This window comes from Syngnathus floridae, chromosome 1, assembly GCF_059516105.1.
Source record: "Syngnathus floridae isolate MCC-2025c chromosome 1, RoL_Sflo_1.0, whole genome shotgun sequence".
Lineage (NCBI taxonomy): Eukaryota > Metazoa > Chordata > Actinopteri > Syngnathiformes > Syngnathidae > Syngnathus > Syngnathus floridae.
The window spans coordinates 22,347,925-22,469,820 of record NC_142413.1 but is presented as its reverse complement, the minus strand read 5'-3'; the positions used below and the strand labels follow the sequence as shown (position 1 = coordinate 22,469,820).

The 121,896-nt window shown below is 42.6% G+C and overlaps 8 protein-coding genes and 2 long non-coding RNA genes across 23 annotated transcripts in view; 5 read left to right on the top strand and 5 right to left on the bottom strand.

The window, feature by feature from the left end:
- The first annotated feature begins 741 nt into the window (after window positions 1–741).
- Window positions 742–5,085, top strand: cltb (clathrin, light chain B). Of its 3 annotated transcripts, none has more exons than XM_088387699.1 (6): window positions 742–1,147; window positions 1,671–1,717; window positions 2,040–2,057; window positions 2,145–2,262; window positions 2,354–2,465; window positions 4,276–5,085. In XM_088387699.1, exons 1-6 carry the CDS (start codon window positions 982–984, stop codon window positions 4,445–4,447), a joined length of 633 nt encoding a protein of 210 aa, XP_088243825.1. In that variant the 5' UTR covers window positions 742–981; the 3' UTR covers window positions 4,448–5,085. The 3 variants fall into 3 exon arrangements, with proteins under 3 accessions (XP_088243825.1, XP_088243816.1, XP_088243835.1); XM_088387690.1 differs by having other exon boundaries at window positions 2,034–2,057; XM_088387709.1 differs by lacking the exon at window positions 2,040–2,057 and having other exon boundaries at window positions 744–1,147.
- Window positions 5,086–5,192: 107 nt separating this feature from the next.
- On the bottom strand, window positions 5,193–6,489 carry higd2a (HIG1 hypoxia inducible domain family, member 2A). The gene is made up of 2 exons (XM_088387721.1): window positions 6,258–6,489; window positions 5,193–5,571 (listed from the first exon to the last, which is right to left on the bottom strand). Exons 1-2 carry the CDS (start codon window positions 6,448–6,450, stop codon window positions 5,405–5,407), a joined length of 360 nt encoding a protein of 119 aa, XP_088243847.1. The 5' UTR covers window positions 6,451–6,489; the 3' UTR covers window positions 5,193–5,404.
- A 769-nt stretch (window positions 6,490–7,258) lies between these two features.
- ankhd1 (ankyrin repeat and KH domain containing 1) lies at window positions 7,259–35,011 on the bottom strand. 5 transcript variants are annotated; one of them, XM_088387603.1, is made up of 40 exons: window positions 34,556–35,011; window positions 31,936–32,089; window positions 25,067–25,223; window positions 24,001–24,163; window positions 23,674–23,821; window positions 23,337–23,570; window positions 23,162–23,256; window positions 22,688–22,843; window positions 22,222–22,303; window positions 21,744–21,935; window positions 21,513–21,622; window positions 21,323–21,410; window positions 20,990–21,117; window positions 20,764–20,907; window positions 20,580–20,682; window positions 18,778–19,040; window positions 18,338–18,622; window positions 17,734–18,238; window positions 17,431–17,570; window positions 17,225–17,336; window positions 16,852–16,997; window positions 16,626–16,768; window positions 16,066–16,279; window positions 15,741–15,916; window positions 15,120–15,282; window positions 14,941–15,036; window positions 14,722–14,838; window positions 14,464–14,632; window positions 13,961–14,157; window positions 13,748–13,895; window positions 13,549–13,663; window positions 13,236–13,388; window positions 13,005–13,154; window positions 10,033–11,569; window positions 9,681–9,864; window positions 9,362–9,487; window positions 8,996–9,247; window positions 8,630–8,814; window positions 7,928–8,095; window positions 7,259–7,863 (listed from the first exon to the last, which is right to left on the bottom strand). In XM_088387603.1, exons 1-40 carry the CDS (start codon window positions 34,832–34,834, stop codon window positions 7,804–7,806), a joined length of 8,037 nt encoding a protein of 2,678 aa, XP_088243729.1. In that variant the 5' UTR covers window positions 34,835–35,011; the 3' UTR covers window positions 7,259–7,803. The 5 variants fall into 5 exon arrangements, with proteins under 5 accessions (XP_088243729.1, XP_088243705.1, XP_088243720.1 ...); XM_088387579.1 differs by having other exon boundaries at window positions 13,549–13,895; XM_088387594.1 differs by having other exon boundaries at window positions 8,996–9,217; window positions 13,549–13,895.
- A 4,612-nt stretch (window positions 35,012–39,623) lies between these two features.
- hnrnph1 (heterogeneous nuclear ribonucleoprotein H1) lies at window positions 39,624–45,606 on the top strand. 3 transcript variants are annotated; one of them, XM_088387477.1, is made up of 11 exons: window positions 39,624–39,860; window positions 41,026–41,121; window positions 41,204–41,359; window positions 41,596–41,739; window positions 43,079–43,217; window positions 43,770–43,948; window positions 44,090–44,205; window positions 44,318–44,453; window positions 44,545–44,622; window positions 44,709–44,801; window positions 44,904–45,606. In XM_088387477.1, the coding sequence occupies exons 2-11, from the start codon at window positions 41,040–41,042 to the stop codon at window positions 45,002–45,004; spliced, it is 1,224 nt and encodes a 407-aa protein (XP_088243603.1). In that variant the 5' UTR covers window positions 39,624–39,860; window positions 41,026–41,039; the 3' UTR covers window positions 45,005–45,606. The 3 variants fall into 3 exon arrangements, with proteins under 3 accessions (XP_088243603.1, XP_088243593.1, XP_088243614.1); XM_088387467.1 differs by having other exon boundaries at window positions 39,629–39,860; window positions 43,770–43,984; XM_088387488.1 differs by having other exon boundaries at window positions 39,630–39,860; window positions 43,770–43,984; window positions 44,900–45,606.
- Window positions 45,380–52,433, bottom strand: rufy1 (RUN and FYVE domain containing 1). 3 transcript variants are annotated; one of them, XM_088387456.1, is made up of 17 exons: window positions 52,013–52,432; window positions 51,433–51,612; window positions 51,247–51,364; window positions 49,240–49,341; window positions 49,042–49,165; window positions 48,910–48,971; window positions 48,597–48,732; window positions 48,319–48,420; window positions 48,112–48,228; window positions 47,760–47,927; window positions 47,600–47,697; window positions 47,424–47,543; window positions 46,793–46,922; window positions 46,599–46,693; window positions 46,471–46,519; window positions 46,325–46,402; window positions 45,380–45,565 (listed from the first exon to the last, which is right to left on the bottom strand). In XM_088387456.1, the coding sequence occupies exons 1-17, from the start codon at window positions 52,344–52,346 to the stop codon at window positions 45,509–45,511; spliced, it is 2,070 nt and encodes a 689-aa protein (XP_088243582.1). In that variant the 5' UTR covers window positions 52,347–52,432; the 3' UTR covers window positions 45,380–45,508. The 3 variants fall into 3 exon arrangements, with proteins under 3 accessions (XP_088243582.1, XP_088243575.1, XP_088243567.1); XM_088387449.1 differs by lacking the exon at window positions 45,380–45,565 and adding an exon at window positions 45,596–46,241 and having other exon boundaries at window positions 46,599–46,684; window positions 52,013–52,433; XM_088387441.1 differs by lacking the exon at window positions 45,380–45,565 and adding an exon at window positions 45,596–46,241 and having other exon boundaries at window positions 52,013–52,424.
- A 3,048-nt stretch (window positions 52,434–55,481) lies between these two features.
- hbegfa (heparin-binding EGF-like growth factor a) lies at window positions 55,482–59,770 on the top strand. 2 transcript variants are annotated; one of them, XM_088392777.1, is made up of 6 exons: window positions 55,482–55,706; window positions 56,267–56,509; window positions 56,583–56,781; window positions 57,570–57,725; window positions 57,855–57,938; window positions 58,644–59,770. In XM_088392777.1, the coding sequence occupies exons 1-5, from the start codon at window positions 55,664–55,666 to the stop codon at window positions 57,925–57,927; spliced, it is 714 nt and encodes a 237-aa protein (XP_088248903.1). In that variant the 5' UTR covers window positions 55,482–55,663; the 3' UTR covers window positions 57,928–57,938; window positions 58,644–59,770. The 2 variants fall into 2 exon arrangements, with proteins under 2 accessions (XP_088248903.1, XP_088248910.1); XM_088392784.1 differs by lacking the exon at window positions 57,855–57,938.
- A 39,800-nt stretch (window positions 59,771–99,570) lies between these two features.
- Window positions 99,571–102,066, top strand: LOC148404632 (uncharacterized). Its single transcript, XR_015862454.1, has 2 exons — window positions 99,571–100,883; window positions 101,045–102,066. It is a non-coding gene; the product is annotated as an uncharacterized LOC148404632 (long non-coding RNA).
- Window positions 102,067–103,004: 938 nt separating this feature from the next.
- On the bottom strand, window positions 103,005–115,233 carry LOC148404631 (uncharacterized). 2 transcript variants are annotated; one of them, XM_088387335.1, is made up of 2 exons: window positions 114,931–115,233; window positions 103,005–111,151 (listed from the first exon to the last, which is right to left on the bottom strand). In XM_088387335.1, exon 2 carries the CDS (start codon window positions 111,078–111,080, stop codon window positions 103,488–103,490), a length of 7,593 nt encoding a protein of 2,530 aa, XP_088243461.1. In that variant the 5' UTR covers window positions 111,081–111,151; window positions 114,931–115,233; the 3' UTR covers window positions 103,005–103,487. The 2 variants fall into 2 exon arrangements, with proteins under 2 accessions (XP_088243461.1, XP_088243453.1); XM_088387327.1 differs by lacking the exon at window positions 114,931–115,233 and adding an exon at window positions 111,705–113,558.
- Window positions 114,325–119,251, top strand: rmnd5b (required for meiotic nuclear division 5 homolog B). Of its 2 annotated transcripts, XR_015860888.1 has the most exons (11): window positions 114,325–114,477; window positions 115,658–115,854; window positions 115,962–116,104; window positions 116,177–116,314; window positions 116,407–116,507; window positions 116,824–116,990; window positions 117,145–117,310; window positions 117,418–117,520; window positions 117,600–117,754; window positions 117,833–118,183; window positions 118,283–119,251. XR_015860888.1 is itself a non-coding variant. In XM_088387345.1 (10 exons), the coding sequence occupies exons 2-10, from the start codon at window positions 115,716–115,718 to the stop codon at window positions 117,894–117,896; spliced, it is 1,176 nt and encodes a 391-aa protein (XP_088243471.1). In that variant the 5' UTR covers window positions 114,325–114,477; window positions 115,658–115,715; the 3' UTR covers window positions 117,897–119,251. The 2 variants fall into 2 exon arrangements, 1 of the variants encoding a protein (XP_088243471.1); XM_088387345.1 differs by having other exon boundaries at window positions 117,833–119,251.
- A 743-nt stretch (window positions 119,252–119,994) lies between these two features.
- LOC148404629 (uncharacterized) overlaps window positions 119,995–121,896 on the bottom strand; it is a 2,509-nt gene continuing 607 nt past the window's right edge. The window contains exons 1-2 of the long non-coding RNA XR_015860885.1: window positions 121,319–121,896; window positions 119,995–121,247 (exon numbers count right to left, since the gene is read on the bottom strand). The exon at window positions 121,319–121,896 is cut by the window's right edge and continues 607 nt beyond it. This is a non-coding gene — a long non-coding RNA (uncharacterized LOC148404629). The remainder of the gene's footprint in view (window positions 121,248–121,318) is intronic.

Genomic DNA, 121,896 nt, shown 5'->3' with positions numbered 1-121,896 from the left:
TAATAATAGTAATAGTAGTAGTAGAAGTAGTAGTAGTAGCAGCAGCAGTAGTAGTAGTAATAGCCGTCGTAGTAGTAGTAGTACTGGTAGTAGTAGTAGTCGGCGTCGTAGCATAGAGGAGGAAAGTTTGCTCTGAAGCAGCCTTCGCCCAGGGCCTGTCTCCATTGAAACGAAGACCAGATTTGAAGGCTCGCGGACTGCGTTTAATTAAACATAGGCGTGCGGATGGAGTATACCTGAAATGATGGCATGTGGCCTTCAAATCCGGCCTTTGAAGGATACAGCATATTCATTCCATCAGTGGGGTGATACTGAGTTATATCATGGCAACCACTACAGTTAAAACACAGAAAACAATACTTGCATGTGTGTGTGCGTGCATGCGTGCATGTGTGTGTCATTTTTCTTAAGGTCATCGAAGCGATCAAGATAAACACTTGCAAAAATGTCTAACGATCAAGTGTTGCACACCGATTATCATCTGTTCTATCAATACTGTTAATTACTTATGAAAAATCATTAACATGGTCAGTGTCTTCGGGTGAGTGAAATATCATTACGTTTGTAATAACATAAAGGTGATTTGTGTATCAAACTGAGGTTTGGGATTTATGAGTACTATCAAGTGACTTTCCGTTCCAAAAAGGTTGACGACAAATTAAAGCACAAAATTTGGCTGCAATACAAATGGTGGCCAGCAGATGGAACTGCATATCAGGATATGGTAGCTATGTGACTGGACGTTTCCATCGTCGATTATTAAATCAAGTGGAGAAAACATGAATCATCATCAGTGAGGGCACAAAGTTGCTGGTTGCTTTATCGAATGTCGATTTGACTTTCAGCGCTGTCGCTGCTATTACAGGTTAAACATCCATCAGTCGCTCGGTTGCTGGGCCGCTAGTGATTAAACAAAGGTTTGTTTGCCTTGATAACACACATTAAGCTTAGTTAAACTTCAAGGCAACACTTTAGTTAAAGATGGCTGACAACGGAGTGCATCTGACAGAAGAGGACCCGGCCGCCGCCTTTTTAGCGCAGCAGGAGAGTGAGATTGCGGGTATAGAGAACGACGACGAAGGTTTTGGGGTGCTGGACGAGGTGGAAAGCCAAGAAGAGCCCCCGGTGCTACCGACGAGCAACTACGGCAAGTTTCCAAAAGCTCAGCTAACAGCTAGAGCTAACGAAAGCTAACATAGCCCTGCTGGCTCACTGAGCGAACATGAAAGCTCCACTTTGATAGATAATTAAACTGCTCGCCGAAATGGCGAGCAATCGTAGCAGTCATGTTTACTACTATAACGTTAACAAGCTACGGTGATAATCTAGACATTTATAATACTTTAGCCGGTTAGCCTAATAGCATCAATGCTAGTTTAATAGCTCCATTCAAAAAGCGATACCGTCTACTCAAGTCGTGTAAGCGTCATATCGTTCACCCCCGCTTTTTTTATCGTACACAATCTAAAGAATTTTAGTTGAGTAAGAACGTTGTCTTTACGTCAACTCAACCCGGAAGTCTTCAACAGACCAAACAGGTGCTGCAGCATTTTTTTGCATGACTTGTCACTATAACAAGAGAGACTGGGCCAGTGCAGCAATTAAGTAACACCGAACACTCTTCAAAAAGTGCCATTTTAATGTTTGATTTTGTTTTGTCATGATGTTAGACCCTTTTGGAGAGGAACCCGCCACAGTGAACGGGGATCTGTTCCAGGTGAGTTAAGCAAGAAGAATAACGGCGTACGTGTTTATGAGTCGAGGTAAAGGGACTGTCTTTAATCTAAAAAGCTTCTAAAGTTGGATTTAGTTGGGGTGGAGTTGCCCTCGAATGACATCAATTATTTCTAATTCTTCAGTCACCATGTAGCGTAGTTGTTTCACCAGGTATCGGTCACCTAAACTGTCAAATAAACAAGACATGTCTTTTGGGGTGTTAATAGTGGTGGATGAATTTGGTTATCCTTGAATTCAAATTCAATAAGATTTTTCGCACTCTTGGAATTGTTGTCTTGGAAATTTTCCCGAATGAGCCCCAGTCCTACGCAGCAATACAGGTGATTTTTTTATTTATTTTTAAAACTAGAGCAAATTGTTTTCATGTGATCGCTCTCATAACCAACACATTTCCTGTCGTTTGGAAGGAGTCGAACGGTCCCACGGACAACTATGCAGCCATCGCACAGGTGGATATTCAGAGGCAAGAGCCAGAAAGTCTACGCAAGTGGCGGCAGGAACAGAAAGCACGCCTCGAAGCTTTAGGTGAGTCTGCCACTCACTGATCACATTATGCTTCACACTTGAGTCAGTATGTAGCAAATTGGGGTTTCTTTGGTTGTGGTGCGCCTGAAAGACTCAGCATCCAAGGAGGCAGAAGCAGAGTGGAGAGAGAAGGCCAAGAAAGAGCTGGAAGACTGGCACGTGCACCAAAGCGAGCAGATGGAGAAGAACAAGGCCAACAACAGGTTAGTAGTATCCGGCATGTCCGTCCACCCGTTGGCATGCCAACGACACCGGATGTAGGCATCAATAATAAAATGTCTTTTGCATAATTAAGTTAAAATATGGGCGGCTCGGTGGCGCACTGGGTAGCACACTGGGTAGCACGTCCGCCTCACAGTTAGGAGGGTGCGGGTTCGATTCCACCTCCGGCCCTCCCTGTGTGGAGTTTGCATGTTCTCCCCGGGCCCGCGTGGGTTTTCTCCGGGCACTCCGGTTTCCTCCCACATTCCAAAAACATGCTTGGTAGGCCGATTAAAGACTCCAAATTGTCCCTAGGTGTGAGTGTGAGTGCGATTGGTTGTCTGTCTCTGTGTGCCCTGTGATTGGCTGGCAACCAGTTCAGGGTGTCCCCCGCCTACTGCCCGATGACGGCTGGGATAGGCTCCAGCACGCCCGCGACCCCCGTGGGGACTAAGCGGTTCAGAAAATGGATGGATGGAAGTTAAAATATGTCACCTCACTCTGTGGCGAAGACACTCTCACAGCGCTGCTCAGTTATAATAATGAAAAGAGAATTAACTAAGTACAAAATGTAAAGGAGCTTTCATGGAAATTTACCAGAACACGCGAGCGCTGACTCTTCAGTCGTGAGGTTGCTTTGCACTTTAAACAATTGGCTGTTGTGATCACTACGACATGGCAAGTTCTTTCCACGCTGCTAGTCTAAAGAAGCTTCTCCATCCAGCCTCTCCGCTTCCATTCATGAAATAAAACCACACAAAAAATACTACTGGTGTTTTGGTTTTAAATTGTAATATGGAAAATACAGCCATGACTCCAGCAAAGGTTTGGCAGGTCCCACAATGAAGAACAATAAAATCCAATTCAAATTGACATTGCAATGTTATTGAATGCAATTTTCAAATTGCAAAAGCTGCAACTTGGAAGGGAAAAAAAAGTTTATTTCGGTCAGTAGGCTTATTTTCTTCTACTTATATATATTTATAGTATCTAGATAGGTTTAGTACTTAAGAAGTGCAGTCCACATGTTTGCATATTATTGTTTCTTGAAACATGAAAAGTCGATGTGATGTACCCACATATGTTTGCAAAATCATTCACCCCTGTTTAAAATATACACTGCAGTATGAGTTAGACACACACTGCAGTCATTCTGTCAAAAGGTTAGTAACATAACTGCTTGTTTTTGTTATTATAGTATATACATATCATTATCAATTTTGACCCCCACCACCACCCACTTGTGACTCTAACATGTCTTTCTTTCACACGTTCCTACAGACTTTGCCCAAGTCTGACAAAGTATTGCTTGTGTTTTCCCCACTTGTCTGTTCACTACTTCATTGTCATTTGCTTGACTGTCCCTCTTTTAGTAGTAGTTGAGTTTTAACATGTTTATCTGTTGTGTGACTGACACTCTTCTCTCTGTCTCCTTCTCTTTCCTGCTTACTTGGCCTTGCCTGTCTACTAAGGATTGCCGACAAGGCTTTCTACAAACAGCCTGACTCTGATCTAATAGGCTTTGTGTAGGTTTAGAATTATTATGCCTTTCAATGTTGGATGCCTCCTCCGGCACCTCTTTAGTCCCTCTCACACGGAGCACCCCCCTCCAAAAACACACACACCCTGCCCCCATTTTAGAAATGTAGCAGTCATCTATAACACATATGTCGAGCTAATGACCGCTGTTTCTGAAACAAATCAAAATCTTCAGTTGCGAGGTTTGGGTTTTACATGTTCGTCCTGCAAGTGTGGCATGACGTGAGCTGTATGTTAAAAGTTACGTGTTAACACGGAGCCTCCCGCCCACAGAGCATCGGAGGAGGCTTTCCTGGCCGAGAGCGAGGGCGATGGCCCCACATCAGCATGGGAGCGCGTGGCCCACCTGTGCGACTTCAACCCCAAGACCAACAAGCAGGCAAAGGACGTGTCTCGGATGCGCTCAGTACTCATCTCGCTCAAACAGAGCCCTCTTGTCCGCTAGGAGGCTCTATCGCTCGCACGACTTTTGCCTTTTCACTTGTCACACCACAAAATGTTTGTAAACCTGTTTTTGCAGAAAACTCCCACGACGCAGGATAGAACCTTACCACCTTTCTTGATGCCTACATGTTTGAACTCTCACACTTGTGGGAACATGAACCGTTCAATTGTTAATTTGTTTTATCAGGACATTGTTACAGTAGGTTAGCCATTTGTTACCCTTTTTAAGTTATGATGATTTTTGGACAGTTTTAATGCATGCCTCTGCCAACATTTTGAGTGTCCATATATATATATATATATATATGCACACATGTAGATTGTAACCACATATGCCTCTGAGTAATGTAGAATCGCCAACTTTGGAATGATTGTTTTAAGCCAATACGGGTTAGATGTCATCTTTTACACTGAAAAGCATTTCAAAGCAGCAGCAAAAATAATCCCCAACCAAGAAACGTTACTGTATCCAAATTGAGAATTTGAAGGATTGAGTTGCTTTCTCATTTCACCCACATTTTATATGCTGCAATCGACTGTCACTTAAAAATTCTTTCACATGTTGCCTATTTGGATATGATGAAACCCAAGGAAAGCGAATGTTTAGAATTGGTCAATAAAAAAAATGAATTACTTGTAGTTGCATCTTTCCATTTTGTCACAGCTTTGTCGCCTGTAGAGTAAGTGACCTTCCTTCTGTATGGCCGTATAGAAATACATTTAAAATTAATCTTTCATGAGACGTATTTCCAAAGTTACCTGTTGAATCATTTTAATAACATCAAAGCAGGGGTAATGTAGCACAGTTCGTAAGCCTAATTTGAATCTTTCCAAATAACGCCGTCCTACTGATAGACACTTGGATATTATATAGACACACCGCATTTTGAGCTTCCTTCAAACAGTCTTATTTTTCTCTGCGGACAGAATATAGTGCATTTGCGGTGCCGCCTCTTCCTCACTCTTTGGGTTTGAGTGCAGCGGCAACAACACCGACGACAATGGCAACGACGGTGAAGCCTTGGGCAAAGATGCGGCCACGCATCAACAACTGCGACTGCCTGGTTTTGCCCTGGTGGAACGCTCGCAGGCCATACATCAGCGCTCCCGCTGTCGCCAAACAACCTGGGCGACGCACAAAAAAGTGGCATTGGCTCAGCATGTATTAATTACTTCCGTAGGTATCAGTGAACAGGACATTAGAATGATGCAGCATGTCTTACTGATTTGGTACACAAGTCTCGTGTCGGCGGCTGTCAAACGTTCAAATGCCTGTAAATGATGTCTATTTCCGCCGTAAGCGTTGAGGGATGAAATAAGTTAATTTATTCGATTCCGATTAACCGGACAATATCTTTAAATCAAGAACCGGACAATTTTTGGTAGAACGATTATCAGATTTATTTTCTGACAAATATCAGTCCATATGCCTCAACCCAAATTTGTATCTAATTCAAGCATACTATGAGGAACGCAGTAGTTTCCTCAGAATGGCAGTTTAGAAAAGTATAGAAACACTTTTACGACAAAAATATTTTAAAAAAATGAAAAATAAGTTCCGCCCTGAGAAAACGTTCCATCATGCCATGCCAGTGTGACCCCTGGTGGCTAAAATTAGCAACAGAGTGGTCGCATACATTAACTGCGGTAGAAGCTTTCAGTTTAACAGAAAAACGAGTAATTTGATCGACTTTGGAAGAGCAAGGTTCTACGTCTTGACTAATGGCTTGATCGTTGCGCTTGACGCCGAGTATGATTAAATGAAAACACAAATTATTTCGATGATACATGGCAGAGCTTGTGTAACTCACCTATAGGGACGAACGGGTTGTCCTTGGTTTTCCTCAAGAACTTTTCCTTAAAAGTTTCATCTTTGACCCTCGGCAAAGGGTTGAAGCCCTCTATGATGGGAGGCTGCGAGAAGTCAAACGGGATGTTCCCTCTTCCCGACGCCGAAGTTGTTGGCGCTTGGTCAGCTATAACTGGAGTTGCGGACGCCGCCATGTTTGCTTATCGTGGAAGCGGAAGCTTGCAAGTTAAACAGCCACTCTTCCGCTCTGACTTCCGCATCACGCTTCACAATAATAGTCTTAAATGTGGGCGACATGTCAAACAAGTTGAACATGTTGCACATTTTACGACTGAGGCAAAAATGTGCACGGGATGACAATTGCGTGCTACTATGACTATTAGATAAGTATACCAGTTTAGGTGTAGAACTTCACTAGTTGTCCTACTAGTGAGGATAAAGTGCGTGCTAGTCACATGGGAGTGGTAGGCGGATTGATCCAAATACTGATATCGACACTATGTCGCTATTGAAACAATACAGTATGTGGACCTTGTATGCACGATAGCCATTTCACTCGGAAAAACCCGCACCCGAAAACTTTTGTTTAGCAAAGGGTGACTTGTTTTTTGAACTTTTAGATTTTTTTCATGTAAATAGGCACACTCAGAGAGAATTAAAGAAAAAAACAAGTGCAATTATTTTTCCCTCATTAAACATTTGTAGTTTGAGTGTAAAACGTTAAGAAAGACAGAAAAATAAATAGAAACATGACAATGTAGTATGGTTAAAAAGTGATATAATTAGTGCTTACCACAAAACTTTGTCCTTTAGTACTAAAAAAAAAAAAAAAAAAATCACTTGAATGTTATAAAAATTGAGACTGATGTAGCATTTCGAATTTTTTGTGCCAACACTTATTTTTAACTATTCTCAATTCCGACTTGTCTTATGCCCCAGTTCTGTTTTACTGTAAACACGCTGTTTGGGTGGACTCAAAACAGACAGCATTCAAAAGACAAAAACTTTTCAACCTTTTTATTGAATATTAAGGTAAATATTTCACATTAATACAGGCTACATAAAGTAGAGCCACTATACGACATGAAATTTACTCTCATTTTAACCCTTTTTAGTATGTAAACAATTATACATGTATTTACCACTCTAAAAGGTTCTGATTTCTCTTTAGGTAATCATCAACTAGGTCTGGGCCGAGTTTAAATAGCTACTTCATGTCCAGCCTCTTGCAGCCAAAAAACGGTGAATGCGGGTTTAAGTCAAAATCACTATACTATGCAGAACGGTTTCTGTTGAACAGGCCATCGAACATTGTTTGAACCATTAGAATACTCAACTTCTCGCCTCCTTCCTCCTTTCAAATAGGCACGTCAAGAACGGGCTTGGGAGTACTGCCAATTCTTCATCCTCTGCTCTGCAACTCTAGTCGTGTTAATATGTTTGTTCTTCGTCATTATCGGTCAGAATCATCCATTGGTAAGCCGTGTTTTTCTGTTGTTGTTTTTTTGTCTTTTTTTTTTTTTTTCTTTCTTAATTGCGGAGGACGTCTAGTTGACGTGATTCAGGTGCACGTTGCCCACATGGGGCGCCCAGGTGCCGGGCCACATCTGAAGTTGGGAAACAATAAATCAGTCATACATCTAACGTGACAAGACAAGATGGGGACCTTACCTGCTGTTGTGGGTCAGTGTTGTCTGCATTGTTTGGGACCACTTTGATAATGGGGCTCCACGCAGGGTCGCCAGCATGCAAACCATTGTACATGGGTCCCCCAGGCCCCTCCGCCATTGGTGGATGAGGGGGCAACATGGTCCCTCCATACATTGACATGGGCATTCCCTGATGCAGAACACAATATTTATATGTACCCTGGTTTTTGTTTTCACGAAGGGCTTAATTCAGGTTTTAGGACTGTATTCTGTTCTTACACAGATGACTTAACCAGAATTTGTAAGTAAAGGACCGCAAACTACACAAAAATAGAGTGTCAATGCCCAGTCTCTTTTGCTCCACACCATGCCCAATCACATCCTAAACAAGTCAAGCAATACAAAAGGTCATCTATAGGATCTAATGTCAGTTTTAAAGCAAGAATGTGCCATGATCTGTTGTCTAATATCTGCCAATTCATATCAGCCAGCTGATTTATCAATTGGGTTCTAGTCAAGGGGTTCTGTAAGTTTAAATTCAACTGAAGCACATGGAGGGGTAAATCTATATGAAACAAAAACACTGCAGATTTTCTTTGCATTTTCGGTGGGTCTGGACCATATCTTCCAGAATTAACGGTTTACTGCGCGTGCGTCGTTTGTATCTTCAAAATGCCAATACAGACGTTAAACCGTGGATCCCATAGTTATTGCTTTGCGTTACCTTCGGGAAGTCCATGTAGGTGTTGGGCATGTGCTGAGGCTGGTGGAAGTTATTAGCGGGATTGGCGATGCCCGTGTCATCCTGCTCCATGGGCTGGTGCTGAGAGAAAGCCGACTGCTCCGCTTGCATGTGAGGATGCATCATGTGGCTACTCATCAGGGGCTGGGACCAACCAGACATGCCCTCTGTAACAACAGGTTACAGCTTCAGCAAGAGGACAGAAAAAAAACCTTGGTGTTGATTTTTCCAAAACTGGACTAGTTTAAATAAGAAAGGTTGATGAAGTGAAGATAGTAATATTTTTTCTCATTTATAAATGGCATTTACACTTTTCTACAGTAGAGTAATTAAAATGATTGGTCGAACCTGAAGCACTGCCAACACCAAATGACCAAATGCCTCCCTGTCCAACAGAGGCTGTGTAGCTGGTGGTGAGAAGAGGGGGGTTCACCGAGCCCGTCTGTCTGATTCTTGCCAGCCTTTCTGTCCCGATGGGGGGAGGAACTTTCCGATCTTGCTGCGAGGAGGTGCCTTGCTTCTGCTGGGGTGGCGGCGCCACAGCCGAGGTGGAGAGGCTGGAAGTTGACGCTGTTGGTGGAGGCGGAACAGGAGAATCGCCTATTGGAGGATGAGGCCAAATTGAGACATTGAAAGTGGACTTCAGCAGAAAACTGTCTGACTGAAGTGTTTTAGGTGTTAAGTGTGACAGAAAAGCCATTTTGTGGCTCCTACCAGATGTGGATGCACTCCAAGGGTGAGGGGAAAAGTGCTGCCTGCTGAATGAGGGTGTGCCGACTCCCGTGTGGCCATGCAGATACACCGGACTCCCAGAGATACTGGTGGCATAACTGGTCAATGCTGTGGGTGCAGACAGAATACATTTGGAGTTTTCATACACATCTTGGTTGACAGTTTATTGGAAGTGCATAACGACCGAGGTCCTCCAAAATTAAAAAACATGCATAGTGGCTTATTCAGACAACCGGCTGTTGTGGATGGCTGTCACGCTTAAAAAAATGAAATTGAATACATTTAGTCAAATAGTCCATACCGATGGGGCTGTTGACCATCCTCTGAGAGGCAGAGCGGTAACCTGGAGCTTTGGAATTGTCTGGAGGAGGCGGAGGAATCATGCTCTCCATCTGGCCTACATTCACGTAAGCCGGCGGGGCGGAGTACGAAGGTTCTGGAGGCGAGCGAGCAGGAAGATGGCCCCACACCTGATTGTTTCCCACCTGCGCGGTGAAAATTTAACAAATTACTAAGTACTGTACTGATATAAATATCACATTTCTAGGACAGAGTTGATGCAAAAATTGCTATCTTATTAGTTACAAAAATGGCCTCAAGAACCTCAAAATGGTTAATCTCACTCTCCCACAGTCTCAGTCAATTTGCTGTACCTGGTTATTATTCTCAAAGATGCTGCTGAAATTGAAGAGGCCTGCAGGACCAAAGTTGGGTGGCATTTGCTTGCCAGCGTTCGCCACATGCTGAATCTGGGAACCATTCATCATGCCAAGATTAGCAGAGACCTGAAGAGAGCCTTGGGCCTGACTTTGAGCCTGCAGAGGCAAACTTGTAGGCTGGGAGGTCTGGTTTGGTGTCTGTTTTACAGGTTCTTGCTGCGGATTGAAGGGCACGAACACAGACTGCGACTGCTGCTGCGTCTGCACCTGCTGCTGCTCGGGAAGAGAATAGTAAGGCCCAGGTGGCTGCATACGGTGGGAGACTCTTGGCGCGGGGGCTGAGAAGTGTGGCAATGTATTGTTAGGGTGCGCAACGTTGTGCGAGAGGACAGGAGGAGGAACTGCGGTGAGGTGGGGGTTTGGCTGGGAGTTCAGGAGTGCCGGGGGAGGGTCTGTGGCTGAAATGGAGGACGGTGGGGCAGGCAACTGCTGCCGAGGTTCTGCTTTGGGAGGCAAAGCCACAGAGGCTGCGGCGAAGCTCGCCGAAGCGACGCCGTCGCTGGTGGGAACGGACTGACTCTCAGCATGTTGAGGGGGTTTCTCTTTTCCGGGCGTCACAACAGCATTGGGCTCCGTTTTAAATTGCTGGAGGGGAGGCTGTGAGATATTTCCCACCGGCTGCTGGGAAGCATTAACTGGAGCCGTGGAGGAACTGTGCTGTGCCGGAGACCCTGCACCTCGTACCGCGCTACCGCTGCTGGTCACAGGGGTGGCGACAGACGCGGAGGTGACGGCGGCAGACCTCGGATCGGGGGCGAAGAGTTGTTTTCTGGCTGAGGAGGGTGTCGGGATGCTTGGCTGAGGGTTGTATGGCGTGGGATTGTGGGCAGGGGTCATCGCCGACGCTGGCGATGAGCTGGGAGCACTCGTGGTGGTCGTGTTGGTGGTCGTGGTGACAGCAGAGCTGGCGGTGTTGCCATGCTCACTGTTGGTCGAGTTCGGTCTGGCCGAGCCGGCTGCGCCTCCTCCGTTGTGTTTGGGGGAGCTATTAGCGCTGCCGGGGCTCACGGGTCGCACAGGGAAGGGTCCCCAGGTGCTGGCGTTGGGAGGGAAAGTACCGCCAAACTGCGCCATGGGCAGCCGAGGGTGTCTGATCTGGTGCATGGTCTGAGCTGCCAGTAGGGCCAGCTGGGGATGAGCGTAGGCAAGTGGCAGCGATACGGGGAAAGGCTGTCTGACATTTGATGACAGCCCTTTCCCCATCTTTCCTCCTGCCTGAGAAGCAGATGATGAAGAGGATGAAGAGGGTTGGAACGACACGCCTGTGGCGGTAACCAGTGAGCTGAGGGACTTTGGTCCCGAATTTGAACCACTGCCCCCCCCTGTGCTGTTGCCAAAGGACGAAGAGGATGACTTGGAGCCCGGTACTCTAATGTGATTGCGAGGAATCAGATCCTCAAGTTCTTTGGCTGGGTCTTGGATTAGCGCATTGATCAACTGGACTGCGTATCGTGTAGACTCCGTGCCCCCTCTGCAACAACAAAGTACACCTAATTACGCCAACGTGCAAATGCAAATACACAGCAGAAAATTCGTTCAAACTGCAAGAAATAAATTAGAAAAAATGACTCAGCATGGCCCTAGTTACCATTCTTTTGAGCTAGTCATTCAGTTCACAAGTGAGTATCAAAACTACTAGGGCCACATGATTTGGGGGAAAAAAAATCTAATCGTCATTTTTATCCTTAAATGTTGCAATTTGATATGCGATAAAAAATATCAGATTTATTATACATAAATGTTTTGGTCGTATAAGTTAGGTTTACGGTAAAGTCAAATGAACCTTGATTCATTATGGAAGGCAGGCAGACTGATGAGAAAATTGCATTCAACTACCGTAATTTTCGGACTATAAGTCGCGTTTTTTTTTCATAGTTTCTGGGGTCGACTTATACTGAGGAGCGACTTATGTGAATTTTTTCATAAATTTTCAACAACAAAAAAAAGTGAAACCGCGATAGACGAACCGCGATGTAGCGAGGGATTACTGTCATTTGACCTGCAAGTGACGTCAGCAGCGAGGCGGTTGTTTACATAAGGACAAAGGATTCGATCACGGGATGACGAAGGGCCCCACGTTTGAAGGATTTAATGATTTGGAGTGACACAAGGTTTGAAAAACGTATTTATGTTATAGTTATTTGATATATTTTATTTCGTGTAGCAACTTGTATACGTTTTTATCGTTACAGTTCAGTAGTTGTTGGCTCGTTGAACTCTTGTTTTGTTAAATAAAGAGCCGTTTACCAAACCCACGTGTTTCCTGGTACTTTGTTAACGCTACAATATAGTTGTATACTAGATCTGTGCGGCGCGCACGCGGCGTTGTTGACATAAAGAACGAGGAATTTGATTGATGGATTTAATGATTAGGAGTGACAGATGGTTTGATAATATTGTTGTTATATGATAGTTATTTGAAATATACTTTATATATCATTATATGGGTCTGTGGAATAATTAGAAATGCAACTTACGAGTCCGACGTCAACGGCGCATATGTGGCGCATACGCGGCATTGTTTACATAAAGGACGATCGATGGATTTAATGAATTGGAGTGACACAGATGGTTTGATAAACGTGTTATTTATGTAATACATATTTGAATAACTCTGAATGTTACTCAGGCCCGTTTTCAGCTCCTCGTTTGTGTAAATGTCACCTTAGCATACCGTATCGTTTAGCCTGTTGTTGCTGGTTCATGTCTGTTTTTGGTGTTGGATTTTGACAAATAAATTTGCCCCAAAAATGAGACTTATACTCCGGTGCGACTTATATGTTTTTTTTCACTGTATTGTGCATTTTATGGCTGATGCGACTTACACTCCGGTGCGACTTGTAGTCCGAAAATTACGGTACATTGTAGTGTCTGAATTCTTTCAATTGTTCTGCTGTAATACCTACCTTATGGTGATCATCCTTTCGCCGTTTTTGTCCTTCTGTTTGTCTACATCGATGTGGGCTCCTGTCACATCTTGAATGGCCGTGATGTTGCAGCCCCCGCGGCCCATGATACGTGACACAACAGAAGCTGGCACAGAAAGCTTTTTTGATCTGCAAAAGAAGCAAATAGCCAGATTGAGCAAAGTATTATCAATCAAATGTGTTATTGGTTTAAAACACACACACACTTACCGCCTGACAACCTCTTTCCAACCATCTTCTCTCTTCTGGCCCCTCTTGGGGCTTGTAAGGCTAAGCTTACTGTTGGGTGAGGTAACTGGAAGAGCCATGGTCTTGAACGGGGAGGGCAGTGAGTTTGTGCTGGAGTCGTGCATGTCTGGAGCTCTGTGGAGAAATAAGCAGTTAAAACTACCATTCTGATGAATGTAAATGTGTCTCTATTAGAATAGGAAAAGTAAAAATCAAAACACAGCTATCGTTACTTCGCTACACAGCCCCGTCCCCCAACATATGGCATCCATACATCCAAAAACACTTGACTCACCTTTGTGTTGGTTTTGAGATCGACACAGTGACCTTGTCCATCTTGGCTTCTATTGGAGGCTGAGGACAGTGTCTTTTTTCTGGGCCAACCAGAATGGTCTGGGCTTGGGCGACCCCTGAGGATGGGGCAGAGGAGGATGAGGAGGATGATGAGGAGGACGTAGATGAGGTGAGGTCAGGGAGGTAGTTAAGCTCCTGACTCTTTCCACCACTGCTGCTGCTTTCGCTGGCGCAGTCGGTGCTGTCCAGAGGGTCTGAGTCGCTGTTGCCACCCGTTACGCCTCCGCCTCCGCCTCGGGGCTCCCCGTGGATTTTGTTCTTGTCAGCCTTGTGCTGTGCTAGTGCAACCTATCAGAACAAGAAATGGTGTATTAACGGTTGTATTAAGCCCAAACTAACTAAGAGCTACTCACCTGCGGATCCTGTAATATTATAGGTTCATTTGGCGAGTCCTTAGTCTTGTTCTTTTTGTTCTTGCGGTTGGTACTTGGGGTTGTAGCTACACTTGCTCTCTTCTTCCCAAAAGCTGTGGAGAAAGTGGCTGAGGTGGCAGATATCCCAATGGTGGTGGTGGTCGTTGCACTGGGCGGTTCAATAGGAACCTCTGATTCTGACAACGGACATAGTAAATGAGAGAAATTAGTATATTACCCACATACAGTAGTTATATGTTCTTGTCATCACTTATTGTAATTATCCGGCTATGCAGTGGTTGCCCACTTATGTGCAATTCCGCATTTGAAACACTTCCCAAAATGGCTCAACTGAGATTCAAATAGTGAAGGGCTAGGCCTTGGCAGTTTTAATTTAAGGGTCATGAGTATTAACAATGGTGAAATACAACTCATCACACTGTTGCACTTGGTATTACGTGCCCAAGATTGATGCAGCAAATTCCTAATGTCAGTAAAATCACCTTCAGCAGAATCTTCCTTGAGCTCCTGCATATCCGATGAATCCTCCTTGATTTTTTGCCCCTCCTCCTCCTCCATCTTCCTCTTCTGTTCCTCCTTCTTCTTCTTGCGCTTCTCTTTGCGCTTCTCTCGCTTGGCAGCCAGAGCCTGCTTCTTGCTCTCCTCTCGAGACTGAAGAACACAAAGCCATTTAAATGACACATTGGCTTGTTTATTTGGAAGCTGCCAACTCCCAGAGCGCAGCAACTGGCAGGCATTACCTTCTCCAGATCTAGCTCTTTGAGGAGAATGCTTGCGTTTTTGTTGGCCTCAGCTGCCTGCTGGTCTTTGGCTTTGACAATAGTCTCCATGCACTGGTGGCACTTCTTCAAAAGCTCCTAGATAGAGAGGGAGAAAAGTTTTAAGTTGGCTTGAATTGTATTTTGGTCTGGCAAAAACCTATGTAATGATCTGCTATCACAAATGAATTAAATGCCTACCTTGTCAGCGATGGTGGCTATGTATCTCATGCACTCAATATCTGATGGAAATTGGTTGACTTCCTTGACAAGGTATTGCACCACTTTTACATGACCCTAGAACGTAACATAATTTCATAAACACCCAAAATCAATTACAAGAGCCATAGATATAATCCTAACTAGTGACCATACTGCACCTTGCGATAAGCAGCCATGAGAGGGGTAATTTTGCGGTTGTCGGCTGCATCCACATCAGCACTTGCATGCACTAAGAGCTGGACCACGTCAAAATGGCCGCCATTTGCTGCCAGCCAGAGCGGTGTGTTTCCTTTCTTGTTCCGTACATCAATATGAGCACCCCTGCAAAATTGCGGAGCATTACAAATTACAGAATAGTACTTTCAAACTGCTTCAAAAGCTAATTCCATAAGACATGAGAAAAAGCATGAACTTCATAGCATTTTGAATATCAAACACTGAGGGAGAACTGTTAATTCTGAAAGCTCTATAATGCTGAGCACAAGCAACAAAAGCTACAGAGCTGTTCACCATCCGCCATTTTTTTAAATAATGAATATTTGCTAAATGTTCCTAGCAGAATATTTTACTTGCAATTTACAAACACACGCTAGCTGAATTATCTAAATTTAAATAAGTAATCTAAATTTCAAGTTATCCCAACACTGAATAGGCTTGACACAATGAGTCAGTACTGTTAAATTGTGCAAAATGATACTTCTGATATTCCTAAATGGCAGACAAACACTGAACGCCACCCAATAAAATGATCTTCGCACAGAAAAATTCAAAGTACTCGCCTATTGATGAGCAGCTCACAAAACTTGTAGTGACCCTTGTCAGCAGCGATGGTGAGAGCAGTGTCCCTGGATGACGGAACGGGTGGAGCATTTACATCAGCACCTTTATCCAACAGCACGCGGCCCACTTCAGCATAGCCTCCTGAGGCAGCTTCCATCAGAGGAGTGAGCCCAGTCTGCAAAAGTGAGACATCCAATAGTTATTGGAACGACCACAACCTCACTTAATCTATGATAAACATATGGCTGTGGCTCTACCTAAAGTAATCAAAGAATATTAAGAAATACTGAGAACCTTTCATGACGAAGAAATAAGATTTGTCACCTTTGCGCGATGTTCAACATTGGCCTTGCGATCCAGCAACAGACTAACAACCTCAGCGCGCCCCTGGAAGCAGGCTAGGGTCAAAGCTGTGTTTCTGTTGGTCTCAATTTGGGCATTGATGTCTGAGCCCATATCCAGCAACAACTTGACTGCCGGTACATGACCATTCATTGCTGCCAGCATCAGAGGAGAGATTCCTAGTTTGCTGCCAGTCCTGGTGGGAAAGTTATTAAACACACTGTTATGCACCCATTATGAGGTCCAATATTGTATATTAACATTTATTCCAAACAATAAAATACTTGAAATATGCAGCACTTATTTAATCTATTTAACTGTATCATTGTCACCCATTAACTAGACATTAATCACAAGTCTATATTTACCTATGGTGTGAACAACTGTGTGTTTATGTGCAAAGCTAACAGGCTTTTAAATTGCTTATTTTAATATTTCAGTTCTCGGCATAGAAATTGTATATCAGTATCAAGAGCAAACTAGTTAATCATCAAATACATGACTCATTGGTCATTAACATCTCATGGAGTAGTTGCCCTCACCTGGAGTTGATTTCAGCTCCAGCATTGAGGAGTATCTTGATGATGTTAACATAACCACCAGAGGCCGCAAGGCTCAAAGGCGTGTAGTCAGACACATTGCGATGCTCCTTATTTGCGCCTCGTAGCAGCAGCAATTCAACAACCTGATTAAACAATGATGAATACGGAAAGAAGTTTTAAAACTGCCAGTACAATAAAGTGTAACCAAAATACATGATTACTGTACCTCCTGTCGTCCCCCCGAGCAGGCCAGAGAGAGAGGTGTGTCTTTGGTTCTCTCAGACTGCGCCTCAATGTCACCACCTTTGTCGAGTAAAACTTCCACAACTCCAACATGGCCAGCAGTAGCAGCCAGGATGAGAGGAGTAAAACCTAGGCAGAACAGTGCCAATATTTATTGTTTGTTATTGTTATTTTTTACTTAAAGAAACCTTTGATCATTCCAAATAAACAGCTCAGGTTCAACATCTTCAATCTTAAATCCGCACAGCACCAGGTAAACATATCTTGGTCCTGGGGCCAGGGGGCTAATTTCATTTTCTTTCAATGGGAAACATTGTTTTGCAAACGCACATTTGTGAAACAAAGTTCCGCTGTACCTTTTTTGTCACGGTGTTCAATGTTGGCTCCTCGTGCAATGAGGACAGACACCAGTTCCTCGTGTCCTCCGGCGCAGGCCAATGTCAGCGCGGTGTCATGGTTACTCTCCGTCTGCGGAGAAGACAATTTCCATCATTCATTATTTGAACATTCTCATTTACATTTGTCATGTCTCAGTACATTGGCAAATGTCAAAGTGCCTTACGTGGGCATCAATGTCAACAGAGGGGTAGAGGGGTAGCACAGATGGTGGCGAGGAGATGTTGGCAGACGTCTGTGTGGGTGGTTGGGACAAGGGAGTGGGTGAGGTGTTCGTGTTCAGCATGGGCACACGGCTGCTCACAGCTGAAATACCAAAATGGAGAAAGTTAGGAGAAGCATAAAATTGTGAAGGTAACATTTGCTTTGAGCCATGCCTACACATCCTTGCTTAATTTCGTATACCATCGGCTTTGAGTGGGACTACTTTCAAAGTTGATCACAGAAACTTAGAGCATCAGGCGCTGACCTGCAATTAAGTCATCCAGCGTATCTGTGAGCATCTGTGCCGGTGTAGCAACCATGAGTCCATCTGGGGCCTGCTGAGGTATCATTCCAGGAGCTAACCCAGTCAACTGTTGGCCTTGTCCCGACTGCTGTTGGCCCAACGTCTGCTGTCCTACCAGCACCTTTTGGAGGTCGGGACTGGTACTTCCCAGGTATTCTGCGGAGTTGTAATCTGGCAGAGGCTGGACAGGAACGAAGGCAGTTGGAAGAGGTGGAGCTGGTGGCTGAGGATGGGGTTGGGCCTGTGGTGAAAGGGGCAGAGGGGGCTGTGACCCATCTCTGTAAAGGATGGTGCCCACTTGGGGAAGTTTGGTGTAATCTTCTTCTCGATCTGCCTCATCTTCTGAGCCTTCTTCCTCTTCTTCTTCTTCTTCGTCCTCCTCCTCCTCCTCCTCTTCCTCCTCCTCCTCCTCCTCCTCTTCTTCCTCCTCGTCATCATCATCATCTTCATCATCATCTTCATCATCCTGACAAGGATACGAAAAAAAGATGCTTTATGTAGCCACAAACATCCAATAGCAATAATGAAAGGTACTAATTCAAAAATATTAAGAATGAAAACTAACTTCTTCATCCTCCCCAGGGAGCTCGTCTTGCTCCCCGTCCTTGTTCGCCTCTTCATCCGTGTCAGAGCTGGAGCGTATAAGGGCAGCTGGCGTGAGAGGAAGGGACCCAGGAACAGATGAAGTACTTCCAGGACCTGGGCCTGGCCCTTGACTCAGTCCAGCCTCCTGCTCTTCCTTTAAGCCCTTCGCTTCCATGTATTCTTTGGTGAACTGTTGTTGTGTTTTTAGCTGCAACTGGCGTTCCACCTTCTGCAGCTCCTTTAAGATTTTCTTTTTCTTCTGAACCTGAAAAGACGACAAATATCTTTGTTTGACCAACTTAACCTGCGATGCCAAATTGCATGTGTAGGCAAAATTAAGTTGAGAGGGAAGTCTAATAACTAGTACTAAAATACTTGAGAAAGAGCAAGACCTGGACTCGATAGTGGACAACGGGTTACCTGCTCTTCTCGGCTCTTCTTCAGCTCCTCAATTTTGTCTTTGGTGAGTGGCTCCCCTTGGATGAGTTCTAGCGACTGAAGCTGGGCTTTTTCAATAGCGCTAATGCGTTGGCCTAGCTCATTCAACTTTCCCTCAGTTTCTTCCACAATGCACTCCAGAGGCTGGCACAGGTGGAAAGGCGGCAGAGGCTCTGCTTCCGGTCCCCGGCCAACTGAGCTGGGAATGCCAGGCTGAAGTGCTGCCTGTCTCTGCTTGGACGCACCTGGATTGAAATAGAAAAGTTGTGATTTTGGATTGATTAGCACTAAGCAGACATTAAAGGTGTAGATGTGAAGTTCCCTCGCCTCTGGATTTACGCTAGCTAATCTAATCATATCCTCCATTTATTAATTAAAACACTTGATTTCTAGGACTGGAAGTCAAATTCTAAACTGTACAAAGTACATGATAATTTACCGTGTCGCAGTATTAAGAGAGTAAAACAGAGACTATCTACCTACCTACCTACCTACCTACCTACCTACCTACCTACCTACCTACCTACCTACCTACCTACCTACCTACCTACCTACCTACCGTAGTTTTCGGACTATAAGTCGCTGTGTTTTTCATAGTTTGGGTGGGGGGCGACTTATACTCAGGAGGGACTTATGTGAATTTTTTCTCAAATTTTCAAAATTCAAAAATCTATGATGTAGTGAAACCGCGATTAACGAACCACGATGTAGCAAGGGATTACTGTCATTTGACCTGCAAGTGACGTCAGCAGCGCGGCGGTTGTTTACATAAGACCAAAGGATTCTATCACGGGATGACGAAGATGACGAAGGGCCCCACGTTTGAAGGATTTAATGATTTGGAGTGACACAAGGTTTGAAAAACGTATTTATGTTATAGTTATTTGATATATTTTATTTCGTGTAGCAACTTGTATATGTTTTTATTGTTACAGTTCAGTAGTTGTTGGCTCCTTGAACTCTTGTTTTGTTAAGTAAAGAGCCGTTTACCAAACCGACGCGTTTCCTTGTACTTGGTAAGGCTACAATATAGTTGTATACTAGATCTGTGCGGCGCGCACGCGGCGTTGTTGACATAAAGGACGAGGAATTTGATCGATGGATTTAATGATTAGGAGTGACACAGATGGTTTGATAATATTGTTGTTATATGATAGTTACTTGAAATATACTTCATATATCGTTATATGGGTCTGTGGAATAATTAGAAATGCAACTTACGAGTCCGACGTCAGCGGCGCATATGTGGCGCATACGCGGCATTGTTTACATAAAGGACGATCGATGGATTTAATGAATTGGAGTGACACAGATGGGTTGATAAACGTGTTATTTATGTAATACTTATTTGAATAACTCTGAATGTCACTCAGGCCCGTTCTCAGTTCCTCGTTAGTGTATATGTCACGTTAGCATACCATATCGTTTAGCCTGTTGTTGCTGGTTCATGTCTGTTCTTGGTGTTGGATTTTGACAAATAAATTTGCCCCAAAAGTGCGACTTATACTCCGGTGCGACTTATATATGGGTTTTTTTTCACTGTATTGTGCATTTTATGGCTGGTGCGACTTATATTCCGGTGCGACTTATAGTCCGAAAATTATGGTAGTTTTTCCTTCATTAATGACTTAATGATGGGATAAAATTTTTGTTGGCGTATAGATATTTTCATGGTTGGAATACATTTGACTTGTTAAAACAACAACAGGCGTAGTCTTAACTGAGCCTTCGCCTGCGGCTTTTCGGTTGACTTTTTTGTAAGGTTTAGAGTCACACATGCATACCTTTGTTCGAGACAGGTGGGGGTGTTGCGATGTTTGATGGCGCTCTATCAGGCTCCTGAGGGGGAACTACCATAGCAAGTGCTTGGAATGGGACGCGAGGAACCTGTGAGCATATTCATCATTGTACAGTAAAACTGATGAAAAATTATTCAAACTACATGCCCAACATTGTTGCTCTATTTACCTGAGAAGCATCTTGCGAGGGGGGAGTAAGCTGGGAGAGATCAGGGGCTGGTACAGAAAGGATGTTGTTGGGATAGTCCAACAGGTAGGACACGACATTGGTGTGGCCACCCTTAGCAGCTTCAATCAACATGGTCGAGCCATCCTATGAATAGAGAAAGAGACTGTTAATACTTGACAGAATTATATCTAATATGCTTCCTCTGATGTATGAAAATGCACAATACTTTGAGTCTGTGTGTTGGGTCCGCCCCATGTGCCAGCAGCAATTCCACCACAGCCAGATGTCCTCCAGCACAGGCTAGAGACACCACTGTGTGATCATTATTGGCGGTAGCTCTGTTTACATTAGCACCTGGACATCAGATGGAAGAAATAAGAAAAGTTAGAAGAGTTGCATTGTCAATGTGCATCATTAGAAATGTACAGTCTCAAAATAAGTCTACAATTCCGATCATAAAGCATACATTTTTTTTTGTATCCTCTTGAAATAGACATTTTCTTATACTACAAAAATAACAGTCTTTATACACTTTTTTTTCAATATATTTTTATCACACCTTTGCTGATAAGAAACTGTACTGTGCAGAGATGCCCTGCTCTTGCAGCCTTCATCAAGGGCGTTCGGCCCCCTTCAGACTCATGTTCCTGGGAAGAAAAGAGACAGAACACATTTTTTTTTATTATTCTTTCCAAATGTACTATATAAATTCTACAAATCTGAGGGGGAAAACCTAGGTAAGAACATACCAGGTTGGCTCCCGCCTGCAGCAGCACGTCCGCGACATCCGTGTGACCATTTTCACATGCGTATGTCAGCGCCGTATCACCAGTCGCCGTGGTGGCATGAACATTAGCCCCTGAATAACAAAAGCAGAAAAGATTGAAATCAAAATTGCACAGTTTTTAACACATCCATGCATAATCTGGATGTAATAATCAGAAAGTGCTCTCTTGATGGCCTCGCTGCTTTCCGCACACCTGCTGCCAGAAGATATTTGACCAACTCAAGATGGCCCTCTTGTGCCGCTTCCATGAGAGGAGTAGAGCAGCCCAACTCAATGTCGGCCCCTGCTTTGATAAGGAAGTCGGCTACTTCCAAGAAGCCTCCGCAACAAGCTAGAGTGAGAGCCGTCTCCTGAGTCTCTTCTGTCTGGGCATTGATGTTAGCACCTGAACAAAAATCAATCACAATCAGCAGATACCCAATTTTTTAGAAACACTTATAAAGTACCATATAGTCCAGGAAAATCAAACCGACAAAAATGTCTGGCTGGATATAAATGCGTTTATCCACAGAGCTGAAAAACATTGCAATGATACAGCTGGATGATGGATACTACAAAAATATCAATTAATGAGATACAATTAGGGCACAAATCAAATAAAATCATGCTGAAACAATGTCAAATACAATCCACCACAATTTTGCGTTTTTCAACAAGCAAAGCTTTGTTACCTTGTGCAAGGAGAAGTGCTACCATCTCTTCATGGCCTTCTCTTGCAGCTTCCATTAAGGGGGTGTAGCCCTCATCATTAACCTGGACACGAATCACCATCATAAGATGTTAGCAAAACTCATTTATCCAACTAGTCTTCAAAGACTTTTGAAGACATTGCATCCAAGTAAAAAGGTCTGACAAATCTTTATGTCATGTCTTTATGCTCAAATTCTAGATTACTAAAATGATAATTCATTTAACTGGGGGGGGGGTTAGAATAAATCCAGCCACATGAGACCAGCCTCACTCGTCACACTGGGTAAGGGACTTCTCCCTTCAAGGATAATATTACAGCTGCTGAGTCCAACCTCAGGTGAATTAGTGTTTTACAATCATGATTTACATAAACAGTAAACAATGTACACATTTTATGTTGGCCATACATGACTGCATTTCAAGCTTTTCGGGATGTCTTCTACACACCTCCTCCAAGTTGGCTCCCCTCTCTATGAGTAAGGCTGCCAGCTCCACATGTCCTCCACAAGCTGCAAGGGTAAGGGGCGACTCAAAAGAATCTGCTGGCATGTTGACTTGCGCACCGCTGTCTAACAGCAGCCGTGCCACCTCCACATGGCCATCCTGGGACAGCGAGACACACAAAGAATGTGGAGATAAGCACCTGAACACGGTCTCTTTTTTGGATGACTGAGAGCGTGAGAAGAGAAACTAAAGAAACCAAAAATGTGACTTAATAACTAACCATTTTTAATTAGTTTAAATGTGTGTGTTTGTATGTGTGCGTGTGTGTGTGGGGGTAAAGTTTTTTTGTAGAATCAATTATTACAACCATTACTTGAGTGATACACACACACCTGTCACCAGCTTGAACAAGATTGTTAACATGGTATGCTGTTTTCAACAGCCAAAGTAAATAAAGATTTTATGTCAGATGCTCACCATGCACGCCTCCATCAGTGCTGTGTGCATCTCATCAGTCTTGTGTTCCTGGTCTGCTCCTGCCTCCAACAGAAAACGCACCATATCCAAGTGACCTGAACGGTGTGGAAATACTTGTTACTTGGCTGGTAAATAGGGTAAAGTTGCAATAGTTTTTGCTCCAACTGATTTCAACCTTTGTAGCAGGCAAGTGTGAGAGCACTCTCTTTGAACTCATTTGAGTGGGTGTTGATGCCGGCACCATACTCTAGGAGCACCCGAGCCACCTCCACATGGCCAGCACTTGCTGCCTCCATTAGAGGTGTGTGTCCATTTTCATTGTGGTCCTCAATGTTAGCACCCTCTTTGAGTAGCACCTTCACCACATCCACAAAGCCGCCAGCACATGCGTATGTCAGAGCTGTGTTCCCTGGAGGAACAAAAAACAGCGGGGAGATTTAAAAAAAAATAAATAAAAAAAAAATCGAGATCACAGTAAACCAAAATTGTTAAGGTTTCAAGTGAGGTTGCACCTGTGGAGGACTGTGCATTTACATCTGCCCCGTGTACCAGAAGCAGTTTGACGATGTCCACGTAGCCTCCACTAGCCGCAGCCATGAGTGGTGTAATATCCCCTTTTATGCCCCGGTCTTCAACATTGGCATGCATAGCCAACAAGACCTGATTGAGAAAATAGATTAATACATGATTAGAATAGATGCCACTGATACCATGAAACGGTCAACAATCAACACGGTCATGACAAAAAGCAAGGTTATTATTTCAGAACAATTCTATACACGCTGTGTGTGTATATGTATGTATGCCATCTTTCATCCCATTGCATCCCATTCACATACCTGCGCAAGTTCATAATAGCCAGCCGAGCAGGCTAGACATAGCAGGCTCTCTCCTTCCTCTGTGTGTTCGTTAACACTTCGCCCCTCATCCAGCAGTTTGCGCACAGCGTTGACATCACCATCGGAGCAGGCCTCCGCTAAACTACGGCTGAAAATTACCAGACTGCTACAATTACTGCCACTGTGACAGGTGAACATACATACGCCTCACAATTACACTACCACTTCAGCATCAAAGGAAATATCAGTCCACATGACAACACATGTCGATTAAGCACAACAAGCTTTGAGCCCCTAACCATAACGTGGTACACTATAAGCAAATCGAGCTCTTCAAATAGGGCAAACAAATATACTGACAGGTCTTCTTTGGTAGGTACGCCTCAGTAAACTTCAACTGGGAGTAGACTTGTGCATAATTATATACTGTACATTGTAATACAATATAAAAATGTCTACTGTACAAAATCTTCTGTTGCTCAAATTATTTTAGATTTCATTCATTGGTATTGACAAAATTGCTTATTTTCATTCCCTTCACTTAGTATTATGCTTACGTTATAAACAACAACCTGAGGGCAACCCGTGATGAAAACAAGTTTGGCAACTCATAATTTATGTTTGTGCATTTTCTGCACTGTCAATTTGAAATAGTCATTTTTGAAAAGAGATCAAAATTATTAAAATTTGTTTTTGTTTTGTTTTTTAAATCTGATTGGTTGATTATATAAGCGAAATACACGACAGATTAATCAATTATTAAAATAACTGATAGTTGCTGTCCTAATGCGGTATGACATACTTAAAAGGGACGACAGATACGTTTTATCATTTGCATACCAAGAAGCAACTACTGATCAATTTTCCCAAAAGATTGTTTTCGTTGCCTTAAATTCTAAGCATTGAACATGTGAAAGAATTTAAATATGCCTGTGTGCGTGTGGCCAAGAACACGGTAAACACCTTTACACACACACATGCACACTATTAAAGAAATATAATCACGTACATTGGGCTTATAAAGCCTTGAAACAAGAACCTGTGACAATATGGTTAGGACACATACTTGTCGGCTTGGCCGGCGTTGAGTGTGTTTTCGGCCCTCATGCGTGTGAGAGCAGCTGCAGCCTCGTCCAGGGCACAACTCACAGATGACGTCAGTCGTCGTAGCACCTCGGGATCTGCAAAAGCTTTACCATCGGCAGTGGAAAGTTTACCGATTCCTGGCAAACACCAAAAGGCAGAGGTGCAGAGGGCAAGGCAAATCACAGGAGAGCACAACCAAACCAGATCCGATGAGGGCGCAAGTCCAGTCCAGCCACACCAATCCAAGGTTAGTAGTCGCACACAGAAAGAGGAAATGAACACACACACACACACACACACACACACACACACACACACGAACACAAATGAACACGCGCGCACACACGCGCGCACACACACGCGCGCACACACGCGCGCACACACGCGCGCACACACACACACGCACGCACGCACGCACGCACGCACGCACGCACGCACGCACGCACGCACGCACGCACACACACACACACACACACACACACACACACACACACACACACACACACACACACACACACACACACACACACACACACACACACACACACACACATTTGTTAATGTGGCTCAACTTTTTTCCCCATCAATTTCAATACACTATGATTCTCAAAAATACTTTTATCACTAATTGATCTACAAAACATCCGATGGACAAAACGATGGTAATGTCCAGCAATAAACAAATGTCAGAAAATAATTTGAGCAAGATTGAGAACAAGAATTTAAGGAACAGTCCTTGTCCAGTGTGAATTATAAATGGGAAACAGGCAGCGAATGCATGAGAAAAAGAAACTGGATACAGTGGTCAGCATGAGGTGTGTATGGGGGGAGAGTAGTACAACTAGAAGAAAAACTAGTCATGTGCACTGCATCTGTGTTTTGTCATGGCAAGAGAAGAGAACCAAAGAAGTGAGTGTGGGGAAAGAGCAAGCATGTGGAAAACAACTTTTGTTAATGACCTACATTTAGTCTGCGAAGTGTGCAGACATTTCCAATTAGCAAAAACACCTTTGTCCAGTACTTATTCACTTCTGTTGAGTGGTCACATTTCAATAACGTATGTAAAACTAAAGAATAGTCTAGAGAAAAACAAAAGGGTTGTTTTGAGGACAAGCTCAAGTGATCAGTTGCCATTGTGGGCCTTGTTTTCCCAACTGAGTGTCTGACTTAGTGTCTCTCACAGGCAAGGATTTCACAATGATAGTAGAGACAAAACAAGGTTGCGGAAGTTTATCCTTTATAGTTTGCTATATGACATTATGCAACCGTACCTCGAAAACCAAACTAACGCACTATATTTTCGACAAGACCGCCACTGGTCCACCCAAATCCAAGCAGCGTGCCAGTCAATGGATGCCATGAGAATCAGGTCCAAACTCGAATGACAAATGACACACAGGATGATCTAAAAACTGGGGAAGCTCAAAAGACGACCCACTGCGGGCAAGTAAGAGGCTTTCACCAGAGTCATCTACCGGTGTGGGTCGGATGAGTCAGGTTGGTGGAACGGAGTCGAAAAGCACTAAGGCGATACAATTTTGAAAAAAAAAAAATCTAATTCCGGTAAAAAAAATTGACAACTTAATTGATTATTAAAATAATTGTTACTGAGGAGCTATAAAAAAAATGTCCCACTAATTCATGTGATTGGCATCTGTATCGGCATCTGATTATCCATATCGGAGCATAAAAGCCTTATCGGAGCACCCCTACTACCTGATTTACTGTTGGGGAAAAAAGGGAATAGTGAAATGTGAAAATTGTGTTCTTTGAATTACGTGCACAGTTTATGTTTATGTATAAAACACCATGGTAATAATAGTAACAGATCAAATTTGTATAGTGCTCTCCTCAATACTCAAAGACGCTTAACATACACTAAGAGATGGGAAGAAAGAATAAAACCTGGATCTGCTATGGATGCCTGCCACAGCCCTCACACATCAGGAGGTGTAATTAGCAAGAAGGCTCAAGGAGGCAGCGCCTGTCCCATCCAGCGAGTGTTAAGCACACTAAGGGTGGTCAAAGTTTGTCAGAGTTCGAACTTTGGCCACAGCACGAGAGCTTTCCTGTGATTGTATTAGCGGGATTTCGATTACTAATATTTCCCTGTAATATCGCCTACCCTTTCTTGCATTTTCCAATACCGTGTTTCACTCTGCGATCTTGTTTGCGCTCACCATGGATACTCCTGTCCTAAAATGGCCACCACATCCCACAATGCAACACACTGACCAATGTACAGTAATCCTTCGCTACATCGCGGTTCAATTATCGCGGCTTCAGTAAATCAGATTTTTTCCCCCCCAAAAAAATTCACAAATTCAAAATAAACCTTCTAAATTGAGGAATTATGGCACGAGCGTTGCCCACACGCAAGCAGAAGGCAGGGAGTGTCCACACAATTGCAGTACGTACACTTGTACCGTTTTATAAAAAAGAAAAAGTTGTTATAATAATGATAAGACTTCTAAAGACATATTTACAGTATTGTACCTTGTTATAAAAAGTTATTATAATAATAAAAGATAAATAAAATCCCCCCCAAAAAAGAAAAGAATTCTAAAAACAGATTTACAGTATGTATACTTTAGCTACATCTACATGTCACACACACGCGCACACACCACACGTATCATGTTTATACATTATTTTCGGTATGTCATTTAAACTGCGTATTAATACAGTATTTACATGTTTGAAACTATTTTTTAATGTTCTAACGATAACATATGCACTTATATGGTTTAATATACACTTATTGATACAGAAAAAATGCATGTATGTTAAAAAAAAAGGGTGACACTACTTTGCGGATTTTCACATATTGCGGGTGGTCTTGAAACCAATTATCCGTGATAAATGAGGGATTACTGTACACAGTACAGTGCTGTCAACAAGAATAAGACGTTGCACAGCGATTTGTTTTGGTGTAGAGTTATTTCTTCAGAACATGGGATATTTTGTTTATTTCTAGATTGTACTGAATTCATTTTAACCACATACCAATGAGAAAATGGGTAAATATGATGTTTATTTAAAGATTGTACTGAACTCATTTTAACCACAAACCAATAAGAAAAAAAGTAAATAAAACTGTTCTGGGATTGAAATCAATTGCATTTCCATTCATCCCAATGGGAACCTCTGAAAAGAGGAACCGATAGACCAAGGCTCTACTGTAACTGCAATGTTGTGTGTGCGTGTGTGTGTACACACACTTAAAATAGTCACAAACTAGGCAGTATTGACACCTTTAAGCGAGTTGCTAAATATACAGTGCCTTGCGAAAGTATTCGGCCCCGTTGAACCTTTCAACATTTTGCCACATTTCAGGCTTCAAACATAAAGATATAAAATTTTAATTTTTTGTCAAGAATCAACAACAAGTGGGACACAATCGTGAAGTGGAACGAAATTTATTGGATAATTTAAACTTTTTTAACAAATAAAAAACTGAAAGGTGGGGCGTCCAATATTATTCGGCCCCTTTACTTTCAGTGCAGCAAACTCACTCCAGAAGTTCAGTGAGGATCTTTGAATGATCCAATGTTGTCCTAAATGACTGATGATGATAAATAGAATGCACCTGTGTGTAATCAAGTCTCCGTATAAATGCACCTGCTCTTAGATAGTCTCAGGGTTCTGTTTAAAGCGTAGAGAGAACCATGAAGACAAAGGAACACACCAGGCAGGTCCGCGATACTGTTGTGGAGAAGTTTAAAGCCGGATTTGGATACAAAAAGATTTCCCAAGCTTTAAACATCTCAAGGAGCACTGTGCAAGCAATTATATTGAAATGGAAGGAGTATCAGACCACTGCAAATCTACCAAGACCCGGCCGTCCCTCCAAACTTTCATCTCAAACAAGGAGAAGACTGATCAGAGATGCAGCCAAGAGGCCCATTATCACTCTGGATGAACTGCAGATAACTACAGCTGAGGTGGGAGAGTCTGTCCATAGGACAACAATCAGTCGTGCACTGCACAAATCTGGCCTTTATGGAAGAGTGGCAAGAAGAAAGCCATTTCTCAAAGATATCCATAAAAAGCCTCTTTTAAAATTTGCCACAAGCCACCTGGGAGACACACCAAACATGTGGAAGAAGGTGCTCTGGTCAGATGAATCCAAAATCAAACTTTTTGGCCACAATGCAAAACTATACGTTTGGTGTAAAAGCAACACAGCTCATCACCCTGAACACACCATCCCCACTGTCAAACATGGTGTTGGCAGCATCATGGTTTGGGCCTGCTTTTCTTCAGCAGGGACAGGGAAGATGGCTAAAATTGATGGGAAGATGGATGGAGCCAAATACAGGACCATTCTGGAAGAAAACCTGTTGGAGTCTGCAAAAGACCTGAGACTGGGACAGATATTTATCTTCCAACAGGACAATGATCCGAAACATAAAGCCAAATCTACAATGGAATGGTTCACAAATACGCGTATCCAGGTGTTAGAATGGCCAAGTCAAAGTCCAGACCTGAATCCAATCGAGAATCTGTGGAAAGAGCTGAATACTGCTGTTCACAAACGCTCTCCATCCAACCTCACTGAGCTCGAGCTGTTTTGCAAGGAAGAATGGGCAAGAATTTCAGTCTCTCGATGTGCAAAACTGATAGAGACATACCCCAAGCGACTTGCAGCTGTAACTGCAGCAAAAGGTGGCGCTACAAAGTATTAGCGCAAGGGGGCCAAATAATATTGCACCCCCCACTTTTCAGTTTTTTATTTGTTAAAAAGGTTTAAATTATCCAATAAATGTTGTTCCACTTCACGATTGTGTCCCACTTGTTGTTGATTCTTGACAAAAAAAAATCAAAATTTTATATCTATGTTTGAAGCCTGAAATGTGGCGAAATGTTGAAAGGTTCAAGGCGGCCGAATACTTTCGCAAGGCACTGTACATTAGGCAATGAAGGGCTACTGCTAACTGCATGTTATATAATATCTCACTTGTTTTTAATTATTTATTATTGTATGTCTTCAACATTACACATGTGTTAGCGTCTAACTTTGCGATGGTTAATGAGGGCTGCAACCTCAATTGCACTGAAAGTTGGGAGAGCATTTTACGAGAATTTATTCTGAAATTTAATATTAGGTTATTTACACACTTTAAATTGTACTGCGAGTAGTTGTTTGACATTTCTTTGTACTATTTGACATTCTTCACAGTTCTGGCATCACATCTTTTACAACCTTCAGTGTGTTACATTATAAAGTAATTTAATGTACTTTAATTATTGCCTAAAGTCCCCAAAAATAAATTTTACCTAACTGAGGAAAAAAATAAAATTGCGGAAAACAGAGGATGTTGAAGCTTTTTTTAAGCTGATAGCTGTTTGTGGAAACAACTTTGCCTTCAGCTCATTCCATGGCAAATCTGCAAGATAAAAACCGCTCTTTGTTGGTTTATCCCCATCTGTTAAAATGTCACTGACAATTTGCTGCCTTGTATGTTGCACAATGGGTAGAATGTTCAAAATCGCTTCTAAAATAGTGTCCAGTTAAAAGCAGAAAGTGCACTAATCCTCCAACCAAGTGGTTAACTATATTAACAACCACATAATGAGTGGCCACATCTTCAGTCTATACGAATTTACAATCAATTGTCTAGTTTTTTGGTTTTTTTTGGGTGACAAATTGTGAGCTTCTGAGATTTTCTTTGTGTACGGTTTGGACTGTTGTGGTGAGATGCAATTCATACACTGATGATCTAAATGATATCCTCACCGCTTTATTGTGTCCAGTCGTGGAGGCACGGTGACAGCATAGGCATACGTACCAACAAAAATACATTTTAAAAAATCCCCTACCAGTGTAACTCAAAAGATTTTTTAATAGGCAATTTTGCCGCTTTACCCACTCCCTTAGGCAAGATTTACACTGCTTGGTCTAAGTGACACAAGTGCATTTTTTATTTATTCTGCTCTTTGGTGGCACAAGTCAAATGTCTGTCACAACAGCAAATAGTGAGCGAGAGTGAGAAAGAGAGTGAGAAAGACACAGAGAAAGAGAGTGAGAAAGCGGGAGTGAGAGCAAAAGAGAGTTAAGAGAGAAAGAAAGAGAGAAAAGCAAATAATCCAACATCATGAGATTGAAATCAGGCTTCTTACAGCTAAATTACAGTATGGTCTATTTGAATCAGATTGGCTATAGCCTGTTTATGTGAGCATGATGTCAACAAATTACAATGCCTGCATAATGCCTACATAAATCAGAAAGATTTTTGCTGCAGTGGACGTTCCCCATTTTGATATAAACGTTATTCATTGATTCATTTTAGGCTCACTTAACTGTGAGGTAACATTTAATATGTTAAAACGTGTATTATTTCTATTTTAAATACTGTAGTCTACAACCTCACCCGTACTAACTAGTCTCAGAAAAATAGGCCTAGGATAAGATTAGCCAGTATTTGTCCACACGGGTCCTCTACATGTGTTGGAGGCTCAAGTGCATTGCAGGGTTAATCTGCCTCATAATGTTCATAAGCCTGAATGAGGTCAGGGCACCCAGGCCCATTGGTTTACTCTATATACTGTACTTTCTTACACCTCAATTACAACCTCTGAAACAGCATAGAAACTGTGTTAATATGATTCTTGGAGAACCAGCAGGTGCTCTTTTTTTCAATTTTGCCCTGAAGTATTCCGCAAACAAAGTCTGCTTGTTTGGATAAAAAATTAGATGGGGGGGGAGAAAAAGGAAGCCACAGTAATAGAAATAAAGGGGGGAAATCAAGAGATATGTGGTGCACATTGTCTTTCAGCTACTGGGGTGCTGGTCAACTACAAACTAACATGTGCAAATTTAGGTGAATGAGGGTAATGCAATCGTACCTGCAGCTTCTAGTAGCGCTTCAAGTCGGGCCTGTGTCTCTGGATCAACAGTCCTCAAATCGACTCCATCTGTTGCACTAGACAAAAGTAACTCAGATGCCGTCTTCATGATAGGGTTATCGAGATCTTCCTGGTCCAAAATGAACGACTCCACCTGGCAAACATAGAGAAGAGCAGAGGAAGGTCAATTAGTTTTCCAAAATCGACAAGTTGGCATCCTACAGGAAGCCTTTGAAATGCAATGACAGTGCAGAAATAGTGCACGGGTGGCCCATTTACAGAGACAAAATGTAAGTATTGTCACGTTATACAACTTGACTACCTTAAAAAATTTTTTTTTTTAAAAAGCGGGCCCTGCTGCCCTTGTTTACTGCAGTGAAGTATCAAAGTGGGCACAAGGATAGGAGAGAGGCAGCAGCACTACAGCCAAGAAACACAACACTTGTACACGTGAAGAGATTCAGCTGAGAACAATTCAGTGCCACAACATCCCATTCCATTCCATGGCCATGTGGGCTCATGTGGATTGAGTCTTCTAACATGCAAAGAATTAAATTAATATTCAATTTGTGTTGTAAAATCACAGAACGTGAAACACTAACTTTGTGATCTGGTCTACCATTTTTAAAGAGGCTGTTATTGCTTCTAATGACACGATTGAATGACAACCTTGCCTTCAAAGTAAAATGTTAGCTGTTCAAAGAGCTAATCACACTTCCTGGTTTATTTCAGGCTAACAATTATTACAGTTTAGTAGTATTTACATATGAAACAATTCACCATCTCGATTAAACCAATAGGGGACATTGTTTTGAGTTTCGTCTATAGGGGCATCCTATCAGCCTCAAAGCAATTTTGATATCCATCTACAGTGTGTCAATTTGAAAGAATCAAAGGAATGGCTGGGTTGCCTACTTGTTTCCCTTATATTTAACTTTTACAAAAAATGATTTATCGAACAAGGGAAACAGACCATGTGCGACAAAGCATAAGTTGCAAACGCACGTAAATGCTGACAAGGCATTTAATGAAAGCAATTTGCGAGAGCAAACGTTAGTGTTCGGCAACGTGGAGGAATTCGGCCACGGGACCAAAGAGCGCTACGACTCACAGGGGATGTTGTTCTATGAAGGCTTTTATAATCAACAATGGACATCAGTCTTCCCCACTATTGAACTCAGTTCCCAGAGTGTTGGTACCCATAGAGCTGGAAGGGCCTGGAATGGCATCTGTTTAATCCCGGGGCTCAGATTTTAGCTAGTGCCCACAGCAGTGAAATCTCAACTGCAGTAAAACACCACAACAAACGCTCCCTTTCAGACTTGTGTAGTAGTTTGGTTAGGCAAAGGGAAATAATTGTGATCTTTATATCCTTCAAAAGATCAATAGTTATATCGATATGGGAGTCATACATGACAAATCTTGATAATGCAACCTAACAGGTGATGAACAGATGGGTTAGTGTAATATTGGTATCAGATGATAATCATCTAGCTGTCACAGCTATTCTGCACGTTTGTATTAGTTGTTGTTTTTTTAAACAAAGTAGTTATTTCTAACCGTGTATTCCAGGCAATGTAAGGCATTTTAAATGCAACGAAGCTGACGGTCATAATATTACAACGATAACTGTATTGGAATGAAAACTGATAGGTTTCAAATCAAATATTTACCATCTAACTGTCTAGCCAGCTCCATACCTGTGTCAGTAACTGGCACATCATGTGACAATATGAATAAGTGTTAAGAACAGCGACCTATATAATTATTAATCTTAAGTATAATGTACCATGCAAGAGGTAAATGGTAAAATGCAATGTGACGATTGTCAAATGTTTACATTAGCAATTAATATCTAATTTGTGCTCCTGGTTATGTTTAGATGATATTGATAAGACCAGTGAGGTGTTCACGGACGAGGAGGAAATACAATCACACCTGTCCCGCTGTGACTGCCACCACATGGGAAGTTGGAAGAGCGATCGACGTAGTCTAAAAGATCACAATTATGTTAAGCAAAACCGAGCTGACAAAATATCGGTATCGATATTACAACGACGAGTCGAGAGAGAACTGCTTATTGACAACACCAGCCATCGAAAATTCGAACTGTTTCGCAATTAAAACATTATGCGGATAACAGTCCCGTCGCAAAGTGAGCCGTAGAAAGACGGGGCTTGGTTTAAGTGAAAAGCACGGTCATCGCAATACAACTACTAATCAAATGTCACAGTTCGTCGGTTGGTTCACAGGCACCTTCTATTTGCGGTGGGTGGAAAGCCAAATGAAAACCAAACTTAAGAGACGACAGCATCGAACGAGGCCGCCGTTGCTTCCACCCTAACTAGGCCGCGGTTCAAGCCTTAGCAGCATCAATAAAACATTTGAGACGGTAAGCGCGAACTAATATAGCACTCCCTAGACAACTCATGGGGAAAAAATGTCCGCTCTGCTCAAATGTTGCCGTTTAATTAACGTGGTTTCCAGCGGCCTGGGAGTAGGTGGCTAGCACCTGCGAGCTAACGTTAGCTATCCAGTTCGCGCAGGAGGAGGAATGTAGCCTTGCGTTCTGCCAAGGCTTAGCTAACTACTTTAGCTTAGCTTCGTTTAGCTTAGCTACCTCTGAAACCTCGTCTTCGTCGCTGCCGGATCCCGGACCCGATGAGAGGACGGCCGCGGCCGCTAGTTTGAAATCCAGTCTTTCTGCGGAAGGCCCGCCAGGTTCCCCGTACAACCGTACTTTCTTCCCACTTACGCCAATCCCAATGCCCCCTAGCCCGACTCCTCCTGGTGTAGCTCCTACCCCCATCCCTGCCACTGGGGAGCGAGGAGTCACCGAGTCAATCTCGTCCTCGAAGCCGTCCGTCAGCATTGCCGTCCCGGCTACTGCATCCTGCATACTTATTTTCACGATACTTGAGTTAACGAGCTAGTTGTCGACTTAACTGGCCGTCCAGGCTCTTTGTTTTCGGCTATTTGCGTTGTTTTACTTCAGGGAATCCAGAAACTCTCCCGAAGCTACGGTTGAGGAGGTTCTCTTTACCCCAGCCATTAACTTTCTAACAACCTAACACGATACGCACCGTTTCTGAGAAAGGCCACCTTTGGTGAGAATTCTCGCAATCCCATTGGTCGGAGAGGAATAACATCTGCTTTTGATTCGCTATAACCTACGCTTGTCAAACTAGAAACCATAACGTCAAGTTAGGTTTACCAATATCACGAGGCTGAATAACGAACGTCAAGAAATGACATGGAAGGCCAACTTAACTGGTAGCTAGCTTTACCAGTTCATGTAAACTCTCGTCGGAACGTCACATACATGTTTTAAAGACAACAGTTGGACCTGTCTAAGTTGTTATTATTCAGCTTAGCTGATTGTGAATGTCAACCTAAATAAACAGTACAAATGGCCATACGTGCAACTTTAATGTTTTTGTGGAGATACATTCAAATTACTGGAGTAGAGAATTGTACTTAAAGAAACAAAACGAAGTCGTACAATCACTGTTCAATGTGCATTCAACTTTTTAAAATTACAATATACAATAGCTACATTTGAGTAGTTACGCATGGAAACATTTTAAACACCACTGTTTCATAGAAATAATTAATTTGAAATATCATTTTTTGTAGTGGCCCATGTCATACAAAACCATACAAAGTAGATTCATGTACTAATTATCTGGGCAGACAATTGGAGCCAATGTTCAACATTTTGGCGTTAATCCCTATCTGCCTTTTTTTCACCAATCCGACAGTCAATAAACGATCAATTTAAAACACAGGGTATTTTTTTTAGCTCTGAATTGGTAGTCTGCAGTGGCATTTCCAAATTGTCCAAATTATAAGTGTATGTAAATAAGATGCTTAGAGTTAGTTTTTTGCTACTTAAATGTATATGTTTACTTGCTTACTCAATGTCTGCAGGGCTGATGGGTTTTCTTCCCTCTTTTGAATTCTATCCATGTCCATTCTCTCATATGACCATTATGATGCAAGTTTTATTAGTAGACTGTATGTACTGTATTATATTTGGATATATGTTTGGATTGTATCAATGCCAAGAGTGTATTGTTGTCAAAATTTATTTTCGAATTTACTTAATTTGGGCTGTATGATGACTTTTCTGCATTACAGCATGTACAAATTTACCTGTTTTCATTGCCTGAGAAAATGGAATGTTGTTAATATTCAGCATATTAATAAGGTTTATTTTTCCTGTTAAATGCAGTGCAGGCAACATACCGTTTTTATTTAATCGTGTGTATTATACAAATTGCTGAAGTTATTGCCTAATTTATTGTACTTGTATGTACCTATATCTTTAATATGAAAAAGATGTTTCCTCTGGATGGTTATATCTTGTTGTATTTTATCTTTAATCATATTTTCTTATTGTGTATAGGTTAAAAAAGAATATTTAGCCAACTTCATAGTGTCATCTTGAACAGTTCACAGTTGAAGTTCACTCCAATTCATTTTAAACAAAGACTAAAATTAATTCAGTTGTTTTATTTTGCATTATTGTTATCTTTTTACAAATAAATCTTAAATCACAGTCAATTGTTTGTGTTTTATTTTGAACACAAATCGGCTATTGTAAAGTCACTGTTCTGCCTTTTATCAGAAATAAAAGGTTTTTCTTCAAAATTATCTGTATTGGGTTTGATAGAATTGTTCAGCTTCAAATGTATCGTGGTATTGGTTATTTGATATTAATATTGGTGATTACTCAAGAGTTGGGGTGGCGGGTCAGAGCTTGCTTTGACAAAGGAAGTGTAAGGCGCTCCTTCCCTCCGCTAGCCTATGGGAGGTCCTTGGGCAAGACTGAGTACCCGTTTAGCCCCCCTTGTCAGGGTCACGATGAAGCCACGGGAAGCAGGTGGTGGATGAAGTTTGAAGGCAGCCAGAGAGTATCTTTGTTACTGGTTTTGGACTTCGTTGTTCTGAGCAGAGGATACCCTTAGGTACAATGGTCAGGACAGCCGCCCAGTATGGGCACTGCTCGGACAGAAAGCAATTGCAACCTACTGTCTGTAAAATTGCAAAGAAAGCCATGAAAATCACTGCCAAATATCTGATATGGTCTCCTGATGATCAGTATCGACCGTGAAAAAAAACCTGATCGGTCTATCACTAGTTTAATATACAATCAACCTTTCTTTTTAAGCTTACAAGATAGATTGACCAAAATCACATTATTATGTGGGAAATTATAATTATAAATTTTATTTTATTTCAAAAGATGCTATTAGGCAAAGTTATAGAATGGTGATCAAAACCTTTGAAAAAATATTTCATTAAAAATGTTTTGGTGACAGTTGGTCTGCATGGATCTATCTTCTAAATCAGTCGTTCTCGAATCTTTTACACAAAACCACTTACAAAATACTTATTGCTACAAAAGCCATCATGATGACCAATATTAAAGTGCAGTTCCATAGCAGGTCTAACAGCACTATTTATGTGACCAGCACAAGTCTAGCATTAAGCACAGTCTAACTTTGCGCATTGGTGGGGTTTTCCTTCTTTTGGTATTGTCATTGATGGGCGCTTGTAGAAACGAGTGTTTGCGCTGTAGTGGGAGTGAACTGATTCCCGACCAATTGAGGTAACTCGTCTCATTCCCTTTAAATTCCACACACATGAGGTGTCCGGACTTGCTCACTGGAGTAAATGCAGCCCATTCAATGAATTGATTTCTATAATTATGCATATGTTTTGATGTCATATGAATGAATCTGATGACATCCACCACACTATCAGTGGAGTGAATGGTCTGTCTGATCAAATCCACCAAAATCATATTACACCACCTGCACCACAATTTAGACCTGGTTCCACCTGGCTTTGGGTCTATAGTCCACTTTCTGTCATTAAATTGCCAGGTCCGCCAGGGGCATGTGATGGAAAATGCCCTCAGTCTGCTGGAACACCGCCCAGCGCGGTTTGCCAAATTTCCAAACATGTTAAACGAGACTTGGAGACGAAAATGAAGACGCACCAGTTTTCACACAGGGTGCTCATGTGCCTGTCGACAAAAATATGGCCCAGTTTTGTGCTTTCACAGAACCTTGCACGCGTGTTTTACGAATGTGGCATGTAACAAGCGTACCAGATTATGTCCATGCAGCCACAATCATCCATCCGATCACTTTCTATATCATACCCCATTTGCTGTGTTCTAAAAGGGGAGCAAACACTTGGAGCGTGTCCCAACTGACTTTGCACAAATGGACAGCTCACCAGGCTATCACAGGGTAGGCAACTAGCAATACTCCCATTCACAGTGTCAGTGATGGGAATGGAGCCCATGCTGTCTACAAAGATGTCAGAGACTAGTAAACCACTGTAATATAATTAGTCTTCAAACACAAATACTAATAAATATTTTAATCCAATGTGTTTTAATTGTTCTTCAAGAATGAAAATGGGGGTTGTGACTGAGAGACAATGGATAGAGAAACAACTATTTACAAGGAGTGCCGCAAAGCATGCTGGCAGGTGTGTGGCCTCACCTCGACTAGAAATAATTGCAACAATAGACCGATATCCAATGCACAATATATATTTTATAGATCTGTGTAACTAAAGAGTTGTGAACTAAAATGTAAACAATGGAAATGGAGAAACCGTATAGAACTGAAAGGGATCGGACAGTACAGCCAAGTGCGTAGCGACAGACTTTATTGTGGAAGGGGATGATGGGAATAGCTGGCGCTGGAGCGACGATCTGGGTTGGGTGGACAAGCAGTTCTGTGGATTCGAATTGTAAAGTCAGTTTCTCAGGGACAGATGAGCGAAGCATCACGGGACAGACTGACACTCGGGTCTGCGCTGGCGGCGCTGATATAGCGCTGTCCATGAGCCCGTGGCAGGTGACGGCGATTCCACTGACAGGGGGGCGCGGTCCTGTCACAGGTGGCGCCAGCACGTGACAAGAACTGGTGTTTCTTATGTTGCTTACCTTCAATTAAGTGTTCAGAATAAACAGATGTATGGACTGTGTATCTGGCCAGAGTCTAGATAGGTAGATAAATAGAGAGATATGCAAACAACACAAAGCAAAACAAGAATACTGAATTTCTTATCGCATGAAATATCAATACAAGTCTGCTTAGATAGACTCCACCTTGACCAAATGGGGAGAAATTACTATTGAGGCAAGAGAATAGTTTTTTTTTATCTTCATTTTATTCGTATTATTGTTTTTAATGAGGCCAAACAATTTAATTTCTCTTGCTAAACATTTTATCCATAGTTGCAAATACCTCAAGATGAGGTCAACAGTTGGAAGAATGATGTAAAGCTATACAAAGAAATCCTTGCATAACTTGACAAGCAAAAATACCCACAGACTATTTTCATTAATGGACCTTCTTGCTCTTTTGTAATGAGATCCTGACAATATGTTTTTAATTATATATTATTTAACATAATTTTCCTTATGTATTATTTTTATTTTTGGTGTTGTATCAACCGTACACTTTTCTGTGACAATGATGTATGTCTGAACTGTTTGTGTTAGGAATTTTTTTATTTTATAAAAAAAAAAAGCTCAGCCCGCCATCCTGTGCTTTGTTTACGTCATCCCTTTGGGCGTGGACGCACGTTCGGGCGCCTTTCAGGGTTGCCAAATTAGTTTTAAAGACGCAATAAAGGTTTTGATCATATTTTGTCCGATTTAGATATTGTTTCGTATTTTCTAACAGTTAAAGCAATCAAAGGATTTTCAATGATTTTAAAGGACTCTAATGCTAATTAACTTATCAATTGAGTCTCAAGCGTGCTTTCGTACTTCTTGAAGGAGGTTAGTTCAAACCCCTGGCAACCTTGCCTTCGGTTACTTTCGGCTACATCGCGCTCTCACGGAGGCCTTCGCGTTCCCTTTCCGCATCGTGTTCTCTCTGTGATTATTTAAGGTAAGTAAAACTCTCGCTGTTTTTTTTAATACTTTCTCCAGGTTATATTTTAGATCCTGTTGTATGATTATAGCTACTAGCAGGGTTTTCAAACGTATTTACCCATTTAGTTAGCAACTGCTAACCTGGAAGCTAACAAGTTAGGCTATAATGGCGCAGGCTGCGAGGGCCGCTTTTGTTCTTCAACCAGGGTGCGGTATTGTGCACGCGCGCAAATATGGAGAAAACCGGTCATTAACTATTCATGTGGTATCTTCAGTGTGTGAGAGCAATAGTTGTAATTTGCCATACTTAATATTGTAGGAATTGGCAATTTGCAATGAACGCACCCAAGTATTACATTCTATGAAGTAGCGCCAGTCATTCGGTGAAGCGTAACAACTTTGTATTGCGGCCGTATACAGATTTCTCTTCTGTGTGCATTATCCTTCTAAACGCAAAAGTCAATTGTTACAATCCAGTCCAAAACATGAGTAGTACTAAAAGATACCGCGAACCACGTCTGTGCTTATTTCAATTAAACGCATGACTGTGCTAGTGTCTGAATGTGTACACTATTCCCTTATAACGTGCTCTATTAATTAGTTACGCAATTTTGTAAGGGTGTCCGAATGTCAATGGAGCATATATGTAGGACGCACCAAATTACCCTTATGCGCTTGGTAAAATAGTGACCATCGATATTTACTCAAAAGTTGAATATAGACCACAATGCATTGCGAGCAGGTAAACAACATGGCGCAAGTGGGACTATCAAAGCGGCATAGTTACATCCCACTGGTATAATTCATTCATTTTATTCAAGAGAAAATATCTACAGCAAAGGAATTAATATTTTCAAAATGTATATATTTTTCATTCACAATAAATAGGTGAAGATATTAATGCGCCGCTTCATCATGACACGTATGGTGGTCACCTAATAGACGACGAGGAGAAAACTACTGAGCTGTTAGTCCGAATTGATAAACACGACTACTTTCTAGTGCCACATCTAGTGTGGGACTGTGTAGTGAACAAGAGGCTAGGGCCAGGGGGAGGGGGGGATATTCGGACACAGCCTTGGTCTGCCCTTTTGCGATGTCTCATATAGAACCCCTATTAAAAATTCAATGTTTACTGTGAAGTTTCATATGTGAGACTGATTACAATGTTTTGTTGAAAGGCTTGTGACCAGATATGGCTGATGAAGGGTACGTTGTACGAATCAGGGGTCTGCCTTGGTCCTGTTCGGTGGATGAAGTGCAGCGTTTTTTCTCAGGTGGGCCTCTGTGATTACTTTAAGTGTTGGTGGGGGATGAAATAAGTAGTTGGTTCCAATGTATCTTACGTTTCAATTTTAGATTGTAAAATTCTTGGCAATGGTGGCGGCATCCACTTCACTTCCACAAGGGAGGGTCGTCCCAGTGGAGAGGCATTTGTCGAGCTGGAAGCAGAAGAAGACCTCAAGCACGCCTTGAAGAAGGACAGAGAAACTATGGGGCACAGATATGTAGAGGGTGAGCGTAATTACAGAGACACTACTCTTATTCATTGCCAGAATGCATTCCATGCACTCTTGTAAATATTCAATATAGAAAGAGACAAAAATTGTTTTTTACGCCTCTCACATGCTTCGAATACATTGAAATGTATTTAAAACTATTAAAAACCTCTAGTTGCATTGTGGTTTACCTTTTCATTTAACCTTTAATGGGGATCACAGTCCAATGTAAATTGTCTTTTTTTCTAACAGTGTTTAAATCAAACAATGTGGAGATGGATTGGGTCATGAAGCACACTGGTCCAAACTGTCCAGAGACAGCCGGCGATGGGCTTGTACGATTACGAGGTCTCCCCTTTGGCTGCAGCAAAGAGGAGATAGTCCAGTTTTTCTCAGGTAAGAAGTTTTCTTCATCTGCGACTGTGATTTGATCTGCCCTCCAGTCGTCTTTTATTGTTTCCATTCTCTCATAGACACTGAACAATTCATGTCCATTTTACGATTCCAAACCCCACTGACATTGAGGAAGAGTTATAATAATCTTTTTCGTTATTCCAGTATTGAGATACATCTCTTACAGTGATAGACATTCAAAAGAAGCTCGGGATAATTTACAGCTTTGCTTTGTTCAAGGGCAGGAATGTGCTATGCAAATGAGATGTGTCTGTATTTATTATTTTTTCCGTATCCCCTTTTCATTACTCACCATTTTGTTTGCTGCCATTATCACCTAACAGCTCTTGTTTGTCAGTTCTGAAGCTTCATCAATGAAGTGATCGATTTGCAATTGCTAAATTAAATCTGCCATTTTTGTCATTGATTGATCGTTTTGCGTAATTTTACTTCCCTCATATTTCAGATTCGCAAATGTGAATACTTTCTGGATTCTTTGCACTTCTGTGACAATAGATTGAATATTTTTAGCTTCTGGACAAGAAACATGTAAGCGTTGGCATTTTTTCCAATGTTTCTTCACAAACGGTTAATTGATTAATCGAGAAAATAATCCACATCTTAATTTGTGATGAAAATAATTGACAGTTGCAGCCTTAGTCATTTTATTTCAGTAAGGAAAAGGAAAGCAGTGTAGTCCAAAAAGAGCAAAGTCAACACCTGCTCTGTCCTGCTTTACCATACATGCATCATTGACGAGTCAAGCTATATAAAAAGTCATCTGCGGTATTGGACCAGTTTAAAGTTAGTTTTGTCACTTTGACCTTATTAATCGAAGCGTGCCGGCACACCCTCGGTGAAATATGGCAGGGTGGAGCACGGAACATATTGCAAACATTTCTTTCCTTCATTTGGCTGAAAAAAATTTAAATGGACATGGCAATGTAAGCAACACTCAATGTTAATTGGAATGTCAACTGCCAGATTGTCTCTTCATCTACAGACCTGATACTAGCCGAATGTGCCCCTGTCCATCCCTCTACCCATTCGTCTATCATTTCTTACGCTTGTAATCTGTTCCAAATTGACACTGGCCGCGCCGTTTAACAACTTAACCGGTATGTGTGACGATGTTTAGAGTGTTCCATAAGTTTTCTCTCTCTCTCTCTCTCTCTCTCTCTCTCTCTCTCTCTCTCTCTCTCTCTCTCTCTCTCTCTCTCTCTCTCTCTCTCTCTCTATCTCTATCTCTATCTCTATCTATCTCTATAGAGACATTTCTTTGTGTGATTGGGCATGTGATTTAATATGTTCCCCGCTGGGGTTATCTGTCCTTGGGTTGAAGGGTTGGAAATCGTGCCAAATGGGATAACTTTGCCGGTGGACATCCAGGGGAGGAGTACGGGGGAGGCCTTCGTGCAGTTTGCTTCACAAGATATAGCTGAAAAGGCTCTAAAGAAACACAAGGAAAGAATAGGGCACAGGTGGGGATGGTTGGTTGGTTGGCTGGAAACATTGCTGCTTTTCTTATGGTGTGCACCCTCAACATCAACTCACTTGACACGTTGACTTTGTTCCACAAACATATTAACAACCTACATGATAGTATGCAACACATTGTTCCTTGGAAACATGTTTGTAAAAGTAAAATTGACAAATTCTGGCAACAAATAGTATGTCAGTAGTCGACTGATGTGTAGCGGTTTGTATTGGTAAGGATAATCCCCGGATGCCAACTTTGCAAGGACACGGAGCTCACCTTCACAGGTAACGCTGCCCCACTAATAACAGGACAATGGCTGCCACGGCAACAACACGGGGCTTCTGATTTTGAGTTCTAAGTAAATCCAGGTAACCATAAGAAAAGTCCAATTTGGCAAGCTTCTTTGTTTGCAGTTAAACTCCATTTCAATTAACATGGCCTAAGCAACATACCGTCTTACTGTGATGGGCTACACCAAGACAGAATCTGCTTAAGCAAACCCCGCCGCTAAACCTTTCCCCGTTCCCTCACTGTGCCATCCTATGCACACTAGGTACATTGAGATCTTCAAGAGTAGCCGCGCCGAGGTGCGAACTCATTATGAGCCCCAGCGGAAGCCCATGAGCATGCAGAGACCGGGGCCGTACGATCGGCCTTCTGGTACACGCGGCTACAACATGATGAACCGGGGTGGCTCCTACGACCGCATGCGCCGCGGAGGCTACGGAGGAGGTGTGTCGAGCGGACGAAGAAGTGAAATCCGATTTGGTGATCAATTGTTGCGACATTCTCTCCATTTATTGCCAGCATGGCACACGTGGTAATGCGATGGGAAATAATTCCTCCTAAATTGTCTTCATGTCGATGGCCTAGGTGTTTCTGACAGCCGATACAACGACGGCGGTGGCTCGTCCTTCCAGAGCACAACGGGCCACTGCGTCCATATGAGGGGGCTTCCTTACAGAGCCACAGAATCGGACATCTACATTGTAAGGCCGAGTTGACCCCGCAAGGCCAAATTAGATTACTGCAAACGCTTTTGGCACTATTTTTGGAGACCGTAAGGTGTTAAAGCCCCTTTGCTGTGCTTGTTTTTGGCAGTTCTTCTCCCCATTGAATCCGGTGCGCGTTCACATTGAGGTCGGCCCCGACGGCAGGGTGACTGGGGAGGCTGATGTTGAATTTGCAACACACGAGGACGCTGTGGCTGCCATGTCCAAAGACAAAGCCAACATGCGTGAGTTTGGCAGAAGTGGCACTGGCAAGCTCAAAAGTCACAAAGCTTAGGAAACCTTCCTTGATGGTGGTGGTCTATTTGTGTCCCTCAGAGCACCGCTATGTGGAGCTGTTCTTAAACTCGACAGCAGGTGGCAGTAACGGCACATACAGCAGCCAGATGATGGGCGGTAAGTATGGCTTGCAGCAGTCCAACTTCTTGTTTTGTTGCAAGCACAACAGAATGTCTATATTCACCCGTTGATTTTCCTCACAGGGAGTCAATCATCATATAGTGGTGGCCAGCTGAGCTCCGGCTATTCAGGTGGCTACAGCAGCCAAGGGAACATGGGCGGCTACAGTGATTATAGTGAGTGCCTTAGCATTTGTCCTCAACCCCAAAGACCTTTTTTAGTGTAGATTACCATGGAACGCTGGGGTCCTATATTGTATATTTTCTCTCTCTTGTTAGGTAACCAGGGTGGAATGGGAAGCAGTTACTATGGTGGTGGTGGAGGAGGCGGCAGTAGCAGAAGTTCTATGAATGGACTCAGTGGGGGTTGGGGCATGTAGGATTTTTTTTTTTTTTTTTTTACCATTGTTGTACCATTTAGTTTTTTGTACGTGTGTGTTACCTCGCCATTTTGCTGCAATTAAATGTCTCACCCATAAATAAACAAAAGTTCAAGGTGCGGTTGTGAACGTATTGCATTTGTGGGCTTTGTAAAAAATGTTTTACACTGCATGGTCCAGAGAATAGGAAAGTCTAGCATTGTCTGCTATCACAGTTGTGACCTGTTCGTTCCTCTGTCTTAAGGGGGCTCCATTTTCAATACTGGATTTGGTCTGTTATTTCCTCAGACACGCAAATGCAAGCCATCTTGTATTGATGTTCTACCACATTTTGTAAGAGTGCACGAACAAACGTAATGATTCAGACCTTGTTTCAGCTTTCTCAACACTTTTGTTTAATTTACAGTGCAACAATGTAAATCAAAATTCAAATTGACAATTGCAGCATACTTGAGGTGACTAATTGCAAGGCACTTTTTCTTGACGCGAACCATCGGGAGCAAGTCAATCTGGAATCAGTTGACATGACCTGTCTTCTGCCTGTAATGCTATTTGTATTTTCTGTAAGCAAAGTGAATAAACTAGTTGGACTGTCATGAAAACATTGCAAATTTTATTCATTCTTTATCAAGTTAAAAATGTGTAGTTCTCCAGATTATAGAAAACAGCTCTTGTGTACACAATCCACCACAAAGTTAATACATTCTAAAATATATTTTATTTTTATCTTTCTATACACTATTTGCAAAGATGCAAGAGGACCGACGTAAACTTAGCTACTGCAGTGCATTGCAATGTGAATAATAAAATGAGACAATTCTGAAAAAAAACAAAAAAACTTTGTGGAACCTCAGCATACCTACATAATAAAAAAGCTGACAGTAAAAGAGTTCATTCAGTCCTGGCTAACTTGACAGTCAACCCCGGCCCCCAGAAAAGTACAATTTAACAGTAATGCATCCATGCAATACATGGATGTTCCTGAATTTCAGGTAGCAAGTTCAGTTCTACCCCAAATTGACATTCATGAACAAACGTGGTGAAACCGTGTCTGTGCGGCGTGAGAGCCAAATGGTGGCGGATCAGTATTGTGTCAAGAAGATTTGGATGAATTCCTCTGCAGCAACAAGGAGTGACACATGTCACAAACCCGCACGGGACGAGGATACGAAGGTAAGGCCAGCTCGTTACTGGAACAAGTGCTGCAGTAAATATCGCCGCAATTCCTGCAGTGGTGCTAACAACCAAACCGGGCGGGTGTGAGACAGCAACATTGGAACGCTTGTCTTCGATCTGAATGAATAGAAAAGGAGAAATTACCTTTCTTCGTGAGATGGAGAACTCTTTTTGGCATTGCTTGCATTGTGTGGCCTCGTCATCTTTTAACCAGGCGTGGCCCTGCAAGGGACAAACGGTATTTAACAGTGTTTCAAATATATAATTAAGAATAAGATTTCCCATTTTACCTTCAGGGCTTTGTTAACTTCCTTAAAATCCTCCATCTTGAGTTTAGACCTTGATGGGAAAAAAAAAACATGACATGAAGTGTCACTGGCAACTAAAACAAAATTGGTCAACTTGATTGTGCACTGACTGGCTGAGATGCAGCCCCATCTCTTGCAAAGCCTGCTCTTGTTGCTCACACATCTGCTGCAGCTGCTGCTTCTCCTCTTTCAGATCCTGCAGCTCCTTTCAATAAATAAGTAGACCATTCATCTACCAGAAATGAACAGTTTCATTGAAATAATGTGAGCTCTACTCCTTCAAATGAATCCCGGAATTACTGACAGCGTGCAGGCCTTGGAGTTGTTGCAGTTGCGTGCGAAGCTCAGCACTGTTGTCCTGCTCCCTCTGGAGGCTTTTCTGAAGGTCTTGTCGCTGTTCCCGTTCAACCACAAGGTCCTTCTCCAAGCCCAGCCTGACCACACAGAAGACAAAGAAATTTGAATGTCCAAATTGTCCACTTTGAAACATTGTGAATTCATACAAGGCCTGACAAAATGGACAACGATGAAAGTTTAATATCATTTAGTTTTTCTCTTCTTGAAGCACAAACTTGCAGTTGTGCCCCTATTTTATTATAAATGCACAAAGGTTTTTACGGTTAACAGAAACAAATGAAATAGATCAAACGGCATGGCTCAGTGACACAGTAGGTCGTCTCCCAATCAGAAAGTTGTGGGTTTGAGCCGCAACTGCTTTTGCATTCAACAAATTGCTCTTTGTATGTAACAAACTAAAACTAATATAAAACTATAAAAAAAACATAGCATTTTCCAAAAAACAAAAACTAGCAAAGCTTCTTTGACGACTAATTAACATTAAACGAATTTGAAAAACCAAAGTCAAAACAAAATAACAGTTATGACAAATCCCAAAGTATTATAACTTCCACACCGCACAAAGACAAAGTGTGTACCTGAGCGCATCCAGGTCACTCAGTTGTTTTTCAAGAGCGCTCACTTTTGCCTCCAGCTCAACCCTCAAGTCTTTATCTGATTGGTCGCTCTTCTCTCGATCCCTTTCGGAATTCTGAAGCCTAAAAAGCATGTTGATTCATTAGCATCATCAATGTGATCAACGCTCAAAACGTACCTCAGCTCCAGCTCTGTCATGGCTTTTGCCATGTCTTCCATCTTCCGCTCCAGCTGTTCAGCCTCTGCCTGTTTTTTGGCCGCCTCTCGTTCAAAATCCTGCAGAGCACCAAAGTTGGTTAAAATGCTTCTTGTGTTTAAGTCTAACCACAAGCTCGTACTTGTGCTTTGTTGAACATTTGAAGGTTCAGAGTTTTGACTTGGTCCAGCTGGAGTCGTAAGGCGGCCAGTGAGTCTTGTTTCTCGTGTGAGTCTTTCTCCAGGAGCTTCATGGCCATCTCCATCTCCTGCTTCAGCCCCAACTGCAGCTCCAGCTCTCGCTCCAACTCCTAAACATTGCCAACAGGTCAGATTGCAGACGCCGCAAATTCAATAGAGACCACCAGATGTTAAGGCGCATGATGTGTATGATGTCACAAATTGCTTAATTGCCCCTTCTTTGGGTGAATGGCCTCGACATGTTCATACACTAAATAGCAACTAGTTCTGAGTGATTGATGATGGATACGTGACCTGGTGAATGCGCTTTTCTTCCTTGTACTGCTTCCACACAACATTATACATTTCATCCAGGCCTTGCCGGGTTTGTCTGTACGTCTCCAGCTCCACCTGGCTATCCTGAAGTACTGCCTAGAAAAGCAAAACAAAAAACACGACATGCTAGTTTATTTTTTTCCCCCCATTTGGAGTCATGTCAAACTAAAGCATTTGCATTCAGACCTCTTCCTTTTTCTGACTGGCCAGCAAGATAAGCTTGTTGTCTTGTCTCAGTTGTTCCTGTTCTTCACGCAGAGCGTTGATTCTGTCTGTCGCAGCAGCCAGCTGAATGAGAGGCAGACGATCAGAAACAGTCTTTGTGGATTATTTGTTGTGCATTTTGTATTTACCCAAATATTTAAAAAAAAAAAAAAGGAAACTGAAGCCTCCCTGAGATGCATTTGATTCATTCTGAAATAACAATCAACCCCTTCCCATTGACAACTGATTGAACTTCTGACCTCTTCTACAAGTTTGCTGTTGGTTTTCTCCAGGGAGTCCATCTTGGCCTGAAGATCTGTAACGGTGCCACTGAGGTGACGATTCAATTCTTCAATGTAATGCTTCTGATCCAAGATGGCGGTCATTTTGGCGTTACTGAAAAGACATAAATGAGACAGAAACGGTGAGAAGATGAAAAACCTTTTGGAAATGTCATTTTAGACTAGAGGGGCACCAATTTTGTTGAAAAAGAGGTGATCTTTCACAACACACTTATGTGCAGTGGCACAGTGGTCACCAGTCACAGACCTTGATTTGTGAGCAGATACTCACTCTTTCGGGGTCTCAGTGCTTGTAGAGTCTTTCAGGTAGAGGGAGAAGTCAATGACTCCCACCTAAATAAGAGAAAAGCACCGTTGTGTGTCCTGCTGTAAACAATACAAAGGGATACGTTCGCTCACTCACTTGAGAATCCAGATCTTCTCCTTTAATACAGAGGTTTGCATCGAGTACATTGAGGCCCACAAGCAGCCCCCCCATCACCGCTCCTTCCTCCTCCATCACCAGGGCCCCGGGGTCATAAAACTCACTAGGACACAAATGTGATAATAAGATGGGAACATGGCTACATATTAGACATGACTGAATGAAACTCTTCCTAACCTGAGGAGATCTTTGCAGTCCAACAAAGCTTTTATATAGTCAGCCATTGTCTTTTGCATGAGCGCTAAATGCAGCCACGCCCTTCCTTTCCCCAAACCAGTCCTTAAAGACAAAACAGACACATTTTAGTTGAGAAACAAATCATTTTTGAGAAACAAATCATTTTTGATACTGCCTGGCCACATTTGGGTCAAGGGTTACAAGAGCCTATCCCAGATGACTTTAAGACAGGGGTCACCAACCTTTCTCAAAACGAGAGCTACTTCCTGGGTACTGATTAAGGCAAAGGGCTACCAGTTTTAGACACACTTCTGAAATAGCCAATTTGCTCAATTTAGCTTTCACTATGTGTTATTATTGTCATTTCCAGTTCACATGTAAGTGTGATTTTAACAAGAATAGAAAAAATACAGTCAAACCTCGGTTTTCGACCACAATCCATTCCAGAAGGCGGTTCGAGAAGCGAATCGGTCAAATTCTGAATCTATTTTTCCCATTACAAATAATGGAATTTTTAAAAATCCGTTTCAAGACAAAAAAACCCGCCTTTTTTAAGCATGTTTTCATTTGCGCATATTTACTTATCTATTTTTTCCCATTGCAAATAATGTAAAAAAATTTAATCCGTTCCAAGACTACAAAAAAAAAACCGCCTTTTTTTGTTTGTTTGTTTTTTAGCATTTTTGCATTTGCGCATTATTGTCTAGTTGCTCAACTGCAGCGCACCGCCGAACACGCAACCGTAGCGCGTCACCCACCGCGCAACTGCACCGCGCTGGTCGCATTGTTGTGACAGTGCCGTCGCTGAAATTTAGAAAATATTTTTAAAGTTCTGATGTACTTTCCGAAATTTAAGAGGACCTAAGCGCGCAGGGAGCTTAATTCTGTTCGATCGCGCAACTGCAGTGCACCGCCGAACGCGCAACCGTAGCGCGTCGCCGACCGCGCAACTGCACAGCGCTGGTCGCATTATTGTGACAGAGCCGTCGCTAAAATTTTGAAAATATTTTTAAAGTCCTGATGTACTTTCCGAAATGTAAGTGGACCTCAGTACGCAGGGAGCTTAATTTGGTCCGATCGCGCAACCGCAGCGCGCCGGGCGCTCACAGTCGCATTGCTTTAAGAGCGTCTTTGTGTTTTAGGATGTCTTTACTGCTCCCACTTGCTTTCTTTGGAGGTATGATTAGGGGTTTAATACAATCCTCAAAGTAACGAAAATACAATAACAACGGAGTCCGTCGGCATCCGGCCGCGCGGTCGGGTTTTCTCGGGTCCTCCCGGCTCATCTCGCGAGGTTCGACCTACGAATTTTGTTCGACAACCGAAGCAAAACAAATCTCAAATTTTTTGTTCGAATTCCGATTTGTTCGAGAACCGGGACGTTTGAAAACCGAGGTTTGACTGTAAAATAAAGAGATGCAGCTCACTGACAAGTGCCGCTATTTGAGCTAATTTTAGAACAGTCCTGCAGGCGACTCATGCGGTCCTCACGAGCGACCTGGTGCCCGCGGGCTCCGTGTTGGTGACCCCTGCTTTAAGAAGATGCTTTTTTTTTTTTTTTTTTTTTTTTTTTTAATTACCTACACTCCATTCAAAAGCAGGACTTTATTTTTACACTGACAGACATTGATTATGATCAGTTGCTGTTTTGGCCCGTGAGATGTTAGAGAACATGAAGCCCTAAATTGAAACCCTAACACGAGTTTAAAGCACTAATTTGAAACCCTGCACATTTTCTAGTTTACAATAAATAAATTAAGATTATTTGATGGGATGTCAATTCAATTAGCAAAGTCAGGCCAAAAAAAATGTGCCGTATGCTTTTGCCTACCACCATCTAAGAACTTTGGATTCTTGGTCTAATTTAAACCCTAACCCTAGTTTTAAACCCTAGTTTGAAGCCCTAACCCTAGTCTAAAACCCTATTTTGAAACCCTAACCCTAGTTCGAAACACTGACCCTATTTTAAATTACAGTTACACCAGCAAATAATTGGTCAAAGCATACTTGATGCCGGGCATGTCTCTGGCACTTGTGGCTATGTTGGCAGATTCTGGACACAACCGCTCTGTCAGTTCCAGGGGTCCCCAAATGGATTTGCTCTGACTGATGAAGGACTTCTTGGCTGGGGAAAAAATAAACTAAACTGACATACAGTTACTGCTATTACAGTTCACGTTTTCGAAGCGTTACCTTTTAGCCCATGTTTGAGGCAGTGCTCCAAGACTAAGAAAAACTGCTGCAAGGGCGGGTACTCGGAGTCCAGCGTCCTGCCCAAACTTAGTGAGGATTGGATTAAAACTTTGATGCTGAGCTTCAACATGCTGAGAAGATTGGCTCTTTCTATTGCCATCGGGTCTTTGGGAGCAAGCACTGATTTTTTTTTTTTTTAACAGAAAGCACAAACATTTTAAAAACATTAATCAGACTTCTGTAGAACGTTTTACTATGAGCGTCGCTTTACATTGAAAGCAGTTAAAAGATGTATTGACATCTTGATAAATAAATAAATACTTGTGATGACATAACGGCGTACTAGTTAGTACACGGATCTTAAAGCTATCGAACAAAAGCTCAAACGGCTTTCCGTGCAAAACACGCCAGTAAGACGTCTGAGAAAGACATTCAAAACATAGAAAGCCTGCATGACGACGGAGGCATAACATCTAGATTTCCCCTCTGGATGTCATGTGTCTGACATCTGACAGCTATAGAAAACTCCAAAGAAAAGTGTCGGTCTAAGCCGAGGGTATCGCTATTCTATCCTACATACCTGGAAGCTTCTTTCCAGTGTAGGCTGAATCAGTTTCGGGCTCTTTTTGTGCCGCGGTGTTCTCAGTAGAGTTCCTACGGGCAGAAGCGTAGCTCACCCCACTACTAAGTGTCTCGGTGGCCTTGCGAGCCAGCGACAAAAGAGGAGCCGACCAGCGGCTCTCCGACGGCGACCTCTCAGCCGGGCCGAGAGCGTTGTTGTCGCAGGCAATGTCGTCAACCTCCGTATTTGAAAGTTTGGCGACCTCTTGCTCTTGTTGCATGTCACCATCTTCTGCATTTGTATTTAACTCTCCCAACTCGTCGGCCATGTTTGCCCCCCTCCTTTCTTGCATAATAATCACGTGTCACGTCACACAGTGATCATTTGGGTGGTCATTAAAGCGAGCCTAAAATTTCACTACCGCCATCTATTGGCTGGAGTGCAAACTGCAGCGACGGAAATCCATAATTCGTCTGCCCTTTGACATGTGAAGCAAATTTATTGTCAAAAGTGACAAAATTACTCACACTCTTGACCTAAAGGCAAAAACACTTGCATTAAAAAAAATTGTACCGATTAACAAAGCAAGGAGGAGAACGTAGAGATCTGTTTTCAAATAGTGTAAAGTAAAAAAGTCTTCAGAAAAATACAAATTCAAAGTACCGACATGAAAAATAAAAAACAAGTATTTGTACTTTGTTACTTTTCCCACTGTATGAATAATTGTCAATTTTGCACATGAAGGCCTTTGAGACTTGTCTTGACTTGTGTATATAAATAAACTTGACTTAACTTAAAGGCCCAGAGACACCGGTATATGTATAAATCGGTTTTAGTTAGCTTATGGGCTTATAAATATAAATTGACGATCAAAACAACGAAAAGGAAGCTGTTGCTCTGAAAAATATAGTTTAAATTTGCCGCGCAGACGAGTTTCACTGCACCGAGCCGCCAGCCGGAAGTGACGTCTCATGACGTCTCAAGTTGTACGCGTTTAGCTTCAGTGAATGTAAACAAAAAGAGAAGAGGGGCCAGCGCGGAGACGTCGGGCCAGGTTTGCGGCCAACCCAGCTCGCCTAGCCGTGCCTTCTATTCTCCTGGCGTACGTTCGTTCGCGGGACGACAAGATGGGTTGCGTTCGCCTGATAGGATCCACGAACCGGACAGTGCGTGCCTGCTGTGTGCTCGTGTTCACAGTGGCCTGGTTGACTGTCATCTTTCCGCACTCTGCTGTGCATCGGGAGCGGCTAGCGTGCTGTCACTCTTATTGTTCATCTTCTTGTTTTACTTTTCCTGTGTTGTTTACTTGTATGTGCGTTGTGAACTCTGTCTTATCACCCTGGGATAGTGAGAAACGTAATTTCGATCTCTTGACATGCGGAGGAATTGACAATAAAGGAGGCTTTGAGACTTTGACTTTGAAAAGTATGTCGAAGCGTGACGGGAGGGGCACGATTCAGAAAACGTGCTCAGCTCGTCGAAAAAATGCAATTTAAGCAATAAAATTAAAAATGCGCCTAAACCAAACGCTGCAGATGTTCATTTCTCCATACGCAGTGGTCAACTCGGCACTCTAAAGCCCCCTGAGAACTTTTTACTATGCCAACCTAACCACAGTGACGGGAGAGGCACAATTCAGAAAACGTGCTCAGCTCGTCGAGAAAATGCGATTTTAGCAATAAAATTAAAAATGCTTATAAAACCTAAACCAAACGTTGCAGGTGGTCATGTCTTCATGTGCCGAGATCAACTCGGCACTCTAAAGCCCCCAAGAGCACTTTTTACTATGCCAACCTAACCAGAGTGACGGGAGGGGCACAATTCAGAAAATGTGCTCAGCTCAGCCCAAGTGAACTGCTAGATTCATCATATTCTGCGTCAAAAGAGGTTTCTGAATCGGATAAAATGATGCTCATATTGCCGCTAGAAACGGAGCTGTCGCTATCATATGCCATGTTGTTTGGGTTTGTTGACATCCAGATGTACAACTTGTGACGTCACAGTAATGGCGCCGCCAGTGTGGCTTCGTGCGGGACCCGATCGATAAACTGGCATTTCATCTTAGCTTCATTCTTAGTAATCGGTGTCCATTTTTAATTTCCAATGCGGCAAATGTGTTCACTTTATACATTCTTATCAAATTCCGTTCTAATTGAAAAAAAAAGGGATGTCTCTAGGCCTTTAAAAACCTATGCCTGTCTTGAAATGTTACTTTGAAACCCTCAACCTTGCATGACACCCTAACACTTTCCTTCAAGCTGTAGAAACTCCAATTCATTCTTGTTACTGCTATAACTAGGAGTTAATGTCATATGGAACATGTATATGTATAACTGCTTTTAAGACCACCCTGTATTTGACCAGGATTTGCGGTCCGCTGTTGCAAACAAGGTTGAAATCATGATTTTGCAACAACTGCTGTTGAGTAGATCAAAATTTGTCTTACACAGAAATTGAGATGCCCTGATGGAAGCCTGTGCACCTAGTTGTTTATGTTTCTGATGTGTGTAACTTAAGACACAGCGGTGGTCTTATTTTGCAGCAAGGGTTGTGCCTTCCTTCAATGTATTGTCCGGTGAGAGGCGTTCTCGTTTAATTTTTAAATTTCTCATATTTATCAACAGGGATGTTAGCATGTGCCAGAGATTTCTGCATTTGTGTAGCCAACGCTACAGTGTGGTTTTGCAAGCATCTTTATAGGATGGCCACTTCTTTGGAAAGTCTTAGTGTGGACTGATGAACCCTGAGACTCTAAGAAATAATTTTGTAAGCTTTTCCAGCTTGTTGCATGTTCCAATTCTTATGAGAGCTGTTGAGTGTGAAACATGGTTCACATATGGAAATGATTCTTCAGAAGTTTATTTATTTATTTATTTATTTATTTATTTATTTATTTATTTATTTATTTATTTATTTATGGGTTTTTGCTTGGTAGCATCTTAAATCAACATTTAACGTTGGCTGATTCTGAACCCTGATTTGCTCTTTGAGAAGGCTTTAGTCGAGCGCTTTGTAGTTCTATCAACTACCACAAGGTAGTGCGCGCGAGCAAAAGGTTTTCGCACGCCCACTCACTGCTGCCTTATTTTCCTGTTTCCTCAGTGAACGATCAATTACGTACATCTGTAAAAAATAGAACGCATTTACTAGCTTTTAACTCTGTTTACGGAATAATTTGTGAATCCTCATAGCCACAGTGCTCTCTAAAACAGTTAAACCAATATATAGTGCTTTACTTGATGCTTTTTAAAAATCGTTTTATAAAGTAAAAACTTAAGTGTTTGTGAGTCGCAAATATCTACATGTACATATTTTTACTGTGTATTTTTTTATATTTTGTTTACTTATTTTCAATACTCCACTGAATAATGTTTCTAGCATCATTAGTGTAATAAATGCAATAAAACTGTGTGTGTGTGTGTGTGCGCGCGAGTGTGGGCGCGGCCAAGATCGCGTGCCCCTTAAATACGCCGGAGCCTCTCTTCTGATACTCTTTCGCTCCGCGTTACGCACAAGCTACCCTCGTGCGAGCTACCATCAAGAGGTCAAAACCTGGCGGAATAAACTGACGCAAATCCATTAGGGGAAAAAAAAAAAAAAAAAAAGAGTATTTATTTATTTATTTATTTTCAAATTTGTTTCCCCACTACTTCTTCAAGTGTTGCCATCATGAGGATTTGGAGTGTTGTACTTTTACTGCTTCACGCACTGGGTAAGCTTATATGTTGAATAACTTCCATTATTATTCTTATTTATAATGCCTCTCTCTAAGTGACAGTATATTACATTGACGTGGTTATAAAACCCTGCAACCCTTATAAAGTAACTTGTAAACCTGCTAACTTTTTTTTTTCCGCCAACCATTTTCTTGATGCCAGGACTATCCAAAAGCTAATAAGGGCGTCTCGCTATTTCAGCGCGTGCTTTTATGTAACTGGATCCATTTATTTTTAACTCATATTCTTGTCTGACATTCGCTGTCTGCTCACAACTCTTGAATGTGAAAGCTTGTGAGTGTGGCCTTTCATGAATGTATTGTGTTTTAAGTCAAAACTTCCTCAGGGATAAGTCAATGAATGCCAGTAGGTCTTTGGTGCCTGTAATACACACACTAAAAGCGCAAAGTCCAACCCCCCATTGAAAGCCTTGGGAGCATGTTTCAACTTGTCCATATTGGTCCGCCCACCTTGGCACACTCCTCAATTCACCCCAATGAGAGCAATCCCGGTCTATGCGCATCCTAACTCTTCCGGGTGTTTTCTTTGTGTCCAGTGGCATCCAGACTGGCTTGCGGCGCGGCGGTGGACCGTTATGACAGCAACAGGCAGCGGCACACGACTGTCATCAACTTCCACGACACTAGCAAAGACAAAAGGCTGGAGGAGGAAAGCAGAGAAGGCGCAACGGTCGCGACACGGGAGGATGAGGATGAGGAGTATGATGATGAATACTACGACGATGGGGATGAATATGAGGACAGCACGTCCGGGGATGATGAAGTGGAAATGCCAAGAGGTGAGGACTTGAGAGTCATCACAAATCATAACACCTCTAGCAGATGTGTTGACAATGTGTGTCTTTTATTTAGTTGCAATGTCAAGCAAGCCCCGAAACCCATCTGCCATCGTGGAGGCCAAAAATACAGAAGGACAGAGAAGACGAGGGAAGGGAAGAAAGAAGGGGAAAGGGAAAGGAAAGAAAAGGAATCCTTGCCTGAAGAAATATAAAGATTATTGCATCCACGGCACCTGTCAGTACCTGAGGGACATTCGACAGCCCTCCTGTGTGTGAGTACCAAATCCACTTTTAGATCCTCTCCTTACTCTAGTGCAGTGGTTCTTAACCTTTTTGGAGGTACCGAACCCCATCCGGTTCACATGTGCTTTCACCGAACCCCTCTTGGGGGGGGGTGCTACCGGTGTATTCGGCCATCTGCGGACGGTGGGTGGAGGGGTGCTACCGATGTATTCGGCTATCCACGGACAGGGGGTGGGGGGGTGCTACCGGTGTATTCGGCCATCCGCGGACAGGGGGCATGAACCCCTGAAGCCAACTCACCGAACCCCTGGGGTTCGATCAAGCCCAGGTTCAGAACCACTGCTCTAGTGTTATAAGACTCCAGGAATTTTCACAATTGGAAACTTTCTATTGGAATTAATAAGAATTTATGGGAATAAATAATAATAAACAATAAAAAAAATTGAAGATTGGACATTGTTAGGGAACTTTAAAGTAGCTGGGGAAAATGAATTTTCACATAATGCTGAGTAAAATAACTACATTTCATGCAAGTATACAGTTGACTGTTGCTTTGTTGATTTTTTTGTTGTTGAGTTGCGAGTCAAAATTTGACTGGGCAAGGAGAGTTTCTATCTTGCTTCTTAGATGTTTGCTTATGACAAAACAAAATGTTTATATTTATGTTTGAATATGATACATTTCCATGAAACTACTCTCAAGTCCCAGTTAATTTTTCAATTAAGCGGGCCAAAAGCTAAACCTCCTAGCACCTAACTGGAAAATGTCCTTTGCTTCATAACCCCAATAATGTAGGAACCTTTCCGTCCATGTGCAGGTGCCACCCGAGCTATTCAGGGGAAAGGTGTGAATTGGTGACCCTGCCCGTTGAGAGACCTCAGGAGGGCTACAACCGCACCACGGCTCTGGCCGTAGTGGCCGTGGTGCTCTCGTCCATTTGCCTCACCATCATTGGCCTTCTACTCATGCTCAGGTGCGCCCAACGCCACGTGAACACACGCAGTTCCACATACATGCATACACTCCAGCTGTACAGGGAATCGCAAAGGATGATTTGTTTAACAAGTAGGCATAATTAGCCCCGTTTTCTGATTGATTCCAGGTTTCACAAGCGGGGAGCATATGATGTAGAAAATGAGGAGAAGGTCAAGTTAGGGTTAGCGTCCAACCACTGAAGAGACAAAGGGTGAGTACATACAATCTCAATTCAATAGTATGTTTAGGGCATTTAGTGGTCTTCTATTAAAAATCATCCACAGAGGAAGACTAATTTGACTAAATATGAAAAGTACCTGACGCAAGTATTCAGACCGTTACAATTATATACCGTTATAGTATAGCTGACTTTTGGGTCAGTTACTGCAGTTATATTCAATTGACAAAAAGCCTTTTGGGCTCTGGAATCCAAGAAGGAGCCTGATGGGTTCATTCGGCTAGAGCAGGAACGGGCAACTTAAATGATGGAAGGGGTCACAATTTTTCAAAATAGCAAATAGCGAGAAATTGCGTATAATTTACGCCATGTGTTTCGCGGGCCTCTATTTGCTCATTAAGGATTGGGAAACCTATGGTGCGTGGGCTATACACTATACAGACTGAGAAGGAATTTGGCCTGGTCCATAATTTAAATCTAAAACCAAATGGCGCTTTGGAAGAATTCTACTAAAACGTTCCAAATGATTTAACCAACAAATGCAAGAAGTATATGTTTGTTGACGCCAAAACGTTTCACCACCCTGGTCTATATTTTTCCCCAAGATACATAAATAGACGAGATAGTGTAGCGAAGCGCAGGGCTAATATCTCACACTGACACACGTTTCCTTCCACGTTTTTGTATAAATTGCAACGCTTATCTCATTGTTTGTTGTCTTTTCTCCTCTCGTGTTAGGCAAAGAAGCGGCGATACTACCTCAAAATAGAAAAATAATTGAACCACGGAAGGAGGTCCTGGTGAAAAGCAAAGGAACACAGACGGATGAAGAAGGGAAACAGGGGGCGTCCGCTGCACCCTTAGCTGGATGTTCACGTAAAAAAAAGACACAAATGGACAGCTCAGCGTATCCCCGTAGGCCCCAGGAGAAGAAGACAGCCACATCTTAAGGTGGAATATCGGAAGGGTTGGGGATGGACCGGAATGGAAGTGTGGCAAGCACTAGACAAGAAGTAGAAGAAGTGAAAGGAACATTTGCTGCTTCCTGATTGTGTGAAAAGAAGTTTCAGACTGAACTGAATCTGATTCAACATCAACAAAGAAAGAGCTCAATCTGAATCATTGAAAACGAAAAAAACAAAGAAAAAAATACGCAACATTTTATATTTTCCCGCACAAGCGCATTGTTTTTTTTTTCTGTACAGTAAACAGTATATTTATACTTTTTAATTTATTTATTTAAGCTAACTGTATTTATGTAAGTTTTAACCTCCTTCAACAGTTTAAAGTGGATGTTACAGTTGTTTTTATATTCCTTATTGGATTTTATTTATTTAAGATAAAGTAAAATGCTTGCAACTCCTGGACACAAAAAGTGTTACGAAAAATATAACACATTCTGATTTCATTTTGGCACTCAGAGCATGATCAGTAGCACTGTGATGTTTTTTTTTTTTTTTAATGTTTTTTACTGCTTAGTGTTATTTTTGTTTGTTTTTTAACTGTCATTTTCACTGAAAACAATCTTAGCGGCATCCCGCTCAACATGGGACAGTTGAGGGTTGATTGGTGATAAAATCCCTCAGAGTTGTCTGCGTCTGAGGATTGAGTGCCAAAATGGTGATGAAACTTTCAAAAGGGAGTCCAACATTACATTTGGGGCCTGGCACCAAAGAACTGTTGAAACAATTTTGATATCAATCCCATGTCATTATCCACGTCTTACCATAATTTAAAGAGAAATTCTTACAATAACAAGCAATAAAATGTGAATTCAAGTGTTCGACGCTGTCAAAAACAGCAGTTCTGAAGTGATTTTTAAAAAAGAAAAGTGATTTAATTAAATAAACGATCCAAATTCTTAACGCCTGTGTGCTGCGTCTTCATTTACTCAGGAGTCTACAAACTGGAACAATGATGACATTGTGTTTCAGTCATCAGTTAAGTAAGGTCAAGGGTTTTTTTTTAGCTCTTGGTTTCACCTCCGGACTCTGCTAACACACATTATTGTAATATTTTAAAATGTCTCGTCAGGCTCATGATGAATTACGCCAACCTGTTCTGTTGGCTCAGACTTGAGTTGTATTAATAGTAAACACAATATTTTCATTTCCGATCTGAAGCACCTGCATCCTGCAGTCTCCTGAGGCAAGCACACATGTTGAGTTTAAGGTTTATGGAGTTTATGTAGCCTTTAAATTTGACTTTTACAGTCTGGGAACAGGCTGGTCACTTCATCATTCGGCCATTTCATCAAAAAGAACAAACAAAATGATAATTAACCGCCTATTACCTATTTTCTGACTCTATTGACTAAAGCCTGCAGGAAATGATTATGAAACAAATATTTTTAGCTTTAGGTGACGGTTACTTCATTTTCTTTTAACTTAACTCATTCACTGCCAATGACGACTTTTGACATCAAACATTGGTTTTAACTGGGCTGGTACTAATGAGTGAATGTATCTCAATTTTCAATGAGTAGCCTATATTTGAAATGCAGATTGCCGACATCATCAAAATCATCATGACTGATCAATGAGACACCTTACAGCCATGTGAACATTTTCAACACATGTTCAATGTGGTGGACACAGCAGTCTACGGCGACACACTCACAGTGTTACACATATGGCGAACCCAACAGATGTCATGTTCAAAGACACGTCACCAGCGAGAACATCTGAGACCTCGGCCGCCCCTGGATGCCACTGGGGCTCACAGAAACCACATGCAGTAAATAGTCGCAGGATGCAACAATGCTGTCATGTATGTGCCACACGCGGTTTTAATGAGGTTTGAGGACACCCGAAAGACCCAGCTGGGCTCAAAGGCAAGCTGAAAGTGACTCACCCCTTGAAGTCACCTCCTACACGGAAGTTGTTACATAGCCTGTGTATGTGAGTGTGTGTGTCGGCTTTGCTGGTGAGGGTTAACCCAACTTTTATATGTAAAAAGCCACAGTACTTCCTTAGAAAAACGCAGGGAAGATGTATGTTCAAGCCCTTCATTTCCTTACTCATTATTCTGTCACATTTAAAATAAAATGGTGCCTCAGCATATTCAAATGCTTTGACAGTGAATCTCCATTTATCACAGGGAATACGTTTCAGAACCGAGATACGTGAAAGTCTGCACTATAGAACGATTGTATAAATAAAAATGACTTTTATATCCTTTGAGCACATTTTAATGTTTTAAAACATACATTTAAAGTGTTCCTTTGCACTCATTCTGGCTGTTTGCAAAAAATGGCAACCACCTTAACAAAACTTAAGAAAATGAAAAGGAGACTCTCTCTTGCCTAATTGCCCAATAATGAGGCAAGCGTGCTTGCTTCAAGATGTATTTTTTACTCCTAGTTGAGGTACATAAAGCAAAAGAGTTAAAAATTACATACAGTACCTAAACACCAGTACATTCAACCACACTCAAATGTTCTTTTCCAGAAGTCCATTTGACTTTAAATCTTCAAGCTTAATGCTAGCATATAATACAAAATGGCATAGATGAGCAAGACCAAATTAGTATCGCTGTTATAGTAATTATTATACTTGTGCCCCCTGTTGTCTACACACTATTCTAATGAATACGGATTTGTTAAAATGACCTACTGTCAATACCTTAACCTTGGATAACAAAGAAATGGATGAGTAACAAACAAATTGCCTTGTCGTCGTTGCCTTTCATGTTTAAGTTAAAATTGCTCATCGGTTATTTTTTCAAACATTTAAACTCACACTAAGACTAATTTGTGACATGAATGCGCATTAGCGTTTGCACATACGTGTATGTGTGACAGGGGATGGTCACTTACAGTAGTCAAGCCACCTAATCCTATCCCCTCAATGTCAAGTAGCAAAGACACCGAAATAGTGTCGTGCCGTCATGCTCGCATAGCTGCTATTCCCAGGATGACGGAATGCTGAGAGAAGAACGTTCGCTCTGTTCTGTTTCTTAAGCACAGAGGTATGTAACATTGAACTTGTGATTACATTTACAAGAGGCACTGTAAACTGTCAGGCAAGAAATTCAGTACCCCTGGATTCCAACAATTCAGTTGAACATTTTTTTAATTTTTTTTGCAGTGCATGTTTTGTTTGCATGATTTTCTATGTGAAGAATTGTCCACCTTTGAGGTTCCACTATAGTGTGAAAATATGCTCCGTCTGGGTTGTGAATGAGATACTTAGCATGTTTCTGGTAATGCCATGTCACCGCAGTATCATTGACCCATGATCATCCTTGTCTTTCCAAAGAGTTTTTCTCAGCATCTGCATATGGACTGAATAAAAACAGGTGATGACCTTCCTGACTATTCATCCGTGCCCTGGTCAGCACTGAGATTGGCTGGCTAACCCACAAGAGTCTAAAGCAGTGGTTCTTAACCTGGGTTCGATCGAACCCTAGGGGTTTGGTGAGTCGGCTTCAAGAGTGCGGCAGAGCTGGTATGCTATTCCCCCCCACCCCCACGGATGGCCGAACACACCTGAATGTCGTGTAAATTCGTGATAACGCATATCAGAACTGGTCTTGCAAAGGCAACAGCAGAAGTCACACTGATTTGCTGGTATGTCATTCCCCCCCCAAAGAGGGGTTCGGTGAATGCGCACATGAAACTGATGGGGTTCGGTACTACCGCCACCCCCAAAGAGGGGTTCAGTGAATGCGCATATGAAACTGATGGGGTTCAGTACCTCCAAAAAGGTTAAGAACCACTGGTCTAAAGTAAGCTAAGGCTCCATCAAAGGATCACTCTGCAAAGTATAATTGAATAGACAGTGGCTGGACTTGATTCAGTCTCAGCGAGGATGGTGAGTTTGTTGTGGAAAGGTGCTTCCTGCCCTACCAAGAGGCAACAATGGGTGCTTTTCATGGAAGTGCGTACGCCGACAGTTGGAAATGCAATTATTTTCTTACTGCACCTCATCAACAGGAGCTGATGTTGTTAGGTGCTTAAATTTTGAATTTACCATAAAGGGCTTGTGTTTGTTTCCATTCGCAGCAGCTGCTGCTGCCAAAGGGAAGCCAGGACTGATGGATGAAGTGGTGACAACATGGCCGCCGTTATGGCGTGACAAAAAAGGGTGCGCACTCAATGGACGAGCGCGTGGACGCTGAGGTTGACAAAGCGACAGAGGAGTGAGGGAGAGATAAGGTCAGCAGTAACACGAGGCGGAAAAGATGAAGACTTCCTGTCACTTCCTGTCCACTACCTGCTTTGGTCTTTATTCCTGTGCTGCATACATCTCTAATATACCCGGCTCCATTTCCTCATCCTGTCTCCTTTTACTTCCTCTTCCTGTGTGCTTCGTCACAAACGGATACATGCACTAAGTAATGAAAGCACATGCCTAATTTTCTTTGAGGATATTTACAGACTGTCCAACATCCTCCAAGTGTTATAAAAATGTGACTCTCACCAGCTACTGAGGACACCTGCATGATCCAGTACAAGAGTGATATCCAAAACGGGGCTTTTTAAATTGACCCACTGCAGCAAACAAATGCATGTTTTACATTTTGGTAACGATATGTAACACAAACACAAAAAGTTGAATTATAGATAGTGGATTTTTATGACAAACATGAAAACATTGCAAATCCCAGAATTTTGAGTAAAGGCCCTATCTTGGTGCTCAGTGCAAATTTAGTGCAAAGTCTAACTGTGGCACATGGGTGGATTTTTATTTCTTTTGGTCTCGATATGTATCAAAATGGGCATTTGTGCCATTGTGGGTGTAAACACAGCTAAGTTGATTCTTGGTCAATCAAATCTCCTCTGGTTCCTTTTAAATCCAGGGAAGGTGAGATGTGAGGTCTACACGGCAGAAGCAAAACATAGCATGGCGCAGTCCACCAAATTCCCTGACAAGGTGAACAAGACTTGCCGCATGAAAATGAAGCTATGCCAGTTTTATGCCCAGAGCTTATGCGCCTGACTACCAAAATGGAGCCCTTAATATTTCCAGCAGCGTAATTGAAATCTCTGGCACATATGCACTGAATTATTTCTTCTTAGGTATTGAATGAATGAATGCACTCAAATATGTTAAAAATAATGGTGCAATACAATATTATAGACGGGCCAATGTAAGTCATCAGAGAGGACAGATGTATCTGTCTCATCTGTAGATCAGTGAAAGAATACGCTATGGTGCAGAATAATTTAGTCAGGGGGCAGCATCAAAATGAAAAATAAAAGAGGGCCTAAAATTGAACCTTGCAGTACACCACAGGCAAGGGTACAAGAGGCTGAGCAGCCTGCAGATGTTCACTCGAAAATGTAAGAGCACTTAATGCAGTCCACTGAAAGGCCACCTCTATTTTTTTCTGTTTATTATGCTATATCATTTCCAATACAATATGTAATAAAATACAACACATAATTCACGAGGCATCACAGTCACTATGATTTCTTTGCAGTATCTCCATATAAGGGTAGATGCTGAGACCATTGTAACTCATCAAATGCAACAAAACCTATCAATGACGTGGTGTTTTTTGTGTCATTGGTGAAAGCTATTCAGCTTGCTTCTGCCCTCCATGTCAGCGGGGTACTGACTGTGCAGGGATGCCAGCAGATTCTCCATTGCTGATGTCACCCTGCTGGACAGACACTGTTATGTATCACATTATTAAATTCTCACTGAGCTCTATTTAGGCCCACATGAGTCTGACGGTGGCATCGCATTACTTACTAGGCACCAACAGTTGGGTGAGAGAGAGCCATCGCCCAAATACGCACGCGCGCGCACACACAAAGGCATAACCAAACAGATAGGAAGGAAGGCTGACTGTATGCTTGACTCATCTGTTTTCTCTGCCTTTTACAGCAGGCCCTGCGGCTCTGTAAAATGCCAAAACTCCTCCCACATCCGTCCAGTGTTTGTTTGCAGAAGCAGGCAACCTATTGGTGGTTTTAGAGGATCAAGAGGACGCGTGCTACTCAGTTGAGGTGGCTGCCGCCGGGGCCAATTACAAAGGAGGAGGATGGATGTCAGAGTAGACAGCAGAAGGCTCTGGTTACCAAATGAGTGGCCTGCAGACATTCTTTTTCACTGTCTTTCGTCTGTAGTCGACTGCTGTGCATACCAAGAGGGGGGCGGGGGGCACCTCACTTGGCCCCACATTGCTAAACATTTTAAACTGTGACTGTTCCAGTTTGATCTTGAAAGAGGTGTTGGGAAAGAGTGGAGAATTTTCAGTCATGCAAAACTCCCTTTATTACCTACCTCAAGGTTTTTTAAATTATTATTTTAAAAATGCTCATTTCAACCTATGAAGTTAAATTAAAAAATGTGATTACATTTTGAAAATATACCAGAATAAAAAAAAAATTCTCATCCCATTCCTTCAATGACAGAAATATATCTAGAAATGTATTGTATAGCTAAATATCTTACGTGTGAGCCAACGCTGAGTGGGTGTGCACATCTCATTCCACTTTTTGTTGTGCAAAGCACAGTATAGTAAGACCAAAAAGGAATTCACAAAGCTATTGCATCAGCCACAGGTAGATGACTGCCACGAAAAATCTCATATTATCAGTGCATTCTGTAATAACTTTGTATAATATTCTCAGAGAGTGTATGATCACATATGCAATATCGGTTTTAAAAATTAAAATCTGTCCCTTGAGTCCACACATTTGCCCAGCCCGAGTTGAGATGAAACCTTAGTGCATTACCCGGCACCCTTCACTTTATCATTCCTAACTTGAATACAGCTAGCCCATTAAAAAGCCATTAGTTGTGATATTTCCCTGTCATGGGGGAATCTAGCAGTATTTTTCCAGCAAAACCTGGACATTTTTACACTGTGGGTGGTCTGAGGTAAAAGTTCCGGAGATCACCAATCATCATGATTCATTACCTAAGAGTGAAACGTCGTCCTGACCAAAACTTCTTAACCATAAGGCCGTCAATATTTATAGGCCATGACCAGTGTGTCGACACCCCGTCGCTTAAAGTATGAAGGAGCTCCAAGATCAGGAACATGTGAATCCCATGAAGAGATGACCTTAGTTCTTTTGAAGTCATCTCTTTTCATTTCCCTTTCTGTCAACAAATTCGCAGATGATGACATCACATGAAGCTGCCCACAACCTCTTGGTGGGGTCTGTGACTTCAGCACTACTTTCTCTTTTTTTTGCTTCTCCAGCTCTGTCTTCCCCTAGAAGAGTGAGAGTGGGAGCTGCTAAGAGAGTTGGAATGCCGAGGGAGAGATCAGCAGCAGAAGAAGAGGAAGGCAAGCGGCGCGAGGGGGATTTTGCCCTCCCCTCCCCCCTAGATGAGATCATGGATGATGGCTTCTCAGGGCAAGAGGCAAAGCTCGTGGCAGCTAAGACGCGCCCCTGGCTTCCCTTCTGCTGCCTCATATACACAAATACATACTTGTCACGGATGACATCGAGTTTTCATCTCTGCCCATTACGCCACTATGGAAAGCTGCTTGAGTTTTATTTGATATCCTGGATATCCAATTTAAGGTCCATGCACTAGAAAGCGCTTTCTCACAAGACAATTGTACGCACTATAGAAGAACGAGCACGGATACCTAGGGCAAAAAAAATCCGTTATAAGTCCTTCTCACGGGTGTTGGTGCTACACATTGACAAATCATTGTGTGTTTCACAAATGTCTAAAAATGGCGTTAATAGAAAGTCTATGCAGTTAAAGTATGGGTCTTCTATTATATCTGTCGCTCTGAAAAAGAAGTGGCAAAAGAATTCTCATGGTGTTCGCTACTCGTTATTCGGTAATTTTCATATACAGCTAAAAGTTGATATACTACCGTAATTCCCGGACTATAAGCCGCAACTTTTTTCCAAAATTTCGGACCCTGCGGCTTATAGTCAGGTGCGGTTTATATAAGATTTTTTTCGGGATTTTTGTGATGACGATCACTTTTACTTTTAACACTATTATATACAGTAAAAGCTAAAAAACAAACTCTTAATGCTTTAAAGCAGGGGTGTCAAACTCATTGTTTTCGCGGGCCACATAGCTTCTTTCGGACGGCCGTTATGACTGTCAACCCAAATAAATGTCTGAGCACCTCATATTATATACAGTAAAAGCTACAAAACAAACTGACAAATAACTCGTTTTCAAATCAGATGAGTAAAAACTGGTCAAATATTTAAAAAAAAAAGATATTATTAAAAGTGAAGACAATTTCCAATTCTAGTAATGACACAAATTTGATGCACAATTTGTCTTCGCGGGCCACATAGAATGATGTGGCGGGCCGTATCTGGCCCCCGGGCCTTGAGTTTGACACCTGTGCTCTAAACCCTTTCTCTTACTCTGCCATATCACTCAGAGATTACACAAATCAGTGGCGCTGTTTGGACCATCTGCATTGTATTAAAACCCAATCAATCAGCATTTAAATTCAATTCTCCTGACATTTTGCTCACCAAAAACAAGTTGTAATGAATGTGAACTTTTAATGCATTTTATTCAGAAGGTCACTTTGAACCTTAAACGGCGGCGCGGCGTACTTATGGATTTTCATAGCCTCCGGCCTCCAGGGGGCGCTCTAGCAGGAAGCAAGAGCGAGACAGACGAAGAAGAGATAATGCGCCAAAGAAGACGTGCTAGTTTGTGTTTACATTTCGCGCATCATGCAGAACGCGATCAAGACGGACATTACTGAAAGGAAGCCTTTATACACAAACCGTCATCATGGGGGACAAAAGAAATGCATATGATGCCACTTTTAAGCCAAAGGCAGTCGATGTTGATGACATTATCTTGTATCTACTCTGGAGCGTACTTATGGATTTTTACGGCCTCCGGTCTCCAGGGGGCGCTCTAGCAGGAAGCAAGAGCGAGACAGACGAAGAAGAGATCGTCTCGCGCATCACGCACACACCCGCATTCACACAAAGACAGGAAGCTTTTATACACAAACCGTCATTATGGGGGATAAAAGAAATGCATATGATGCCGCTTTTAAGCTATACGTGTCGCTCGCTAGTTTAATGTAATTTAGCGCTTCGTGTATGAATAGGATTAGCATGAACAGACCCTCTTCACACTCGAAGAAATGCATAAAACTGACGACGAAAGAAAGACTGAGAAAGTGTGAGGCGAAGGATATCTAACGCTATTCCAATCGGACACTAAGGAGGAAGACTTCGATGGTTTCAGTGCACAGGAGGAAGATGAAGACAAAGTCAAAGTCAGCTTTATTGTCAATTTCTCCACGTGCCAAAGACACACAAAGAAACCGAAATTTCGTTCCCCCCTATCCCACGGTGACAAGACATGGCTCACAACAGACAAACAAGTAAACAAGTATAACAAAGCGTGCTGAATAAATAATGAATAAATAACACAACAAATAAATAAGTAAGAGGAGCAAAAAAAAAAAGGAGCAAGTGCGCGCACAGCAGACATTCCCGAAAATAGCGCAACAGTGCCGCACGCTACGCAGAAGGGGGTAGCGAGTTCAGGGCCCTAACAGCCTGGAGAAACGGCTCTTTTTTTACTTTTACTGGTATGTTTTTTTTAACCAGCCCTGTTAGTGCTGTTCTACCGTGTTGCTGCTGTGTTACCGCCGCGTCTCAGTGACTTTGCTGTGTTACTTCTGTGTTGCTGCGGTATTCCTGCCGCGTCACAGGTAGTGTTTGGAAAGAAATGTTAAGGTATGTTATTAAAGCTTTAAAAAAACGTTCTGTGTCCAGTCTTTCTTTGCTAATAACTCGCGTGCACACTTCCGCGTTGCTGCGGTACTACTGCTGCGTCACAGGCAATGTTTAGAAAGACATGTTCAAGTATGTTATTAAAACGTTAAAAAGGCTTTCTATGTACTGTCTCTCTTTGTAAAAAACTCATGTGCACGTGCGGCTTATAGTCCGGTGCGGTTTATGTAAGAAAAAAAATGAAATATCCCTCAATTTGAGCTGGTGCGGTTTATAATCCGGTGCGGTTTATAGTCCGGCAATTACGGTAGTACGATCATTTTACACCGAGTACCATATAAAAAATACTTGGCTTTTCAATTCATCATGATCAACATATTTCATTCCCAAAAAAGAATATTTAAAATTATTGTCAGACACTGTAACATTGAGCACAATTTGAACATTAACACTGCTCTTGATGATACGTATAAAAAATACTTCATGATCCAATTCAATTAGGTTGTATATAAATTTATGTAAATTGTAAGTAAATAAATATTTGGAAACACTTTTGAAAGGTTTTATGAAAATATTTTGTACTTAAAAATGAAACTGTGATTAACGTACTGTTCTTGATTAAAATAGAGTTGAAACCACTCTAATATCTGTGTTTTCAATATTGAATTCAGTGATTCTTTCAGGCACCATGAGAGTGTGCAACCAGTGTTACTAGTGCCAGACTTTGAGAACCACAGCTCTTGTACACTCCTTGTTCTCACTAGTAGGATGATTGAGTCTTACGAGCAATATTTTTTCCACGACTGGATGGCATTTCTGCACACTGGTACGGCAACTTTAGCATACGCGTATATTAATCGCGAGGCAAATGTGCTCTAGTTGACATCTGCATGCATCTGCATGCTATTTGAAAACAAAAAACATTTGACTATTTCTTTGACATCTTAGTGCAGCATTCCGTGTCTTCACCAATACACCATGTAGCAGGCAGCTTAGCACAAGGCAGTCAGGTCAATCCCCATAAGGACACTTCAGCAGAGCCAGTCAAGTGAAAAGCCCTCTACCCCATTACCAGCTGAGAGATGGAAATAATTAGTAGCACTGGACTATTAGCATAGTCAGCACTCCCAGTTGATTTCATCTTAATGTTGTCTCATTTCAAGGAGTGATATCAGATTCTTGGTTCCGGTATTGTTGAGTCCCGCTGAGCAGCAACTGTCGAGACGGCAGGATGATGATGCTTATTATTGTGATTACTCAGCCTCTTTTCCTCCCGACGTATGAGTCACGCAGACCGACGCTTTGTGGCTTTGTGCCTCGGTGTGAAAAATATCTCTCCTTCTCCACGCATGGATTTCGGGAATGTAACATAGCGCGGAGGCTTTGTTGGGGCACAATGGGGCCCCCCAGATGAATGTTGCACATCCGTGCGGGTGCAGTTGTTGTTTTTATGCGCCCTCGGATCTTGTGAGCTGGATTAGAGGAGTCACTCTTTGATGCCCAACCCATATACTGTACTACTGTCAGAGAGTACAACAGTTGCTGGGTGAAAATAGTATATACATATAAGGTGGACCAAGTCTGAAGCCACTAAATTCAGATTGAATGACTAAATCCATTTTGTATATGTCTACTTAACAACTACAATTCAAGTGACGCTTATACGATATGGCTATATTTACACAGACAGAACAAATGAAACAAGGATGCCTAACTTGCACGTGAATAACTCCACAAAGCAGTGAAAACACATCAATAAACCATTATACATTTGGAACACGGCTATCAAATGTTACAGGCTACCTAGTTGGGCTGGGCTGACTCCTGGTGCGGAGGCCACATTTTATGAAGGAAAAAGCCTTCTTACCTTCTAAAGGTGGGGCCCCGGGCCTCCAGACCGCAGAAGAAGCTCTCCCCCTCTTTGTCCAAAAACTGCTCAACTGGACGTCGGGGTCACTAATTGTTGCGTTTTGTTCAAGATATCCATTGTTATGCAAGGAAAACAAAGATGTGGAGTAATAGTTGGTTTTTTATTTGCAAGATCTTGGGTTGTTTCATCTGCTGAAGTGAATTGTGTACTGACTGCCGTAAAACAACCCAAGATCTTGCAAATAAAGAACCAACTACTACTCCACATCTTTGTTTTCCTTGCTCAACAAAGGACATCTTGAACAAAACGCAACACTCCTTCCCAATGAGGGCTGTTTGTAGGACACACCTGTAATATTTAGCATGTTTAGAGTTATCATCTGCTTGCATGCTCAATAGTTGCTGCCTTGCTTTGTTTTGATGTGTGGTAATAGCCACATGAGCAGGAGGATAAGTTGCTAAGCACGTTTTGAAAGGGAACTCTGCTGTTTGCTGGTATGTTTTTTTATTATCAGATTATGATCAACAAATGCCAGTTTTTCCCCATTTTGTTATTATTTGTGCAGCTTTATTTTACTCTTCACTATTTCTGTGTACATTGTGGTCTCTACAAAGAGAATAGAGCAACATCATGTGGTTTCTTGTGACGCATTTTGTTACCCTTGGAAATTCTACCCTAACAACATGAAACAAAACAGGGCTGGGGTGTGGAGGATAAGGGTGGTGGCAAGGACCTTGTTAAAACCCCCCGATTAACAACTACAGGTGGAAATGTACAGATCTCAGACAAAATGACCACAGCGCCTTCACACCGTGTGGTGTACCACAAGGCACAGTTCTTGGTCCCAACACATTTGATTTTGACACATTGAAGATATTTGTCTAACTAATTATTTGGAATTCACACTGCAATTTTTAAATTAGATATAGAATTGAAAGCATCTGAGGTTGTACATTTCAGAATTCATTTTCTTCAAAGTTACATAAAAAAATATTTTAAATCACCATTACGCATTATGCCTTGCAAGGCCTCGAGATATCTTGCGAGACTCCGTCAGTGCAGTCTACGTTTTCTCTGGTGTATTTGTGTTGTTTTGTAACAGATGCTGACAACCCTACAACTAGAAATGGAATCTTATGCAAGATGGGAAAGTGGTGCTCACACTTTAATGACAACACATCAAAAATAATAATAACAAAAGAATGCTAAACAATAGCCAGCCTTGAAACATGAACTTTTAGTAGCAAAGCAGTGAGCAGCTCAAAGCTCAAGATGTTGGTGGAGAAAAAGAAGGAAAAAAGCCAGGAAGCTACACCACAGATCAGGGAACTTGCCAATAAACAGGAGCACCTGCTTGGCTCCAAGCAGTCCGGAAGGTCGAGTGGAGAGCCAGATGCTTCTGCTCCACCAGCAGTGGAGCGTGTCTGAAAACCACCTGTTTTTTGGCCGCCGAGTACATGGTTTTGGAACCTGAATGAAAGACGTGGAAGAACCTAGTGGTGGAAACCAGACAGTGTCTCAACTAATTTATGAGTCATTTCAATGCTGAAAGAACCGCGCGTGGCAAAACAAAATGTACTTATTAATCTGTGTAGCTATACACACACAAAATGTACTTATTAATTTGTGTAGCTATACACACACACACTCATATATGTATGACGGCATGCATGCGGTTCAAGTGAATACGTCAATCGGTGAAACTATTTGCTAGGCCCAACACAGTCTGCAGTCAATGAATCCCCCTTCTGGAATGCCATCACTCCTTCCCACCTGTTTTGAGTTTTCTTTTGGTCTTTGTTTGTGGATGTCTCACACGCACTTAGCTGAGGAGCTTCCCCATCAGGCTGTCATGCTTTGAAGACAGTCGTGTGATTGTTTGAAGCTGCAGGTGCATCTGCAACTCTGGGAGTTCCCTCCCGCTTGCTAATTACAGACTACCAACTGACATGTTTATCGGCCATTGTAAATTCCAAAGCTGCTCAAACAACCCCTCATGTACAACTCCCAAAAAGTTAGTTGGATTTTAGTATGGACCTGAAGTGATTTTGAACTACTCTGAACTTTTTAAATGCGCATAACCAACTGTTCAATGAACTTTTTGCACAACTTTTTCCCTCACAAGGAGCTCAATGGCAAAATTCACAACAGGTTTTTGATCCATGAAAGGACAATCATGTCTATTGTATGTCTTTTTGTGACTCTCCTAGACTCTGCTGATGCCATTCAAAGCTCGGTAGACACCTTCCATTCTGTTGATGGCGTGGTACTGTTGTTCTTTTGTCAGGTGTCATCTTGGTCTCATGATAATAAAATGCAAACTGCGTGGCCAAGAGGACACAGAATGTCAAATTAAGTTCACCTTAAGTTGACTGCGAAAAGCCGAATATTCTTAACTTGTCGGCAGTTGATTGCAAAACATATCCATGTAGCCTGACTTCCAGGACCGGGAGCTAGAAGGAAAGAAACTGAGCCCCACAGAAGCCCCGAGAAGGAAAGGAAATGAGCTGTAAAACCAAGCCGTCAGTGTGAGCGACCACAACATCCTCCCATTGCTCATTAACGGCCTCCATTGATCGCCATTTCTCTGACCTGCATCTGTGGCAAATAGGCACTCTGTACCTCCGCCTCCCCCTCATACAGCAACAAAGCCCTTATATCAAACAGATCCTCAGACCAGCAGGAAACGACATCACCACATCATAGGCTTTTGTGTGAGAGGCTCAATTCACAGTAGACTTACTTCAAACCCTGCTGGGCTCTCACCAATGGATAGTGTAGAGAGAGTGGGCACTGGCAGCGAGCCAGGGTTCAAATTCCTGCCACTCCTTTGTGTGTGTGCGGGGGGGGGGGATTTTTTGCTGGATCTTTTTCTGTCCGCAAGACTAACTTTCCTTTAGTAAGCCACTTGTTCTCATCTTATTTACCTTGCTGTTAAATCTTATATTTTTGGGTTTATTTACTTTGCTTTTAAATATCTTGAAACTCTTTTGTTTGTAAATGCTTTTCTAGTAAATGTAGTTCCAATTATGTGAAGCACATTGCACAAATACGCTATGTAAATAGAGCTGCCTTGCCTTATCACCCTCACAAATGTGGAAGAGGGCCATCAACATGGTCCCTTTGGGAATCAGGTAGACCCACACGGGTAGCACACCAGGGTATTCTAAAAATAGCTCATCAGTTGAAGGGGCATTGTGAATTTTGACTTTCAAAGAGTGTTTTGTCGAAACTATCATTAAAGTGTTGCATATTGATATTTATTGATATGAGCTCACACTTTTAAAAAAGGTTGGTGACCCCTGGTCTGATGTGTCCAAAAGTATTCCCTATTCATTACTGTTTTAGCCACACCCACACAGAGGATGATGTAACCTCACCAATGTGACAGCATGTGTATCAGGTTTTGGGGTCGAACTGGCTCTAACTGGTCTAACAGTGCAGAGATAGGAAATGTTTGCAAAATGCTGAGCAAAAAAAACCTGTAACAGTGATAAAACTAATAATGTGTGGCAAAGGGGCCTAAATCTTACCTACGTGTGTGCGGGACCAGATTATACCACCGCCATACCACAAAAGAAAAGCATCTAGTAAAAATCCAAGGGCATTCTGTGGAGTGGAAGCCTGTGCCAACAATCGCTATAGTTACCAAAAGTAATGCCAAGGAGGGAAAACAACATCATAAAAGAAAATTGCTGTTGTGTTTCACAGTCATTATTGGACTGTATGGCAGTGTGGGTGGGAGTAATTGAAGGCAGATGTTGCGCTCTTTGGAGACTGAAAGAAATGTTTTGTGTGCCTTACAGTTGACAGTGAGGATGAGGTTACAACTTTCCTTGTCCATGTTAGTCAGTCTTCCTCAAGGAGATCCTCACACATTATTTCCAACTGTGCCTTACATCTCCCTATATTACAGTGTGTGACTAGTTTGCTGTGCTGCTATTTTCCTTTTGATAAATGTTTGAGTGAGCGCTATAAACTTTCACAAGACACAAAACATTTGTCAAATATTAGTGATTGATTTAAGGAGCAAGGCAGCAAAGGCGTTGTCTCAGTGAGAACATTATGTGCGGTTGAACCAATTTCGAGACGGATTAAATGACGGTTCAAGCTTTAATTCAGTTATACAGTTCCGCATTAAAAGATTTCGACACAAATAAATGATGATCACTGTGGATATAAAAAGTCTACACACCCCTCTTCCAATCCCAGCAGTTTGTGATATAGTGTAGTGAAAAAAAAGTTGGCCTGTACAGCTCAACTGAAAAATAATATATTTTTGTGAGGGTAAAACCAAACAACTAAGAAAATGTGAATGCACAAGAGCGCACACACTCTTAGAACTGGGAATCGTCATCAAATATGGCACAACAAAGACATTAGCACGAACTGGATGTCCCTTCAAAACTGATCAAAAGACAACGAGAAGGGAGGCAACGTTGAATAAGCCGCAGACACCACAATCTCCTGCCTTCTTACAAAGAAATATCACCAACATATTGCCAAAAACCCATTTGAAATATTCCCCAAATTGTGTGGGAAATATGATCTGATAAAACCAAGATTGAACTTGTGGGCCATCATTTCTAAAGAAATGTGTGCCACAAATGTGACACTGCTCATCACCAAAATATTTTCTTTTTGCTTTGTCAGCACCATGTCAAGGCATCCACAGCCATTTCCAAATCCGTCCGATTAGCTGATTATCCAAAAGCGAGGATAGTGAAAGATCTACGATAAACTCATTGCCTCATGGAAAAACAACCAGAACTAAGAATGGCAATTGAGATTTCTTATCTCCTTTACATGTGACTTCACTGACACTCGCCCTCAGTTTTATGTCCTCTTTGTCATACTTTTCCATTCCCTTATCTCCATGTCATGGTCAGCCTGCTTAAAAAAAAAAAAGCAACCCCTGTCAAGACCATTGTGTCTATTTCTGTCACGGTCAACAACAATACGTTCCTTCTTCCATTCACTTCTTCCTGGTACATTCTGTAATCTTAACACATTGTTGTGTTTCGCCTGCAGGCCTGTGCGAGTGCATGTTAATTGTGAGAGAAAGTGGGCGGAGGTTGCAAGCCGTGCATTTTGGATGGGTTCTTCCTTCTAGCTCAAACCTGGGCAAATTACGGCCCGTGGGCCACATCCGGCCCTTTGTGCGTCCCTGTCCGGCCCGCATGAGGCCAATCGTAATTTAAAAAAAAAAAAAAAAATTAGTGTCGTGCGTACAATACAGTTTCGCTCTTATTTTGAAAGGCGTCGCACTTCCGTGTAGCGTACATGTATGTGAGCTGTGCGTGAAGGTGAACAGTGCGAAGTAATGCTGCCTGAGAAACGTGTGCTGACCCTCAGAAAAAAAAAGTTGACAAGGAGCGCCGTGTTTTCAACAAGACATGGACTGCCAAGTATTTCTTTACAGAAACGAAAGGTAAAGGACTGATTTGTGGTACACAGGTCACTGTGTTTAAAGAATATAATTTGAGTCGCCACTACACGACCAAGCATCAGAAAAAATACATCTGTCTGATAAACAGGGCGCATCAGAGGCTGATGCATTGCTAGCAAAACTGCAAGCCCAACAAGGACTTTTTATCAAACTTCACACCCAGAGATGGAGCGGCTTTGTCATTTGAGGAAAAGTTAAAGAAGTTAAGAATAAATTGTACTGATTGATAATTGTTTTTTTATTTGACCTTTACACCACAGTTTCACATAGCTTAATACAAACATAAACAGAATAATTGTATTCTTCTAATTACCAGTACCAACTATTTAAAATAAATAATTTAGTGCATTTTACAATGGAAGAAAATTGAGCAGGTTTAAGTTATCGTAGGTGTGGCCCTCTGACACAACTCAGGTTTTTCATGTGGCCCCTTGTAAAAATTAATTGCCCACCCCTGTTCTAGCTGATTACTGCTGTCATAAAGTCAAAGTCAAAGCGACACAAAAGGAAATACACGCAGGGCTGCGCACACACATGCACACACTGACACATTGCTGACCTTACCAAGGAAAGGCTAGTCTTGCGTAAACACAGAGATTGCTGGTTCTTTGTGTTTTTCTTAAACTCTCTCCTTCGTCAGCATCGTTTTTTCTTCCATGTGTCTGTCAATGGGGCCACTTTTAGACCAGTGGGTGTTTGCTGCTTTAAGTAACAGCAAACATTGCTAAAAATACTATGCCATTTTATATGACCACAAGATGAAGAGAAGGAGCTAGCTAGAGATACATTTAGAAAAATTCAGATATTTTACATTTGATTTATGGCAGAAAATAAAATCTCATTTTTCTTAAAATTAGATGTACCTGAACTTACTGAGTCATATGAGTATTTCAAAGTGCAAGAGGGAACCAAGAACGGGTACTGTGGGCTCATGTGATGTCCTCACATGCTAGAGGCTAAAGCTGAGAAATTCCTGCGCTCTGTCCCACCGTGTACTGGCCCACTTAAAGCACCGCCAAAAAGTATTTATTTAAAAAAAAAGCAGCATAGTTCATGAAAAAAATAAATAAACAAAATCCAAAATTCTCAAAGTCAATGACCTTGGAAGAAAGAGACCAGGGAACTAAATGCAAAGAAATGGACAAGAAAACAAGGCACACTTGGACAAGACACAAGTGATGGGAGGAAGCTCATTGGTTGACACAAGGAACAGGGCCGATGAGAGTTGACAAGACACGAAGAAGAGACAGGAAGACATAAAACAACACAAAACTAAAACAATCCGTACAATGTAAAACTCCACACATATACTCTGATTACTGTACATTTTGCAAGGTGACATAATGTCTTGCTACCGGTGAGTGTACATCCTGGTGTCATATTAAAATGACCCCAGATGACACTCTGGTAAGTGCTTGACACAGGCAAATGACATCAGCACTGCTGTTGACTATGTGCTTTTGAGTTGACTTCGTCACAAGCTGACCAGGTTTGTGATAAATATTTCAGCTGGGAATGTCACCGGAAACCACACGCTCGCGTTATTGTGGTCTCATCAACATCTTTACTATCTTTTCTCACAGGTCACACCTGCCTGTGATGCCTATCTCAAGTTCAAGCTCAAATTTGGACTTGAACACTCCTTTCCATCTCTGGTGTGCCGATGTGGGTGTTCCGTCTGCGTCGTGTCAGCGAGCGCACCGCAACATTCCTTCCTACACCAGCTTCTGTGTCCTCTCCAAGCAATACTGACAAGAGAGAAGGAAGGAGGGCCCAAAGTGGCAGCGGTGACAACGACAGCGATGTCAAGGGTGTGCAGCCAAGTGAGGTCATTGCTCCTGTGTTGCCATGGAAACCCTGGTGGCCTTGACACACAAGCGGCGAGATAATTTGAGCCTAAAAAATTATTGTTTATACTGCGGGTTCAACTAATGGTAATAAGAATAGGCTCAACTTATAATGTGGCTTCTGGGCTGCCTTCAATAAACACAGACAAGCTGAAATAACAGCGTTTGAAGTGAGGAAGTGTGATTGTTGTGAGGATAAAAGAATGAGTGTGTATGTGTCGCAGGGGCGGTGGTGGTGGTGGAGGGGGGGCGTCAACTTGATTTTAGCCTGATGCCCTAAATGAAGAAAATGGAGCTCGCTGCAAAGCCCTGACATTCAAGTGAATAGAGGGAAAACCAAGCAAGATCCCGACACAATATGCACTCACACAACAATAGGGAGTTGGCATCGTGGTGGCACTTTCCCATAATTCCCCTGGGTGCATTCAACCAATGCGATTGCTATTTCAGGTTTATTTCTGTATTCTTACGCCAACAGTAGCACTCAAAAACAATTCTTCACTGTTTTTGACGTTCTTGCTTTTCCAAGAAAATTCTGGTCCCTTCCCACAAAATAGTTTTTGACAAACTTTGGAATGGCTGTTCAAAAGCATGAGCAGTTTTTGAAGGTCTTTAAACACTTAAATCAAGACATTCTATACCTCTTTTAATAATAATAACAATGATAATAATAATAATACAAAAGAAATAATGTAATATAGACAATGTAAACTAACTAAATAAAAAATAATAAAGAAGGCAGCACATGGGAGCACTGGTTAGCATGTTGCCTTACAGTTCAGTTCATATGGTTATTTATTCATGGTTTACTTTAAACAGACTGCTTTTAACAAGTCAATGACAAGTGGTAACGTTACAATGTGACCTGAGTCAAGCTCATGTGAAGCATGACCTTATAATTTGCCATGAAACTTGAGACAGTTTTATTGTTTTTACGAGTAAATACTAACAGTTGTTAAGCTATTTTTACACTTGTATGTCCGCTTGTTAAAACACCATGCTTGGACAGTAAATCACCGTTGTATGATGCTGACAGCTTGAACTGGGAATGGGTTATTTCGATTCGTACCCTTACTCTTAAGGGAGAAGGGTTTTAAGATTCAAACAGACCTCAGTTTCTTGAGCCGAGGAAGTAAAACACCTGCATCAGATATTTCTCACTCAACTTTGCTCCACCTCTTTCCTAAGCCTGATGAGACTCAAGTTTGGCATTGACAGTGAAACTAATAAAAGCCATCCTCTGTGACTTAAATACACAATAAAGTAATTAACTGTGCCACTTGGAAATTTTTCTCTTTTAACTGCGTGGGACAGGTATTTGTTGGGGCCAATGAGTAGTGCAATAAAAATAGTTTCGCAGTCCAAACAAAGGGTGTGACAGGAAATCTGTGGAATGTGACAAGTGGAGGTGCGGAGGCAGAAAAGAAAACGGACAGGGATGGAAATGTAGCCTTGGAGCCACCTGCATCCACCTTTGTAAAGATAAAACAAGATTTACACAAGCCGACATGACTCACAGTCACAGAGCTCCTTTCCACAGCTCCAGCGTGGCCTTGATCCATGTATCATGTCCGTGGCCAAGCACGCAGCTGCTGTAACCTGAGTCAATGTATGACCAAGCAGCACTCAGGTGACTTCAAAGCTCATCTTGCAAACAAACCTATCATATTTCATCCCTATGAAATGTTCCACTGCCTCATTCAGAGATCTGATTGAATTGCTTATGTTTGACATCGAAGAGAGGCTGCCATGTTAGTGGTCCGGGGCTTTATCTCATATTAAAAATCATTCATTATCCTATCTGTAGGGCCTTGGTTGCTGGGTACCTACCAAAAATCAAGAACACCATTTACAGATTAATACAGCAAGCTAGTGTATGTTTGACATCCAAAAGATCTCATCCAAGAAATATCTAACTTTCTGCCTTAAAAATGAGCACAGCACTCACAAATGCATCTTGAGGTAATGCCATATTTTTGAGATGGGCACAGCATTCCTCTAAATGCTTCCCAGTAGCGGCCAAGCATCATCGAAATGTTTCCACGACACGTGCCGCTCTCAAGCCCCACGCACGTATGTAAGATATGTTTGGCATTTTTGCAACCTCATCGCAGAACCTGTCATAAGACACCAGATAAACTTGAACCAGACTTGTCAGTGGCATACGGACTGATGATTCAAAGCTGCATGGTGAAATGTGACACTCAAATAGTGTCCCAGGAGGTAATGTTTGTGGGGTCTTTTGGCAAATGCACAAAGTAGGCATTGGCCGGTAGTGCTCTTTGATAACATTAATTTCCTTGTTGATGCGATACTGAGTAACACGTTTATACTCTGCCGTAACGTCGGACCAAAACTGATCGACTGACTGAGCAGCATGCCGGCCGCTCTAATCATTCAAATGCACTTTCTCTTTTGTATTGACAAACATAAGTTTCAAGTTTTTCCATGTAGGTAATTCAACTTCCAGTTGTCAGTTTGCATGTTTCAATCGAGGTGCAGTTGTGATCATAGATTAACACACACGCACATAGTTGCATCAGTTCAGTTGAAATTGAGCCGGATATCCTCGTAAATCAGATTGCGTCACAACTCCAGGAAGTACAGTTCACGGTGACATCTCTGTTAGCACCATTTGTACTCATTGGATACGTGATTAGGTACATTCGTGTATTTCACAATCCAGTACAAAAGCTGTGTGGTTTGAATGACATCACGGAGATAGCAATTTAACAATATTTTCCTCATTGTGGCTGCTGTTGTCTGCGGTAGTATACAATTGTACAGCATTATATTGGTTGGCTCATTTAGTAATGTATTTTTTTATGACAATTGCTTGATCCAATGGGATTCTATCAAATATTAAGACCTATGTACTGCGATAGCGTGACCAAAAGAAATGTGAATCAGAGAGAAAGAGTAATTGCTACAGGAAAGAGGAAGCTACAGATTGCGCAAAAGTGAAAATGCTGTTGAGGTACGTTGCTTCATTGCCGTTTCACTGATTTCATCTTGGTGTCGTTCTCTCAAACTGTACATATTTTTTAAAATAGTTAGTTCAAAAGTTTGACACATAATGATTAAGTCAATCCCCATGCATTAAATCCAGCCATCTGTGTGAGTATTTCATTAATTACTGAATTAGTGAATAAATACACTTGCCCTAAGTCAATAGACAAATGGAAATTTGTCTCATGGTACTGCTGATATAGTTTCTCTCTCTCTGTTCACTTGTCTCTTCAAACAGTCTATTAGGCATGATGAGAAATGAAAATATTTTTATTGGCCTGTGGAGCAATTATGATTCAGCCCTATGAACTCTGCCCAGCAACAAGTGGCCGGGCAAACATGTTACATGACCAGTTAAAAGAATCCCAGCCCAACTGGATGTTTAGACTACATTTACTCTGACAGCAGCTCTGTGTTTCAAGAGGTTCTGGGTTTGAATCTGAAGGTACGCATTTCAAAAAAACACTCATCTTTGATGAATTGAAGACTCTAAATTGCCTATAAGTGCAAACGTGACTGTGAATGCGTGCTTGTTTGTATGTGACCATCGTTTCTGTCAGTTTTAGCATTAGTTTTTTTTAAATACATGGTGTATATTTGCTATAATTATATATAGTTTTATAAATGTAAAATGCATTTTTTTGTTTTGCCACTCCTGCACTGACTTGAAAAGGAGAAGCCGCTGTTCACTCCCACAACGGTGCAAATGCCCCTTTATCATTGCACCGGCCTACAAAAATACCAAAGGAAAAAAAAACCTCCACCCATGCGCACAGATCTTGACTGCCAGACCTTTTGTTTTGTTTTGTAAGGAGTTCTTTGGTTCGACAGAAATTGGAATTTTTGAGAAATACATTAGACAGTAGGAGAGCATAGTATATGATTTTCCTGGTATGTGTCTACCTCAGTGGTTGGTGCCCCACCAATGTTTTTTTTCCTATGAAAATTCCACCGCACGACAGAAGTCAAAAACACAAAGTGATGGCCTCTTTGTGGTTATACTGTAATCCTGCAAGCCTAATTATGCACTGGAAAAACACTTCTATAAATCACAATTGGATCATTTTCAATTGAGCCATTTACTGGGTGGGTCAACTTGTGAGGACTCTTCTGAAGAGAGAATCCACCGATACACCCATGTGTCACAGCTTTCAGATGTCTGAAATGCTAAGAGACAACCGGAGAACTGACTGTCCTCCTGCTCCATGGCGGCGCCGCACTTATTCCAGGCAGGAGTACAGTCGTTTCCTATGAGATGGCTCTCCCCTCCTTCTCATAACAGGAGCTGTCTTTCTCGCAGAATGGAGAATGTCACAATGATACATCTCCATTTCACAGACTCTCCCGATCTTAGCACAATGCTGCTTTTCAGCCATTGAGTGCGCACTTTCTTGTGTCTCTCTGTGTGAGTGTGTGTTCGACAGAATGCAAGGGGAATCCCTGAACAAACCATGTTTGTTTTACAGGCCCAGCAATTCAGTGGTGCATTTTACCATCCAGCAAGCTTTCCATTGCCATTTCTATTCTTTTATATATTGTGGTTTCTTGTTCTCTCAGCAACCTGCATATCTTGAATGCATAGCACAGGAGTGGCTTTTTCACTGGGGGTGGGCTCTGTGGAAATTGAGTAGCATAAGGAAAAGTTGTATATATTTTCCATATCATGGACCACAATCGCATGTAGCGGATTATGGAGACAGTCTGCATGAATTATGTGAACTATGCAGTGGATGCGTAGGAGACAGAATGCGCTGTTTGAAGTGAAGGATGCTGGAAGCTCACCCAGTCAGAGCAGACAGACAGTCTGATGACTTTGCTGACACACACACGCACACGCACACACACGCACACGCACACACACACACACACACACACACACACACACACACACACACACACACACACACACACACATACATACACGCACATACGCACTAATGAGGCAAGCAAGGAGAGAGTTATAGACAGCCATAGCTCTTGTGCAAGTCAGTCACAACGTAATTTAGATTTTACAGCTTTGACATTTCATATGATTGGACAGCAACAGAAATGTTACTGGGTGCATGAATGATTGAAATTCCAATATTGACCATCATTGTGGCAACACGATTCTATGCATATAGCATCTTATATAAATCTGAGAAAGCACGATTGCATCATAAACAACTCACTCCCGGCTTCATGGGGAAAAGTTTGTTTTCTATGATAATGAATAACGGTAGGGGAATGTTTGACTTAAGGGTGTGACCCCATTCTCGAACTATGCGATGCAACATGTTTGCAGAATTAAGAATGGAATGTTCTGCAGCCGATGTACGGTAAACACCGGCACAGGTAACAAAGCTCTGGATACATTCTTCGAAGGATAGTATTCTAATGTTTTTATAACTATATAGCTATGGATTCAAACACTTCATCTGTATTGTTACTATTCGATCTTAGTGCTGCCTTCGACACTGTAGACTTCGATATTTTATTAGCACGTCTTAAAAGTTGTGTTGGTATTTCAGGGTCAGCACTAGGCTGGTTCTATTCCTATCTATCAGACAGGACGCACCGAGTGGTCCATGGCAATACGTCCTCTGAGCTCTATAATGTTACGTGTGGTGTCCCACAGGGATTGGTACTCGGACCAATTTTATTTAATATTTATATGATTCCGCTTGAGGACATAATACGTAAATATAATATTAGTTTTCAATGCTACGCGGATGACACCCAATTATATATGTCGTTATCGATGACAGATCCGCGGGATTGTTGTAATCTTGAGGCGTGCCTTGCGGAGATCAAGCAATGGATGTCTCTCAACTTCCTTCGTCTTAACCCAGATAAAACTGAGATGTTGATGATTGGTCCAACCCGTTATCAACACTTATTTAAGGAAACCACTATAACTATAGATAACTGTACTATCACTCAGAGCGATACTGTAACTAATCTCGGGGTAATATTTGACCAAACGCTCTTCTTTCAAAAGCACATTTAGAATATAACCAGAATTGCGCTTTTTCACCTTCGTAATATTGCTAAGATTCGTCCGATCCTCTCGACCGGTGATGCGGAAACTATTATACATGCATTCGTCACGTCGCACCTGGACTACTGTAATGTATTATTCTCTGGTCTTCCTAAGTCCCGCATCAAAAGTCTACAGTTAGTACAAAATGCTGCTGCGAGGCTGCTCTCACGGCCAAGAAAATTTGATCACATTACCCCAATATTAGCCAATTTACATTGGCTCCCGGTCCATTTAAGATGTGACTTCAAGGTTCTTCTATTAACTTATAAATCACTGCATGGCTTAGCGCCTTCATATCTCGTCGACCTAGTTGTTCCTTATGTTCCGTCTCGTAACCTTCGTTCGCAAAACGCTAGCCTTTTCGTGACACTGAGGGCCAAGAAAATGTCAGCAGGGTCTAGATTATTTTCTATTCGGGCTCCAGACCTTTGGAATGCCCTACCAATGGATATTAGAATTGCTACCTCAGTAGAAATATTCAAGACATGTTTAAAGACAAATTTCCACGATATGGCCTTTAATTAACCTGTAGTGGCCGATTCGGCTGGAGTTTGTTTTTGCTCCCTCTCCCCACCCCTCCCCGGCTGGGGAGGTGGTTAGGTGGCACCCAAGCTGACAGTGGCTATCTGGATTCTCGTGGACCAATTCAGAATGAGGGAACTGCAGTTCAACCTCCTCGAAGACACTGCTAGGACAATCAAGGGCACCTCCGGCAGCTCTTCACTTTGACTTGGACATCCACTTTTTCATTGATTTTCATATTATGTATTATTTGTGCCCTCTCTGCATCCATTGCAACCTGGTGATCCTGAAAGGGGGATCCTTCCATCTGTGGTCCCTTCTCAAGGTTTCTCATTTTCCCCTGGTAGGGGTTTTTTGAGTTTTTCCTTGCCCTTTTGGGAGCTTAACATCAGGGGATGCTTTGAGAATAATTGTCAATTTTTGTCTATGTGAAGCCCTTTGAGACTGCTTGTGATTTAGGGCTAAACAAATAAACTTGACTTGACTTGATAACTGCTGCTTATTTTGTAGGCCCTGAGGGCAAGTGTATTTTCATGGCTGGCAAATACACCAACTGGAGGTGAAAGAAATGTTGTTGGCATGGTCTTTTCCAAGCTGAGTTTGCCAATGTAGCTACTACAATAACAATATTATTATTTTTGCCAGGGTACTTGTATTCAGTCACACAGCTGCTGTGATAAATCATCATTCACAATATATCTTGCGAAACAATGTTCTTCTCAAACCACAAAATGAAGACACACGAAGGTTTGAATGTGGTGAAGGTGTGATGAAAACCGGTGCTTTGCCTGGACATGTATGGGAAAACTACCTATGAATCTGTCATGACATCATACTGAGTGCTTCTTCCCCTCACACCTCAGGAATGCAAGCAAGCACAGGAATCCATGTAGTCCAAAGTGTTGCTACACCAAATGATAACAGATTTGACAACGGCATATCTGTTGTTCTTGTTACTGTACTCTGTGATGATAAAACATTGTTACTTTCCATTCTGTGAGTCCTTCTCTCTATAGTTCCGACTCCTCGGCTCTTGTCGCCACTCCAAAGCACATTGCAGATTACAGCTATCAACACGTGCACGATTTATAGCACATTATGTATGTGAGCAACTGTATGTGTAGTACTTGTGCTTAGCTCAGAGGTCACAAAATGGTTCTGTGACTGAAGCAGCTGTGCTTCCATTTTATTGGGACCACGCTTTTTTTTAATGTCTATTTAGTCCAGCACACCTAAAAAAAAAAAAACAACAACAACACAGGTATTGCAGTTTTCTGGAGCTTAACAGATACGATGTTGTCATGCACAGGTGCCTGGATTTAAAAGGTGAGATGTGAGGGGAGGCGCAGGAGTCTACAAAGTATGCCCCCACTCCCACTCGGGGTTCTCTGTTTATAGCAGCCCCCCCACCCCATGGCGGGGATCTACAGCCCATCATGACCTCACCGTCCAAGAGGCCTGTGCATTCGCGTGGTCCTGTTGGGATGGGGGTAGCCAAGGGTGTTAATTTACAAGTTAACATGATGCCATTTAAGTGTCTATCTCGCTCTCTCTCACACACACAAACGCACATACACACATGCTCATTACAGCCCAGTCATGTCCCAACATCAACATTGCAACCGCTACTCTTTAGGCAGGCAGGTGAAAGGTATCATGGCTTCTGCCTACTCTGCACGCAATGACCTCTTCCCAGCACTGGTCCGATTTAATCGGTAGGTAGTTGCGCTTGTGTGTATGGCGCGTTATTAATACTCCAGAGGCAGTCAGGGGATTTGAAAGGCTACTTGGGTTTCAATGTTTCTAAGCTCACAGACAAATGTCCCTACATGGCAAGTTTCTTTGCCAGTCCAAGGTGTTAACAACCTGGCCCCTGCACAACAGACACCGATCCATCAGAGGGGCCGTTGTAGACTATTTGCTGCCAGCCCAAATGACAGAGAGATGGTCAGAACACATGTGGGATGATGCAAAATGAAATTGGGCCATCTTGTGACTTGCCTTAAAATCCAGAGAGCGACCGGAAGAATTTGTGTTCGTGTGGATGGACAGCTAGCTCAGCAATAAACACGAAAGTGAAGGTTCGAATGAGAGGTCCACTGGGACGGTTCGGGGTAGATCAGCAGGGGACTGTGGTTGGATTTAGCAAGTCCAGTCCTTTGCTAAAAATGGGGATTAGCAGGAGACTGAATGTGCACGTAGTCACCTTCCCATAACAGTCTCACAGACTTTAATAACTAAATGAACATGATATCATTCATGCAGACTGACACACACGCACACACGCACCCACACAAAAATACGAACTGCAACGTTGAAACACGGCAAACTATTACGAGAATCGTTCTCTCTATGAGATACTGAACTGCTGTAATGCAAAACACCAAAGTGGCACAATGCTACAGTGTACGTTCTTCAAAATTCTTAAAAATAAATAAATAAATACATGAATAAATAAATAAATAAATAAATAAATAAATAAATAAATAAATAAATAAATAAATAAATAAATAAATAAATAAATAAGGTTAGCTTAAAACTAACAAGCCGCGCTAAACATAGACAGTTTCCTTGGAATGTGATAGTGGGCAGAGTCCCCTGCATTATTCTCCTGCCAATCATCATTTTTGTCACCTACTGTACTTTACTATTTCTTGTTGACTATTGCCCTGCTTTGTGTAGGTATTTTAGTTTAGGCTGTTTTTCAAAAATCAGTCAAACCTGCTCTACTGATTGTATGCAAACTCAACAAGCACATGTATTCTTTATCCTCTGTGACAAACATCAATATGATCGCACGTCACTTAGTTTTTGTGAAACTCTTCTTTGTGTCTGTTGCCAAGATGCACACACCAAAAGTAACCATCAATATATCTTGGTAATCTTTATGCACAAGCTGTTGAATTCATTACCATTTATTGTAATGTTTTTAATAGTAAATTTGTAGTAGAAAGGGGTGCATGAGGATGTGACACTAAATATTTGACACAAGATTGGAATTAATTAACCTATAAGAACAGGGCACACCATCATAACGAGTCTCATGATGGATGAAAAATGAAGACCTGCACAGTACTGCATGTTATATCGCCACAGTTGCACCTTTATTGCAAGTCTACCGCAAACCGCAGGAGACTCTCAGTGCAGACAGTTCTTTGACGGCTGTCTGTCTGCTTTAAACGTGTCTGTCATTGCCAGGCCGTGTGTCCACTCGTCTATTTGCAGTTTTAGACGGGCCATCCAGTTTTGTGTTTGACAGTTGATGTGTTATTTTGTGTGTGTGCCACGAGTGAGGTCATTCAGGTGCTGTGCGCCCGGGCAGCGAGCCCAGGTGACACCATCTGATTTTTTTTTTTGCACCCTGTCTACACTTCTGTCACTGGACACCGTGCAGTCTGGGAATACATGTGTATGCTCAGTAAGTGCAGTCTGTTGGCGTGTGCACATGTGCATTCTAGGTGAGAATCTTAAGAAGGAATATATATCTGTGGCACTTTTGCAAAATGCTTAAAATAGGGAAGATCTGTGATTGGACAGTGGTGACTGACGGACCACACTTTCCTTTTCCTCGCTTGACTGGCTGGCCATGCGTTTGCACTGTGGTGATGGATGCCCAGCCCAGAGTAAATATAGCTTTGCTCCAGCTAGTTAACATTGCTGGCATGATACACGCAAGCGGTCATAAGCTAAATATAGAACCATAATAGATAGGTCCAGATTGAATTTGAGTTTGTTGTTTAGACAGGCCGCTGTGTAAATCTAATGGAGAAAAGGAGATAGAAGCTGTATGGAAGTATTAAATGCTTAATGTTTGTATGGTCACACACAATCTTTAGAGAGCCATGGAATAAAAATGGTGTGCTTCTTGAACTGCCTACACAGAGGCTGCCCGGTGCAGTGGTGGCTGTGGTATCGAGTCATCGCCACGGTTTCCATTCAAATTTGGTTTTGTGTTCATATCCACCGTGGGAGCTGCGGTTGCAGAAATAAAAGCCCGGCAGCCTACAGTGACGCAAGCAGACAGCTTGCTGAGTTCATGTGGAAGTTTGTATTCAGGTGCAATTACGCGCCGCCACCACCACAACTCCTCTTCAAATACTAAAGTCAAGAAAGTCCCTATGTATCTGTTATATCTGCAAGCACTCATTTCTCAACTACTCAAGAAGGGCCAAGACTCTAATGCTGACAAAAGAAAAGTTGAGGATTCAAAGCTGGATAGCATGTGGCATCAAGCGATCCAAAGAGACCGCGATGCCATCATAGTTTTGCCAACGCCCTTCTGATTTCCATTGTAGTGGGTCGCGGGCCATTAGGCACTTAATTACCCTTTGAAATGCTCATGCAATAGCTGGTCTATGTAAAAGGTTAACGTTAAATCGGTCAGTGGTTCAAATCAGGTTGAGAAACGCGGAAAAATAAAGCTTGTTTTTGAAATTGGTTCATAAACATTTGATCATCATGTCACCACCTTGAGTGGACTGATGGAGTGGAATCTGTTGCTTGCAAGTTTCCATTCTTCACACAACAAAACAATAGAGGGCCTTCTCCAAGGTTCCTGCCTCCACCCTGGTGACTAAATACAACACAATCACCCAAACACAAGACCGGTTTCTTTGGGCTGATATCACACATCATCACCTGAGGAGACAAATGCATGACACAGTGAAGGCTGCCAACGCCTAACATTTTACACAGCGGTGATGACCGATTGCATCATCAATGTTGACCCAACTGCTTATCAGTAATTAGATGTCTTGACATAATGGAAAATGCTTAAGTGCACCCTCACAACCAGTATTACTCATACCATAACATGGGGAGTCCTTTGAAAGGTTACACCTATGCCAAAAATTGTGCACTATAAGATTATGCCTGCTGGTGGCAGTTCAAAACCAATTTTAATGGGGGAAGCCCGGATTCTCAGAGGGGCCAATTGTCAGTTAGAGTGACATCATCTCATCTCTTTTATAATTAGCTAATAAACACGTTATTATAGAGCTCATCTCAAATTAAAGCGTGAACCAACCTGTCTTAATTTCGTCAATTTCTCCCAGTTACATCTCGTGGGTTTAAGATGTCTGGCTCATGTCCAAATAAAACTATGTGGGAAGTCATGCAATACTGTAAGGTACCTAAGGGGAAGTATTTGGAGCAACTCATGAATCCGTTATCACTCTGCTTCTCCACCCATCGGCACAATAACAAACTTGAGATGAGAAAAGCATCTGACCCTGACAAGAGAGGATTTCTATTCAGAGTCTTGCTTTATGAGGACAACATAAACTACGAGAGGATTTCAAGAAAACACTGTGGCCTAAAGTCAGTAACTCAGACCGTGTCAACTGTGCATGCATTGGAAATCAACTACCGTATTTTTCGGACTATAAGTCGCGTTTTTTTTCATAGTTTGGGTGGGGGGGTGACATACTGAGGAGCGACTTATATGTGAATTTTTTCAAAAATTTTCAAAATTCCGAAAAAAAAGTGAAACTGCGATAAACTAACCACAATGTAGCAAGGGATTACTGTAATTTGAATTTCAAGTGACGTCAGCGGCGCGGCGGATGTTTACATAAAGGACAAAGATTCGATCACTGGATGACGAAGATGATGAAGGGCCCCACGTACTACCGGCATCATTAGCGGCTTTGTTTGTAAGTGACACGGAGAAAGAAGAGTTTGAAGTATTTAATGATTTGGAGCAGGGCTGTGGACTCGGTCGGATTTTTGCACCGAGTCCGAGTCCGGCCTCTTGACCTCCGAGTCCGAGTCCGGCTGTCCATTTTTTCTGTTAATTTATGTGACTGCTTAGTCTTTATCAAGGCTGATTTAGATCAAAATCTAAATAATGATATAAGCTGGGTGACATAATCATCCTTGACATTGGTACATAATGTAAACATTAGCCTAAGTGCACCTCAACGTGGCCGCATTGATCGTAAGCAGGGCTGTGGACAGTATTCCTACGCGCAGTCTCAGCAGAATGATGAAAATAAAATTGAACGTATTTTTTTTATTGTCGGACTCGGTGGACTCGGTCAGAATCAGCGCCGAGTCCGAGTCCGGCAAAAATGACCGAGTCCGACCGAGTCCGAGTCCCCGAGTCCGAGTCCACAGCCCTGATTTGGAGTGACAGAAGGTTTGAAGAACTATTATGGCTTAGACGCACGCCCGGTCCTACTCTACGGAGCTGTCTTTCACCTCCGTGGATGGAAGTCGGGGCCCGGCGCTCGGCCGGGTGGGTGTCCGGGGACAGTGGATGGGGCTCGGACATGGCTTTTACGCACGCCCGGTCCTACTCTACGGAGCTCTCTTTCACCTCCGTGGATGGAAGTCAGGGGCCGGTGTTCGGCCGGGTGGCTGTCCAGGGACAGTGGATGGGGCTCAGACATGGCTTTTATGCACGCCCGGTCCTATTCTATGGAGCTCTCTTCCACCTCCGTGGATGGAAGTGCCACCTCCGGGGATGGAAGTCCACGCCGGTGCTCGGGGTCGTGTGGCGGTGAACTATTTATGTTATAGTTATTTGATATATTTTATTTCGTGTAGCAACTTGTATACATTTTTATCGTTACAGTTCAGTAGTTGTTGGCTCGTTGAGCTCTTGTTTTGTTAAATAAAGAGCCGTTTACCAAACCCACGTTTTTCCTTGTACTTTGTTAACGCTACATACTAGATTATATACTAGATCTGTGGAATAACGACGAGGCTGACGTCAGGGCGCATGCGCGGTGTTGTTGACAAAGGACGAGTAATTTGATCGATGGATTTAATGATTTGGAGTGACACAGATGGTTTGATAATATTATTGCTTATATAATAGTTATATGATATATAATTTATATATTGTTATATGGGCCTGTGGAATATTTTGAAGTGCAAGCGCCGTCAGCGGCGTGCACCCGGCCGGCATTGCTGACATAAAGGACGATCGATGGATTCAATGATTTGGAGTGACAGATGGTTTGATAATATTATTGCTTATATAATAGTTATTTGATATATAATTTATATATCGCTATATGGGCCTGTGGAATATTTTGAAGTGCAACCGCCATCAGCGGCGCGTACCCGGCAGCATTGTTAACATAAAGGACGAATGATGGATTTAATGAATTGGAGTGACACAGATGGTTTTATAAACGTGTTATTTATGTAAAAGTTATTTGAATAACTGAATGTTACGTCAGGTCCGTTCTCAGCTCTTCGTTTGTGTTTAAGTCACGTTAGCATACCTATCGTTTAGCCCAGGGGTGGGCAAACCTTTTGACTGGCGGGCCGAATTTGGTTCTAAACTTTGATCGGAGGGCCGAACCAGGAGCAGATGGATGTAGTGTTTGTGTGAAGTAATAGAAATGACATGTAAAGGTCATTGCATATAAGGTTTGTACTTTTAGTAGGTAGTAAAGCATGGATATTCAAAAAAAGCTTTTTGAAAACAAATGCATTTATTAACAGCATTAAAAAAATATTTCACCAAAAAACTACTATCAGTGATTCTCATTAAATACGACACTGTTATTATGAATAATAGTTTCCATCACTTCAGCGCCTGCAGGTCAGATTTATGAAATATGTTTTTCTAATGAGGTGAAATCACATCAAACGGCAAACATTCTGACCAAATACATCATCTTGAAGAATCAGTGAAAGAATACTTCTAAATAAAGTAATAAAGAAATCAATAGTATTGTTGGTCTCCCTTTTTTGCTAGTGCATTATGGTCTGGAGTAAAATTTGTTGTGGTAATTCATAGGATAGAGCCGAGGTGTCGGTCCGTTAACCTAGCGCTGTGACGAGCTTTGTTGACGTTCATGTGGCGGAACATCTGCTCACACCTGTAGGTCGAGCCAAATTGTCCTCTCTTTTTTTTTAAACACTCGGCACTCAGTGTCCACCTTTCTTTTCCTCGGGCCACTCATTTTAGTGGAAGGATTCCAGGGGAAGGTTTGTGGGTGGCATTAACATAAAACTGTATCTGAAAGCTCAGCACGCGAATTACGAGAATGCTGACGTCACAGCCCACACTCGAAATTCAGCACTGATGGAAATAGAGCGCGGAGTGCGCCGGGTCCGTACTATTTAGTACGTACATGCACTTGTGAGTGTGCACCAAGCTTTCTGACACGGCTTCCGGGAGTAAATGCGCGGGCGGGCGCTTCCCCACCTACTGGGGAATTGCAGTGAAAATTACCCCCCAAAAAATTAATAATACAATTTATTCAGGTTTGGTGGGCCGGATTAAACGGCCCTGTGGGCCGGATGTGGCCCGCGGGCCGTAGTTTGCCTATGTCTGGTTTAGCCTGTTGTTGCTCGTTCATGTCTGTTCTTGATGTTGGATTTTGTCGAATAAATTTCCCCCAAAATGCGACTTATACTCCGGAGCAACTTATGTATTGTTTGTTTTACGTTATTGTGCATTTTATGGCTAATGCGACCTATATTCCGGAGCAGGCCAGGTTCTATCATGTAAGATTTTTAATCCAAATCAAATCATTCTCCATTTTATCTTTTTTATTTCAACTTCAGACGCAACAAATTACTTTATAATCACAAAATAATGATCTAATATAGTCTTTTTTATTCATGATTCATAGTCTTCAGCGGGCCACTTATGATTGATTTTATGACACAATGCAATTAAATTTAGACACGGGCCGCATTTGGCCCGCGGGCCGGAATTTGGTCCATATGTAAGGCGCACTGGACTATAAGGCTCACTGTCGGCTTTTGAGAAAAGTTGAGGTTTTTAGGTGCGGCTTATAGTCCGGAAAATACGGTAGTAGAGAATGTTAATACGTATGGCGTGAACAATTACAACGTCTGTGTACGTGAGTGTACGTCCTCACCATCCAAATGTTAACCTCAGCTCCTACTCGCCACTATCCTATAGTATATTGTTACACCGTATAGCCTCAAGTAGCCACTGACATGCCGCAGATTGTTCTGCGTAGCGTTGAAGCTTCCACTCACCAACTTGACGGTGGTGATAAAGCATGTGGAGCACAAAGCCTGCGAATATTATTACTTCCATAGAAAAACCAGGAGGGTGATGCGTGTGTGCTCATGTCTAATGGTCATTACATTAAATGAGTGATGTCTGAGAGAGCAGGGCCACCCTTGTGTGCATGACTCATGACTTAACCTCATGCGGGAAGAATCCACTGCTCTGACCTGACCACTGAGCTAGACCAAAGGCAACCGCCCCCCATGGGGATGATTTCTCACAATATTATGAGGCAGCAAGGCCAAATGGGCAAATCTTGAAGACGCCTTTGAAACAGCAACGTGATGATATATCAGCATGTGTTTACAATGATTATAAACATGCTCCAGTGATCGGAGGTGCGGGGCTTTTCCCGTCACTACGTGCCTTTGCGATGCGCTCGTTCCCTCGATGCCCATTCCTTCCATTCCTCATTGATCTGCCATTCACGTCGTTCCCCCGTGAGGAGCGAGGGGAAAGTGATCAGGCAATGACATCATTTTGAGCTACCTCATTCTCAGTGCTGGATAAATTCAAGTGGCTTTATGTGATGGGGCACGTGTGTGTAGTAAAGTAACAATTTCCTCTGTAGACATTAGGGGGTCCGAGGATGCTGGGGGAACGAGACATGTCTAGACTTATGATTTCCACTGCAACATTTCATTCCATTGTTCTTTTCCCAAATATCCAAATTATTCATACCCTGGCAAAAACTTGACTGACAGTCAGAGTTATGATAGTTTTACATTTTTCATTATAGTCTAGATAGTTGTTTTTATTCAGTTAGTTTTAAAAGCATGCATTTTTAATTTCTTCTTTTTTTTTCCCAAAAAGCTTTATTTGGAATTGATCGGTGTACTATTGTATATCGGGAAGCTGTGTTCCAACTGCACCTTTCTTACCGTGCTCGTCCTTGTTACGCTCACGAGTGACTATTAGTAAATAGGCTTGATGATGAGATCATTGTAAAAGGGGATGACGTACAGCTGCCACACAGGTAGGCTTACCACCTGCTACAGAGACCAAGCCTCGCCATTAAGCGCCTTTATTATCAGAAGTCTACAGTATACGGTTGCTAGGCAACAAAATGAAGGCCGGATGGCGCGGTTTCAGGTGTTCACAAGGCACCACCCCTTTGTCTTATCTCTCTTTTTGCCTTACTCACTCAGCGCCTGTCACAATGTTACACGCTGGCACATGCGTGTGCGTTGACATGGAAGTCAATGCCTTTTATGGACATGCAGGTAACATAAGCCTTCCGGTGGACCGTCTTCACTCTGGCTCACTTTGCCACCTTTTTGTTGTGAAAGTGTTGTCTCTTGTCTGATTTAGTGAGTCATGCAAGCAGCAAACATGACTCTTACTTTTTTATGACCTTTGGTAATAGGTGATTTACCCTTGATGTGTGGCAAACCAGACACCGGGTCACATGTAGACACTACTTCATTCGCAGGTCCTGTGCACACAAGTCTGGGTCGAATCCAATCAATTTTTTTTTTTTAATCTTTAAGTTGTAAAAGTTGTGGGTCTGTTGGGGATAATTTGATTAAAAAAATAATGGGACTCAATAGAGCTCAGACCTCCATCACTGTTCGACTGTTAAATAAAGCAGAGGTCAGAGAACCCTGGAGGTTAGTGGGATTAAACAACAATAGCTATACTTAACCTTTCCATTTTTTTTTTCATTTTGTGTCCATGCTGCACGAAAGAAAACTGGGATTTTCTTCAAGACGCCAAAATAACCAAATATTCATAACTGGTGTCTTCATTTTGGTCATTTTAAATTTAACATTTTATCATTTCATCAATTTTCTGAACCATTTGTCCTTTTGAGGGTTGAGGGGAGCGAGAGCCTATAGCAGCAGACTTTGGGGTGAAAGGCAATCTATGCCCTAGACCAGGGATGTCAAACAAATTTTTGTTGCGGGCCGCATCGTCATCATAGTTCCCTTCGGAGGGCCATTATGTCGACCCAAATAAATGTACGAATGCCTCATATTATATCTGTGACGTGCGGTGAGGGTTGGGGTTGGTGAGGCACAAACGTACTGTATGACGCTAAGGCACTGACTCACAAGTCAGATTTACAAGCATACATTGTTATCCCATTCTTGATTAAATTTAATAACATTTTAAACACACCACTGTACATTTAAACACACCACTGCAGTATTCTTACCTTTACTTGTAAATGAAGTCTTTTTTAGAGTACCACTCCTTTTGAAACGAATGTGTTGTAGTTCGTCCCGGGAGGAACGTAGTTTGAATTAATCCTCGCAAATCTGGCGTTGGTCTTCCGTTACTTATGATTTTTTGCTTTGACTGACAGTCCAGTTTTGAAAAATTTCTTATCTTCGAGATTATATCCTCCATTTTCAGGGAAAATAAAGCCAAATAGCAACGCGTTAGCACCGAATGTTGTTGGTTGTTTTTCTTTTCTTTTTTTTTCTTCTTAATTTACTCTCACATTTACTCGTGTCGTGGCTCACCATCGCCCCATTTTTGAGGCAAAAGTATTAGCTGCCTCAAGGCACGCGCCTTTTCCCGCTGACTCCAAGCACGCGCCGTTTGCATGCGCTCACTACAGTGTGTGTGTGAGTGGTGCACACGCTCACACGCACGCCCTGAGAGGCGTCACCTGTCACTGCCTCAGCTTCCATGATTCTCGTCTCCCGTTGTTATTTGAACAAGAAATACAGCTATTTTGACTATGAAAATGATCCAAATGTATAGGAAACACATCAAAATTGCATTAAAAGCATAGACCACAGGACAGATATTATATTATGTTTTATTATATTATTCATTTTTGAACAACTTATGGTGACAGCTGAGGAAACCATGTTGAGCCCTTTACCGCCCCTGGTGGCAAGGTGAGGCACTGCCTCACCTGCCTGATGAGTGCACGTGCCTGTATTATATACAGTATAGACTACGCAGCAAATTGACGAATAAGTAGTTTTCTGAAACAAGTAGAAAATATTCAAATATTTTTAAAAGACTAATGGTTAAAAAATTGCTAGCAATATCTCTATTTTTTTAAAAGTGAAGACAATTTGCAATTTTAGCACTGACATGAATTTGAGTTGTTTACGCGAGCCACATAAAAGGATGTGGCGGGCCGTATCTGGCCCCCGGGCCTTGAGTTTGACACACATGCCCGAGACTATTTGCTCGTCAATTAAAAGGGACAGATAGAGCAACAGACAACAATTAAAACTTAAATTTAGGGCGTAAATCCACTGTTGGCCACAAGATGAGACACACTGTTTTATAATACATATGAAAGAAGGCTGAATGCAAACAGACGGTTAGCACTATTTCCAAATTTAGTTTGTGCAGAAAAAGAATAAACATAAAATCTTCTGCAATCCTGCTTTTTATGTCTAGAGAAAGCAACTGCTGATGATCAATTTTATACTGTACATCTTTGGGCATGCTTGTGTGAAGACAGGTTTGTTAGCTCGGGAATTTTTTTCTTATTTTTACTGTTAATACATCTGATGGGAGATGATTGACCTGGGAAACTGCACAAATAATATAGACTTCTTAATAAAAATTAAGTGTAGATATTGTTGCGTAATCCTGTTAACTAACAAAAAAATTAGTTGTCAAAATAGTACCCTTGTGTTTAAATGCGGGGGTGGGGTAATGCTTTGGTTGATACATCACACAACATATCACACAGAGACAAAATGACAAGAACCTGTTCAACTTCAGTCCGAGTCAACAATACAGTAATCGGCAATTCGATTACTGTACAAGATCAAGGCTCTGCACTTCCACTGAACCTTAGTGTCTCACAGTGTGACAGATTGGATCAAAGTTTATTTCTTATGTAATAATATCATCATTGAAGGCAACAGAAACATAAACCACTCGTCATTTGATTTCTATTACATTGAGCAGATGGGTTTTCCTTGCATCATGTAGCAGGAGACAGATGCAGAAGTGAAAACAATGAGCCGTTGTTCAAATTTCACCCTAACAAAGCTAATGATCACTTTTGCTTGACACTGTCAGAGAGGTATTAATTTAACATTGTTCAATATGTTGACAGTGGTTTCCATGCTGTTGACATTTCTTTCAGTAAAATTTGAATGTACTATTACGTCTTACATTTACATAATGATGTTAATATTACTACTACTATTACCCACTACTACAAATAGAAAATATTTTCATAATTATTTGATCTAAAGGAACGAAATATTGGAAGTCATGGCATAATGCATTGAAGTTTTACATACTGGTGTACAGCATAACCAATGCCATAGTGCTGTTTTTGTTTATTCAGCTTGTTGAGTTGATCTTTTACTTGACCTTTGTTACAATATTTTAATGTTACCCTGACATATTTATTTGTACTTAAGGGAAAGAAACAAAACTCATAGTATGATTCGTCTCGATCATTTTCCTTCCACTCACATCAAAGGCAAGACACGAGTTAATAAATTAATCTGCTTTCACTTGCCACTGTCACGTTTCAAGCACGGAGTTGTAGTAAAAGGGTGAGCAATAATGACAGAGTTCCTGCTTTAAACAGGATTAAACAGGATGGGCCGCCACAGGAAGTTTTGTTGTGTTGTGGCACTCTCTAGCGGTCGCCTACGTACATTGACGGTTATGTAAATCCACTGCTGACGTTTAAACGCCTTTTCGTCGACACCGAGGACTAAACACAAACGTCACAAGTTCACCAGTTTACGTTAAATATTGAATTTTTCATTTTCAAGTAATATACTAAAATGTTGTAGTAAATTGTTTAATTCAAAAAGTGAAACATTATTACTATTACGTATTTTTTGGACTAAAAGTCGCTCCGGAGTACAAGTCGCATCAGCCATAAAATGCACACTAAAGAGGAAAAAAACATATATAAGTCGCACCGGAGTTTAAGTCGCATTTTGGGGGAAATTTATTTGACAAAATCCAACACCAAGAACAGACATGAACCAGCAACAACAGGCTTAAACGATGCGGTATGCTAACGTGACAAACACAAACGAGGAGCTGAGAATGGGCCTGACGTAATCCAAATAACTATAACATAAATAACACCTTTATCAAACCATCTGTGTCACTCAAAATCATTAAATCCATCTATCGAATTCTTCGTCCTTTATGGACGTCGGACTCGTCGTCAGTTGCACTTCAAATTATTCCACAGGCCCATATAACGATATATAAACTATATATCAAATAACTATTACATAAACAACAATATTATCAAACCATCTGTGTCACTCCAAATTAGAGATGCACCGATCCGATATCTGGATCGGATATCGGCCCCAATATCAACAAAATAGATGGATCGGGTATCGGAAAATGTAGCCGATCTGTGAGCCGATCCTTTCCTTTATCCTTTCCTATTGGGACGCGGGCTACGTCATACGTCAGCAGCACGTGCCGCATGCCACGAGTTTTCTCAAACGCAAACATGGAGCGAACGAAAGAGTCAGCTGTGTGGAGGTACTTCAAACTGAACACGCCAACTAGCTTGACGGCAGTTTGCAATGTCTGCAAAGCTAATGTTGCCAGGGGTGGTGGTAGTAATGCCAGTTATAGTACTACCAATTTACCGTAACTGCCGGACTATAAACCGCACCGGATTATAAACCGCACCAGCTAAAATTCAGGGATATTTCAGTTTTTTTCTTACATAAGCCGCACCGGACTATAAACCGCACGTGCACACGAGTTTTTTACAAAGAAAGACAGTACATAGAAAGCCTTTTTAACGTTTTAATAACATACTTGAACATGTCTTTCTAAACATTGCCTGTGACACAGCAGTAGTACCGCAGCAACGCGGAAGTGTGGACGCGAGTTATTAGCAAAGAAAGACTGGACACAGAACGTTTTTTTAAAGCTTTAATAACATACCTTAACATTTCTTTCCAAACACTGCCTGTGACGCGGCAGTAATACCACAGCAACACGGAAGTAACACAGCAAAGTCACTGAGACGCGGCGGTAACACAGCAGCAACACGGTAGCACAGCACTAACAGGGCTGGTTAAAAAAAAACATACCAGTAAAAGTAAAAAAAGAGCCGTCTTCATCTTCCTCCTGTGCACTGAAACCATCAAAGTCTTCCTCCTTAGTGTCCGATTGGAATAGCGTTAGATATCCTTCGCCTCACACTTTCTCAGTCTCTCTTTCATCGTCGGTTTTATGCATTTCTTCGAGTGTGAAGAGGTTCTGTTCATGCTAATCTTATTCATGCACGAAGCGCTAAATTATATCAAACTAGCGAGCGACACGTATAGCTTAAAAGCGGCATCATATGCATTTCTTTTATCCCCCATAATGACGGTTTATGTATAAAAGCTTACTGTCTTTGTGTGAATGCGGGTGTGTGCGTGATGCGCGAGACTGTCACGTCTTCTTCGGCGCATTATCTCTTCTTCGTCTCTCTCGCTCTTGCTTACTGCTAGAGCGCCCCCTGGAGACCGGAGGCCGTAAAAATCCATAAGTACGCTCCAGAGTAGACACAAGATAATGTCATCAACATCGACTGCCTTTGGCTTAAAAGCGGCATCATATGCATTTCTTTTGTCCCCCATGATGACGGTTTGTGTATGAAGGCTTCCTTTCAGTAATGTCCGTCTTGATCGCGTGATGCGCGAAATGTAAACACAAACTAGCGCGTCTTCTTCGGCGCATTATCTCTTCTTCGCCTGTCTCGCTCTTGCTTCCAGCTAGAGCGCCGCCTGGAGACCGGAGGCCGTAAAAATCCATAAGTACGCTCACAAGAATTAAGAGATGTAGATGTCATGAGCTTCACAGCTGATATCTGGAGCTCGGAGGTGTACCCCATGTCTATGTTGAGTTTAACTGTGCACTGGTTAGACAGGAATCACACCCCTCGCAATGCCGTGCTGCAAGCTAAAAACTTCCCCGGAGCACACAACGGTGACACAATTTCGACTGCCATTAAGGCAATGCTTGATAAGTGGAATATTCCGCTCAACAAAGTGCATGTCATTCTCAGGGACAATGCCAGCAATATGAAAAAGGCCATGGAAAAGATGGGAGTGTGCAGCTTGGGCTGTTTTGCTCACACACGACAGCTCGTTGTTAACGAGGGGCTACTGTCTCAGCGAAGTGTGAGCGATGCGATTGCAAACGGCCGACAGAGAGTGAAACATTTCAAACATTCTCCACTTGCTTATTCACGGCTACATGACGTCCAACTCCAGATGCAAATGCAACCTAAACGCTTACAACAAGACGTCAGAACAAGATGGAACAGCACCTACTTCATGATACAGAGTCTGCTGGAACAGAAGCGCGTACTAGGTGCCTATTTTGTGGATTACGATCTGGCCACAACACTGACTGCTACCCAGTGGGCCTTGGTGGAGAAAACTTGCACTGGAACCATTTGAAGAGCTGACCAGGAAAATAAGCTCATCTACCGCCTCCACTGCTGATGTCATTCCAGCCATCATTGTCCTCAAGCGCATCCTGACCAAGGAAGACCCGGCAGATGCTGGCATTAAAACGATGAAAAAGACCCTGCTCCAAGCTGTCAAACAACGTTTTGACTCAGTAGAAGATGAGCCTCTGTACGCCCTGGCCACTTTGTTGGACCCAAGATATAAGGACAGGTAAGATATTTTAAGCTAATATACTCAACAGGCCGTGAGCTATTAGCTGTGATATAATCACAACATATCACGGTCTGAAGTGAGCTATTGCTTTTATATAACAGATACCAAGTATGGCAATATGAAAGTTAGACACCTAAGCTGTTCTATGTCTGTTTCAGATACTTTACAAGTGAGACCTCCACCAAGCATGCAAAAGATGCACTGTTGAAGGAGGTTGAAGACAGGGGCTTGACCAGTACAGCAGGAGCAGCGGAGGCTTCACAGCGACCAGGGAAGGCCCCTCGGATGGAGACTGCAGCAGAAGCAGTAGCAGCTCCAAGCAAGAGCAGTTTCATGGAAGCATTTGAGCAAATTCTGGAGGAGAGTGAGGATGCAGGTGCAGCAAGCAGCTCAAGCCCTGCAGTTCAACTGAATGAATATTTAGCTGAGAAAACCATCACTACATCAGACAGCCCATACAATTACTGGGAAGCCAACAAACATCAGCTACCTGATCTTGCTGCTACTGCCAAAAAGTATCTCTGTGCCCCCTGCACCAGTGTGGAAAGTGAGCGATTGTTCAGCACAGTTTCCAACACTGTGAATGTCAAGCGAAACAGTCTGACTGCAGACAGAGCAGAAATGCTTGTCTTCTTGACAAAGAATTTGTCATTGCTGCATAAGTGAGCATTAATGAGGGGTTGAGACTGCACAAGTTTCAGAGCACCAGGCCGTGAATGGTGCGATTGCACTATGTAGAGACATGTTTACATTGCTTGATTATTGTATTTGACCAAGTCATTAGTTTATTCTCTTGTCCTGTTGCTATATTTTATTTTTAATTCCACTCTGCACTTTCGGTATTTAGAAATAATTTTGAATGTTTTTTTTTTTGTGTTTGACGAAGCAGAGCTTGTTTTCAAGGAGCACTTCTCATTGCTGCTTAAATGAGCATTTAGAGCATCAACAGGTCATGAGTGGTGTGGAATGGCACCTAATGTTTACATGTTTACTATTTCTTTTAATATTTGGTTACTGTATGCTTGATCACCCTCTCTATATTTGCCCAGTGCAGTTTCAGCTGCAACATTTGTATTTTTTTAAGAAGTTTGTATCCTAATTTACTTGAATTCAAATGCTGATACACTTTATTGCTGCTGTTGCACAATTTTTGTTACAAATAAATAGTTCATTGCATTAATCTGCTTTATCTTGTTACATTTTGTCCCTGGACAAACTGTGGTCATGCCTGATGCCATTGCCTTTCGTCTTTTCATGTAGAGGTATGTAGCTTGTTAAGTCAACCATAATATCAGATCGGTATCGGGTATCGACCGATACGCAAAGTCACGGCATCGGTATCGGTATCGAAACTGAAAAAGTTGGATCGGTGCATCTCTACTCCAAATCATTAAATCCATCGATCGAATTCTTCGTCCTTTATCTAAACAAAGACACGTGTGCGCCGTGCCGCTGATGTCGTCAGTTGCCGTTCAAATTAGCGAGTAATCCCTTGCTACATCGCGGTTCATTTATTGCGGTTTCACTACATCGCGGATTTCTGAATTTTGAAAATTTGTGAATAATTTCACATATAAGTTGCTCCTGAGTATAAGTCGCCCCCCCCACCCAAACTATGAAAAAAACATGACTTATACTTCGAAAAATACGGTAAATGTATGACTATTTGAAAAACATTTTTACATTTTCAGCTAATTTGCACAAGAAACTGGAACACGTCATGATAAACAATAAACATGATTGTTAATACAGGAATTATATAGGAATTGGCCTTTGTGTGGCGAGTTGGCTCCCGTGTTAAACAGATGTGTGTTATGGTTTTAATTTTCAGAACTAATCTGTCTGTCTGGATGTGTTTTCTCCAAATACTCTGGTTTCCTGCTACATTCTAAAACATGCAATACTTTATATTATACATATGGATAAATGTCAATGTTTTTTTTCTCTCGATGCCCCTGAAATAGTCTGCCAACCAGTCCAAGGTCTTGCCCACCCCTCGCCACGTCAGCTGAGAGAGGCCTCGGCACACCCACAAACCTGTTCAGGAAAAGTACGATAGTGCTCGGGTGCAATACTAACTTACCCCTGAAGTGTGAGAAAGAACGAGTTAAAATAAAATGCATATATGTGACATGGTTTATTGAGATTGTTGTCATAATAGATGTCATGGACACAACTCAGTTTTCCGTTTGACAAAGTGACGAAGTATCTTTTACAACAGCATTTACAAGTTTCTTGGGAGACATTTCTTTGGCAAAGTACAGAAAACGCTTGCCTGTTTTGTTTCAGAACTTCAGCAAGTAAGTTAAAATTGTCTTGTATCAAAAATGACAAAGTATTTGTGTATCTGTTCTGGTGTTTATAACCTCACCTTTCTCACCCGCATTCATGTTTAAGAAGCATTATCTCAAAAGCAGTTTCTTATTTTGATATAGCAGCTTGACAGACAAGAGGGCAGCGGAGAAACAACACACCTAAGTGCTGTCTTCAATTGCAACATGAAAACTCAAATAACATTACAAGCTAACATTAGGCACCTACTTTATACAGTGTGTATTTAAAACTTCACAGGCTCCAGCAAGACGGCTGGTGTCTGCTATTTCAGGACCTTTTGCCCCCTGACGGGGGAAGGCTGGCTGGATGTTTATGGTAGTAGACTGGTGTGGTGGGGTTGGAGCCTGCATTCATCCCTGTGGGAACATAGTACATTCCCTCCAGGTAGCTCTGGTCCAGTGGTGGATGGTGTGAGGCCTCTGGTTTGGATCCCTGCCCAGAACAATTCCTGTAGCTGCCACCGGCCCCATTTGGGTGTATTGTCGCTGCAGATAAGGCTTCGGGATATCTAGGCGGCTGGTGTTGAGGCGGGGGATGAGCCGTGGGAGGATGAGCGGCATAGGGCATGTACTGTGGAGCTGGGCCGTACATGTTGGGGTTGTGAAGAGATGTGTATGGGGCAGGTGATGGGGGATATAGGCTTGAGTGTGACATGCCTTGCTGGGGGATGAGAACTTCCACATACTGGCCAGTTTCTGGGTCAAACAGCATCTTCCTTAAGGGCTGCATTGGCACCTCAATATAAAAATACTTCCCCGTCTCAGGATCCAAGAGGACTCTTCGAGGTGCCTGTCCATAACTGCTCTCTGAGTACAAACTGGAGGTGTCACCCCCATACTCTGAGCCATACTGCCCACATATGTATTGGGGATCCATGGGCACGAGGCCAGGGGAGTGGCTGTGCCCGGGGTCGCTGTAAGGAGCACCAGGCATGCTTGCCTGCTGCTGCTGCTGCTGCTGCTGCTGCTGCTGCTGCTGCTGCTGCTGCGACGGGGATCGATGGAGAGGGAGTCGCCGGGGGTCACTGGGCATGAGCGAGGGGTGGGGAGGACATGGGGGAGGCTGGTACATGGCAGGCAGCTGGCTTGGACCAAGAGGATTTGACTTTGGCGATGAGCTAGGCTGGAAGTTCAAGGGCTGAGGATCAGCTCTGAAATGGTGGAGACGGACGACAGGCGGGGGGGCTTGGTATGGTATCCCGGTACCTGGGGAGTGTGGAGGCGCTGGTGGGGTGAGGTTGTGTGGGCTGTGGTGATGATGAGGTGCATGCGGGGGTAAAGGTGGCTGAGGAGGACAGCCAGCTGTAAAGGAACAGGGAGGAGGGTAGGAAGAGTTGTGATACCGATTTAAACGCCGGTGGGTCAAATCTGGCATGAGTGGACTAAAGCTCTCTCTTTCGTCATAGCTTGGAGGATCATCGGAGCCATAAAAATGTGGGTCAGTGGCCCTTTGGGTGTGTTCCTTGGACAATGACCCGAGATATTGCCGCTGATTGTATCCTGGGGCTTGTGTTGTGGAGACAGCAGCAGGTGGTTTGGTATTGCTTGAAGATGTCACAGCTGCTTCATCCGTGTTCGGCTCCACAACAGCAGAATGTGTATGTCTGGCTCCTGTTAAAGATGGTTCGGGCACCTGCTTTGCGACGTGATCAGAATTTGAATCTTGACTTGAGGTAATACTAGGGAGAAGCGCTGATATTGCAGCTGTAGTATGTGCGGATCTCACAGGCTCTGTCCATTGCTGCTGCTGCCACTGACCTTTTGAAGCATCTTTGCTTGATGAAGATGACAGGGTTGTAGTCATTTTGCTTGGTGGCGGTTTAAGGCTGGATACAGCAGACACAGCTAGTTTTCTCGTTTGGGAGGACACTGAGGAGGACTCACTGGGGATCTTTCTGTAGATTGTGGGCGATGACACTACTATTGTTTGAGGCCGTTCCTCACTTTGAGGTTTTATGTTCTGAATAGCTGATTCGGGCGCTTCATTAGTCTTTGCTCCTAAATCCGCAGGTTTAAATTTGCAAGTTGGTTTTGGAGGTACGGCTGGCTTTTCTGAATTTTTAGCAATGGATTTAACTTGGATGGTTTGCGGTCTACTTGGAGGGTTACTTGTCGTCATTTCTGGCTTTGTTATCTCTTTAGAAAGTGACTTTACCTCAATGGGCTGAGGTCTGAAACGTCGTACCCCAGGTGACCTTGGGGGGAAAGTCAAGTCTTGTCTTTTCACCGCTTCAAAATCTTTGTGTTCCTTGTGTTTGCTGAGAATTGAAAGGTGGTCTGGCTGATTTCCTGATGAGCTGGTTGTCATTTGCTCGATGCAGGCACCCTCGTCCTCTCTGGTCTTTGGGGGTTTATTTTCATGGTCAGACAGCAACGAAGGGGTCGGCACAGTGGACGAAGCACAAACAGTCTTGTCTTGAGGGTCCTCAGATCCACCATCCGAGGGTGTCTGTAGTGGGATCTCCAAGCAGTTGACATGTTTACGCGGGACCCCTTTTCCTTCAGTCGTCTTCTGGCTATCACCCACCACTGCTCCAATATCAGCTTGGTAGCCTTTCTCCTTTAATAACATGGAAACTGAGTGACTACTACTGCTTGGGGTGCTGCCAGTAGTTGTGATCTCAGGTGACGATGAGGCCTGGGGAAGAGTCGGGACCTCTTCCTGAGTAAGTGCTACACATGGCTTTGCCTGGCTGGATCCATCTCTTATCAAAACGACAGCAGTGGACACTTCTCTTTCCTTACTGGGAAGTTTGAGGAGACTTCCTAGCATGGGAGGTTTTCCGTCTGTTCTCACAACAACAGGCTTGTCCTCACTGTCTGCCTTCAGCGATTGTGCATCTGTACTACAGTCGCATTGCCACGATTTGCTAGTTGCTCCACAAGCTGCTGGATCCTGCATACCCCACTGTGTGTCGGTTTTGGAGGAGGTCTTATCCTGCTCTCTTTTTGCAGAGCCCAGTGTATGGTTCTTTGAGTCTTTAGAGATTTTAGTTTTGTCGTCTTTCCAGCAAACTGCCTTGCATTGTATTTGCATTGGGTGTAGTTGAGATGGAGGCTTCCCTTCACTTTGCAAAAACGTAGCCAACTTCTCATCTCTCCGCTCCACCATACACTTGTTGGTCCTTTCCTCGCATAACTCTGCTGTACGTCCTTTGTCTGTTTCTTCCGCATCCTCTTTAATTCTATCCTTGTTTCCCCCGTTCAAATGTTCATTCCTTTCTTCAGCGAGATCCAAGGGTGATGTGCGGCTGGTTGCTTTAAAAGAGAGATTATATGTGTTCTTTACAAGTCTCCTAACATCTCGAACTTTGTGGATAGGGCCCTTAACTTTTTTATCTTCATCCCCATCATCTTCATCCATTTTGAGATCCGCATTGGTTTCTTGGACCTTTTCCCACTGCTGTCCGAAACATATATCTGGTGAAGATCTGTCTCGATTGTTGTCTGCCTCAGGTGTAAGGCACACATTGAGAGATGCTTTCTTTTTCTTGTTGCCTTGAAATGGAATCTCTTCTGTATTCTGTGTCACGTGGCAGTTCTTGTCACTCAGTTGCAGTTGTTTATGGACCTCTGTGTTTTCACACTCCCGATGTTGACTTGTCATCCTGACCTGTGCGCTGGAGGCTCCGGCAGGAGAAGGAGCTCCTGTATTCCCGGTAATAGCATTAGCTGAGTCGGCTCCCTCTCTTCCCTGCAATGTTTTACTATCATCTATGTGTTGTATTCCACCTTTTGACTGTGAGGTATCCAAACGCACGCTAAGTTTGGATCTAATTTCAGATGCTGGTGCAGTTGTATTGCCCTCTTGAGAAGCCCACTGTTGGTCATCAGTGTGCAAATGGTTAGAAAGTCTGTCGCTGTCGTCTGTGCTCGGCCAGTAGTTGAAGTTCTTTGCTGGTCTGATGTCATCTCTTTCTTCTTCTTTCAAAGCAAAAACTTCACAGGGACGATCGTAGTTAGATGACAGAGTAGGATTTGAGTTGTCACATTCCTGGGGCTCCTCAGTCGTGTTACTTTCCCTCAAACTTGGATTCATTTCATATCCATTTGGCTCATCAGATGGTTTATCAGCACTTTGCATCTTTTTCGACAGAACACTCTTGATAAGGCAAGTGGCCATCTTTGTCTTAGAGCATGTTTCATCCAGAGAAATAGGTCTTGGAAGTTGCAATTTTCTTTCATTGTGCACAGGATCAGGACTGTGCTCTGGAGCGTAGCCGTCTTGCTCTGCTGCTGGTGAACTGTACTGTCTCAACAATGCCTCTCGGCAATGCCTTTGAAGCGAGGGGCTGTTCACCATTGCAGGAAGTCCAAGACTGTTATTTTCACTACTGTCATCCACGCTCTCCTTCCTCTTCAACTGAATCTGTCTTTTTGGTACTCCTCTTGTGTCCTTCCTAGTGTCTTCTCTTTCCACAGCCACATCAATGCACTCATAGCTTCCCCTCTCATAGCAGCGGTCTGGATCGATTCCGTCAGTACGGTACAGAGATTGCTGCTGTAGTGAGAGTTCGTCACTGTCCAGCCTTGAAGCGGAACCCCTGAAATCAGCATAGGTCGGCCAGGCCCCACTGATCCCCGCCGGGCTCTCCTGAGTAGAGGGCTGCGAGATGTTGGTAGATGATCGATGACTGGAGTTGTACATGTCAAGGTAATCTACCTCGGGGCTGGACAGGCTACGAAAAGCCACGTCTGTAAGCCACTTCACCTCATTGTCTGCCTCATCCAACTCACTTCCCATGCTTGAACTTGAACTCCGGCCAGGCCTGTTTGTGACCGATCGAGGACTGAACTTGTTTGGTGGCGCAGGATTCTGAAGTCGCTTGGTCAGACCAGCACTTTTGTCTCGCTGAGGAGCAAGTTTAAGTCGACTTGTCTGGTCCTGTGGCCGTCTGGTGGCAAGCAAACCCTCTGAATAGGAATGCGGTGATGGCAGCCCCTGACAGATCTCCGTGCTTGTGGGGGCTGTACTGCGACTAACAGGCCCTTTTCTATTCTTGGCATTGAATGACAGCTCAGTCTGTTCCTCTCTGTAACCGGCATCCCTTTGCCACTCTTCCCCCTTTTCAATTTCTCGCCCCTCCCTGTGTGTTTCTTTCTTCATCCCCCTTTCCCTCGGCCTTTCTCTCTTCTCCTCCAGCTCAATTTTCCTCTCCAGTTCCAATTGGTTCCCAAGTCGGACACGGTGGGGCCGACTATTATTATCGTCAAGAGGGACAATATCAGGGCTTTCCCTATTTGATACAGTCTTCTTCAAATAACCACTATGTGAGGATGCTACAAAGTCAGAGGGGGCTCTGTTCTGCCACTGTCGGCGTGGTTTCTCAGGTTCTATAATGTGCACAGGGGTAAATCGGGTTAATGGGGGAGAGGGAGTTTTCCTCCTGTTTATATGGTGGGCCATATTCGGTGCAAACCTCGTTCTGTCACCACGTTTTTGTCTCGAATGTTCAGATGTGGAATTTGACTTAAATGAATGATGTGTGTGTTGGTGCAGTCTTCTTTCTTCTCTCTGCAGAGATTTGGCTTTGTTAGAAATATGGTGAACCCTTCCCATATTAGTGAACACAGAATTATGAGGAAATGACTTATTTTCAATTGTGGGGCTAGTAAAATGATTTATAATCCCGGTGTTTTGATTTTCCCGAGACAAGGACGTCAAACCAGCGACAGGTATTTCCTTTGGCGTAAGTCTGTCCTTCGGTTGCCGCTGAATCAGTGCCTGGTCAAACTTTTCCTCGGTTAAAAAAGGCGAATTAGATACCAGCGACTGAATTGGCATGATTGGGGAACTATTTGTGGTTCCAGACATGTCACCTTCTTTTTCCAATTCAAATTCAGGTGGAATGCTCTGTGTTTCCAACCCTATGTGATGGTGGGGAAGGGAGAAGGTAACCCCCCCAGATGTATCCAAAGGAGGAGTAGGCTGTAAATAGTGGGTGTTGTACTCAAGGCAAAGGATTAATGGCGAACGTTGATTAGATCTGTTTAATGGAGATGCTGTAGCAAGTGATGGATCTCTACTTTTGAGCTCAGGTGAAGAATTTAACCTCTGGTATCTCAGCTCAGGTGAGGGAGTGCAACACATTGACTGGGGTGAAGATGTGTGCGACCTGGACTGAGATATTTCAGCCTGTAGCTCAGAGCCTGAAAAGCCTGATGTGGGAGACGAGTCTTGTAGTGAACTCGCTCTACTAGGGGAGGGGCTTATTATTGCAGGTGATACACGTGCGGTATCAGTCTCAGCAGTCGGGACATGACAGAGCTCAGGAAAAGGGGAAGTGGCCCTCTCCTTAGGTAGAACTACAGAATAAGGTATCCCAGTGATGTCAGGGGAGGTGGTGAGACTCGTTGTTGGGGCCCACTCTAAAAGAGGGGACTCTGATGCTGTTTGCTCTTCAGAAATATTTTCTTTCCTATTGGCCTCAGGGGATGATGGCGTGATCCGGATTTCAGGTGAATGAGCTGTGTGTGTGCTCTCGATGGAAGAACAGGTGCTCCTGACACCGGGTGATGGAGAAAAATTATAACTGATGACAGGGGAACAGACCTTGGTGATTATTTCAGATGCTGAATTTGGTCTTGAGTGTCCAGGTGAGGAGGTTCTTGACCCATTTTTGGGTAGTGCTAACGGTGCACCAAGCAGGTCAGGTGCTAAAGAGGTACTATGCTTTAATTCAGGCACACCACCACCATCCACAGGATATGGGTTGAATGATATAATAGGGGGGGAGGGAGTGTATCTTGTGGAAGCTGTTGAGATGGTGGTGCCAAACTCAATGTTTTTAAAGTCAATTTCTGTTGAGCTGAGATCTGTGAACTCAGAGCAAAGGGGAGAGCTTTTTATTTCTGGACTTGGCGTTAAGCCTCTGCTCATAAGATCGGGCAGGGAAAGCCTTCTGCTCAGCTCTTTTAAAGGTTCAAAATTCAGTTCAGAAGAGAGCAGTCTTTCTTCCAGCTGGGATTTTGCATATCCTGACAAAGGCAAGTGAGACGAAACATCAGCTCTGGATTCTACATTTGAAGATTGATAAGAAAAATCAACGGGACTGCGGCCAGGTGAAACACTGGTGTTTTTATTAAGGTGTGTGCTCCTTGGCTCAGGTTTTGTATCTCTAATCTGAGTCTTTGCGTTGACTGATTCTGAGGAGGATGAGATAGCGCAGTTCATTGGCTCACAGGGAGGACTTGGAGTTTGAGAGTGATTTGACAAGCTGAGTTCGCTGTTATTCCTTGTGCTTTTTAACACAGGAGTGAGTCCCACTTGCTCACTCTCTAGACAAAGCAACGAGGGTGAATAACTCGTCTCGGCAGAGGAATAACATGAAACTGAGGTTATTTCCTGTGAGCAGAGGCTAGAGGAGCTTTGGTGTCCAGGAGAAGGGGTCTTATCCCTGAAGCTACTAGTTTTAGAAAGTTCCGAGCTCACTAGGATTTCAGGCTGCTCTGACTCAGTGGACTCACCCCCCAGCGCGGGACTGTAAATTCTCGTCGTTAGATCAGACTCCTCTTCTCCTTCAATGGAGTCCGGTGCCGTGTGGTACGAGCCTGAGGAGTCATTCAAATCATCCGCCAGGGGTGATTGGACAGATGTCCTCTCCACCTTGGTCACGGAGGAGGTATGAACAGATGATCCTACGACCGGACTGTTGGAGGCCGAGGGTGACTCACATTCATCCCCAAATATGTCACACAGGCAGGTGGTCTCAGAAATGGTACCGCGTTGACTTGGAGAACTTATGATGTCAAATATTTCAATGTGGTTAGGGGTGCCGTCCCGATGGTACAAGGTAAATGGTGTGCGGGGTGCACTGCGCAGCAATGAGTAGCTGTCCTCTTGAAGAGTCCAGCTGTCCATCACTAGTCCATAGCACCAAAGTCTCAACGTGGCCGTCCAGTCTGTCTTCTAGCTTGCTTTTGCTTTTTTCCCTGAAGTGGAATTGAGATGGGATGTGTAAATTCACTTGATTTTTTATTAGCATTGACATACTGCTTGAAGAGAAAGAAACTTGATAATAATAGATAATATTGTTCTGATAGGTGGTCTTTAGTGATCAGCAATGATATTGTAACAACAATAATGTAATAATAGTGCACTAACAACCAAACACCATTTAATCAAATCTTCTTAAAATAGCATTGCTGTAAATTGAAATATTGGATTACGCGGAAACAGTAACAATAAGACAAACTAACGTAATTAGACACACAAGCCCAGAATACATATTAAAACTCATTTATTGCCAATGACGTATATTCATGTATTTTAAGAATCAAGATATTCAATCCCAAATACATATATTTTCTTTTCTTTTTTTTCTATGGTAGGATTACGGAAGGTCTAAAAGGGGCTGGCGGTGAATGAGTTTTAATTTTGTTGGGGTAAGAAAAGATTGTACAAAAAACAAGTGTTATATTTTTCGCACAAGAATCAAAGTTGAAATGTTACATCAATGAAACCACAGAATATCTGGTGCTGTACCTTTGGAAAGAAAGATAGGTCTCTTCTAGGCTGTCTGCCAGTGATCCAGGGAAGTGGCTCCTAAAATCCAAGCACTCTTAACTCGTAGCTTTGGAAAATCCAAATGTGACTGAGCCTCACTGCTTCAGGTCAGTGCGGTGGCATGGATCAGGCTTCAATATAAAAAAGCAATGGGGGCATCTCTCGCTTGCACGTTGCATCCTCTAGTGCTCCCGTCTTCATTTCTGCCCCTCCCCTTTGAGTTGGCCTTGGTCACAGTGCCTTCTGAGGCTACCCTAGCTCTTGACTTTTCTTCTCTGAGCTGAGCTGTGCGGGTGGGCATTGGCTTTCATGTGAACGCTGGGCCGGGTGGGTTTATAGTTAGCAGCAGGTGCTGATCCAGTCATGACGGATGAGTGCGACTGGAATCTGACACTTAGGGCCAGCTCAGTCACAGGGCCCGTCTATATATAGAACCGTACTATCGGAGACCGATAGCCATTGCTTTAGCTGTTTGCTCGGGCAAAGCAAATACAGTGCACTGTATGGACTACATACTTCACTAAAGTGTTTTTCAGCTTTCCCTAATCCTTCTAAGTTAAATGTGAATATGTGTGTTCATTCATTCAAGATTTAGGTATGGGGAGGACAGGTCAAAGGTGCCTGCAACCCATCCAGCTTTGACAAGTCACACACAGGCTGCTTGTGCACGCTACCTTCACGCATCATGAGGAAGGTATGCACAAGTTTGTCTCTTATTGCCTGGATCTTTGACTACAGCCAGTGGTTCGTATATCACAAAGCAATGCTACAAATGGTGGTCATAGCATTTACAATATTTATGTTGGCAGAAGACATACGATGAGCCACGCGAGGTTGAATGGATATGTTTACTGTCAGTTTGACTAAACCTGTCTGTCCTAATACCTCAAGAGATCAGCTGCAAATCTCAGTCATTTGTCACATGCTAATGGAAAGTATTTCACTGCAGCCAAAGTTAAAGTTAAAAAGTCCCAATGATCATCATCACACACACATCTGGGTGTGGTGAAATTTGTCCTCTGCATTTAACCCATCCCCATGTGATTTTGATCCATCCCCTGGGGGAGAGGGGAGCAGTGAGCAGCAGCAGTGCCGCGCTCGGGAATCATTTGGTGATCTAACCCCCCAATTCCAACCCTTAATGCTGAGTGCCAAGCAGGGAGGCAATGGGTCCCATTTTTATAGTCTTTGGTATGACCCGGACGAGGTTTGAACCCACAACCTTCCAGTCTCAGGGCGGATACTCTATTACTAGGCCACTAAGCCAAAGTTGCTAACTCATTTGCCCAATGATTTCACTCAATGTGGGAGGTGTCATGGTAAGATATTTTGTCCACTCTGCCCTTGTCCAATTTCCAGAGCTTTCAATAAATGCACACATTTACAGTAATGTGTGATGATGGACACTGTTACGACAATAGCCTAGATCAGTTTCGAGTATCATATGAACTAGAGTTCAAAGGCATCTGACAAAATCAAAGGAATCTCAGGAGGGAATTCATATTACACAGACGAGTGTTGTACAACAAAACTCAAGCACTAAAGCGAAACGGTTGGAATTAAGTTAGCATGTAAATGGAAATATGTTATGTAAATTGCTCACATTTGAACATTAACAGTTGCCAAGTGTCATAAGAAAAGGTCTCAGACATGATTTGGTAAAAATATCCAATTACTATTCATTTGAAAAAAAGTAATTAAAAACCACAGCACAAAGCTGTGGGGAACAATTGGGAACCTGGATGATAGCAGAAGATTGTGTCATATTATTACCCAATTTGACGTGTTCACGATGCAATGCACTTTACTGTTTCAGAAAAAGAAATCACCATCTGTAAGGAACATTTTCCGCAAAACCTCATCTGTATGTGTGTGTGTGTGTGTGTGTGTGTGTGTATATATATATATATATATATATATATATATATATATATATATATATATATATATATATATATATATATATATATATATATATATATACGGCCCGGTGGGGGACTGGTTAGCACGTTCGCCTCGCAGTTAGGAGGGTGCCGGTTCGATTTCACCTCTGACCCTCCCTGTGTGGAGTTTGCATGTTCTCCCCGTGCCTGCGTGGGTTTTCTCCGGGCACTCCGGTTTCCTCCCACATCCCAAAAACACGCTTGGAAGGTCAATTGAGCACTCCAAATTGCCCCGAGGTGTGAGTGTGAGTGTGAGTGCGAGTGCGAGTGCGGATGGTTGTTCCTCTCTGTGTGCCCTGCGATCGTCTGGCAACCGGTTCAGGATGTCTCCCGCCTACCAAGCATGTTTTTGGGTTGTGGGAGGGAACCGGAGTGCCCGGAGAAAACCCTCGCGGGTTTGAGGAGAACATGCAAACATGCAGGGGGAGAAATCGAACCGACACGCTCCTAACTGTGAAGCTGACGTGCACACGAACCAGTGCCCCACCGAGCCGCCCTCCTTCTAACATAAACACAAAATAATACTTTTAGATTTTTCTTCTTTCTATCCCCGGTAGTAATTACTTTGTGTTTTGTTTTGTTTTGTTTTGTTTTGTTTTGTTTTGTTTTGTTTATGTTTTGCCTTAGTTATTTGATGAAGGCAGTTTTGTGAACGTAGCAAAAGTTGTTGGACTTGCAAAGTGGCTGCAAAACTTTTACTGTGAAGTTATCACGTAAAGTCATGATGCGACACAGGAACATCCGCATTCGGACTGTTAACAACTGCAGACAAGTGGCTAACGCTAATGTTTGCTAACTAATCCAGATCGGTAAGTAGGTTTTGTTTAAACCGTATCTTCATAACTATTCATAGTTCTGTAGACGTTATATGCCGGGGAAATTATTAACAAGCATTAGTGGCTACGTCGCCATTCCTTGCCGAGTTAATTTAGGCCTTGACAAGTCACTTTGCCGCTGGCTAACAAATTAGCTGCTAGCAGTGACGAGCTTTGATACGGTTTGTTTACGGTCTGCACTGTTACACGACGTTCCGACATGCCCATTTTAATAGTAACAGATGTCATTTTTTTGGACTAAGGGTCTCAGTTGATGTATAAAAATCACCCAATGGGAATAGCATACAGTAACTGTTGTTCCTTTAGCATAAATGAGCCTCGGCTAGCATTGTGTAAAAGACGGTGTTTAACCTACACGCATACAAACAATAAATCACATCGTGATCTAGTCCTTGCAACAAAAGGGTAATACAATTTAAGACTCACCAATCTCCAGGTGTTATTTCATACTGTCCAATGATCAAATGAGGTTTCGCCGTTAGTAAACACAAGGCCTCAAGACTTGACACAGACCAGGCCTGATCGTATACTGTAGTAGTATGAACACCAGCAGTTTACTTCCTTGCCGTGTTCAAAACTCAAATTTTTGCTAGTAATAAAATATACACGTATCTGTTCATCCGTAACTTGAACTAACCAATGCACAAACCAATTGCTTATGATTCAGTTACTGGATGGTCCGTAACGTGCGAGAAAATTGGCAAATATTTTCACCGGGTACTTCGGTTTACTCCCACATTCCAAAAACGTGCATGGCAAGTTGATTGGGCATTGTGAATTGTTCTCAGGTGAGATTGTTAGTGTGAATGTTTGCTTGTCTATGTGTGCATTCACGTGTTAAATCTCACACATCCAAATTGCTTAATACTATTGAATAGTTAGACTGTTTAGATTGTGGTTGTGAACACAGTAGTTCCTGTTAGATTAAATCAGAGGATGATTAAATCAGACAAGACCATTTTCCTGTGGCAAGAGCAAGCAACGGTAGTCAGCGAGAGCACAGTTCATTCTTAGTAATTTTCACTAAGCATTTTTTTATAGCCCAGTTCGTCCAAGTTGTTATTTGCATTTAGAGCCACTTGAAGAAACAACATTTACCCATGTACTGTTATATGGCCATAATTTGATTTTCATGTATTTTCTTCCTTTCTAGGTGCTGTTTTGGAACTGTGGGTGAGTGTGCGTGTATGTGTGTGTGTCTCGTGTGAAGCATGGAACAGTGTGCGTGTGTGGAGCGGGAGCTGGAGAAAGTGCTTCACCGCTTCGTCATGTACGGCCACCAGTCGGAGGAGAGGCTGGACGAACTTCTGCGCAGCGTCTGTGAGATACGAGGACAGCTGGTTGCATTTGGTAAGGAAAACACAGTTTTCCTTGAAAAGATAATCAGTCTTTTCCCATCTGATAAATGTTCATTTAATTTGTTTTAATTTAATTTAAAAAAAATAATAATTTTGCAGGAGTCCAAGACGGAGATCTCTCAGTCCTGTCTCAGACCATGGCTCAGTGCTGTAAGAATATCAAAGAAACAGTCCAGATGCTAGCCTCTCGACATAAGGACATTCACGGCAGCGTGTCTAAAGTGGGCAAAGCCATCGACAGGGTAAAGAAGAGCGATCAGTTTTGCTTAAAAAAACAACAACATTGATACCTGACACGTTATGTGTCTTTACAGAATTTTGACGCCGAGATTAGTGCTGTGGTCGCAGAGACTGTGTGGGACACTCCAGAGAGACAAAAACACCTGAGCGAAACCATTGTGGAGCATCTGTACAGACAAGGCATGCTCAGTGTGGCAGAAGATCTTTGTCAGGTAAAGAATCTACCCTCTATCATCATCGTTATTGTTGTGTAGGGCTTTTTGTTTTTCATGCGCTGCCATGTCATACGTGCGTTGTTTTCCAGGAGTCGGGTGTAGTTATAGATATGAGCATGAAGCAGCCTTTCCTCGAGCTCAACAGGATCCTGGAAGCGCTAAGAATGCAGAACCTGAGGCCGGCACTCGAGTATGTTAACTTGAATTTGACTGTACATTGATCATCTGCTTCCATTTTAGAACTGCCTGATCTTGACGCAATCTATCAATCAAGCTACAAAAGATTGAATTGTTTTTATGACTGCGCCACAGAAGGATACCTTGCATTGGCAAAAGAAAAAGCTTGTTGACGTCCATAGTTGATATTATTTCGATGATGCTGAAGCAAAGAGATCAAATCGAAGCGCGTCTCTTTCCCAGCCCCTCAATGCAGTATTGGAATGAAGCGCAAGACACCCGCCATGAGCGATATTGACCTTTGTAACTTTGATTCTGCTCGACTTTAGGTGGGCAGTGACCAATCGCCAACGTCTTCTGGACCTCAACAGCAGTTTAGAGTTTAAGTTGCACCGCTTGTACTTTATCAGTCTGCTCAGCGGGGGGATTAGCAATCAGATGGAAGCACTACAGTACGCTCGGCATTTTCAGCCCTTTGCTTCGCAGCACCAGAGAGGTAAGGGAAGATTTTCGATACATCTCTTCTCGTTTAATGTGAATTCTTACTTTTCTGTAAGCGATCATATTACATTTTGACACAGTGATGCATAATCATATCTAATCAATATAAATGATATATTTGAGCTCTTGCCTATGTGTTGCACTTGCAGATATTCAGATCCTGATGGGTAGCCTTGTGTACCTGCGTCATGGCATTGAGAACTCTCCATACCGGAGTTTGCTGGAAACCAATCAGTGGGCGGAGATCTGCAATATCTTCACAAGGGACGCATGCGCTTTACTGGGCCTCTCTGTAGAGTCTCCTCTTAGTGTTAGGTGAGTCCCCTGCCGCGTTTGATGGGAACCACGTAAAACTTTACATGTTTTCATGTCGTGATTTATTTGTTGGGGTTGCGACATGACCAAGTGCTTTACTCCCCCAGCTTTGCCTCAGGCTGCATGGCTTTGCCTGTGCTGATGAACATAAAGCAGGTGATCGAGCAGCGGCAATGCAGCGGTGTCTGGACGCACAAAGACGAGCTGCCCGTGAGTTTTGCTCTCTTTCCCCCAGTGTGTTGCTTCCCTATTATTTACAGTCTTCTACCAATCGGCCTTGCTTGTCCAGATTGAAATTGACCTTGGCAAGAAATGCTGGTACCACTCGGTGTTTGCCTGCCCCATCCTCAGACAACAAACCTCGGAGAGCAACCCGCCCATGAAGCTCATCTGTGGTCACGTCATCTCCAGAGATGCTCTCAACAAACTGACCAATGCTGGGAAGTAAGTCAACATTCATTTGATGTGTTGATATTATCTATTGTGTCCTTCTCACATACTTAATGTTTTGTGTATTGTCAGGTTGAAATGCCCATACTGCCCCATGGAGCAGAATCCTTCACACGCCAAGCAGATTTACTTTTGATAGCTTGCACTCCTGCGTGGGAAAGAGGGTGATGAGGTTCTCTGGAGTGCCTTGCATTTCTCCAGGACCATTAGCTGCGACCTGTCCTCTGTCCCTGCCCATGACCCATTCTTGCAAGCAGTAAGCTTTGATCCCAGTGCTCATGGGAGACCTTTGGCCACCCTGCAGAATTCAGGGTCCCTCTGCAACCTGCCGTGGGATGAGGAGTCATTAAGAATGTCCTCACAACCAAACATTGCTTGACTGAGAATCACTCATTCAAACTTGTTTGCAGCAGAAATATGATGGTGACGATGATTATTTATAGTGTTTGCTCTTTGGGCTTTTTTTTTTTTTTTTTTTGCATTGTCTTCTAAAGAAAAAAAAAACTGCTTGTTTTTCTTAAGGCAACAAGAACACCTTTTAGTGCAGATGTGCAGTAGCACTCGAGTAAGACTGTTGCCTCAAGCACCTCTTTGATCCAGAGCCACTGATCGGTGTGGAAACAGCCCACGTGTGACTAACTCCACCAGCAAGATTCTCCCCAAGTAGAAGAAGTTTGTTTTGTTCCATGTATGTATTTAACAAACTCGACATCAAGGAAATACATGCTATTGTGAAATGTGCTTTCCTTCCGTTGTCCATCGAAACAGCCTGATGTAAAATAGCTGAGCAAACATGCTTAATCGACACAGCACTGCTCGCCAACGCGCTGCATATCCTGATACTGGCATGCCATGTGAGTTGGAGCTGCGACCATTGCTGTGCAGTCTGCCCGGAGGCTGGTGATTCCGTTTTACTCACCGCGGGTAGAGACGTCGTCCGCTGGATTGTCTGTTGCATAGGTTTGGTTTTCTTTTAAGACAGTCGCAATAGAAGCATCTTTTTTTTACTTTTTTTTTTTCTCAAAAATCCTCAGGGCTCATGCTCACAGCACAGGGAGTGTCAAAAAAATTAATTAAAAGACACCTTACAGATTTTTGGCGCAGTCCCGCAGTGCTCAATGGTATCCAAATGCATGTTCCCAGTATCCTCCTGGAAATTGTGATGTCACCTGACATCAGTGAGTCTCATTCGCTCTGCAAGCACTGCACCAGCATAGCTGTCACACATGAAACCTATAGAACTATATTCAGTGTTACACAATGGTTATCTGGATTTTATTTATAATGGAGATTTTAATTTTCTTTGTGTGTGTGTTTTTGAGGTTCAGATGACTTATTTTGGTTGAGAATAGTTCCTCGCTTCCAGAGTCCAGGCACTCATGTCTGTTTGCATTTTCTGCTCTCCTGTACGTGATGCGAGTTAATTGTAAATATGTAACCAGACATGTTTCATTTCCAGGTCTCAGAAATAAAAGTTTATATTCCAGGCCACTTGACAAGGCTTATAATTTCCGTAACAACGCGGAAGTCTTTGGAGGCCTCCTTTTTTTCTTAGAACATTCGGTTTTCGTGATAATATGGAAGAGTAATGTATATAGTTAATTTAATGAATTAAATATTAGACTTATAAACAGGTGGAACTACGGAAGAGGATTAGGGCCAGTGAAGAAAAAAAAACAAGGGGTGACAGGATTCTGACTTTTTTTCTCAGAATTCTGGGAATTCTGACTTTAAAGTCAGAATTCTGAAAAAAAAAGTCTGAAGCCTGTCACCCCTCGTTTTTTTTTTCTTCACTGGCCCTAATCCTCTTCCGTATCTTCCGTATGGAACATAGATTTCAACGCATCATAAACTGAATTACTCACGCTTTTAAGAGTCTGACAAGAAAAAAATGGAACAGACAGACGGAGTAGTCAAGTATTGGACACATGCTGCTGTTTGTGTCCCAATCGTTGTGAAAAACCATGAACACGTATCAATCATTCATCGCAAAAATGATCAAAAGTCATTTCAATGAGATTCATCATGAATGCCTTCGTAATGATACCAATTCTTTTGCCTGAACAAAAGAATGTGTTTATATAATGTTAGGTTACGGATTTTAGTTATTGATCTGACTCCAAATTGCAATCAACACTTAACACATAAATTGCTATGTCCTAATCCACACACTGGCGCACCTAACAATTTTGCGAGTTTTTTCTGTCAAAGAGAAGACCAGTAGATCAATCAGACCAAATTTACCAATTGTTTATTCCTGACAAAGCGCACTAATACAGGCCTGGGTCCCGGGTCCCTCACACTAAAACTCGTGCGTTTTTGTGACCACCAAAAGACGACACATTCTTCCGGGTTGCCCAGTTTTAAAGAACACAATATGAATATTAAAGCATGCAAAACATTGTGAGATGATTGGTCGATGGCCATCTCCTCCCCGTCCAGGTGCTGCTGAGGTCAGGCGGTTGGGTTTTCCCCTCGAAGCCCGGCCTCATAGACGTGCTGTTGTTCTCGTTCCTCACCGACCTTGAGGTGGTCTCCTCCGGTACTCCCTATCCGGGCCTATTCCACAACACTTCGAAGAAAACAAGTTCATGCAGTTTGCCTGCACATTCTTCGGCCCCCACCAATCCACACGAGCACTCCAATACTAGATATTAATATGATTATAAGTTTAACACAACCTTAAAAAATATGTTTGCAAACTCCCGAAAGCACATTTTCCTTTATTCCCTCTCATGACCTCATTTATGAGGTCATCACCCGTTACTCTAGCAAACAGCCACCAGCGCGCTGTCGGTCCTTCCTTCCCCCCGCTGCTCATGTTGAGTCACCAGGGTATATTGGCCCATCGGTGGCAACGGGCCAACGGTTTTCTCGATCAACCGGACAGTGAGTGACCTAATACATGGAATACAACAACAATCGCATAAAATCATAACTGTAGTAAAAATAGCCACAGCAACAAGCACAGACATGATGAGGCCTTTCCAGCTTCCGAACGTTTTCATCCAATCAGACCAAATATCGGTGTGTACGCCTGAATGATCTTTCATCTTTTTGTTCAGTGCCCTGGTCAGTCGGCCTCCTGGTGCCATGTTGTTTGGGATGAAAGTACAACATGCATCACCAAACATTCCACACACACCATGTTCCTTAGCCAATAGCATGTCCAACGCAATTCTATTTTGGAACGCCATTAACGACGTTGCAGCCAATTGTTCATGAACTGCGGCAAATTATTCAGCTGTATAATTACCCAGTCGTTGGACATCGTAATGAACGTAATTAATACGGTCTACATTTTTATTGGGGGTGATCCATAGGAAGATACTTTCGAGGACACTTGATTAACGAGTTTATACTTATCTGGCACACCCCGGGGCACTCCTATAGTGTCAATATATGTTGGATCGTCGTCGCTCAACCACGGGGGCAAAACGTCTCTTTTGGCTCGCTTCAGGAGCTCCGCCAGTGGGGACTCCAGGTTCTAATTGAGATTCTGTATTTCAATGGGGACAACCACCATAGGCATTATCAACGACACGAGGGCACAGATACCTGATGCATTCTTTGGCAAGCGATCCTATAATTTGTCATCGCCACACCACAACCAGATGTCACTGGTCTTCCTCTGGTCCTTCCATCACTGCTGGGTGAATTCTGGCATGTCCTGTTAAAGCTTGAAAACAAGGGAATTTGGAAAAAACTTTGTATATCACAATTACAAATTGAAACCTACTCACCCATTTCTATTTTACCACTCCCCCCTTTGACACATTCACCCAATGTGTCATTACGTATCAAAAGGAACCTGCAAAGCGTCCCCTCTCATCACCACACTCATTGTAGCCAGGCCCGCGGAACATCTAGTTACCATCTGGGCCCCGGGACCATCCCCCCAAGTCCTTGAAACTTGACTGTCCACCACACACACTCGGCAACACAAACAAAAATCATCGCACTCCTGTCAGTGAGCTTATAGCCCGGCTGACAGCGGACATTTGTACACACAAAAACAGACATCAAGTATCAAAATAAAAACAGTCATAAAATGAATCCTGGCGCCCGCGGATCATGTCCTGAAAACCACGTCATCAACAAGTTCATCATAAAAACCAAAAGGGCAAGGGTTAACA

Excerpts from the sequence above, each read along its gene's own strand:
- LOC148404631 (XM_088387335.1), bottom strand. The coding sequence starts at position 111,080 with ATGGACAGCTGGACTCTTCAAGAGGACAGCTACTCATTGCTGCGCAGT.
- cltb (XM_088387690.1), top strand. The coding sequence starts at position 982 with ATGGCTGACAACGGAGTGCATCTGACAGAAGAGGACCCGGCCGCCGCC. Across the intron at positions 1,718-2,033 it reads TGAACGGGGATCTGTTCCAG|CCCCAGTCCTACGCAGCAAT; the intron begins GTGAGTTAAGCA and ends TTCCCGAATGAG. Across the intron at positions 2,466-4,275 it reads AAGAACAAGGCCAACAACAG|AGCATCGGAGGAGGCTTTCC; the intron begins GTTAGTAGTATC and ends TCCCGCCCACAG.
- rmnd5b (XM_088387345.1), top strand. The coding sequence starts at position 115,716 with ATGGAACAGTGTGCGTGTGTGGAGCGGGAGCTGGAGAAAGTGCTTCAC. Across the intron at positions 115,855-115,961 it reads AGGACAGCTGGTTGCATTTG|GAGTCCAAGACGGAGATCTC; the intron begins GTAAGGAAAACA and ends ATAATTTTGCAG. Across the intron at positions 116,105-116,176 it reads TGGGCAAAGCCATCGACAGG|AATTTTGACGCCGAGATTAG; the intron begins GTAAAGAAGAGC and ends GTGTCTTTACAG.
- rufy1 (XM_088387441.1), bottom strand. The coding sequence starts at position 52,346 with ATGCAAGAAAGGAGGGGGGCAAACATGGCCGACGAGTTGGGAGAGTTA. Across the intron at positions 47,928-48,111 it reads AAGAAAAGCGCATTCACCAG|GAGTTGGAGCGAGAGCTGGA; the intron begins GTCACGTATCCA and ends GGCAATGTTTAG. Across the intron at positions 47,698-47,759 it reads AAATGTTCAACAAAGCACAA|GATTTTGAACGAGAGGCGGC; the intron begins GTACGAGCTTGT and ends GGTGCTCTGCAG.
- hnrnph1 (XM_088387467.1), top strand. The coding sequence starts at position 41,040 with ATGGCTGATGAAGGGTACGTTGTACGAATCAGGGGTCTGCCTTGGTCC. Across the intron at positions 44,206-44,317 it reads CAGAATCGGACATCTACATT|TTCTTCTCCCCATTGAATCC; the intron begins GTAAGGCCGAGT and ends TGTTTTTGGCAG. Across the intron at positions 44,802-44,903 it reads GGGCGGCTACAGTGATTATA|GTAACCAGGGTGGAATGGGA; the intron begins GTGAGTGCCTTA and ends CTCTCTTGTTAG.
- higd2a (XM_088387721.1), bottom strand. The coding sequence starts at position 6,450 with ATGGCGGCGTCCGCAACTCCAGTTATAGCTGACCAAGCGCCAACAACT. Across the intron at positions 5,572-6,257 it reads CAACCCGTTCGTCCCTATAG|GTTGTTTGGCGACAGCGGGA; the intron begins GTGAGTTACACA and ends TGCGTCGCCCAG.
- ankhd1 (XM_088387579.1), bottom strand. The coding sequence starts at position 34,834 with ATGCAGGATGCAGTAGCCGGGACGGCAATGCTGACGGACGGCTTCGAG. Across the intron at positions 20,683-20,763 it reads CCTCGCAAGATGCTTCTCAG|GTTCCTCGCGTCCCATTCCA; the intron begins GTAAATAGAGCA and ends ATATGCTCACAG. Across the intron at positions 9,488-9,680 it reads GATGGTCAACAGCCCCATCG|CATTGACCAGTTATGCCACC; the intron begins GTATGGACTATT and ends CTGCACCCACAG.
- hbegfa (XM_088392777.1), top strand. The coding sequence starts at position 55,664 with ATGAGGATTTGGAGTGTTGTACTTTTACTGCTTCACGCACTGG. Across the intron at positions 55,707-56,266 it reads TTTACTGCTTCACGCACTGG|TGGCATCCAGACTGGCTTGC; the intron begins GTAAGCTTATAT and ends CTTTGTGTCCAG. Across the intron at positions 56,782-57,569 it reads ATTCGACAGCCCTCCTGTGT|GTGCCACCCGAGCTATTCAG; the intron begins GTGAGTACCAAA and ends GTCCATGTGCAG.